The 125461-nt window shown below is 37.5% G+C and overlaps 6 protein-coding genes, 2 long non-coding RNA genes and 8 pseudogenes across 17 annotated transcripts; 9 read left to right on the forward strand and 7 right to left on the reverse strand.

Moving 5' to 3' along the window:
* Positions 1 to 967: 967 nt before the first annotated feature.
* On the forward strand, positions 968 to 4444 carry LOC103929833 (serine/threonine-protein kinase BSK5). The gene is made up of 10 exons (XM_009339094.3): positions 968 to 1237; positions 1342 to 1571; positions 1740 to 1875; positions 2047 to 2180; positions 2266 to 2371; positions 2569 to 2654; positions 2894 to 3082; positions 3231 to 3389; positions 3546 to 3659; positions 3904 to 4444. The coding sequence occupies exons 1-10, from the start codon at positions 1165 to 1167 to the stop codon at positions 4156 to 4158; spliced, it is 1482 nt and encodes a 493-aa protein (XP_009337369.2). The 5' UTR covers positions 968 to 1164; the 3' UTR covers positions 4159 to 4444.
* A 908-nt stretch (positions 4445 to 5352) lies between these two features.
* LOC103929850 lies at positions 5353 to 6833 on the forward strand (annotated as a pseudogene).
* A 303-nt stretch (positions 6834 to 7136) lies between these two features.
* On the reverse strand, positions 7137 to 9262 carry LOC103929834 (mitochondrial import inner membrane translocase subunit TIM10). Its single transcript, XM_009339095.3, has 6 exons — positions 9090 to 9262; positions 8957 to 9007; positions 8489 to 8541; positions 8069 to 8107; positions 7872 to 7941; positions 7137 to 7564 (listed from the first exon to the last, which is right to left on the reverse strand). Exons 2-6 carry the CDS (start codon positions 8999 to 9001, stop codon positions 7514 to 7516), a joined length of 258 nt encoding a protein of 85 aa, XP_009337370.1. The 5' UTR covers positions 9002 to 9007; positions 9090 to 9262; the 3' UTR covers positions 7137 to 7513.
* A 695-nt stretch (positions 9263 to 9957) lies between these two features.
* Positions 9958 to 12736, reverse strand: LOC125468598 (annotated as a pseudogene).
* Positions 12737 to 18015: 5279 nt separating this feature from the next.
* LOC125468601 lies at positions 18016 to 19967 on the forward strand (annotated as a pseudogene).
* Positions 19968 to 23127: 3160 nt separating this feature from the next.
* LOC108865347 (probable disease resistance protein At4g27220) lies at positions 23128 to 49153 on the forward strand. 6 transcript variants are annotated; one of them, XM_048564555.1, is made up of 9 exons: positions 23128 to 23350; positions 23483 to 23596; positions 24076 to 24219; positions 27510 to 27619; positions 29946 to 32730; positions 32824 to 33585; positions 33676 to 34283; positions 34638 to 34846; positions 48934 to 49153. In XM_048564555.1, the coding sequence occupies exons 5-8, from the start codon at positions 30025 to 30027 to the stop codon at positions 34828 to 34830; spliced, it is 4269 nt and encodes a 1422-aa protein (XP_048420512.1). In that variant the 5' UTR covers positions 23128 to 23350; positions 23483 to 23596; positions 24076 to 24219; positions 27510 to 27619; positions 29946 to 30024; the 3' UTR covers positions 34831 to 34846; positions 48934 to 49153. The 6 variants fall into 6 exon arrangements, with proteins under 6 accessions (XP_048420512.1, XP_048420509.1, XP_048420513.1 ...); XM_048564552.1 differs by lacking the exon at positions 48934 to 49153 and adding an exon at positions 35226 to 35395; XM_048564556.1 differs by lacking the exon at positions 34638 to 34846.
* Positions 34813 to 36842, reverse strand: LOC103929835. The gene is made up of 2 exons (XR_664583.3): positions 36265 to 36842; positions 34813 to 36142 (listed from the first exon to the last, which is right to left on the reverse strand). It is a non-coding gene; the product is annotated as an uncharacterized LOC103929835 (long non-coding RNA).
* A 3334-nt stretch (positions 49154 to 52487) lies between the features above and the next one.
* On the reverse strand, positions 52488 to 54426 carry LOC125468597 (annotated as a pseudogene).
* Positions 54427 to 58956: 4530 nt separating this feature from the next.
* Positions 58957 to 62130, reverse strand: LOC125468600. 4 transcript variants are annotated; one of them, XM_048564557.1, is made up of 8 exons: positions 61553 to 62130; positions 61353 to 61442; positions 61222 to 61257; positions 61044 to 61117; positions 60876 to 60916; positions 60507 to 60558; positions 59878 to 59972; positions 58957 to 59207 (listed from the first exon to the last, which is right to left on the reverse strand). In XM_048564557.1, the coding sequence occupies exons 2-8, from the start codon at positions 61438 to 61440 to the stop codon at positions 59135 to 59137; spliced, it is 459 nt and encodes a 152-aa protein (XP_048420514.1). In that variant the 5' UTR covers positions 61441 to 61442; positions 61553 to 62130; the 3' UTR covers positions 58957 to 59134. The 4 variants fall into 4 exon arrangements, 3 of the variants coding, with proteins under 3 accessions (XP_048420514.1, XP_048420515.1, XP_048420516.1); XM_048564558.1 differs by having other exon boundaries at positions 58957 to 59191; positions 61553 to 62127; XM_048564559.1 differs by having other exon boundaries at positions 59171 to 59525; positions 61553 to 62129.
* Positions 62131 to 65514: 3384 nt separating this feature from the next.
* Positions 65515 to 66219, reverse strand: LOC125468599 (annotated as a pseudogene).
* Positions 66220 to 66706: 487 nt separating this feature from the next.
* On the forward strand, positions 66707 to 67875 carry LOC125468603. Its single transcript, XR_007250999.1, has 3 exons — positions 66707 to 67177; positions 67399 to 67439; positions 67752 to 67875. It is a non-coding gene; the product is annotated as an uncharacterized LOC125468603 (long non-coding RNA).
* Positions 67876 to 68056: 181 nt separating this feature from the next.
* On the reverse strand, positions 68057 to 69946 carry LOC125468602 (annotated as a pseudogene).
* A 4756-nt stretch (positions 69947 to 74702) lies between these two features.
* LOC125468646 lies at positions 74703 to 76323 on the forward strand (annotated as a pseudogene).
* Positions 76324 to 104667: 28344 nt separating this feature from the next.
* On the forward strand, positions 104668 to 109034 carry LOC125468563. Of its 2 annotated transcripts, XM_048564538.1 has the most exons (4): positions 104668 to 106943; positions 107166 to 107749; positions 107864 to 107962; positions 108047 to 109034. In XM_048564538.1, exons 2-4 carry the CDS (start codon positions 107567 to 107569, stop codon positions 108713 to 108715), a joined length of 951 nt encoding a protein of 316 aa, XP_048420495.1. In that variant the 5' UTR covers positions 104668 to 106943; positions 107166 to 107566; the 3' UTR covers positions 108716 to 109034. The 2 variants fall into 2 exon arrangements, with proteins under 2 accessions (XP_048420495.1, XP_048420496.1); XM_048564539.1 differs by having other exon boundaries at positions 104668 to 107749.
* A 4441-nt stretch (positions 109035 to 113475) lies between these two features.
* Positions 113476 to 122833, forward strand: LOC125468574 (probable disease resistance protein At4g27220). Its single transcript, XM_048564543.1, has 6 exons — positions 113476 to 113843; positions 116183 to 118976; positions 119070 to 119209; positions 119303 to 119831; positions 119922 to 120526; positions 121737 to 122833. The coding sequence occupies exons 2-6, from the start codon at positions 116262 to 116264 to the stop codon at positions 121801 to 121803; spliced, it is 4056 nt and encodes a 1351-aa protein (XP_048420500.1). The 5' UTR covers positions 113476 to 113843; positions 116183 to 116261; the 3' UTR covers positions 121804 to 122833.
* A 1155-nt stretch (positions 122834 to 123988) lies between these two features.
* LOC125468657 lies at positions 123989 to 124099 on the forward strand (annotated as a pseudogene).
* Positions 124100 to 125461: the final 1362 nt, after the last annotated feature.

The following is a 125461-nucleotide window of genomic DNA, read 5'->3' on the forward strand; positions in this document are numbered from 1 at the left end:
TCTTTGACATGGTGAGGCATTTGTCAAATTGTAGCCGCACAAAGAAGAGAAAAACCCTTTTTGTTTCTGCTACCCATTTCCTCCAAAATCTCCCCTACACTTTTCTTCATTCCTTTTCAATATTTAAGAAATCATTTTCTTATTTTTCTCTCATACTAAGAAGAGATAACCTGTCATGTCATTCAAATACAACACGCCAACAGGTGGAATACGTGTGACTGTTGAGTTTCATACATAGGACAACATACTTTAATACTATGAAAAAAGTTAAGATTATATTATAAAATCAATTGGTCATAATAGAAGTAGCCAATTTACTTATAAACTCGAGTAAATTGCAGCTATGGTCTCTTAACTTTAACTCAATTGGAGCAATGGTCCATCAACTAAAAATCCATTACTACTTGTCCCTCAACTCATCAAAACGTGCAGCTATGGTCCCTCAACTAAAAATCCATTACCATTGGTCCCTCAACTTTATTTCAATTGGAGAAATGATCTCTTAACTTTAACCTAATTGTAGCAATGATCCTTCCAACATAACTCGTTTTGACAAAAATTTTGACGTAGTTGACAAAAAAGACCATAATTACATACTTTGATGAGTTGAGAGACCCTAATTGTATAAATGGTTATCCCAATATAACTTATTTTGATAAAATTTTAACGAAATTGATGAAAAGGATTGCTACACATTTTCATAAGTTGAGGGACCAATGGTAATGAATTTTTAGTTAAGGGACCATTAATCCAATTTGATTAAAGTTGAAAGACTATTGCTACAATTTACTCTATAAACTCATGTAAAATCTCTCGTTTCTTTTCAATGTATGATTCATTCCCAACGATGTCATAAATATGAAAGGGTTGTGTGTGAACGAAAAACTTGTATAGTGTTATAGGGTTGTGTGTGTGAACGAAAAACTTGTAGTGTAATGAAACAGTACTTTTGTTTAATTCGGATGGAAATTTCTCCTTGTTGACTTTGCGCTGTCCCGACCGAAGTCGATGCGAAAACCGCGTGGTGGCTTCCTCTACAAATCATATACTGCCGCTGCAAAGTGGCGGCAGAAGCAGAGACGTACGCCAAACTTTTTAGAGAGAGAAAGCCGCACGGTTACATATTTCAGAGCGTTTCTCACTAGATTTTGATTCCTCGGCCAAATGGGAAACGTTTTCTGCCTTTGCTTCCGGCCGCACAGCACCATATCAAATTTCGATGACTCGTTAGACGCAGGCGAGGCGTTTTCCTGTTGATTCTTTTACACTTTCCAATTTTTTTTTCGTCACTTTCCCGGGAAAATCCCTACTGTTTTCTTATTTTTCATGTATGAAATGCAGAGAATGTGGGGAGAGACCAAGTGTACTCTCTGTCTCCGGTGCCGGGGTTCAGTGAGTTCAGCCTGCACCAGCTGAGAGCTGCCACGTTGCAGTTCTCGTCGGAGAAAGTTGTCTCCAAGCATGGCGAGAATGCTCCGAATGTGGTCTACAAAGGCAAGCTCCAAGACGGCCGCTGCATCGCCGTTAAGCGTTTCAGCTGCTCCGCTTGGCCCGATTCCCGCCAATTTCTGGTCAGTTTGACAGTTAGACTAAATTTTCTTTATGAAATTTGTGCATTGTAGTATTATAGTCCGGCTATGAAACGAACATCCGTCCTTTATTATGTGCTGCGCAAATAAAGAACCGACGTCCTGCACAGAGAATTTCAGTGTAATAATATGTGTTGTGTATGGTTATAGGAGAAAGCTAGAGCTGTGGGGCGGCTGAGGAACAAGCGTTTGGCGAATCTGATCGGGTTCTGCTGTGAAGGGGATGAGAGATTGCTTGTGGCAGAGTTCATGCCTAATGGTACTCTCTCCGAGCATCTTTTCCATTGTAAGTTCCACTCTAATGTTACAAAGTTCTTTTCCTTTGCTAGTCTGATCTTTTATTACAAAATTTGGTTTATTTCTATGATTACCGTCGAGATTTTTACTTTTCGGGTGTTGTTAATTGTATGGATAGAAGTAGACAATTTAATTATTGAATCGGTTATAACTGGTGTAGGCGAGAACCAGCCTATGAAATGGGCAATGAGGTTGCGAGTGGCTTTGTACACGGCGCAAGCTTTGGCATACTGCAGCAGTAAAGAGCGGGCATCGTACCATGATCTTAATACTTGCAAAGTCCTGTTTGATCAGGTAATCAATGGGGGTGGTTTTATCTTTTACAAGTTATAAGTAGTTTTTTGATGGTCTTTCCTTACACTGAGTCAGCACTCGACAGGAATTAAATCCCAGACTCTCCTGCTTTGGACTTATGAAGAATATAAAAGATGGCCAGAGTTATAGTACCAACCTCGCTTTCAACCCTACCAAATACGCGAAGAAAGGTAACGCCTTAATAGCTTTATCCAATCGAGAAAAGTATTCAATCTTGTAATGCATACACTGTTTGGTAGAAGGTGGGAGGGGAGGGGAGGGAAAGTAAGAGATTATAGCTTCTATATCGGTATGCATGAGTAGTGAATAAAATTTCTGAGGCAACGAAGCCCGTGCTGGAGCTAACTTATAGCTTTCTGGTTGGCAGGAAAAGTGATACCAGAAGGTGTGGTTTACGGCTTTGGAACCCTATTGCTTGATCTGCTCAGTGGTAGACGTATCCCACCAGCTCATGTAATTTTCCTTTTCCTAATGTCTTTCATTGAGGTGGATTGTTGTTCTGATATTGTTCCTCAAATCCAGTGGAAAGTTTATGGCTTATAAATGTAACTTGTGTTCTAAAGCGCTTAAAGTTATTAGCTTGTTTTTCATTATATGCATTGCCAGATTAAATAATTGGCTCTAAATGTTCATGAATTGGATTGTCATTGAAAATCTCGTGGCTAAATTATTTTCAATTTTCTTTCTGCCAGGCGCTTGACCTCATACGCGATAAAAGTTTGTTGATGCTGTTGGACTCGTGCTTAGAAGGTCATGTTTCAAATGATGACGGAACTGCGGTGGTGCAGTTAGCTTCACAATGCTTGCAGTCTGAACCTCATAAGAGGCCGAATATCAATTCTCTTGTGACTTCCCTTGTCCCTCTTCAAAAAGAAATTGAGGTATGCAGGCTTTATTTAATTGGGAATGGTCATTCTTTGGTGTACGCTTTGAAATTTGATTTGGTATCGCGTCTGTTGCAAAAGCTGATTAGCATCAATGCTGCATATGCAATACTAGTATATCCTCTCATGTAGTAGTTTTTCACAGGTTCCGTCATATGTTCTGATGGGTACCCCCGATGGAAATGTGCCCCCAAAACCGATATTGCTGTCACCTCTAGCTGACGCTTGCACAAGATTGGATCTTACAGCAATACATGAGATATTGGTGAAAGTTAGATACGAGGATGATGAAACTGGGCACGAAGTTAGTGATCTCAATTCCAACTTCTGAATGTTCTATTTTGCGATATCTGCCAAGGGAGAAAAGAACTGTCTTTCTTGCAGTGATCACTTACGTTTATTACCAAACGTTTAATGCTAAACTATGTTTAACGCACGGCCCTTTAAAACTTCCTTGCAGCTTTCTTTCGACATGTGGACAGAGCCAATGAAGGAGGCATTAGATTTTAGGAAGAGGGGTGATGCTGCATTCAAAGAGAAAGACTTTGCCACCGCAATAAGTTCTTATACAGAAGTAAGTAAACTTGAACCGCAAAACTATCTTGTCATAATTTCTGTAATCTCCAGATATATTGGAAGGGCATTGATTTAGTACTATATCATCCATCATGATCAGCAGTGGGGTTATGAAAATTTAAGCTCTGATCACTTAAAAAATTACCTTTGCCAGTTTAGTTCTAGCATATTAAATTATAGATACAGGGTAGGTTGGATTCACTTATCATCTTAGTTAGTGAATCTCCTTATTTTCGTTGCAGTACTTTGATCGTGTGAATGGGAAATCGCCAACTATGTTGGTTAGACGGTGCCTGTGTTACTTAATGAGTAACAGGGCAGAAGAAGCTCTTCAAGATGGTGATGAAGCCCTAGCACTAAAGCGTGAATGGCCAAACGCCTTCTATCTTCAAGCGGCTGCCCTAAAGAGCCTAGGGATGGACAATGATGCCGCGGAAATTCTAAGTGTTGGCGCATCCTTGGAAGTAAAGAAACTAGATAAGCTGAGAAGTGAGTAGGTGTTTCCCGCTTCTTTCATCTAAACCTGCATCTATTTTATCGATTCCCTCTTCGGCATCTTAGTTTCTTCTGATCTAGCATGAAAGGATTGGCCATAAAAATCATTATGATGTATATTTTCATTTATTTTGATCTGAAGCATCCTGTGGCTATGTAGAAAAATTGTACTAAAAAATTAGTTGTTATTTCCTCTGCAGTATATGGTCAGATGCTGATGTTGTATCTTGTATATAGATTTTGAATATTTCATTGTGTAAAATATCATCCTGATTATATTCATTTTAATACTGTACATTACTCCAAGGGCTTTGTTACCAATGAGGACGAACAACGAAATAAGATTACTGAATGTTCTCGTTCTCCGGTTGCTTGAGACAACGAAATAAGGAAGAACACCTGAGTTCGAATCTCCTATTGCGCAGTTTAGAATCGTAGTTCACCTCTGTAAAAAATTGTAGAAATTAAAAGACAAGAAACCAAAGGTCACCACATTGTTAGGGGCAACTTAGACCGTTCAAGCTATTTCGTTTTACTTTCACTTGTATGAGTTGATCCGTTTAAATTACAACATTGGTTAGAGAGGCTCAAGATCTTTTAAGCCCTTAACACAAGACGTTCATCTTTAATGTGAAAAAACTCTTAGCACGTCCCCTCATGTGTATGATATCTTGAGCCTAACACGTGTTCAGTTTTTAGTAACAATGAGAGATTGTTTGGCTTTGTACGTGGATAGCTTTTGACACGAGGTTAAAATGTGAACATGAAATCGAAAACCAATTGTCAATAGGCAGATAGTCTTTTAATACCATGAAGGAGATACATAATAGTATTATCGTGTATCACAACATGATCGAAATCATCGTGCACCTTACAAGTTGGGCGAACAGTAATTCCGGAAATACGGGCATAGCTAGGGTTTTGAAACTTTAACGAAACAGAATAGCAGTTCACTACGAATCATGAATTTCTCCGGCCCGTCCCCACGCAAGTTATACCTCAGATGACTTGTCACGGTTAATGGTGACCATGAATTTCTAGTCCCTCCTATTTCCACAGTTCTCCTCTTAGTCTTGGGGAAGACCTCCTCCCTTAGTCTCCTAGCACTAGCCAGGAAACTGCATAGAAATCAGACCAAAAGAAAAGAAACGTGAGTAGAGAGACAAGCACACAAAAACATTTCTTCACTTCAGCCAATGGCAATCAGCATCAACATCTTTGGACTTGTAGCTCTACGCGAGATCCATGGTCTTTCGTTTAGCGTGTTAATTTACATCTTTCTATTTGCTAGGAAGAATGATACCGGAAACTTTGGTTTACAACTTCGGGACCCTATTGCTTGATCTGCTCAGTGACAGACATACCCCCCCAAGTCATGTAATTTTCCCTTTCCTTCTTATGCTACGTGTGACTTGTGCTCCAAGTAAGCTATCTGATTGTGTCACATCAAGGAATTCGGTTTTAATCAAACCAGTTTGTAGTAATGAAAAACGTCTTAAGTAATTCCTAATTTTCTTTCTGCAAGCGACTTGAACTCATACGCGACAAAATTTTCTGATGGTGATGGACTCATGCTCTGAAGGTCATTTATCAAACGCATTCAGCTTCACAATGCTTGCAGTACGAATCTCGTGATAGGCCATATTTCAAGTCTCTTTGTGAATGCCCTTGTTCCTCTTCAACAACAAACTGAGGTATTTGAAAACTTGATTCGTTTTGCGAAGTTGATTTGCTTCTGCTGCAAATAGAATATCAATCTAGTGATTTGTAGGAGGTTCCATCATACGTTTTGATGGGTGTTCCATATGAAAATACTCAACAAAAGCACACATTGTTGTCACCTCTAGGTGAAGCTTGCTCGAGTTTGGATCTTGCAGAAGTACATGAAATATTGTTGATTCTTGGATACAAGGACGACGAGGAAGCTGCAACTGAAGTTAGTCATCCTCAATTCTGAATTCCCCGTCTTTCATTTTCTGACATTGACCGCAGGGGTGGGGAAGAACTTTTGTTGGTCTTCAGTTTTCTGCCTAGCTTTTGTTTTTCTGCAAACTTTCTATGTTGGATTTGTTTGGTGTTACTTTGCAGCTTTCTTTCCAAATCTGGACAAGCGAAATGCAGGAAAGACAGCGCTGTAAGAAGCATGGGGATGCCGCATTTCGAGCAAAAGACTTCACGGCCGCAATAGATTCTTACACAGAAGTAGGTACCTTCATTGTTATGTCTTAGAAATTGAGACATGCCAAAATTCATGCTGATATTCGTTGCACTGACATATGATTAAAGTTGCGACTTTGTATAACGTTCATTGGCATAAGACAAATAGGGAAAACGATTGGATCGGTTTTCCTTTCTTGCTTCTTATTGATGTTCATTCATCGTGACAGCATTGGACCAAGAAAGTTTCAGTCGGAAACCTTTCAATCGGAAAGTTTGTTTGCTAGACGGTGCATATGTTACTTGATGAGTGATATGGCACAAGAAGCTCTCGGAGACGCTATGCAGTCCCTCGTACACCGCCCTGCATTGCTTACTCCCTTTTTATCTCCAAGTGGCTGCCTTTAAGAGCATAGGAATGGACAATGAGGCTGAAGGAACTCTAAAAGTTGGTGCATGTTGGAAGTTGGAAGTCCAAAGACATAAAACTGGAACGCAGAGCAATTCCCACGCCATTTGAGTCGTGCTCTGCAGCACCAAAGGGTTATTGGTAACAACCTTTAGGTTGGTCTTGGAGTCTCTCTGTCTATTCAAATCTACAGGAGTCGGTCGTTTGACAAAAATCAAATTACATGTTTGTTTGCTTCCTATGTTATGTTTCGGTAGTCATGATGCACTATTTCGAGCTAGATGGAAACACGGAAAGATTTTCGACAACGTTATTTGATTGACTCGATCATGTATATGAGATGGAAAAAGGGAATCATCAAACAAACAATACCAGTAACCTGAAGTGAACTGAAACATTAACCACAAACATGGATGGGAAAAATTGGAACCATAAATAAACTAGAGAAATCTTCACAAGTACTTCTGCTCAACAATGCTGCCAAAAAGGTAGAACCATCCCACCTATTTAAGGTGTAAGCAAACCACCGAACACAGTTGCAATTATTCAAGAAACGAAAATAATTAAGAAATCTTCACTACGAATGCCCAATTCTGTTATGAACTTGAACATAGGGCGACGTATGTCAAAAACCTGTCCCTATTGTTTTCTCAGACCACAAAATGGAATCACACTTATGACAAAAAGAAAAGGCATAGCTATGCGAACAATTACAATCTCCGAATTGCCCGAGAACCAGCCAAGCATCTATCCAGGGAAGAGCAAGTCGCAAAGCAAACCAGGCATAAATTTTACATAGGAGGCCGACCAGTACCTAGCAGCTGTCCGACTAGATTAGTCACCTGCACACCACAAAATTTTTCAACCAAATACCCATAACAGAACAACCTTCATTTGCACATCATAATTGCAGCAGGTAGCGAAAACTGTGAAGTGTAAGAAGTAAATTACGCAAGGCTTAATCAAAGAAACCATTCAGAACACTACAATTGTGATAGATTTAGGGTATAAAACTAAAGTGAGAAATATCAACCGAAAGAGTGAAGAATAAAATATTTAACGGGTGAATGGGTTTATTGATTCTTATAACTTAATCCAAGTAATACCATAGCACTAAATTGATAAGAAGAAGACAGAGTGATATCTTACATGCCAGTATTTTGAGACACATCGATCAATGCAACTGTTTTCACCCATATTTAGCTCAGACTCCTTGTACCTGGATGTATTTAAACAATTCACATTTACTAACTTCATCATTTAAAAAAGGACGTAAAAGTAAAATGCTAAATCCTTCAAAGTGGTCCATAAAATCTTAAAAAGAGAAAAGAAAAGAGTGTTCATACTTCTTCTCAACGCACTTGTTGAAACATGTATGGGTGAGCCTGCATAAATGAACCAATTAAACAAAGAAATGAAAACCGAATAACTCGGAAGCTAAAGTATCACAGATAGAAAATTGCATATACCAAACTAAAAATGCACAACCTAATGAGATGTGGTAGTCTAAGTGTATAACACAAGGGTGAGAATTACTCTAGTGCTCACACACTGAAGCCACAAGACTACCAAATAATGTAGCTTTAGAAATATCATTCGTTCTTTTGCGCACAATCATACATGCTCATCAGAACAATGTATGATCTCCAACGGAAATAGAAGTGACACAGGTGAAAATGAAAATAAACAAACAAATAATAGTGTACGAGAAGGCCCTAAATAATCACTCTAACTAGGAGACGAGCTTAATGCCGTCAAATACTTACTTGTTGAACAACTCAACCCTGTATTCCATCTCCTTCTCTGCCATACCAAAAATCTGCACAGTTGTTTAAAACCAAATTCACGTCTTCCCCAAAACCCACCGGAGATTATTTGAAAAACACCAATTTAGAACAATAATTCAAAACCAAAGAAAAGAAAATCTATCACTGAGAGTAAAAATTAACCACCTTGTCGCTTCCTACCTCTCAGGAAATACCTGGGTTTCACTTTTACTAAAGTCGAAACACCGACATCATTGACCAATTAGTCAAATAAGACCCAATTCAATTAAGCCCAAACTCACAGAACACCCAGATTACCAACACCCATTGAACAATCTAACCATGAATTTCCAAAACTTTCCCCAAAATCCAATCTTGGGCATGCATTAAATCCAATCTAAAACTTGAATTCGTTTTTGCAGAACAAAAGGTAAAAACTTAGGAACAATGAAGCAAAAGGGTACTTACCTGTTCCTTGTCCAAAACTGTCGGCGCATTGTTGGGGGCAGCCATTAAAACCTGAACAATTCGTAAATTAATTTACAGACTTTTTCGAAACCGAAATAGAATGAAGTAGCGGAGAGGGTTTAAGTAATCTTACTCGGCGGGATGGAATCGTACGCGCTCAGAGTGGTAGCTGTAAATGCAGAGGGGTTTTAGGTGTCCGATTTGAAGCCAAAGCAGGAGAAAATGGAAATCCCACTGAGCTTTAATTAGGGTTTTAGGAGTTAGTATAGCGTGAATATGCGATGGACGGTTTTGTTTTGGTGGGGACTTCCAACCCGAAAAGTAGTGGATTATTGCCCTTTCTTTTCTCCTTCTGCCACAAGTAGTGGATAATTTCACAAAGGCCCTATATGGTGGGCAGCCGTATGTATTTGTCCCTTTCTTTCTTATTTTTTGGATTTTTTTATTTCTTTGCTAACTCATATTTCATCGGTAGGCTCAAGTTCAGTTGACTAAAATAGTGTGTTTCTTTTGTTACGGTAGAGTTTGAATATCTGTTCAAATGATTTAGGTTTCTTCGTGTAGACTATTGTTCGATTAAAAGAAAAACTCATTGCTATGATTGCTTACCAGAAATGAATATCATTTTCATTATATGTTTGCTAACAACCAAGGATTTGAGAGGAAAAAGTGAATCCACATTGATTTTGCATATCTAATGCCTTCTCATAAGAAAAAAAAAAAAAAAAAAAAAAATCAAGGCTTAAGATTATTAAGGGGGTTGTTTAAACTCGTGGAAATATGTTTTGATGTTTGCCGAATAACAATTGTTTGTTCTCAAACCATTTTAAGTTTTAACAGATGGCTCGTAACTTAAGCGGTTAAAAGTTTTTTCTCGTGCTCTCAAAACTCGGCGTTACCTAGTGAATCATATAATATTCAGTAATGCCATACCATTTGAATGGATCGAAAATTTCAAATTGACGACATTTGTGCCGGTAACCTGTGTATTACAAGGATCATTGAGAAAATACATACTTTCATTAACCTTTTCAATCAACGAAGACGCCAATAGCCTTCATTGGCAGTACTTCACAACTTATAGGTACTACCGTACTAGGGCTGGACGAATATCTCCTCCGAATCTTTCGACACCAGGGAGTCCTTAACTGTACAAATAAGATTTACATGCGCAAAAATATATGCTAGACTACGCACACAACGGAGACTGCAGATGGAAACAAGTTGTCACCCCCATTTATCCAAAAATAATATACTTGTAATAGATATCCATGTAGAACATTATATCACGAAGGGCGGAGAGCGTGTTTGCGGCGAAGTAGGAACAGGTACAGCTATGTAGCAGCACAAGCAAGACGATGATTGGAACTCAACTTACCCCAAACATTCACAGAAGCCTTTTCTTTTCCCTGCTGGTGTTCATGAAAGCACTTTGAAGTGAAAAAGCCATGAAATTACGAATGCAAGGATCATGCAGGCAAGAAGGAAATTCATAATGGGGCGGACATGCCACATGGTTTGGGTTTCAACCTGGATCAAGGGTGGTTCTGGTACTGATGCGGCTGTGGCAGTACTGCTATTTGCCTCGTTTATCTGGTCACTGGAAATGTTGAATGCAGTTACTCCACAGATCTCGCAGGTTCTGCAAATCAAATAAATAAAATTATGCTTTTTAACAGTAGGATAAAAAAAACATAAGTAGAACATGAATTGAATTGAATCACGTATGCAATCTACTGACGTCTTTACCATTAAACTTCATGCGAAAACAAGACCAAATGGAGGTAAGAAAGCAAAAGACATAGGCAGAAAATAACATGTCAGTCAGACAAGACTAGTATTTGCAACCATAACGCAACATAATGAAGAAACGTACCATGAGGATTTTGAACAAACATAATGACGTGTAACCAACAGCATACAAATCTAAAAAATATAAAAGAGAATGCTATACAATCACTATAAGTGATTTCAAAGCCATCAAATCTTCTATTTCTGTTTCTGGAAAAAAGTCATGTCGTCAAGATGTCGTTCCATTTGCTTACCATGATGAGTAAAATGAAATTTGAACTAGCTTGCTGTTCTTGCATATCTTGTCCTCATCCTGGTTACCAACCCAGCAAGTCTTCACCAATCCATCTATGATGTATGTATGTCATTGTATTATCATGTGATGCAGCTTATCTAGATTACATTTCCTGTAGCCTAAGTTTGGATATTTCCTTTGAAGAGGGTATAGCGTGCAAGGTCCTAAGAACTTTACCAAATTATCATCCTTGGAGTATAGAAAATCTCCCAAATGTATAAACGAAATAAACTTGTGATGGAACCAAAGAATGCAAATGCTCATCATCATTTACTAATCCATATGCATAATTTAAACATTTACATCTTTATTACAAGCATACAGAAAAGATACATGGCACACAAGATATCTACTTTTCGACATAGGAGTTCAATTCTTGCATACAAACACACTTCCCTTAGCTTGCATTGGACCTCGCACTTTCCACTCATGTAAATGCCACAGAAAGTGTGACTATAAAAACTATAAACCTAGAACGATGGATATCTTTGAGTTCAGATGGATTGTTATTGTGGTGACTACAAGATTGTTCTTTTACTAGATTTTCTCGTATTTCATATGAGCATACGCATTCTACTACATACGTGATCTGCCTAATTCGGCATTCCAGTAAGAAGCAAAATGATAAGAACAATCGTGATAATTACATGAAAAGAAAGAAGTTAATTAGCAAGTAATCATTCGAATAAGCTGAACTCTCGGAAGCAGGAACCTAAACACCACCAAGATGGAATCTGTTGTAACATCCCCATAGTAAGTTCATAGTTTGAAGTAAACCACATCAAAAGTGAGAGAGCTGTCTCCGGGAACCAATTACATCCATGTGCTTGCACTTCAATGCAGAAACAGAACAAAATATAATCCTAAAGTTTTCGGACCATCATTAAACACTCAAGCAGAACAAACATTCACAATCCAGCAAATGGGTGTTCATAATTTCAAGCAGAAACACCAAAAACCAAAGAAAATAATGAATATTAAACTCAGAAAAATTTTGTACTCACGTATCTCCCTTGATCTTGGACCAAGTCTCAGCGCATTGCTTATGAGCAGCACGCTAATCCCCCTTGCAAGAACACCCCAGGTCAATCGCGACCCCAGAGGCAGGGTCGGTCCCACCACCTCCCTCCAAACCCAGGTGGCAAATCCTGCAATTTCTCTCAACTTTACTCAAATGCACCACCTTCTTCACCTCCAAAAGCCCACTCTCCAAATCCACCTCCTCCACTGAACAATCTGACTCACAAGACTTCCTCCGGACATTGCCGGAGTCAGACATCGAACGCCAGAACTGGTTGTCGTCGGAGTCATCCGAGACCGACGCGCCGCTGCCTCCGGTGGCCGAACGGCGGTGGTGGGTTGCCTCTGGAGCTGACATTCGTGAAACCCAGAAAGAGAAATGGCGTGAAATGGTGCAGTGTTGAAGTTGCAGCACTCAGACATCAAACATGGTGGTGTTATGGAGGAGGTGGAGAAATTTTTTGTCTATCCTCAATTAAAGTATCAATGTCTCCCTCCTCCCTCCTCCCTCGATCACTGTCTTTATTTGTGTGTCAGTTTCGAGCAATGGCTTTGCTGAACGAGAGAGGGAGAGAGGGAGGAGTTCCGAAGCAAATGCGAATTATGAGAGTGGTGGGGGCAGACTGCTCCGATCAGAGATATATTTGAAGGATCACACACAGACGGAGACAAAACACAAGTAAGACTTGTTTGAGCAATATTATAAAATATAAAAAATAATAATATAATTCCAATCATAATAATCATAAAGAAATTCACAACATCAATTATATATGAGATTAACATAAACAACTAGAGAAAAACATTGTGACTGTTGCCTAACGTTCTAACGACCAGACGCAACTCATTAATTTGAATTCAACTATAACACTTAACTCTTATTTTTCATTCATACAAAACTTAAATATTATAATATATAGTTTCTAACAAGACTTCTAAAAAACTTTGAGTTAGAGTTAGTAAGTTTGTGTAGGGGTGGTTCGGTATGGGATTTCAAACTGAAAATGAGATTCTGAATCTCAAATCGAAAATTTTTGGGACAAAAAATTGAAAACCAATCTTGAACCGAAATTCCGGTATTCTCAATTTTTGGAATTTTGATATGTTTACGATATTTCAGGATGGATGGGGACTGAATTTTGGATTTCAGGTTTTTGGGCTGAAATTTGAGATTTTTGGGATGTGGGCCAAAATTTGGGCTATTGGCCTGAAATTTTATTGCCCAATTTCATATCAATTGAAATTTAAGTTTTTTACCTCATATCAATTTGAAATTTCATACCAATTGAAATACCAATTTATTCATACAAAGTCCAAATGACGCTCCAATGTTTCAAACTACTTAATTTCATACTTCTATTTCTAACATAGTTTATTATCAAACTACTTAAATTCAACATTCAATAAAAATACAACCAAAATAAATAAATATTTATATATTTTTTTTCGGTTCGGAATTCTCACACCATTGAATATATATTTTTCACATACTATAGATGTTCTGTATATTACTGTTGACCCTAAAAATTGCCAAGCCTACGTGGCGCACATGCCGAGTAATTAATAAGCTAACTACGTCATTCGGTTGTGTGTGGGGCGTGCCAACTCTTTGGTCGAGTTCGGCCAGGGAGTAAAATATGTTGATGTGGCGTTGGGCGCGATGCTGACTTCTTGATCTTGCGACTGAGGCTGAGGAAGGAAGACGTCTCAGCCTTCGGGTTTTAGAGCCTGAAGACAAGGCTGCTAGTTCTGCGAAGTTCAATTTCAAATTCGGCTTTCAATGTGCTGAATGTAATAACTTGTTAACACTTTACTTCGCCGAGAAGGCGGATGAGATGACCTTTACTAACAAAGACTTGTAAATCCTTATTGACCGTGACTTGGATAAATAACCAGTCGGTCTCGAAGCAGTGCTATCTATCCAAACTGAAGGTGTTCATCAGTCGACTGATTATACGGCTCAAATGTTGTCTATCCAAATTGAAGATATCACCGGTTGCCTTCACATTGATGTCTATCCAAACTGAAGATGTGTTCGCGAGAAGAAAAGGGGAGAGGAAAAAAATCTCAGGGTTGTTGAGAAGCTTTGCGCATGACAATTTGTGTGTTGATTTGAAAGGGCTATCCTTCGTGAACCATACCTTGTGAAATAATAATCATGAACTACCACTCATTATCCTCTAACTTTTGGTGATATTGTAATGTTAATCATTGCGATGCATTGGACCTTTTAGTCTTCACGGTACATCACCATCTTAAATTCTTAATGTTTCAACCAGATAAAATGGCATATCCATATGCTAATCATCCAAAGTTGCATCCTTGTACCATTGTTCCACGTGGTTCTGCATGCAAACCCATTCAAATATGGAATCCATGCAACTGACTAGATACCATTTTGATTAGGATAGAATCTTAAAGCTACACGGCAAGCCCTCACATAACTCTCTTTATTGTTGTGTTGATTGTAAGGGGTTGGCAAGCAGCCAACTATGCAATCTCTTTTAATTTCTCCACAATCCGATAAAACCCTTGATTATCTGCAAAAGAATCCCATGCATAACTCTAAACTTTTTAAGCTTTAAGGATATTTTCAAGATAATTACTATGATTAAAATCAATAGTAATGCTAAGAAAAATCTCTTAATTTTCATAATCATCCGAGGGCTTCGATTGCTTGGGTCAAAAATGTAAAATCGGGTCCAAACAATTACTATGTGTTTCTTATCAACTAGAGAAACACCAAAAAAAAAAAAAAAAAAAAAGCATTCTTAAAATCCTTTTGGAAGTATTTTTTTTTTAAAAGAATAATACTTGCATTTCTCCTTTGGAGATGAGCTCATTCTCTCATACTTGCGAATAGCGTATCTTCACTATAGAAATTTTAAAATCATAACCGTTCAATTTCTTAATTTTCTTTTGAAGATCATCACTGCAAAAATTCATTCGAAATGGAATTCTTTAATCTTTCAAATGCATCAAATAAACAAATGATCCTGATCATGATTTTTTTTTTTTTTTGTGAAGATACGTTATTTGCAAGTGACGAAACAACTTCATCCAAAAAAGAAAATGCAAGCATTATTCTTTTTAAAACCTGAAATTGACAAAAATGACTTAGATTGTAAACAATGAAGAAAACAGTGACCAAATTGGTTATATCGAAAACGTTAACCTTTCTCCAATCATCTAATCTAATCGACCTTTGCATTCTCCGGAAGCTGAAACCTCCACTCTGTGCCACTTGTCGTTTTTGTCCTCCTCCTCCACGTTCCTCTCTCCACTGATCTGAAGCACCCTGTGGTCTTCCACCTCCACCTTAACCTCCTTTTTTTCAACCCCGAAACGTCCGCCTTGAACACGTGGACACCCTAGTGCTCACAAAAGCCGAATTCTCCCGAGAAAATTCAGGAATTGCGGAGAGTGATGAGGAGGAAGGGAACGGAAAATCCTTGAAAGGGTCCCACAGATTGAGGAAGAATGGGTCGAAGATGACTTTGCTTCCTCGTCGGGAGCTGGGGGTGAGCGACATTGTGAAAAAACTGATGGGGTTGGTTTGGATGCTGAGAAAGTTTGAGAATTATTACAGAACTTTTGCTTTTGCTGGACTGATTGCAAAATGAGCAGATTTGGTTGCGTATTTATAAGGAACCGAAGAATTTTCTTGAACAGACTTGAGGATGAGGCTGCAAAATGTTTGTGTGGGTTTCTCTCAAACTTCCTAGTACGCTTGAGAATAATTGGAACTTTCTTAGGACGCTTGAGAATAATCGGATGTTTGTGTGAGTTACTCGCACAACACAGTTGACTTGATGATGACAAAAGGTGATTGGTGAACCAAAAAACTTAAGTGCGGGGGTTGTATGGGCCGTTCGATTTAATTAGACGGTTAAGACTGAAGATACCATGCAAGTTATAAGTGGGCCGTTTGATATGTATTATTTAGACTTACTGATAAATAATAATATTTACATTATATTAACAATAGAATAGGATAAACGGACAAATATTTTGAGTCAGAGTAGTTGTTTAATATTTTGGATTCTGATGTACACATTTCAGTTCGAATATAATGAAGTTCTTACCTTTGGGAAAAAAAAGGGACAAATATTTGGGCAAATCTTTACACTCCATTTTAGCTCTTGGATCTTTATATAGATAATGGTCCTAAATAAAACTAATATAACTCAAGATAAATTACTAAATGATGTGGCGATGACTTGTAAATAAAAATATTTTATTCAATAAAAAATTAGGAGTTTTAACGAAACAATCCTGATACTGTTCACTTTTAACGAAAAACTATATTTTTACCTTTCTTGGTACTATTCACTTACACCTTTATTTGTCATTTTTCATTAAAACTAAAGTTTTTTAGGACTTTTTGTTAATCTTCCTTTAAAAATTTTAAGAAAAAACGTTAGGTTAAGGAAACGTAAACACTCTCGAGCTGAGCCTCCATCTTCCTCTAACCCCCTAGGCTATTGTTAATTAAGATGATAAAAACTCAACCATCCATGGTGGATACGTCAATCTTGATCGCTCCGTACAACCTAACCGACCTTTTCACTCTTCTTTCTTCTATCCTCCCTTGAATCATCCTCAGTATCAATGGTGTATTCATGGGTTATTTGCAAGTCATGGGAAGCAGTAAAAAATGGCTGAAGAAAAAGAGGGGATTACCTATTAAGAGATAGATCCAGAGAACTTTTGCCCCATTAAAAAATTACCTTTTTTTTTTTTTTTCTGTTCAACCATTGAAGATGCCCCGATTATGCTTCTTAGCCCAGAAACTGAATTTTAATATCTAGGAAATAAATTGAATCTTTATAGAAAAGGATGAGGTTCGCAAACCCTAAAATTGGTTACATTAAATTCTTAAGCCTGTTCTTGATTGACAATAAAGCTTTTCAATGGCTTGTTAAGGTTTCATCATATAAAACAAAAGAACTATCATCTCTATCCTCTCCCTTGTTTATTTTAGACTCGGCAACAATTTTTATTTGATGCAGAATGGTATGAAGGAATAGGGTGTTCGTGAAGGAATAGGGTGTTCGTGAAGGAAGATGGTGCTTTATATGCAATAGGACTATTTTCCAACAAAATAAAACAAAATAAAATATTTAATAAAGATTTATGTTAATTTATTCTAAGTCATGTTTATTGACAATCATTTTAACTTTTAATCAATGTTCTAAAAAAGGTTAGACGCTAGTCGGGCTGTGGACTAACGCCTAGCGCCTAAGCGGTCTAGGCGGATTTACATAAATTTACACTGTATATTATAAAATATGAGTATATGTGTATAATTTTAGAACTTTTTTTTTCTAATTTTGTACAAAGAATATTAGGCTTAGTTTGTTTTTTCTTTGAACAAAATAGTGGGCCATAAAATGGACCCAACTTGAAAGAAAAACTTTTTTTTTCAATTAAATTGACAGCTTTTCTGGTTTCTCCAATGCTATTCCCAATCAACCATCACTTGTTTAGTGGCTCCAGGCTTGCATTTATTATCAACAGATCTCCTCCTCTTTCTCTCTCTACAGAGAGATCCCCTTCTCTCTCTTTAGTTTTTTTTTTATCAGACTCATTCTTTAGTCTTTAGTTATGCCTTTCTTTTCCTCCCATTTTCAGTTTTTCTTTCGACTCTCTCTCTCTCTCTCTTCTCTTCAACAGAACAGACAGATCTCTTCAACATATCCCTTTCTCTCTCTGCAGTAAAACCCAACGGACAGATTATGTGTATTGCTCATCCTTGTATATTCTTAATCTACTTGGGTTCATCGATTGATGTTGGGTGCAAGAGCGCAGGTTTGAAGATTTGGGTTGTGGGTTGTGGATCGTGTGGATGTGAGGGGAGATTTGCAAAGCATCGACCGCCGCCTAACACCGCCTAGGCCACCTTGAGCGCCTAGAGACGCCTAGGCAACCGCCTAAATCCTTCACACCTTACCTGAACGATTTAGCCCAAATCGGATCGGGACTCTACCGCCGAGTGCCTGGGCCGATTTTTAGAACACTGCTTTTTATCATGACCATTAAATATAAAAAATCCAAGAGATAATATGAAGTGTAAAGATATTTGTCAAAATATGTGTCCCTTGATCTTATCTCATTAACAATATCTACTAAATATCAATAACATTTAACATCTCACGAAATAGCTTATCTAAAAGTCAGGAGGAGTTAGAGCCCAAACAAACTAATTACGTACCAACACTTATGTAATATGATGGTCATTTAGTACTCTAGTCTAGTGGAATTCCTCTTCATTTGTAAATAAGAGTTCTTAGGTTCGATTCTCGTCAAAGGCGAATTCGAACCACATTATTGCTAGCTAACCCACCTCTAGTGTAGATGATAGTTTGTTCATAAAAAAATAAAAATAAAAAAAAGTAATGTGATGTGTACAAAATAATACATGAAATATACTAAAAATACATAAAAACATTTCAGCCTAAAAAGAAAGATCCTCCACAAAGCCCCAACCAGTAGATGTTCTATACCCCATAAGATTGAAGCGAAGCTTTTTATTGTGCACCATAAGATTGGAAGAATCAATCTCATACCTAATTGTTTTGACCAAAAAAAAAAAAAAAAAAAACCTCCCCACACATGCACGTGCAATAAAGCTAGTTTAGTGGAATTCTTTCCTCTCTTCTATACCAACATTTTTTTTTTTTTTTTTGTTGAAGTCCAATTTTTTTCATTCAGGAAGTTTCTAGCAACTTCTGTTTCGTCTTCCTTGTGCTGCTTGGTTTCATGCCCTTTTTTAGTTTTCCAGTACCTGGAATTTTCTAGAAACGTCTTTGACTCCTTATAAATATGCCACTAACCCACTTCCTTCACCAACCAGTGAAGCAAAGTGAGAACTCTGTCTACCGGCTCTAATTTTGATTCCCAGGACTTTTCTCCGCATCCAAACAAAACCGCATCAAGTTTTTTCCAAAATGTCTCTCATCCCCAACTCTCGACGAGGCAGTAGCATCTTCGACCCGTTTTGCCTCAACCTTTGGGACCCTTTCAAGGATTTCCCATCCCCTTCCTCCTCATCACTCTCCGCATTTCCTGAATTTTCTCGAGAAAATTCGGCTTTTATGAACACTAGGGTCGACTGGAAGGAGACCCTGGAAGCCCACGTGTTCAAGACGGACATTCTGGGGCTGAAGAAGGATGAGGTGAAGACAACATGGTGCTTCAGATCAACAGAGAGAGGAACATGAAGAAGGACGACAAAAATGACAAGTGGCACATAGTGGAGAATAGCAGCGACAAGTTCTTGGGAAGGTTTCAGCTGCCGAAGAATGTAACGGTTGATCATATTAAGGCTGCCATGGAGAATGGAGTTTTGAGTGTGACCGTACAAAAGGCGGAGGTGAAGAAGCCTGACGTCAAAGCCATTGAAATCGAGGTTAATTAATAGTGAAATGTTGTCTACTTAGGAAATAACATTATGAAATGGAGTGCCAAAAAGAGAAGAAAAACTTGTGTGGGGTTTGACATAAACTTGTGTGGGGCTTGACATGCCACTAGATGATGTTAAGTGGCACTACACGCCACTCATAAATTGCCATGTGTTAAACTTAAATATGATTTCTTATTTTTAGTTTTATATGAAAATAAAATTAAAAACTTAAATCATTATTTCTTAAAAAACTGAAATGGTAAAAACAAAATTCACAATCCCAGTTAAATCTACCTCCATTTGCGAACCCTCCTCTTTTCTCTCGTCGGTACCGGTGATCTACAACACCGTCAATTCTTCCTTGCTCTTCAGGCTCTCCCTTTATTAAGTCTCTCATCTCCCATCTCTCAACTCTCTCTAATGATTACTTATAACTCGTTCAATTTTACATCTATAGTCTATTAATATTTGAAAATTGGAAACGACAAACTACTGGTGGACAAAGTTGGCTTTGAGAATTGGGTTCTTCTCCAGAATTTATATGCCCTTCCTTAATAATAATTTGATAATACATTGAAATAATGAGAAGTTTTATTTTTTATTTTTTATTGAATTGAAATAATGAGGTTAGTCAGAAACTTAATCTAGCTTTGATGGATTAATAAACTTTTGAACCAGTAATTACCTAAGATCTGCACAATTTCCCAGCAGCCATGCAAGGCTGTGAGAGAGAGATAAGCTTGTGATTATTTTTTATGCGAATCATGAGAAAGCTAATGTTTGTTTGCAATGAGTCACATACATAAACAGATTCGATTATTCAAAATTCGAATACATTTGTTTCGATTCCATCACTCCTGGAAGAGTTGAAACTGCTTCAGTTTTCCAGGGCAGGTGCTGCAAAAGGAGGTGGTCTTGAAATTGTGGTGAATTTCCACCGCCCCTTGCAATTCCACCATCGCCCATTCCCGACAATCCTTTTCGTAGCTGCACTTCACCTGAATCTGCATTCCTCTCTTACCGTGTGATTGTGGTGTCCTTGAAGTTCAAGCCTTCTAACAATTTACTTTTCCATATATATATATATATATTAATTAAATTTTGAATTATGATATAAAATAAAAATAAGAAATTATACTAATGCAACAATATTTAACACATGGCAAGTTATGAATGGTATGGGACTACCACTCAGCATTGTCTAGTAGCATGTCAAGCCCCACACAAGTTTTTCTCCAAAAAAGAGAGTGATTTTGTGTAATTGTTTTTAAAATAATGACTTGTGCGTAGTTAAGTGGATACTAGTTTTGATTTACGTATGTGCTTTAAAATAATAAAATTTTCAAGTGATAGAATAATTAGAAGACAGCTTTTGTTGTGAAAATTTGGATTTAAACTTCTCCATCCGCGAAACAATTTTGTGAGGCTTTAGATTTTAAAGCTCTGATTGGATCAGTTTGAATGAAAAGTTTTAACCAAGCTTCTAAAACTGGAAAATGGATTTCTAGGCAGCAAAGGCAAGAGTCTTGCCTTAATATAAAAACACATGTTAAATGTATATTCATAAATAATATTGCTGTTAATATAAAAATACATGTTAAATGTACTTATAACGGTATTTAATAGTTAGAAAAAAGAAAATTATGACAAATTTATTTTTAATTTTTAAATTGTTAAAAAAATAGGTAGACGGATAAACAAAAGTAAACAGGTACGCGGTTATGGGTAAATGGGTATGGTTATTGGTATGAGTTTATCCGTTTATGTAAATACCCAACAGGTAACCGGTTATGCGGGTAAAAGTTTAAACGATTATGGATAATAACTGCGGTTACCCATCCGCCATAACCGTTGCCCATAGCTAGGCAAGACCCATGGCGTACAATTGAATTGAGATTTGAAAGAAATGGCCTTGAGATTTGTTAGTTTGGGATTTTCCTTTGGCGGTGGAAAATAGTTGTAGAGAGGGAGGGTGAAAAGGGACGATGAACAGAATAAAGGAAAGAAATGCAATTTTTAACTCACATGTAAAGGTACGTCCATGCTATTAACAGAGGGATAGCGCATAATTTCACAAGTGAAAGAAGTTGTCATTGCATGATAGTGTGAGTTCGAATTCTGTTGATGGCTAATCTAACAAAATCTATCGTTTGAATATATATTTCCTTACTCATATTTCTTAGAAACTTTTTTTTTTATTTTTTTTTGGGTCAAGGGTATGGAATATTCAATAAAAGAAGTTCAAACAGATGAATTACATCTTACATAGCCTTAAAGAGTACCGACATACAGAAAAGAAGAGACCACTTATGCAAACAACTCATGAGTAATTGTTCTTCACTGCAGAAAGAAAAGACCATAGTTTTTGCTTGTTACCGCTACCTTCTATAACCCTTGGCCCCATTTTGTCAACAAAATTGTAACAATGGTCCCTCAATGTTAACCCAATTAGAGCGTTGGTCCCTCAACTAAAAACGCGTGACCATTAGTCTTTTAACTCATTAAAATGTACAACTATGGTTTTTTTCGTCTACTCCGTCAGAACTTCCTTCAAAATCATGTCATAGTTAAATGACCATTGTAACAATTAGGTTAATGTTGAAAAATCATTGCTCTAATTGGATTAAAATTGAGGGGTCATTGCTTCAATCGGGTTAGAGTTGAGGGACCATTGCAACAATTTTCTCATTTGATTTTTCTTATTTACCTTTTGATTCAGCCTCACGTGCATGACCTGTGTCTTATTTTGACGTAAGTTCTGACAAAGTGGACGAAAATGATCACAGCTGTACATTTTGATGAGTTAAGTGACCAATGATCACATATTTTTAGTTAAGGAACTATTATTGCAATTCAATTAAAGTTGAGGGATTATTGTTACAAATTCCTCTTTATGCTATTTACAATATTATCGCTAAGCTTCTTGCCAATCGGATCAAGGATGTCCTTCCCTCTATCGTGAGCAACTCTTAATTTGCTTTCTTCGCTGGCAGGCGAATTGGAGACGATATTATGCTTTTGAAGGAGTTTCTGAAAAATTACCATAGAAATAATGGTCTTCCTAGATGTGCCTTGCAGGTGGACATTCTGATAGCTTATGATACCTTGTTGGAAAATGGGTTACTAGGATTAGGCTGGTTCATTGTTCAATTCCATTTATTGTAATAGGAATAAATAAAAAAAAATACTTTTCATAAAAAATGCTTTTAGTAATTTTAAAAACATTTTCAAACAAATTCGTACAAAATTTATATGTCATGACTAATAGTAAGCCTAATATTATTCGAAATAGACTACCAATTCTAATTGTGACATTTGTACTATGAAATAATGTGACCCCACGAAGAGGATGGCTCAAGCCATGTATTGTCCCTTGAGAATTTGGGGTTGGGAAGCAATGCATCCAATTTTCTTTCACTTTATCCTTTTTCTTGTTAAAGAGAATACCAAATGGTTCGTGAGCAAAGCATCCAAATCTTTTTCACTTTTTTATTGTTAAAGAGATTCCAAAATGGGTTCGGAAGCAAAGCGTCCCATTCTCTCACTTTGTCCTTTTCGTGTTAAAAGAGAATAAAAATACCTTACTTTAGAATCACCTCCTCTTGAGGTAATGCTCGTTAAATATTTTTTTTTTTTGTTTCTCTATTTATATTGTTGGAAAACTCTTCTTATTAACCCTTCCCCATTCAAGTTATCTGCTCATATATTTGCATTGCTGAGGTAACATAATCTGTCCTTCTTGATACCATTCAATATTCATATTTTCTAGGAAATTCGTGAGTACCAATGCGAGTACCAGACACATGAGTTGTTACTGAATAAAGCATAGATTTCAGAACTTTTATTATGTCGGACAGTTGCATTGGATTGATTTACAATACAGGTACATACATACATATATATATATATATATGCATCTTGGAAACTCTTTCTTTTCAATATTTGTTGTGTTAAGTGTTCATTTTTACCCGTATGACCAAGAAACAAAAATGATGGTTTTACATTATATTTCTAGCAAATTCGTGAAGCACCAGGTTCCAGTACATATTGTTGTTGAACAAGGCATAGATTTCAGAATTTCATTTTTTTTCTCTACCAGACAGTTGCATTGGGTTAATTTACAATACAGGTATGTATGTGCTTCTTCGAAACTCCATTTCTTTTGAATATTTGTTGTTTAGGTGTTTGTCACTATATGTTATTGTGTTTTGATGTCCATCGACGTCAACTAAAATTGAGCTAACTCCCCCTTATAATCAAATATTTAATTTTCTCATCGCAATACAAAAAGTTTGAAATCGCGTTTGCTATGTGGTGGTGAAATGTAAATTATTTAAAATTTGCATACTATAAAATAATAATGAGTAAATAAATATACACATGCACTGAAACCATCATATATGACTTTACAACCTTAAAATTCAATTTTCTTTAACTAAAACTCATCATAGTATATTTTCTTAACAAAAACTCAATGACTTAACATATATATTTTATTGCTTTTCCTGCCTATATTGTTAGAAAGCTCTTATTAACTCTTCCACATTGAAGTTATCTACTCATATATTTGCATTGATGTGCATAATCTGCCCTCCTTGTGCATGCTAGCATTCAACATTCAAATTTTCTAGCAAATTCGTGAAGCACCACTACCAGTACCAGACTTATGATCTGTTGCTGAACAAAGGCATATATTTCATAATTTTACTTTTACTCTGCCGCACAGTTGCATTGCGTTGATTTACGATACAGGTACGTATGTACTTCTTAAAAACTCTATTTTTTTTCCAATATTTGTTGTTTTAGGCCTTTGTTTTTACCTTGCCTGATCAAAAAAAACAAAAGTGTGAGTTTTACATTCTAGTGCCTGCCGAATATTGTATTTCAACTGAGCTCCAACACTATAACTAGGCTCCAGCTCAACAATTTTATTGATTAGGTTTGACTTCACACAGTTTTGTACTTTCAGATGCCTAAAATACCCTTACGACAGATTAAAAACAAATGTTAATATCATGATTTCATTGCATATTAATAATAAAAGGATATGATGCTAGGGTTTTCATTTGTTTTTTTTTTTTTCCTTTTTAAATTCCTTAGTTGCTTTTCAAATTTGCATAAATTAGGATTTTTTGTGGTTTAGTTTTTCCGTTTTCAAAATATGTGAGCATTAGTTACCAACAAAATATAAGAATGTAATTTTTTTTTTCAAAATTATTTAATTATATTCTATATAAATATAGGTAAATTATTTTACTACATATATATATATATATATATAATAACAATAAAATGTGCTTAATGTATGTAATAATAAATGCAAAATAATTACCTACAATATAAAGGATGTGATTTGGTTCAAGATTTATTTTACCTATTTCACATATGGGTATAGGTAAATTATTTTATGTAGATTAAAGTACCTACTTAAAGATAAAAAATGTGATTTGGTTCAAGATTTAATTTACAATTATTTCACATATCTATTATACAAGTAAGGGGAATTTTGAACCAGGTGCAACATCCCTAGCATTTAGACTTTTTATTAAACTACTTTCTACAATTTTGGTGCCACTTTTTCTAAAATGTCCTCTTTCCAAAATTCAAAATTACATGAAGTGCCATTAATCCACCAATTGATTCAAAAAATAATATTTAAAGCTCCTAAATCTAGCCATCTATAAACCAAATCCAAAACAAAGAGACATATTATTAAGTTATCAATCAATGATATGTACCAAAAAAATTAAAATTAAATGTACCAAAACTAAAATCAAATATACCGCAAACTAGAATTAAACGTACCAACACTAAAACTAAACGTGCCAATCAACGATATATACAAAACTAAACGTACCAAAAATTAAAACTAAACGTACCAATCGATAATATGAACAAAATCAAGTATGAAAACAAATAATAAACGTATCAATAATGTATACAAAATAATTCTCTCAATAAAATGTAGACATAATAATTTAAAATTTTAATTATCCACCATTTTCATTATCTTGAAGTTAAAATTATATTTTAATTTTAGGTGAAAAAAAAATATATTTTTTATGAACAAATTATAACAAAGAGATAATTTGATAAATATTTTGAACGAAAAACCAAGATTATCTCCTAAAAAATGGCTCAACTAATTGAAGGACAAATTAAGAGATATGAAATTTGCCACTTAGTATTACAGTCCAGTGACATTCCTCTTCACTTGTAAGTGAGAAGTCTTAGGTTCAATTCTCACCAAAGTCGAATTTGAATCACATTATTGCTAGCCTATTGTGAAGCTAAGCCCACTCTCTCCTCTCCCTTTAGTATAAATAATATCGTTTGTTCAAAAAAAAAAAAAAAAGAGATATGAAATTTTAATTTCAAAAATTACAGTAATAATTTTTAATTTGATAAATAGAGAAATATTGATGTGACCTAATGTACATAAGTTCTTTGATCAAAATCCTAAAAGGCACATATGTTATATAAAAAAAATAAAAAATAAAATAAAAAATAAAATCTTTAAATTTTAAGCGTTTAAATCTAATTAAGTTATATTCAAATGCTAAGCAACCCGGTGGGACTTTGTAGCAAGGCTTCATATCTTTACGGGTTTGAGCTAAGTGACGCTTAAGCCCTAAGGTATGAGTTATAGAGGAAAACTAACAAAGATCAACACAAAACTCAAACAAAAGATAAAGACAGAGAAGAAATTGAAAAAAAAATAAAATTTGATAAGTTACTGAAAAACTGTCAAAAACAGTGGGTGATGGAGAAAGGAGGCTTGAAATCTGAAACGAACCATGAGGGCGGCTGGAAAAAAATTGAAAAAAAAACTTAGAGGAGGTGTGGGGCCTATGATAACGGGATGAGGATGAATGAAAAAACAATAAAACAAAAAACATAAAGAAATTAAAAAACTAAAAAAACCTCAATATATCACGTTGTTTGTCATATCATGTAAGTATTATACAATATTGGAGACATTGTAATATTATAGAATATCTCGCAAAACGGCATTCGCGACAATATATATATCACGCAATCTCGCTCTATATTGAATACTTTTGTAATAATATAATACTAAAGAATTGAAGTAAAAATACATGTAATAGTTCATTTGCCACATAAGCTTATACTTGTCATGGATATTGTTTGGTAGATCTTGGTGACTGGTTTCTAACGATACTAGCTAATTGTTCATCAAGTGTGAAAATTTTCATAGTGAAAGAGGTCCTAATTTCAAATCCTAACTCTTCCTTTGATAAAATAAGAATGAAAATAAAATACAACTTAGATTTAAACAGGACAAAAATATCTGATTGTGAATGCTGTGTTGGGGCATTGCTTCTTTGGTTTTCGGCATTTGAGCACCTTCTTGAATGTATAATAAAACTAAAATGTGCTTAATGTATGTAATAATAAATGCAAAACCATTTACCTTGAACAGAAAGGATGTAATTTAGTTTACCTATATTTCACAGGTAGATATAGGTAAATTATTTTACTTAGATTAAAGTATCTACTTGAAGATAAAGAACATGATTTGGTTCAAGGTTTAATTTACCTATATTTCACATATATAGATACTATCCTTTTACCACACGCTAGCGCGTTTGGCAATTTGCACTTTTAGATGTTATTTTTATTTGTAATTTTATTATTATTTTTGTTTAAATATTTTTTATATTTTTATTTTTAAAAAATTAAAAGAAAAAACTACCCACTACATGTGTAGTTTTATTTTGTTAACCTGGATTTTATTTTTACGAAGATTATCATTATATAATAATAAAAAGAAGAATATATATATATATATATATGTATATTGTATCCTATAAAACTAAAATGCTTGCCAAAATAAGGAAAGAAACTAGATGAAATTTAGGATTTCATCATTACTGTAGGTATTAGTAAAGTTTGTTGATATAATTAAGATGTTTTGGCAGGATGTAAATAGTTTGTAATAAGAGGTTATTTTCTTTGTCTACATGTCAATGGATTCAGATTCCGTTTACAAAAGTTAATACCGAAACAAACAATTTCAGATGCCCTCAAACAGAAGCCACTAAGCAAGTAAAGGACAACGGGACAAAACAACCTTCCACCTGGCCTCTGTACCAGTACTGGAGTTGCTTGCTACTTTCAATCAGAAAAGGTGTGTTTCAATTTGATATTTAAATATAGGTGGATTTTTGTTTAAAAAATAGAATTACAAGAGTCTATTTATAAAGAATCCTATGTATCAACAACAATTTCAAATAATTCAAGTTCAGAAACACAATAAACAAATACAAATTTAAATATTTTACACAGTGATGATCTTATTTTAAAAGATAATTTTGATCTAGGTAGTTGATTTTTGAATTTGATAGACCCAACATTCCTAGCTTTTAGACTTTTTATTAAACTACTTTCTACAATTTTGGTGGCACGTTTATTAAAATGTCCTTTTTTTTAAAATTCAAAATTACATGAACTATCATTAATCCACCAATTTATTCCAGAAACAACACCCAAAGCTCCTAAATCTAGCCTTCTTTAAACCAAAATTATTATTATTATTATTATTATTATTACTCCTAAATAAAGAGACATAATTATTAAGTTATCAATCAATGATATGTACCAAAAATTAAATTAAGCGTACAAAAAATTAAAATCAAACGTACCGTTAACTAAAATAAATTGTACCAAATACTAAAACTAAACATAACAATCAATGATAAGTACACACTAAATGTACCAAAAATTAAAACTACACATACCAGTAGATAATATGAACAAAATTAAGTATGAAAACCAATAATAAACCTACCAATAATGTATACAAAATAGTTCTCTCAATAAAATGTATACATAATAATTTAAAAAAATATATAAACATCCACTATTTTTGTTATCTTGAAGGTAAAGTTTAGGAGAAAAAAATATTTTGTGCGGAAAAATTATAAAAAAGAGATAATTGGATAAATATTTTGAATAAAAACCAAGATTATCTCAAAAAAAAAAAATTTCGCTTAACTAATTAAAGCCCAAATTAACAAACCAATATACAAAATTTTAATTTTGAAGATCACAATAATAATTTTTAATTTGATAAATGGAGAGATGCATGATGCGGTCTAATGCACGTAAGTGCTTTAATCAAAATCCTACAAGGCATAGATACTTGATACCCTAAAAAAAAAGAAGGGAAAATTATAATTCTCTACAGTTTTTCTATATTATTTAGATTAAGGGTGATACTATCTACACACCCATTTTTATCTCTCACACACCCTTCTCAATTTCGGGCCGTTGGATAGAATGAATTGAAGAAGATCAATGAACAAAAATTTAACAAGGGTGTGTGAAAGATAAAATGGGGTGTGTGAATAGCATTACCCTAGATTAAACATCAGTGCTTTTTTAAAATTTGATTAAAGTACTTTGACCAATAGTCATCTCTATTTTTTAAAATTAAAATAATTTTTTAATTTATCATTTTATCTGCATGATGCACTTTTCCTTATTTAGTGGAGATATTATTAATTAAACTATATTTTCTCTTCTTCCAAATATGTTTTTTCGATCACTTTTTTTGTTTTTTGTTATGCAAACATTTAATATTATTTCTTTTTGTAAATGGTTTTTTTTTTTCATTTTCAAATAGTTGGTGATCAATATAAAAGTAATTTTTCAATTTTTTTGTGAAATTATATATATATATAAATATATATATTTTTTAAGTATAGTTGTTGACGAATTATTATTATGTACAATACATTACATATATATTACTTGCAAGTACGTTTGAATTTACAAAAATTATTAATTGTTACGTTTATTTGCAATTTTGGTATGTCTGATTTGATACATATTGTTAATATTGGTACATTATTTTTATTTTGGTACGTTTTATTTTGTACACACTGTGTATTGGTACTTTTATATTATTCTCAAGCCTATTTTCTCTTAACATACTAAAAGAAAAACTTATTTCGGTACGTTTGATTTTGGAGGATTTAAAAATATTTTAAACTATTTGGAAAAAAAATATTTTAAATCATAAATAATTATTGCTAAATTGTAGCATAGGGTTTGCGATTTTTTTTTTAAATTTTTTATTAGTAATTTTTTTATTTCTATATTTTTTAATATTCACGTGGACCTATCACATAGACACTATGTCATCAATTAAAATAGATTATAATGGAAAACTTAACGGATATATGAAAATATCTTAGAATTAGAATTATGATTTTAGGTACCAAATTGAGACAAAAAAACTTAATGTATGAAATGTTGAAAACAAAAAAATTTCAAGCAGTAAAATAAGATTAACTCTTTAAATATAATAATGATCTTATTGTCAAATGCTATCAAAGCATCGCACAGAATTTTTTTTTTTTTTCATAAAATAAAAATAGTAAAATACAACCTAGATTTAAACATGACAAAAATATCTGATTATTAATGTTGTATTGCTTGTTTTGTTTTAGGCGAGCACTGAGCACGAGACTTCCAGAAGCTACCAACAAAGAGGAGCATTCCAGCCGCTGTCTTTGATTACAGAAGGAAATGGCAGCGGACTTTCTAATTTCAATTGCCTCAAAAATTGGAGAGTGCTTGGTCACACCAATAGGAAGGGAGTGTGGCTATTTGGTTAATTACCATTCCAACCTTGCAAGTCTTCAGCGTGAGATAGAAGACCTTTGTCGCAAGAAAGATGGAGTGCAGGGTTTGGTAGATGCTGCCAAAAGGAACGGTCAAACCATCAAACCTGATGTTCACAGTTGGCTAAAGAATGTGAACGACGACATGGTCAAAAAAGTGTTGCAGTTTGAGGATGAAATTAACAAGAAAAGGCGATGTGTGTATCGATGGAGCTTGAGTCGGAAAGCCTATAAGATTACACAGCATGTTCTTCAGCTCCAAAACAAAGGAACGTTTGAAAATGTGGCCCATCCTGCACCTCCACCAGAGATAGGGTCAACATTCGAGAAAGTTTTTAAGGATTTTAAGTCCAGAATGGCAAAAATGAATGAGGTGATAGAGGGTTTGAAGAGGGAAGAAGTACGAATGATCGGGATTTGTGGAATGGGGGGTGTGGGTAAAACCACAATGGTGAAAGAAATCATCGTAAGATTGGCAAAACTAGACTTGTTTGATAAAATTGTGATGGCAACTGTGTCTCAAAATCCAAGTATTGAGACGATCCAGTTGGACATTGCAGCACAAATAGGTTTGGAATTGAAGGGGGAATCCAAATCCGGAAGTGCACTAAAGCTATATGGGAGACTCACGGTAATAAAAAGGATCCTGATTGTATTAGATGATGTCTGGACAGAGCCTAATTTTGAGGATATTGGACTCCCTTCTGGAGATGCTCATAAAGGGTGCAAAGTTTTGTTGACATCACGAGATTCGGACGTTTGCAACAGGATGGGAAGTGAACCAATTATTGCAGTCCCGACTTTAACAACAGAAGAATCATGGGAGCTCTTCAGAGAAATGGTAGGCGAATCCTTCGATGATCGTGATTTACGTTCCGTTGCAAAAGAGGTTGTGAATGAATGTGGAGGTTTACCTATTGCAATTGTAACGGTTGGAAAAGCTCTAGTAAAGAAAAGCAAGCGTGAATGGGATGATGCCCTTAATCAGTTGCGAAATTCTACCCCAGTGAACATCCCTGGAGTGAATGACAAAGTTTATTCTAGCATAAAATGGAGTTATGATAGATTGGAGAGTGATGAAGACAGGTCATGTCTTTTACTTTGTTGTTTATTTCCAGAAGATTATGATATTCCAATTGAGTATTTGGTTCGATATGGGTGGGGTCGAGGATATTTTAGCAACTGCTCTACTTTGGAAGATACAAGAAATAGAGTGCATTCGTTGGTTGCCCAACTACAAAGAAGGTTTTTGTTGATAGATAGTAGCAACAGGGAGACTACAAAAATGCATGACATAGTTCGCGATGTTGCCATATCGATTGCTTCAAGAGATCCACATCGATTTCTAGTAAGAAGTCATGATAAAAATAAAGAGTGGCCAAATTTAGCTACATATGACACAATCTCACTGGTTGGCCATCTAGAGATTCCAGTTGGTTGCCCAAAACTTGAGCTTCTACAGACGATGGAAGGATGTTTTTCAGAAGGTAGCATGGACATCATTTGTAATGAGATGAAAGAACTGAAGGTTTTAGCTTTGTTGGATATGAATCGCCTAGGCTTATCAAGATCACTAGGAGTACTGAAGAACCTGCAGACCTTGTGCCTAGATGGGTCTAAATTTGATGGCAGGTCTACTGATGTTATTGGGAGTTTGGAGAATTTAGAAATCCTCAGCTTTCGGAATTGTTATGACATGCGTGAGTTGCCGAGGGAAATTGGACGACTTCAACAGTTGAGGTTGTTAGATACGACACGTTGCTGGAGCCTTAAGGTGATTCCACATGGTATCTTCTCCAGCTTATGTAGACTTGAAGAGTTGTATATGATGTATAGCTTTGATGAATGGGACCTTGGAACAGGAAGAGAAGATGAGCGGATGGCAAGCATTTCTGAGGTGATGTCTCCGTCTGATCATTTGAAGGTTCTATCCATAGAGATGCCCCCCAATGTCATCCACTTGTTGCCAAAAGACATAGTCTTGAAAAGCCCAACAATAAAATTCCATATATACTTTGGAACTCGGGCAATGGAATTTTGGGAGATATTGCATTTAAGTGCTGAAAGTGATGCAAGGAAGTTCGAAAATAGTTTGGTGATTGGTGAAAGTGATGCAAGGAAGTTTATGGAGAGTCAAGCAGTTGGACTTATGTTGAAAAAATCTAAAAGACTGGCTTTGGGCAATGTTAAGAATTTCTCTGCCCTCACTGATTTAGAGGAAGAGGGATTTCAAGATTTGAAAGTTTTGTATCTTAATCATTGTCCAAATATCGAGTATCTTGTAAATGGAACAAGTGCACTCTTTCCTCCCATACAATCAGCTAGTCAGCTTCCGAATAGCTTTTTGACCAACCTAAGATTCCTTCGATTGTCATATTGTGGTGTCTTAAAGTATGCCTTTTCACTATCAGTAGTGAGAAACTTGGTACAACTCGAGGAATTAGATATTGGTGGATGTCATCAAATGGAAGAAATTGTGTCGAAGCAGGGGAGGGAACATGAGGAGGAAGCCGATATGACATCTTTCCATAAATTAACCAATTTGAATCTCCGGGGTCTACGGAGTTTGGTTGGTTTCTTCCAAGCCAACAAGCTATACTCCAACCAAGAGGTATGTCCCACTATCCAATCTCTATGATATAAGGAGGCAGCCGATATGTGGAAATTTGAAATTGTTTAACCGATAATGATTTTTCTTTTTCAGGAAACAACGCCAAGGCTTGAGCATCAATCTGCAGGAATATTTGAAAAAGCAATATTTCCATCAAAGTGCATTTCATGGTTTCCAAGTTTAGAAGAGGTAGTATTGGATCGTATGAAGTTTGAAGGCGTGCTATTTGATCTGAAAATCCATATAGTTATGGATGGGCAGACATCTCCAACATTTCCCCAGTTACGTAAGTTGAAGATATCCTTGTGTACGTTTACACACTTGTGGAAAAACATTCCGTCTGGATTCCAGGGCTTCCAAAATTTGAGATATTTGTATGTGAGTGGATGTTCTGGTCTAGATTATGTGTTCTCGCATTTAATTGCCCGAAAACTTTTGAATCTTGAAGAGGTAATGATAGGTGTATGTCGGGACATGGAAACTATAGTCAGAATCACAGAGGAAAATGAAGAGGAGGCGACAAAAGACATGATTTTGTTTCCGAAACTGAACACATTTGAACTAGTAGACCTGCCTCGTCTCACAAGTCTTTGTCCAGAGGGATCTACATTTCAATGGTCATCCACAAAAAATATGGACGTGGATGGATGTGACAAATTGAAGACATTGGGTGCTGTAATTCCACAAAGAAAGAAGTTGGAGAATAAGTCTCAGAAGGATTCAACAAGTCCTGATTTCAGCACTTCTCCAACACGTTCATCAAATTGGTGCCCTGCTGGATGTGGATGCGCACCGTATTCAAGAGCAAACGCCCACCGCTCCATTGAAATATTGCCACGTCCAATCAATTTGGAGGTAAGCTTTTAAATTAGGTTCAATTAACCTCTATAAGTACAACTTTTAATTAGTATTGTATTTTCTTGTTGATCGTGTTTAATTTTCTAGGTTACACCAACTAATCCTGAGGACTCAAATGATGATGATGATAATCTCGAAAAACTTCTTGTAATTAACTGTAATTCAATGGAAGTGATTTTCCAACTCAAGGGACCAAAGCATGAAGAAAGTAGTCACTCCCTTGAAGCATTCAATAAATTGAGGTTCTTGTGGTTACGTACGTTACCAAGTTTAACGCGTGTTTGGGAGACGGGTACTTCACAACCGATGTTCGCAGGAAGCAGCTTCGGAAACTTGAAATCGCTGTGGGTCTATAGTTGCAACCGGTTGAAATACTTGTTTTCTTCGTCCATAGTCAAACTTCTTGCGAGTATAGAGCACATAGAAGTTGAGAACTGCGAGCAGATGGAAGAAATCGTTGCGGCAGAAGAAGAAGCAGGGGAAATTATTACATTACCTAAAGTGGAGTCCATCAAGCTTGGAAATCTGCCAAAACTCAAGTATTTTTGTGGCGAAGCTTATACTTTGAAGTTGCCGTCTTTGGAGTTATTGAAGGTTATTAATGTGCAAGACTTAAGGCCATTTGATTCTAAGCTTGTTGACACGCATAATCCCCGATTGCAAGTAAACCCCGCATTTCGACAGGAATGGACAAGGTATGCTTTAGATTAATGTTTCTAATTTGCAATCACTTTTGTGTCCACCTGGAAGACCGCATCATCAATATACAACCACTGATATGCTTTACTTTAAAGTTTCTAATTTTGAATCACTTATGTGTGCGTATTTAAAGATGATTTTTATTTTTTTTTAACATCTCTCTTTTAAATCTTGATGTATACGTGGAATTTCTAAAGTTTTTACAGAAGACTATATAATAGCATACATATATTAATGTATATGTGTGTGTGTGTGTATGCGAGTATGTGCACACTAAAAAGTGTGTGTGTGTGTGTATTAGAAAAGTCAATTATATCTCAAGAAAACATCGTCTTTTATTTCTAATACAGTAAGGATGAAGATGATGAAATAGACAGTGAGGATGAAGATGACGAAATAGACAGTGAGGATGAAGATGAGGATGAAGATGACGAAATAGACAGTGAGGATGAAGATGACGAAATCAACAATGAGGATGACGATGATGAAATCGAAGGCAAGGATGAAAATGACGAAACCAACCGGAAGGACGAACACAATTGATTGATCAAGCACAAAGGTTAGCATGTTTCCATCTCCAACTTATCTATATAGCACTCAAAAAATATTCTACCATGTTTTATATAATATATACATACATGTATAGCACTTGAAAAATTGAACAGTTTGGATCTAAAACCACAATCTGCTACCTGATTCATTTTTCCGAGGTAGCTAATAGCAGTTAAGGTGTGAGGAAGAAGCATTTCAGATTACCAACTGCCTCAAGAGAAACCTTTATCAGAAACACATATACAATAAACATAACCGTAGTGCTAAGTGGCTTAAAAATTAATTGAGTCCTTAACCCGCTATTTTTGGAAACACATATACAATAAGCATAAGCGTTTCAACTTATTCCAATTTCAGTGATTTCTAATATTCTCCAATGCATGCAGGAAAAGAGTTTAAAGAACGTTGTGGCTACCGCAATTCGTTTACTATATCATATGTACAAACCAATAAAAGGACATTTGTTGCACCAGAATTTCATTCCAAAAATACTATTTATGTTGCTTATTTTATGTACCATAAATTTCGATTGCGATTATTACTGTTTGTTTCTAAATTTGCATCATTTGTGTTTTGCTTATTTGTGCTCGAGTTCTTGTATTGCCATTTATAATGATAATTTGGAAATGTTGTCTCTAGCTACCAATATTTGCATTTCAATTCATAATGCTAAAAATTCCGTGATACCATACATGTGTAAGTTGAAATGACATGTCTGTAGAATGGAAAGCTGAATATGCTGTAATGTTGATCACTTACATTACATATAAGTTGAACAATATTATGATACACTAGCTAGCCGTAACTAATGAAAGCTGAATAATATGAACATACACTACGAGATCCGCTATTAATTCATAAAATCTGGTTTTCCCCTAAACGTAACGGAAATCATATTTATCTAGGCATGCTTAATATTTGATAAAGAAAAAACATTTCTTAAATAAATGTCGACTCACACCTCAGGCTAGCTCTCCCTTGAGTAGCCTTGTCTACCAAATAGGTAAGTTCAAGCAACTTCAAGAGAGAATTTCCTCCACATTAAGTCTTAAACATCTACTGGACAGCAGGCAATTCAAAACCAAAGCAAGCTGTTGAATACAACTACAATAAACAAGGAATCAGGCTAAGCTATTGCCTTCATCATAACATGATTTTGGCCCCCATTTTCTAATTTCGTGCCACATTTTCACATTCTTTCCATGAATTTTATAATTCCTACGCAAAAGAGTTCAATCCCACATCATGCTATAGACATGCTTCAACTATCAACCGGGAACGTAATCGTTAGGGATTTCAACAACTTCACAGATACAACAATTACCATAAGTCTCATCTCCGACATTCACACACAAAACCGAATAAAATTCGAAATCAAGAATCAATCCCAAAACTGAAAGTTGAAATTTTGGAAAAAGAACTTACATTGGAGAACAGCCCACGAGAAGAGGATCATTTCTACCTCTTGGGTCAAGGTCAAATTCCGGCGATATTGGCCTGAAGTTGGCCGGAAAACACTGGGTCACCGTTTCTTAAATTTGAAGTTGAGGAAAATCGCCTACGAATTTATAGAAACTAACTTGGGGATTGGATAAAGGACGGCAAGAGCATTCTGGATGTGTAGTTTGAGAGCCTTTGGTGACCCGTGGACGACAGAGCTGTTGCGTCGGCACTCGGCAGTCGTCGGCTTGCTGTTAAATGGGGCTCCTGTTGCAGCGCAAAAGAGAAGAAGGAGAGAGGATACGGGAGGAGGAGAGATAATGGGTTTCTCCCACTTTTTACATCTTAATTCTTTTTTTTTTTTTTTTTTTTTTTGGGAAATAAATGATATTATCTATCATCAAAAGTACATTTGATATGTGAGATGAGACAGAACATGTTTTGATAATAATAATAATGGCTAGATGTAATATAATTCAAATTCGAATGTAATGATAATCGAATATAAGATTTTCCACGTACAAGTTACGAATAAAAAAGAATACCATTACTTTTTTTTCACTTTTAATACACATCTAAATAAAAAGAAACAAAATGAAAAGGAAAAGAAATAAAATATTTTGAAATAGAAATGAAAAATAAAGGTAAACTGACAGCATAAGGTAATCAATCATGATAATACAAAATTATTATACTATCCTTAAACTTTGTAGTGTCGTGGAATCTTTATTTTAGTTCTGAAATTCGTTCTGCTTATGCTCACGCGTTCATATTGATGAGCACTACAAGAAAATATTAAGATGATAATGGCAGGATCTACTACTACCTCGTCCATTGAGTATAACAGAGCAAATGATGGTATAGCACATCAGGATGATACTAGGAAATATGATCCGAAGAATCTCGATAGTAGTTCCATGAACAATCCTTTGAGGAATAGTCATTCTAGAACAATCATTTGGGTTGGTTCATTCTTTAACTGCTCCGCCCCCCCCAAAAAAAAGAAGAGAGACTTGTTCTTGCTCTCCCAATTCAGGAAGACGGAAGTCGCCGGTTGGGCTTTTCCAACCAAGAAAAACATGGGACTTTTGGGCATTTTCTTCTCTTACGCTACGCAATTTCTATTTATTATTTTTGAATAGAAATCTAACTTTATATTAGATATTTGGAAGGGATATTTCTATTCGAGATGCTACTTACTTACATATGATGTTTTCTTTCACAAGGCAGCGACTCAAGCGATTTTAATAGCTTTTCCTTTTCTACTTGTAATTTTAATAGCTTTTCCTTTTCGAGTTGTAATTCTATTTCTACTTTTAATTCCTTTTCTAGTTGTAATTTTAATAGCTTTTCTAGTTTTAATAGCTTTTCCTTTTCTAGTTGCTTTTCCTTTTCGAGTTGTAATTCTATTTCTACTTGTAATAGCAAAATCTGTTCCTGGGTCATAAAATTGGGATTTACGTCATTTTGATTCCCTCCAGAAAAGCAAGTTTTTCTTACCTTCCTGTACGAGTAGTGAAGAATTATAGTGAGTTGTGGTTGGTTGTTGACCAACGGAAAGCATGGGAGTCTTTGGGCATAGGAGGTTCTCTCTCTCTCTTACGATATAAATAAGTCCGGGAATGAGCTATCATATGCCTTCTGTTTGAAAGGCTAATTTCCTTTTACTCAATGAAGAAAGCTAAAACTAAAAGAGTAGGACATAGATTGTATTATAAAAGTTTAATGAGAGATGCGAATCATAGCGTATCCAAAGTAGTACTTCTGTTTTGTTTTCAAGGCAATTAAATTCTTACTGTCCGGTAAGGCAAGGAAAGGCTTTTTCCCCTAAGGGCGAACTTAACCGGGCATGGAAGGCAACTCTATCAAGTAAAGCTAGTCGTCAGTCAGGGTTGAGACAGTAAGGTCGTTCAGGCTTTCTTGAGACGGTAAAGTCGGGAAGGCCTCGTTCAAGTTCTATTCTTTATATGAGCTTCGGGTAACCAAATATGAACCGGTACCATGGGTGACGGCGAAAGAGGCACTTGTAACCGATAGAGCTGGACTTGCTTACTCGAATTAGTCTTACTAACTATTCTCAAAGAGAATGTGCTCTTGGGATAACAATAGGAAAATGAAAGTCTTGCTTGTACTGATCTTCCTTACCAAGACCCCGAATGTGTCAATACCACGCTGCTCAGTAGTCCACCTGCTGAGCAGGATTCCGCTTTCCAGTCGTTTATGCGGCTAGAATTCTCCGTATCCACCCCGGAAATGGTGATTTCTCTATTCAAAACCATTTTTTTCGGGCGGGAGGACCCCCTTTTGTTTATTCCAGCGGAGGATCTGGATTTGCTACTTCGCGTAGCTCTCGAGAGCGTGGAGTTCGACCAGAAAGCGCTTTCCGAGATTTTTGAAAGCCTTTGTAAGGACCGGCACGAATCGCCTTCCTACTCCAGCGTTATGGAATCAAAAGCCGATGCTTTTTCTCAGTTATTGGAACAACACCGAAACGACCAATTGGCTAAGCGTCGGCGTAACCAGGAGCATGCTGAGGTTCATCGATTACAAGAGCGGATTCGTGAACTTCAGAAGGGGCGCGAGTCTCTTTTGAGACAAATCGAGCGGCTCCCGCGCTAAGCAGCAAATCTCCGCGAAGGAATAGCAAAACCTAGTTCACTGATTTGGTAGGGGAGTCATAACATTTTTTTTTCTTACATTCTACGTTTCCGAAACAGATCCTATCAAATATTTCTTCGTTCCCCTTTTCTTTATTAAGCTATCCACGTAAGTCTCAATCTTTCCTGTTCTTCTACTTGTGGCTACTTCTAGCATTTATCTGTACGTTGGTATAAGACACGGATCCATCGTCTTTCTATATGCAAATTCAGTACTTCGTAATTTCCTGCGGAGCCTTCGCTTCTCCACATGGACACCTTCGGTGCCTCACGACTACTTTGACTTCGTAACCTGCAGCTGATCCCAAACCCTTTTCTTTACTTACATAAGGGACTTGCCTGTTTAAGGAATGAATAGGATGGAAAGGGGGATCTCATCAGGTCTGTGCTTGCCACTAGATATCATCTGAATGGACGCTTTCTGGTAATAGAAACCCCATTTCGGCCCCTTCTCCCGTTGGGCACTACCTCCGATGGGAAAAGATACCCGTAGGACCATTCCGGCAGTTTTTCAAGCCTCCCCTCACGCCTTTGGCGCCTCTGATGCATCTGATCGAGACAGAGCTCGAAACGTCTGGGCTTCGGATTGATCTTAATCACATTGGGATGGTACGGGGGAACAAGATGGACTCGGTTAGGTCACCCCCGAGTCCTTTTGCTGGAAGTTCGAATGGCTTCTAGTATGGATGTGTCTCGGCTTCGCCTGACGCTCAAGATCGTCTCAATCCCCTCTCCCTAATGGTATGGTCGAGCAATCTCCCGCTGGTTGAGTGCGAAACCCTCCGCTTGCGGAGATCGAAGGCAGGATTATGAACTGTTTTCCAAGCTTTGGGTTAGGATTGTTCTCTCGAGACCATAGTGGGAATTCCTTAACAACAACATTTTGTGTAAACATGAGGTTACGAAGTAAACGAAGTGAGGTGGAAGTGAAGCGAAGTGAAGTGGGCAATCTTTGCCACTGTTGACTTGAACCAGCGTCCAGATATGGAGGGTTGGCTTAGCGGCAAACCCTGTTTGGAAAACAAAAGCCAAACAGGGGCATCCTACCTTTCGTCGCCCTTACGGACCCTACATCTGTGAAATGACGGAATGATACGAGGGATCCCCGGACGAGTCAGGGAGACGGGGACTGGCAAGAGGGATGGTTTGTAATCATCCCCTCCCACGGCAAGCATGACGAGGAGCACCACTTTCAATACAAAGCAGTGGCCGAGGCGCCACTCTTTCGTTTCAGTCGCGTTGACAACAAAGGGGTGTGCGGCCGTGTTCCGTCAAGCCATCGAGATGAGTGTGCCTCTTTGACAGAGTCCCCTTATCTTGCGTAGTAATTCCGGAATCTCCTGCCACCGAAGTGAGTCAGAGGAAGGTTCCGCTCCTTCATTCTTTTTTTTTTATTGATTGCACAAGATCTGCTTCGCAGCCTAACGGTTGTATTCACGAGGCTGCGCAGTAGAGGTTACGGAGTCAAATGTCATATAAATAGAATCCATCGAAATTCTCTTCTTCCCACCTCACTACGTTCGGCGCCTCACTGCTTCTTCTTCTTCTTCCACTTCACTTCGTTTATTTCATAACCTCACTTCGTTTGCTTGGTTGACGAACATGGATTTAACGCTTTGTTGAGCTGGTCAAAATTGAAAGCTTTTAGCCCTCTCGTCTCGTATAAGACTTTCGCCTCCGCTTCGTGGAATGTCACCACCATCGGCATCGGTATCTTCTGACCCGTCTTCTTCTTTTCGAATTATATTATGACTCTTGATAGGAAAGGCAGCGAGATGAATCCTCTTGGCAATTGGGAGAGAAAGATGCCTTCCGGGACAACCTCCAAAACTTGACCAGCGGATGCCCGCATTCCACTTCCCACACATAAATACCATGGCAACATCACCTTCGGTGCCTTCAGTCAAGTGCAAAGCAGCAGCGGAAACTAACTTCATTTAACCTATAATATCATAGAGAAGAGTAGGCAGAAGAGGTCCCTCTAACCGTGGTACATGATGTCGTTTGATCTCGGCATTCATTATTAGCTTATGGAGAGCCCTAAACAAAGAAAACGGAGATATTTTTAGAGAATCCGCGGGATTTTGTGGCTCGGCAGTCCCCCGGGTGGGTTGGCCACCCGCTACCTTGTTTATTGATAGAAAAAACAAGATTTCACTGTATAAGCACAACTGGTTGTATATGGGAGCACGACCGTTGGAGGAAGGTGTGGCCTCTTAGCTCGTCCACATCTGCCCAACCGGACTGAGAACCCACCCTTGGTTTTCGTAGCTTTTTTGAAATGGTCTGTCATCCAAGCTTCCCCTGTTGCACAAGAATATCGGGCTAGTTCCAGGGCTCGCGGGGATTCTCGTGTAATTGAGCCTCCACCTTTACCCGGACCTCCAACCCTTCTAACTGTCTCGAATTCCCGATTCATTCCTAGTAAAGCTCTGCACTTTTACGGGGGCTGGGTACGTATCCCTTCAACATTCTACCCCGAAACCCTTATTTTCATTTACTGTATTGTATGGTTGATTGCATCATCTATCATCTGGCTCGTAAGCTGATGTCGCTCACTTGACAGGAGCTTGTTTTCCGGGATTTCGAATCGAAGTTGGCAGATGTAAGGTTGCGAAGCAACGGTGAAAGAAGGGCAGGTTCTGAACGAAGTGAAGACTTTATTTGCCCACCATCATCAAGAAGGTTGCGAAGCAAAGACGTTTATCCAGTAAAATGGTGGCTACGGGGATAAAGTTTTTGAGGCAGGCGCACACTTTCAGTGCCTTTCTTTCAGAACCTAGATCTCGATTAGAGGTCGATCAACTAAAAGAGAAACGAGATTCTCCAGTTGATGAGCACGAAGACAGACACCCAGCCCATCTCGTTGCGAGGAGCTTTTTAGCAAGCTCTCCACTTCCTGGCAGGGAAATCAGAACAATGGAGATCATAGGATGATCAATAAATAAGACCAGGCATAGCCCACGGTAGTGGAATCTCTTGGAAATCCACCGAGGAAGGAACAAGCCGAAGTGATTAGGCTGCGGATTGGGCTTTAAGATCATCACTTGGTAACTGACAACGGTACGTGCCATCGATTCCCTGGTCGCATTGATACGGGGGCAGGAACCGAGGGTAGCTTCGCCTGACACTCAACATTGGCCGAATGGGCACCATTTGTATAGAAAACCTACGTTTTATTTCATAACCTCGGACTACTTTGTTAGAGTGGAGAGGCGCGACTAGAACTCTTGAAATAAAGTCTGTTTTTCCTGGATCTGGAAAGAACTGCCTCTGCTCCTGATGGGAACTTGGTGCTCACCTTCGATCAGAACTCACTTGGGACACGCTCTTTTTTAACTATTGCCTAGGGCTGTAAACCCATCCTATTTCGTCTTTCTCCCCGCGCCTATGGTAAGCGGGTGCTGTCTGGGAGGTCGCGCGAATGGTATCAAGAAGTTGTTACTTGTCTGTAGTTGGCTTTCGATCGAGGCTACGAAGTAGAAGTGAAGAAGTCCATCAAATTACAATTAGGCGGATAAAGACCCCGGTTATGAAAGAACGGTAGCTTGCCGAGAAGTGGCTTGCTCGCTCAAAAGCCCCGGGTCGATCATGGGTAAGGTACGGCTGGATTGAAGAAGCCTTTCTAGCCATGGAAATACCTGTTGGAGTATAAGCCCCAACCCTTCCGTTGTCCACCTTCGTTTGCTTAGGAACCCTACTTTTACACGGTTCGCCTCTCACTCACGGTCGAGCTACTTCGTCACTCGGAAGTTTCGCTTCACTGATTCTTTATTTTGTTCATAAGGTCTTCCCGCGGACCCTTAGCCCGGTACGTCTGGCCTCCCCTGACCCTTTGTGTGCCTCATCACCCAAGGTGTTCTGAAACAAAAGTCGTGGTGCTAGAGATCCAAAACCAACCACGCCACACTACTGCGTAGTCTCTTCTTGTCAGAGTCGAGCGCCTTTACTTCGTAACCGTCTCAGTCGAGCTATTAAATTACTTCGCGGCTTCTCCTGCCACGGTAGTCAGTAGGGGGCTAATAACTTGAGTTAGAAGTAGGAGACGATCAGAGTTATCTTATATAGGCTATTTACGCTTAACGAGTTAGAAGATGGTGCCAATGACCGGGTATCGAGAAGAGTTGGATGCGAACCCCTCCCATGAGAAAGGAGCCTAGCAGCCCCGATACGCCGAAACCTCTTATTCTGGTCCTTAGGCTAACTACGACTAGTCAGGAATTTCGTAAGAGAAGAAAAGGTTTCTTTTTAGTACGTCCGGTTCACCAGGTTCTACCACTGCAGGGCCCAGTTGCCATTCTCCCTTTACTAAAGTAGTCCAAGGGACAGGATCCCAGGCTTTTGAAATGCGGATTTGGTCTTTCTTTAAGAAGCGGTGGTCATACTTTTTTTGTATGGCTCCCCATGGGGTGTTGCGGAAGCCCCAATCCTTAATATACCTTGACTGGTAACCCTCAAGTTGAATTGCGGGGGATGTTGTCATCATGACCGCTGAGGTTGTGGTGGTGGAAGCTGATTTACTTAACTGCTGTGAACATGCAAGAGTTATTTCGATCGCTTCTTAAGATAGGGCCAAAGGCTGCGATGCCTTTCCTCTTTGTAGCAACAGTGTCCAGTCTTTTCTATCTTTTTTGTCTGAAACTCGGCTCAATGGATTTTTTTCAGTCCCTACTTTCGAAAATGGGGTTCTCTCTTGGGAGAAAAGTCCTGTTGAGTAGGGGCTTAGCCCGTGAAGGATGGCTCCTTTTGGTTTTTTTTTCTAGCCGCTTTCGGGATCTTTGACAGAACGATAATGAATATGACGGGAGGAAACGAGACAGTTAACCAAGGGCCGCACAGGGGTGATGCCGGCCCCTCTTCAATACAAAATTCTGAATCGGACTCGGGTAGTTGGCGAAAGTACCTCACTTTATCATCAGAGATAGAAGTAAATCAGACTCCTGGGCGTCAAGCTCCACCGCTGCCCATCGAATCAGGGACTGTGCCGCCCGCCAATGCAGTCGCCTTCTCTGAAGCTGGGCCGTCCCAAGTAGCCCCACCGGCCCCCTCTTCAACCCCATCAAACTCATCCACGTGGATTGAAAGATGGCTTTATCCAGAGGTGGCCCCAAACGAGGGGGGGCAACCGCAAGATCGAATTGGCACTCGGGAATGAAGAAGCCGAAATCCTCCTTTCCAAAAAAAAGAGTTTTAGATTGTCCTAAGCAACCTGTGGTCACCTCAAATCCTTGTAATAGTTGGAGATATTCTTTGCCCGATAGCTGAGATCTCGCCAAGCATAGCCTATTTAGTTCTAGCATCGGAAGAGCAAGGAAGACTCAAAATATGATGAAAGATATATTCAAGGAGAATGGAGCACTCGTGTTAGCCGAAGGAGTAGGAAGCGCCAACGACGATTGATTGCTATGCAGGCGGCCCTTGAGACGAGGTTATATCAAAAAGAATAAGCATCGTCAGAACGATCCGAAGAAAGTAGGCAGGGGGCAAAGAAAGAGCAAAGGAAAGGCAACTCAATCTCGGTTGAATCAGCCGAAATGAAAAAGGAGGTTTGCTTTGTTTGGGCTTGCGCTTGCCAACTTAAGTGAGAACGTGGAATGTTTCACAGGTTTAATGGGATCCCCTAAATCTCTTAATGCAGGTAATTGAAGGGGGGCCTACCAAGAACATTCCAAAAAACCTCCTAAAGCCAAGGCCCGATGAGAAAGGCGAAACCTGTTCCCAACAGACTTGAAAGTGAAAGTTAGATGACCAGAAAAGGAAAGGGATGTCCGGCAGATGAGAGGCAACTCCTTTGCCTACTCTGCCAAATAAAGCCGACTCTATCTCAGCGAGAATGACGATGACTTTGTCTTCAAAAAAGAGAAGGTTGGCATTATCTTTGCCCATGCCTTAAGGGCTGGACTAGAACTTCCCCCAATCACCGTCCCTGAACAGGCAGACATGACGGACAATCTAAATTACTGCCCTTACCACAGACGTCTGGGTCACACTCTCGAGATCTGCTACACTTTGAAGTCGTGGATCCGGAACAAAATAAATCAGGGGAACATTATCCTTGCTCCAAATTTCTACAAGGATCCTTCACGAACAGAGGACCCAGCACCTGTAACATAGTAGGCTTAGGGAGCAACTCAGATGAAGAGCTTAACTTCCCACAATAAGAAGAAAAGCCTAAGGTGGTAGACCAGATGCAACTCAGAAAAGGGAAGACACTACCCGAACGTCAACCCCCAGTAGCCAAGGACAAAGGAAAAGAGAAGCGGATTGAGATTGAAGAGGATGCCATCTCTCGGCTCTTCGGGATGGCTCCTCTGGAGGGTCGTATCTGTCTGAAAGATCGGACAACATATATTACTCACTCTATGTTTGTTCATCCGCCAATTTCCTCCTGCTGGAACGATGTCACTTATGGGAGGCCAGTGACAGGATAGAACTATCTTTATGATATCCCAAGTGCCCTCACATAATTAATGAATTACGCATATCGATGTACTGTGGGTTGCTGGCCCAGCTCAACGCTATGGTCAAATCCAGGTTGCTGCCTTTATATCTGCCCCACGCCGCTCTGTTCCGCCAAGCGGTAAGGATCTCGCCCGAAAGTGATGTGCTTACAAATGAAACCTTGCCAGTAGTTCATCAAACTTCCCGAGCTCACGAACAGGTCTCTTGCCCTACCGTATGGCAAAGGTACCAAACTACTAGATTGGCCCTGTACAGCCATTTTAGTCTTTTTTTAGCGCGAATCGAATCTTGTTAAGCGTTAGATAAATTCCGGTCTTAAGCAGCCAATTATTCCTGGTATAGTCGTAAATCAGTTGGATTACCATTCTCCATTATTAGTTCTGGGGTGAAGGTAGTTTACTTGCTTAGTGTGAAACGCTAAGGATTTTGATCAGATTTATCTCTAGTGAGATGATTCACCGTAGTCTCACTAAAACTCTCCAATCGCCATTAGCAAGTGTGGCCAGACGCTCTGCTATAAAACAAAATTTTTTTTGTCTAAGTCTAAGTTTAGATATTAAAAGGGGTTCAGAAATCTTTACCTGTTTAGTCCAAAATACCACCAGCTCTTCTTTCCGGATGAATACAAATGAAACGATCGTGCCCTAAGTCCGAGTTTTTTCAGAAATCACCGTTATCTCTTTCTTACGCATGGCAGCAATACAATAAAAGAAAGAGGGTCCGCCCGCCCAGAGGAAGACCTTAATTTTGAACTAATATGAGAGTCTCCATTCTTGGCCATGCTGTCTATAATGGTAACGCGGTTATTTTCAACATGGGGATTCTCCACCGGGAATGGAGAGAGTTAGGAGAAGGGAAGGGCCTCATAGCTCCTTACTATAGGCGATTCAGGGAAACCCCCACCATTTTTTATCAAAATCTGACTAAGAAGTAAGGCCGCGGCTCCAATAGGGCACACGTCCATCAAATAAATAGCCGAAGGCCGTAAACGATCAAATAATGGCCTCGCGCTTGTTACAAGCCGAAGGAAAGGCAGCTCGGAGATTAGCAGAGGTTATGGAATCTGACCCAGCCACAACTCCAGCAAGAGTAGGCTCTGAAGAATGAAAAGACGTATGTATAAAGTATAAGTACTTATTTCCTATGGACGGTTGGAATCCGGTAATAAATAGGCGCATATCGGCCTTCTTTTAGTAGCGAATTTTTAGGTCATCCGGAAACTGGAAAGTCTCCTGTATCCAGTAAATCAGTGTTATCTCTATCTGTCGGAAAAAGGCCAATCTCGAGTCACCAAGTCCACCTACAAGGAGATTATTGAGAAAAGCCAAAAAAGGCTTGCTGCTTGGAAAGCCGAATCTTTATCTTTGGCTGGGAGAGCTACTCTGATTCAATCAGTGACATCTTCCATTCCTATATATACTATGCAGTCAGTAAAGCTACCTATTAGTGTTTGTAAGCGGTTGGAATAGCGTCAGTTTGACGCAACAGAGCTCGGTTCGGTTCAGTCTTTGGTTAACAATGCCAATGCCTTGACCAGATTGAAGCATGGGTTGCGGCATCCAATGAGGCTAATCCAGCAGAGAAGAGAAAGAGCGAATTCGACTCACTTTCTTTCATGAATAAAGGGGTCAAGCGTTATGGGAGCACGCGCTTTAAAGCGATCGAGGGGGCGATAGATATGCAAGCGAACCCGATGCCACGGGGCTGGAGCCTTCGCGTTCATTCTCTGCGTTGTACATAACGTTCTAGCGTAGCGTGCTGCTCGCGTACGTAGCGCGCTCGCTCTTCCTTTGCTGCTTTCGTGTGCGGCGGGCTGTGCTGGCTGAGCAGTTTCTCATTCTGCTCCTGTGGTGTGGACAATTCCACCACTACTGATTGACCCGACTGACTAATCTCCCAGGCACAAAGCTAGCCTGATTGGGACTCACAAGATGGCTCATCAAAGGCCTTAATCTGCTAACAATTTTTTTAGAAATCACTTTGTAAACAGTATTACACAAGCTAATAGGTCTGCATGGACATTGGACTGGGAACTTTGGGAACCAAGGCAATAATTGTGTCATTGAGAGTCTCCGGAAGAGAAACAGCTCAAAACCAGCTTGATAATGTCCTCCTTACAACTATTCCAGCAGTTATGGAAGAAAGTAGCAGGGTACCCATCAGGCCCTGGGGCTTTGAGTGGGCCAATAGAGAATAGAGCATCTTTAATTTCTTCTTCAGACACATTCCTACCTCAGATCAACAGGCTCAATGACAGGAAATAATCTAGGTAAATCCACAACCATGGAATCAGAATTAAGCTCAAGAAAAAGGTAAAGTATTCCACAGCTAAGTTATTGATAGCCTCCTTATCATTAACCCAAATTCCATCACTAGTCTTCAACCTTTCAATCTTGTTTCTTCTTCTCCTTAAAAGAGTGGAAATGTGAAAGAACTTTGTATTTCTGTCCCCACCTTGTAACCAAGGACTTCTGTTTCCAAAACAAGTTCTCCTGATCCAGAAAAATATCATACTCCTTCTGATAATTATGCTCTAGTTGAATTAAGAAAGGAGAATATCTTCTACAAAGAGCCATCCCTTGCATTCTGGCCAAAATCCTCTTCTTTCTATGGACCAAAAACTTTCTTTATTCTATTCATACAGCTTCCCAGACAAATTACTCAACTTGGACACAATGTCCAAGTCAGAATCATTCCACTCCTCATCAACAACCTGCTTAAAATTATCATGCTTGGTCCACATAGAAAAAAAACCTAAACGGTTTGAGCCTAGGATCAGGAATTTTGTCAGAAACAAGGCTAATAACTAGAGGGCAATGGTCTTTCTTTCAGAACCTTAGCCAAGTAATCATCATCTCTGGCTGACTCTCTTTCAATTGGTGGTGTTGGCAAAACAGCCTTAGAAGAAACCGCTACAAGCAAAGATCTCTCTCTACACCCCTTATGCACTCCTATATGGGGTACTATATGGGGTAGTGTTTTGTGCTAGAATAATGTGTATAAAAGTGGGACCTAAGCCTTATATTTATAGGTGAGAGTATTAGGCTACTTGCCCATAAAGAAAACCCTAATACAGATCTTAAGCACCTCTAAAATTCATGACCTAATAGGATAAATATTCCCAATAATTATTGCTATACTTCACCATAAGTAATCCGGAATAATCAAATATTACTTCCTTTCTTTTATCCTTAATCTATTAGGACTCCTAAATAGATGTAAGCCCAATAAAAGTCTTACACCCAATAGCAGTTAAGATGAAAAAGCTTTTCAGATTGGCAACTGCCTCAAGAAACCTTTATCAGATTCCACAATAAATTGGAATAACCTTTTTCTGTTAGCATGTCTCACTTGATCTACAACAAGCATAACCGTTTTGAGAAACACATATACAATAAACATAATTGTAGTGCTAAGTGACTTGAAAATTAATTTAGTCCTTAAACCGCTATTTTCTGAAACACATATACAATAAGCATTACCATTTCAACTTATTCCAATTTCAGTGATTTCTAATATTCTCCAATGCATGCAGGACAAGAGTTTACAGAACGTTGTGGCTTCAGCAATTCGTTTACCATATCATATGTACAAGCCAATAAAAGGTCATTTGTTGCACCAGAATTTCATTCCAAAAATATTATTTATGTTGCTTATTTTATGTATTATAAATTTCGATTGTGATTATTACTGTTTGTTTCTAAATTGGTGTTTGCTTATTTGTTATGATAATTTGGAAAAGTTGTCTCTAGCTACCAATATTTGCATTTCAATTTATAATGCTAAAAGTTCTGTAATACCATACACGTATAAGATGAATGACATGTTTGTAGAATGACACATGTAATATTGATCATACACATGTAAGCTAAATAATATGATCATTCACTATAATGTCTGATATTAATTCATAAAATCTGGTTTTCCCCTAAACGTAACGGAAATCATATTTATCTAGGCATGCTTAATATTTGATTAAAGAAAAAACATTTCTTAAATAAATGTCCACTCACACCTCAGGCTAGCTCTCCCTTGAGTAGCCTTGTCTACCAAATAGGTAAGTTCAGGCAACTTCAAGAGAGAATTTCCTCCACATTAAGTCTTAAACATCTACTGGACAGCAGGCAATTCAGAACCAAAGTAAGCTGCTGAATACAACATGAATAAACAAGGAATCAGGCTAAGCAATTGCCTTCATCATAACATGATTTTGGCCCCCATTTTCTAATTTCGTACCACATTTTCACATTCTTTCCATAAGTTTTATAATTCCTATGCAAAAGAGTTCATTCATTGCCTATTCACAATAATACAAGGTTCTACAGAGTTCAATCCCACACCGTGTTATAGACATGCTTCAACTATCAACCGGGAACGTAATCGTTAGGGGTTTCATAAACTTCACGGATACAACAATTACCATAAGTCTCATCTCCGACATTCATACAGAAAACCGAATAAAATTCGAAATCAAGAATCAATCCCAAAACTGAAAGTTGAAAATTTGGAAAAAGAACTTACATTGGAGAATAGACCACGAGAAGAGGATCATTTCTACCTCTTGGGTCGAGGTCCAATTCCTGCGATATTGGCCGGAAGTTGGCCAGAAAACCCTGGGTCACCGTTCTTAAATTAGAAATTGAGGAAAATCGCCTACGAATTTATAGAAACAAACTTGGGGATTGGATAAAGGACGGCAAGAGCATTCTGGATGTGTAATTTGACAGCCTTTGGTGACCCGTGGACTACAGAGCTGTTGCGTCGGCAGTCGTCGGCTCGCTAAGAGAAGAGGGAGAGAGGATGCAGGAGCGAGGAGAGACAAAAAGAAAAGCAAAAGAAATAAAGAAATTTAAAATAGAAATGAAAAATAAAGGTAAACGGACAGCAAAAGGTAATTAGTCATGGTGATACAAAATTATCATACTGTGCTTAAATTTTGTAGTTCCGTGGAATCTTTATTTTAATTCTAAATTTTGTTATGTTAGCCATCACAAGTTTGTATTGATGCGCACTACGAGAAAATATTAGATGATAGGCCATATGTGAGTTTTCGTTGAGAATTTTTTTGATGGATTTAGCAATATGGCATTCATGATTTGTAGAGCCAACCGTGGCAGAGCCAGATATCAGCTTGACTGGTGGAGCCACCATCGCAAAGAAGAAGTTCAATCCTTGTCTTTTTCTTATATAACGATGTCGTTTTAGTGAACTGAATGTTCCGATTCCAACATCTAAAATACCACAATTGGAATTTTTTCATACTACAATTAGATTGTATCTTAAAATTATGAAGTTTTGGATTGAATTACCACTACCAAAAATGTGAACATTGGTCACGATATCATGCTACTTTGTTTTGGATTTCGTTAGAGATCGTAATTAATCAATCACCCATTATGGGTCAAAGTTTTTTATAAGAAAAGTAAAAAGCTATCTCCCTCCAAAAGCTCAAATTGAAACCTGAACTCCCTAGTTGACAAAATAAAAAAAATAAAAAAACCTGAACTACCTAGCAAATCAAAGCCCAATTTGACAACCAAGATCTTCATCGTTTGAGCATCAATGTTCTCTTAAATTTGCTGCGAGCCACCCACCATGAAATCTCCTTCATGGACATCTCATAAAATTAGAACAGTACAAAGAAGATTAGTGTCACTCCTAAGCTAGGATTACACGTTTGAATCCCAAAATAGTTCCTCCCCACTCTTTGATTCTCTCTTTCACCGGCTAACTATATTTTACTCTACCTTTTCACCCTAAGTAAGAAATAAGCCTTTGTCAGCATCTTTTGCTCTATTTGACTGAACGACACATTTTGATTGTCTAAATATTATATCAAACTACAAATAATATTGATATCAAACTACAAAAAAGACTGAAATCAAACGGCATCTGAGCATACAAACAAAACCCCCTAAAAATCACAAAATAAAAGCAATTGAGGAAATGCTAATAGATTGATTTTCCAACCGTTATATCTATTTCCTCACAAAACCAAAAACAAAAGTGGCAGTCTAAACTTGGTCGCCGAGCATAAGTACAACTACTCCTAAAACAATTTGTCAGATCATAAATTTGATAATGCTCAGTTGTGGCATTCTACCACACTTCCTGAAATGACAACATAATGCGACAACTCAGAAATATCAAAATTAACAAGTCAGTAGGCAATCTATGTGCCAAGTATATAAGAACAACAACAATTTAGACAAAGAAGCAGGCATCATATAGCATTTGAAATCTTCAAAGATAAGAGGAAAAAATTTGCGAAACAGAAAAGTGAAAACGAAAGAGAGAGCCCAATGATCAAAACCAATTTTGTGAATTTCAACAAAATGCTGACGAAACCAAAGCTTTAATTAAATGAAGCATAATTCAGTTTAAATTTCATGATTTATTTCTTTCATTTTTTTACTAATCAAACAAACCATCACCGGAGAAAGATCTAACACGAAATAAAAAAAGAAAAAAAAAACTTATATACCTTGATCACAAACAGCTTGCAAGGTTGCAAACAGAAATGCCAAAATTCGAACAACAGGTTTTGCTGAAATCTAATATGAAAGCAGATCAGAAAGGCAGACCCAAAGCATGGAAAAGAATCAAACAACATATAATCAGAAAAGCAGAAAACTCACCAGAAAATCAACCTAAGCAATTCAATGGTTGTTAACAACCCATTTAAACGGAACCCCAAAAAATTAAAATTTTCTAACATTTAAAATTGAATAAAACAGAATCCATTATACACTACTAGCCTCTCTGCACGCACTAACGTGCGTGCGAGAGGCATTTTTGCATCACGGGCGCTACGCGCCCCTAAAGGTGTATTGTGTTAGTTTTTCCCATTGTAATTGTCAAGATATACTTTAAATGTATTGTGCAAAGAGGAACTTTTTTTTTTATCATGCACGTCCTAAAAAGTTATCATGTTTTTCATTTTTACTTTGTGTAAAGTAATTATTTAAATGTTATTCATGCACTTATCAAACAACATACGATTTTAGATGCAAGTTCCTACCTAAAGCCTATGAACGATAGCAAGTATATGTAAATAAATAAAAAATAGTAGATGAAAACAGTAAGTACTCGTAGCAAAATACAAAACAATTTAAATGTCAAAATATAAATCCTACATAACAATATGTACATTATTCACAATACTCATAGAGTGTATATGTCACTGTTTCTTTTGAAAAGAAAGTTTACATATTGACATCAATGCTGCAATTTCCACCCATTTGTTCATGATTGATGCTTCAAATTTTCATTGCCAATCTACAAACAATAGTGAGAAAATTAAGAATCAAATAAAAAGAGTTAATTGATAAGTGAGAAATGCATACTGAAAGGTTATCGTTAATAAAGTTGTTACCTATTAGGAATCACCATAATTAGCTGGAATGAAGCAAGACTTCTTTGTATACTACATTCCGTGTAAATACACCTTGTTGGCCTACTATGGAGCCACTTTTTACTAACACGGTTGTGGTTGACTTTGAGACCCCCCTCGATAAAGCCACATATAATTGTCCATGGCTGAAGACATGATCTGGAAGGTAAACGCCTACATGTGGTATTGTCTGACCTTGAGATTTGTTTATAGTGATAGAGAAACTTAGTTTCACTGGAAATTGCTTTCTTGTAAGTTCAAATGGAAGCCCAGCAGTATCAGTACTTTTGAGAGGGATTCTTGGTAAGAAAACTCTGGATCCGGCAAATTGTCCAGTTAGAATTTCAGCATCAATAAGATTTCGGTAAGAACCACGACACAATAATCTTGTACCATTACACAATCCCAATTTCGGATCAATATTTCTTAAAAGCATGATTGGAGCACCTCTTTTCAGAGTTAACTTGTGTGGAGGCAAACCACCAAGTGAGATTGAATTCAAGAACTCTGGCTGATACAAATTTCTTGCGTCATCCTCAACTGAATCAAATGAATACATTGTCTCTTCTAAACCCGGAAACATATTGATTATCTTTTCATTCAACATATCAACGTCTTCATTTGTAGGAGTTACCACTGCCCTTTCCACCATGTAGGTTGCATCATTTATATGATCCTCTAAGTCAGGGAAGATTTTGGCAATTAATTGATTAATGGAATGCTCACTCTCCCATGGTATCACCATGCATTCAGGTAGTTTTACCATATCATCCATAATAACATCTTCATTCCCATCACCAACACGAAGTAAAAATTCTGAAAATTCACAATCATTTATGGATCTCATGTTTTGTTTGAGTTTTAAAATCTTTACTTGTGACGAAAATGATGCCTTAACAACACTTGCTTGGATTAGTTCGGACTTGGTTCATTTCCGGATAACAGGAAGAACTTGTCGAAAATCTCCCCCAAATATCATTATCTTCCCCCCAAATGGTAAGTCAATATCTGTTAAGTCTCTGAACGTTCGATCGAGTGCTTCAAATGCATGACGATGCGTCATTGTTGCTTCATCCCAAATAATTGCCTTTGCCTTTTGTATTAGCTTTGCTAAATCAGATTGTTTACCGATCGAACACATCGATGATGCATCGAGACTAAGTGGTATCTTGAATTTAGAATGTGCTGTCCTCCCACCAGGCAATATCGTAGCTGCTATTCCAGATGATGCTGTTGCTAATACTATGTGCCCCAACCTTCTCAAGCTTGCTAACAATGCGCGATATAAGTAAGTTTTTCCAGTTCCACCGGGACCATCCACAAAAAAAGTTGCATTATCCGATCGTTGAACTGCACCTATTATTATGTTAAACGCACTTTTTTGGTCATCATTTAAGCGTTCAATTGCATCAAGATCTTGTTGTGGAATACATATGGATATTTCATCTTCAATACATCCGGTCATTCCTGAACTTGATTCATTTCCTCTTGTCATTTGGGGCAAATCAAACTCGTTTATACTCTTGTTAAATTGAACCAAAAGTATGTTCAACTCACGCAAGAGTATGTTGGTAGCAAGTGTGGGAGTTATGTTAGTCATGGAAACATAATCTTCCATCATGAATGGACAGAACTCATCCCATAACCCTCGAACACCAATTGGTGCACAATATACCAATATGGTGACGAATAATCTTCTTAAAGTCGACGGCATCTGAATTGTGGAGGCCTCTAACAAACATTGTCGAATACTGTCATCTCTTTCTAACAAACCTCGTTGTTCTGCTGCCTGCTTAAATGTTGGATGCAAAACCCCATTAACTGTTCTCAAGTTTGTGAAGGATGTTGGTCCTCTAACATGATTAAGAAGAATCCGAAGGTAAAATTTTTCGCCTTCAGCAGGTGAAACTGCATATATTCGCCCAATAACCTTGTTACGATTCTTTCTTTTAGACCACTTTCTTTGAGCTTGAATCCATCTGTAATGTGATGGTATCTCCATGTATAAATAATGTCGCGCTTCTGCATCCACATGATTAAGTGTAAAAAATTCAGTCAACATTGTCTTTCTTGTACTCTCATCATGTAGAATATTTGTTATGCTTTCATCGGCACGAAACTGAACTTGGTGCATATTAGGAAGATGTATTTGCATTCGCTCAACAGATAGATAAATTCGATTAATAATGAACTTGAATATTTTCCATAATGCCTCTGGTGCGCAAACCCATCTTGCATCCTGAAACTGCTTTATTTCATCGTACTGAGGGTCTGATTGCACTTCAACTGTCACTCTGTCTGGGCCTTTGTAAACATACTTATATAAGTACTTGACACTTTTTATGCTTGCGCAAATTTCAACATTGATGTGACAATCATACCTTAACAGCAACCATGGATTATATGGAATGATCCAACTATTATCAACCATTATGTTTCCTTGTCGATTAAGTGAGACGGGCAATCGATTTCCTCGCCTTTGATAAATTGGATACGAATCATTCCCTTGAACGGTGACTGGTGCAAATGGTTTGGGAAACTTTCTCTTACAACTCCCATTTTTCATACATGGAGATAGAGGATTATGAATCCCACACGGGCCATGAATCATATGCTTTAACACCACATTATAAAGTTGAGGCTCTACATCTTCATTTGGTATTTCAGCTTTAACAATTCGGTCATACTCATCTGGGTTATTGATCTTATCATTTTCATCTAACACAACCAGCATATGCACATGTGGAAGACCACGTTTCTGAAACTCAATAACGTATGCGTAAGCAACAACACTGCCCAATACCCCCTTTTCAATGATGTCTTCTTTTAGTTGCTCAAGTTTTGCACGAAATACTCTAGTGAGTAAGTCAGGGCGATCTTGTGGAGTTTGTCCAGCGAGTAATTCGCTTTTGATTTCTTCCCAACTTGGGTTACATGTCATGGTAATAAAAAGATCTGGCTTTCCGAATCTTTGAACCAAAGTCATTGCGTCTTGATATCGTTGGTGCATGTCACGTGGGCTTCCAACAAATGATGATGGTAAAATAATTCTACGCCCGATGCTACCTAATAATATTTTATTTTCAATTAGCTATATATATTGTACACACTTTAAACAAAGTTATATTTCTAAATAACGATGACTGAAACAATATATATACCTGCATTGTGTTGACCTGCATTTAGAGAGTCTTCAAGTCCTTTGTAGAGATCCGCTCTAACTGTGGCTTGATTAGAACGCAACCATCTAAGTTTTTGTGATTCAATTTTAATGTAGTTATCTACAGCATATTGTTGCAAGAGACGTCCACCTCGAAGCAAAAGTGATGATCCATTATGGCGTATCTACAAAAGCAAATTTCATATATTGCTTTTAATATAGGAATCATAATTCATCTATATGTACCGGGAAGTAAATTATGTTATGAGTACAAACCTGTAACATATAAGCATAATAGTCGCAACATGTTATTGTTCTTCCACCATCATCACGACTGTTAACATCCCATCCATATGTACCGTAAGGCAGCAATAGTGGATATTGTAAGGGATCATAAAATCCAACATAGTCTCGGACGTGAGAAAGTCTTCCACTAATTGTCTCCACTACGATATCCCTTCCATTTGCAATTGTGGCATTATCTCCATCTATTATAATTGCCGCAACTTGTGATGCTGATGGTAGACTATACTGACGCCGATCTATTGGTTGCTCTTTTAGGATCAACTTGCAATTCGGCAAATCTTGGCGTTGTCCGAGGCTTCGCAATGTATGAACAAAAGGATTATGGTTGTTCAACATATGTTGTATCTTTTCAACCACACGTCTATCTAAAACTTCACTTTCACACATTCGGTTTTCAACTTCATGCTCAGTGTCATATATATAAGCTTGTAAAAATCGCGGTCTGTTCCCTTCATTTGGTAAAAGTCCACCAATCTTATGATATAATGCACCTTGAGCACGAAATGTGTAAATCCCACGACCACCAATATTAATTCTTTCATCCACGTGTACTCCCATTGAAGTGAATGCAAATGCATGATTGTAAGCTCGAATATTTTGCCTGAAGTGTCTACCCTCATTTGTTTGGTCAGAGAAAAGAGCAACCATTTCTGGTGGGGATTGTATTGGGGGTAAAACAATTCTTCCTTTCAAGCAACACATATTCAAAGTTTCTCGAGCAAACAATCGTGCATAGCAGTACGGACATGTGGTTGGAGCAGATAATTGGCAACCTAGGATACCCCGATTCTCATTATAATTTCTAGCACAATTGTGGTTTCTTCTTCCTCTGGTTTGGCGCACATGATAATTGGTTCTATTTGCATGTTCTTCTTCTGATATTTTTACATGAATATACAACATTCAGTATAAGAATTTTCTTTGTAACTAATCACATATCTATATAAAGATAAAATTATATACTAAGCTCACCATTGTGGGGAGGAATTGAGAGCATCCCATAAGATATTTGTGACCTATTTGAATGTGCCAACTGTCCCATATGAGTACGCATTCTAGTAGAAGTTTGGTCATCATGATTTGTGATATCTGACAAAACCCTTGAATTCGCGCTTTCATGCTCAATTTGTTCTAATAAACAGACCACATTATAATACGATTAGTTAAAAATTTTGTCTTTAATATTTAATATATTTAGTTGTGAGTCTAATATTTTGTAAGACTACCACTAAAAATAACTACAACATGGAGATCAATATGAAAGTATCGAAGAAAAGAATACAATGAGATTTCAATTCACTTATTTTTGTTCTTAAAAAATAACCTAATTTTTTAAGTGTGAAACAAATACAAATAAAGAAATTGAAATAAATACCAGGAATTTGTTGTTCTATATTACTGGGGTCGACCTCAACATCATAGTTAGCCAACTGAACCCGTTCTTGTATATTATTGGGACCTACTTGTTGCATAGTTAAAAGAAAAATTAGAAATTAGATTTTTTTTTTTTTTTTTGCATTAGTATGAGTTAAAGAAAAAGGAATATGAAATAAATACCAGGAATTTCTTGTTGTATGTTACTGGGGGATGTCATAGTATGATCATCATATAGAGTTGGAATTTGTTGTCTTTTTTCTTGTGCTATTAGACGTCGTCGAGCTAGATATCTTTGATGTTCTTCAGGACTCAATGATTGACGCCATTGTCTTGCACGACTTTGGCCACGCTCCATGGAAAAATTTATCTAAAAAATTTAAAAATAAATGAACCTAAATTGAATACAAATTCTGTGACATTCCATAAATACGAAAAAGTCTACGTAGATGCCTATGAACAGAAGAAGAAAAAACATTTATCTACACATCACTATAATACAAAAGAACAAAATAAAATGATCACAAAATACTTTTGAAGTGTAATAAGTATTAGTGCAAGGAAATGACGGGCTTATATACACTTCTCAGTTGGTGTTAGGACTTGGATATGATTTAGCTTTCATGTTTTTTTCTTTTATAAATTAGCATTGTTTATAGAGTTTTAATTTTTATGTCAACTGGATGAGTAGAATTTTAAACTTTTTTAATACCCCTAAACCCTATCATAAATGACGGATGTGGGCTGGACATAATATAAAAAGTTTTTAGAAATGTGTAACCTGTAATAAGAGGCTAAAAAACTACCACATGACAAAGAAGAATTTGTATTCAATGTAGGTTCATTATATTTATTAGTTTGCTCTAATAACTCAACAATGCACATATAAGCTCTAAAATGTTATGATATCCTTAAAATTTTAGTAATTTTGGTTTCTTAGGTATTATGTTTATTAGTAATTTTGGTTCATTAGTTTAAGGATATGATCTTCAATAATTTGTGATCAACACAGCTTAAGAAATTTTGGGGTGCTTTGTTGGTCGTTGGGGTGCAAATGGGGATGGGATGATTTGGTTCAAATGGATTAAAAAAAAAAAAAAAAAACAATGCATGCACGCAAGGTTCCTTAACAAAATCATAATTATGAATAACTGTTATGGTATTCAAAATCCTTCTCGAACCCCGCTGGTGTTTAGGGATGATTTTGGACTACATGGATATTTGAGATTACGAAGAAGATTATGAATAACTAAACATCGGTCAAAATTTTTTTTGTTAGAGGACAACAATTGTTCATAATTGGTTTGATCTTGGACATAATAACAATTACGAATATTTCTTTTCTTCACATTATCTTCTCGAATTGGGGTTCAACATTAGAAGTTATTTTCTCAAGTCTCAACATTAAGCAAAATGAAGAAAACAAAAGGCCAAAAGCAAAAAGCCACCTCTTCCGCTGTTATCACCTTCCCTTTTCTTCAATGCTCACTCCCAACAGAAAATCTATGGCAAGAATACACTTTCCCCCCTTCCTTTTTCTTCGAGCCTCAACAAATGGGTCTGCAACCAATGCCAACTGAAATAATTGAGGCTAAGCAAGAGGAGTTGATAAAGTTAGCAATTCACAAACCAAATTGAAAATCTAATTCCAAAATTCCAAACACCCACCAAATGGTTTCGGATAAAGTTTTAAAGTTGAATACACGTTACCGATACATAAGGGTACATAAGAATGAGAAGTATGAAAATTTTAAAACAAAGGGCCAACCGTGCTCTTTGGCAAATTGCAATTTAAGTTTGGCTGCTTTTCAGTTTCACTCTACCATTAGATTTGTTCTTCTTTATGAGTAGACCTTCCAACCCAACATCCATCCACATATATAATTGTCCCTAGCTACACCAACACGAATCCAAAATCATATATATTGTCCAATGTAAACTAATTCTTAGCTAATTAACATGTTCAAATCCTTATTTTCTCATAATAAAATAACAGAAAATTAAACAACCCAAAAATCAAAACAACCCCACTTGTAGTTTTAGCTCATTAATCCATTGGATAAATTGATGCCAAATTCAATCATAAAACATACAATTAACAACAACCCAGAAGAGCCATCAAAAAAACCAACAAATTAACCAAAAAATACCACTTGTACTTTTAGCTTAGTCTTCCAATTGAATCAGATATACCATCAAATTTCAATTAGAAAATAGAAAATTAAGAACCCAGATTTTTCACTCACCTGCTGTGAAACTCGTCCCTGTTGAGCAGCAGTAGGAACAGGTAAACTGGGTGATATATACAACCGATTAAAACACTCAACTTTAGCTGCTTCAGCTACATAACAGAAAAAGAAAAAAAAAGTTAATTTAACTATAATTAAGTAATCTGGTTTAAGATATATACCTCATCCCCAACATTCATGCCAAAATCGATATGCAATTGTCAAACAACATGGGATTTTGGATGCAAGTTCCTACCTAAAGTCCTATCACTTTGGCATCCTTGGGCCTCACTAACATAAAACCCAATATTAAATATTAACCCAAACAGGAAGCAAGAAGTAACTTTAACTAATAAATCGCAACCATCTGAAATTCATCAAAAGCTTGGAACTGCAAGAAAAGTAATAATCAATAAATGGTTGTTATAAGCACATGAATAAGAATGCAGAGATTATAAAAAATAAGATAGAATCTCACACAGAAAGGATAAAACAACAAAGAATTAAAGCCAGAGAGATTTTGCGGTAAAATGCCCCAAGCGCAGCAGTTTTTTTGTGGGATTTTACTGAAAAACTTGTTCCTATGGAATTTCATGATCAGGGGATATGCTTGCAATGGATGTCCGTTCAAGTTTCTGGTTTTGTACCGTGAAATACTTAGTTTTGGACAGAAAGCGAACAATGAGTTCATTCTCAAATCTGCACAACACAAACCGAAAATCTTGAACAGAAGAATATAAGGAAATCTCTCTCTCAGACAAATTACGTAGTGAGTCTATTGAACATTTAGTAAGGTTGAAATGCATACGCTTAGATGCATAATTCAAGTTGATTTGCACCATGTATAACTATTCATTCCCACATTTAGCCTAGAGGAATATACATGTAGCACAGAAAAATGAACCATGCCAGCATTGCAAATACTCGATCAAACGCAAAAGAAAACAGTATAAACTTGTACAGCAAGAATTTACGTTCTGACCCATAACTCAACTTATATGCATCATATTACATACCTGTTTAGTAACTGCTTAAAAGGTGCATGGCCCTGTAAAACCTGCATCCAACACCACGCAATCAACAAAAAGGTAAAATTACATAAAAATAAGAGGTAAAAAGCACACAAATCTGGATAAAAGAGTTAAAATTATAAAAATTTATGAAAACCCTCAACAAAAATATACCTGTAAAGGTGAAATCTTCACTCCTAAAAGTGAACTTAACTCAAGGGCTCTTTTGGATTCACTAATCCTACCTCCTATCACAACCAAAAAACCCAAAAATTTAAAACAATTAATTTAAAAAAAAAATAACAAAAATTTGGATTATACCAGGTGGAAAAATTACAAATTAGAAACTAACCATTTGTCAAGAACACGTATGGAATCCTGAGATTACCTGGCAAAAAAATTTAAAATTCCAGAAATTAATTCCCAGAAAGATCAAAAATTGGGAGATGGGTATAAGAAATGGGGGTACCAGAATCGTCGTACAATCTTCTGAAGGCCCGAGGAGAGCCTCCGATGGGAGCTTCGCTTCGTAAAACGACGCCGTCGATGTCGAACGCAATGCCGAAGGCATCCCTGATGAAATTAAAACTAATCAGGAGGATTAAACCCACTTGAATCTCGCCGTAGAACATCATCATTAAATTTATGAAAAATAAATAAATAAAGAGAGAGATTGATCGTACGGTGTGGACTGCGAGGAGAGTTGCGAGAATAAGCGTATGATGTTATGGGAGAAAGCGGATGACGGTTGGTCACGGTTTCGGCTCCGTCAAGCTTTTCTCTAGAGGGTAGGTTCAATAGTCGAGTACATGCTCTGGTTCAACCCTGGAAATTCCTTCTCCGATTCCATCGAATCGCTAGATAGTTTTGGCTCGCTCTCAAAGCCCACACTTTGCCTGCGCAAAGCTAAATTTCGAGAATTCCTCTTCCCTGCAGTCAGAAACACACCGTGATTTAATTTTAGATTTTAGAGAGAGCGAGAGAGGGAGTGGAGATGGTGTTGGGAGTGAGGGGGAAGGATGTGAAAGAATAGGAATTGAAATCGAGGTGCCGGCTTTGATCTGGTTGGTAGTTCGTAGAACGTGGAGGGTTGTTTGAATCCCACGTTTGCAATTCTCATTCCTTATCCTGCAACTTCCGCTTTGATGCTCTCTCTTCCAGTTATGTTTTTTTTACCACTTTGTCCTTCTTTTTTGAATTTTTGGGGTTTTGATTTTGAAAGAAACAAAAGGACAATTTTGGTATTTTGGAAAGCTTCACCATTTTAGGGCTCTCACTTTATATATATAGATAACAAAAACTGTATGCATAAACATGCTAAATATATACGGCATGGATGCTAAAAAATATGCATTATCTCCTAATATAAATATAAATATATATGGCCTTATTTTCTCATAAAATAAAAGCCCTGGTTTGAAAAGAAAATATCACGTGACTTCAAAAAAAACCAAACCCTAAGTACCTAGCACAATAGAATCTGCCGCCATCGCCTTCTTTCCAATTGCAGATCTTGCCGTTTCAACACTCTTCTACACAGAGCTCACTCTGTCTCTCTCCCCCTCCCGCTCTCTCCCCCTCTTTTGGTTAGATCTTTTCATCGTCAAGCTACTTTTGTTAGAAATTTGTGAAGACCCACAACACAACCTAACTAAAAAAACTCACGGATTAAAAGTTTCTCCCCAAAAACCCCCATCTCTGTCATCAAACGAAAACTCCGAAAGCAACAACCCATTTAAAATTGAACCCAAAACCGAAATCGAAACCGAAACCAAAGTCGATTTTTTTTTGCAGTTCAATTTGATGCAGTTTTGAAGTCAAAATCGAAATGAAACCAAACTGTTTGGTTCGGTTCGGTGCGGTTTCAAACGGTTTCGGTTTGGTTTTTAAGAAAAAAATGTACAATTTGCAATTTAACATATTAATAAGCATTTTCCAATAGCAATAGGAAAAAGACATTTGTTATGTAAACAATTAGCATTTTGCATGCAGTTGTGATGTTAAAACATGTTTGTGCAACAAAATGGTGTCATTTACAATGTTTATCATAAAACAAGTTGAAAAAATTTGAATTCATTAAACTTGAGTGAAACTTTCATACTAGAATATGTGATATCATGCTTCAAATGAGTGGACTTCATTAGATCATTGTTCGACTCTTGATAACAAGATTAGTCCACCCTAGTACAATTATGTGTGTGTGATGGTATAAAATAACAAAGGTCCTTCAAGTTAATGAACGAAAGAAAGTGATGAATGATGATATTCTAGTGTGGTTGAATCCATATTAAGTGTATGCATTCTAACAAACAACCAATTAAAACATGAAATCTAATATGGACATTTAATTAAATGTTTATTAATATTTGCGATGCGGTTCGGCTTCGGTGCGGTTGTCAAAAGTCAAAAGTCAAAACCAAAACCAAACCGTTTTCTATGTTGCGGTTAGGTTTCAAAACCGCAAAACCAAACCGTTCGGTGCAGATGGCAAAAAAGTGGCTTAACAAACAGATTGAGGGGCATTTTGGTCTGCACACTGCAAACAGTAACCAGAAGTTTGGGTTTTAGTATAGATAATATACCCGCTTAGATATCTTCTCTAATACCTTCGTATAATTAGTCGGGTTCATGCCGTTCTCTGCTCCTGCGAAAAATCCTCCTCAACCAAGGAATTGCTGCGCTCTCTGTCTTTCCCTCTTTCTCAATAGCCAGCAGACTTCGATGACGGAGGAGCCCAAGAAGGAAGAAAAGCCAGCTAGGTAGACGAAACGCAGAACTTCATAAGAGAGAAAGCCCGCACAGCCAAAACCCAATACTAAAACTGTGATTTCAAATCTCGATTTCTTCTGGGCTTCTGGGTTTTCTATTTCTGAGTACTTTAATTCGTAATTTCTTTTGGGTTTTACAAGTTTTTTGGGTTTTCTACTTCTGGGTGGATTAAGTCATTGATCATGGGTCAAGGACGGAATGAAGAACGAACGAAAGTACACTTTCATAAGGGATCTTTAGCTTTGTTTCAGCAAGTCTTCAATCTTGGTCCCAGCTCATGAACAAGCAAGGTGGGGATCCTATTCCTTAGATCAAAACGACCTCCTTTGTGGATTGTTCTATTTGATTATTCTAGGGTAAATTACATTTTATCCTCTCGGGTTTGAATGTAATTACAATCTCATACAACATCTTTAAAACATCTTAATCTCATACACAATTTTATTGCAGTTTCATACATCCATTAATTAAACCGTTAGTTTGACCGTTAAGTGATGACGTGGCAAATGCGCGATCAACATATTTGATGATGTGGCATAAAAAAATAATTTGTTAACAAAAAACAATTTAAACAAAAACTTAAATTAAAACAAAACAAAGAGGGGCCCACTCCCTTCTCCCACCCAAGACCTCCATCGCCATCTTCTTCCTTCTCCACCACCACCACCCATCCCATACAACCATGTCAATAGTCCCCGTTCTTAAATCTCCCCCTCTCAATCCCTAATACTTCCAAATTATCAAAGTTGAAATTTGCATAACCAATAATTTGAAACCAAATATATGATTTCCAAATCTTGACACACGGCACGGCGTCGATTGACTCATTCGACATCGGCGGCGATGGTCCTTGCCACCCAGCCGCTACAGCAATGAGTTTAGGTCCAAATATCCTTCGTGCACCACCACGCGTTGATGAGGTCGATTCCTTTCTGCGAGGTTCATTTTTTCGGGTTTTCTCCATGGGTCTTCCAATTGGGTGTCACGGTGGAGGCGGTTGCACCTAAGATTAAAGGCACGAGCACAAAGAGAGCTCTCGATCTCGATCCCTCCTCACGACCTAGTAAAAAAGGGAAGCTAATTCAGACGTAAACTCAACTTCAGACCCATGAAAACTAAGAGAAAATTTTAAGGAGATTTGAGGAAGACGAAGAATTAGAAAAAAATTTTGGAAAATCTAGGAATGGGGTTTAGGGATTGCGGGGGGAGGATTGACATGGTGGTTGTATGGACTCTAGACCTCCTTAACTGGTCTTACACAATTTGATGTAGAAGTGGAAGATTAGCTTGTACTACGTACGAATTCTTTCCTCTTCCATCGTTTCTAACTTCACCATCATCAGTTCAACGCCGTCAATCCACACCTAACCCCTGATTTAGACAATGCCCGCCAAAAATTACCATCTCAATGTTCATCTCAAAACTGTCAAGAAAATCTTGCCAGAAATTACGTCAGGATTAGTCACGCCTCAATCCTTTTCGTCATTCGACGTTGTCAAGGAATTTTAATAAAAAAAAATTCAAAGTTCTTGTTGAAGCTTTTGCCATAAGAGCCTTACAAATATGTCCAACTTTTGTTCAATAAGTGGGTTGATGAGAGGGGTTGCCATAAGAGCCTTACAAAATTTTAGGGTATTTTGTTTGTGGCTAGTCCTAACAATGCACAAACACTTCACTATTATTATCTTGCTTTATTCAAACCAAGACAATTTAGCTCAATCTCTTAAGCTAATCCAGTTCAAAATTATTCCATATATTTTTAAGAATTTATTTGTTTATTTTTAATACGTGTTTCGTTAACTTGCACGTTTGTAAAAACTCTAATGTATGTACTTACTTTTTACATTTAATGGACCTAATTTTGACATATAGTTTTTATAGTACAAAAAATGCTTTTTATATGTATTTTTAACATATTATTAAAAAGATCAAAATGATAAAGTTTTAAATTAATTACTATTTAAAAATTTAGATCTGGTTTGAATTTTTCAAAGTACCATTTCAGTAGAGTTGTCGAATAATGCACATATGTATTTTTCATGCATTTATATGTGGCGTATAACATAGATAAAATCTTAAAAAAAAAAAAAATCAGAATTTCAACCAGAGATTTCAATGGCTTTGACGTTAAGCTTCTTCACCTCTGTCTTTGGAACAGTGACACTTAGAACTCCATTCTCCATGGCAGCCTTAATCTAATCGACCCTTGCATTCTTCGGAAGCTGAAACCTCCTAAAGAACTTGTTGCTGCTTCTCTCCACTATGTGCCACTTGTCATTTTTGTCCTTCTTCTCCACGTTCCTCTCTCCACTGATCTGAAGCACCCTGTCGTCTTCCACCTCCACCTTCACCTCTTTTTTTTCAGCCCCGGAACGTCCGCCTTGAACACGTGGGCTTCGGGGCTCTCCTTCCAGTCGACCCTAGTGTTCACAAAAGCCGAATTCTCCTAAGAAAATTCAGGAAATGCAAATAGTGATGAGGAGGAAGGGAATGGGAAATCCTTGAAAGGGTCCCACAGATTGAGGGAGAATGTGTCGAAGACGCTGCTGCTTCCTCATCGGGAGTTGGGGACGAGCGACATTCTGAAAAATAGATGGGGCTGGTTTGGATGTTGAGAAATTTGAGAATCATTATAGAATTATTGCTTTTGCTGGACTGATTGCAAGAAGAGCGGATTTGGTTGTGTATTTTTAAGGAACAGAAGAATTTTCTAAAACAGACTTAAAGATGAGACTGGAAATGTATGTGTGAATTTCTGGAACTTTCTATGACGCTTGAGAATTATCAGAACTTTCTTAGGACGCTTGAGAATAATCTGACGTTTGTATGAGTTACTTAGACAACACAGTTGACTGATGATGATGAATGGTGGACCCAAAAACTTAAGTGTGGGGGTTGTATGGGCCGTTCGATTTAATCGGACGATTAAAACTAAATATACCGTGCAAGTTATAAGCAAGTCGTTTGGTATGTAATATTTGGACTTATTAATAAATAATAATATTTACATTAAATTAACAATATCAACTAAATATCAATAACATTTAACATCTCATGAAATTATACATATACTAAAACTCAATACAAAATTACTGTTCATTAACTGTAAACGGGCGAAAATGCCCTCCAATTCCTTTGTTATTTGCATTTTTTTCCTTTTTTTTTACAGTTAAAAGACGACTTTGCCCTTTGTCTCCACCCGTAGATCACTTCTCAGCTTCTGTTGTTTTCAATGGCATAAATGCCCTCCGATTCTTCTCCATTATGCGTTTGTCCACGCGTCGCTCATCGCTCTGCACGACCTTTCTTCTCGACTTTTCCCTCCGTTCCACTTTTTTCCCTCACAATTCCCTGCTCTTGAACCTCGATTCCTTTCGCTTTCCAAAGCTGCCTTCTCTCCTTCTCCGACCCTGCGAGCTTTGTCTCACAAATTACCAACCGCACTTTCTTGCTGAAAAACCACCTAACTTGTAGAAGTTTCTTCGGTTCTTCGGTTGGATTCGGAGAAATTTTTTACCTAGAAAAGCTAGCGTTTCCTGGTGAGTTTTTATGGCTTTCTCAATTTAGGTGTTTCAATTTCTTTTCTGTGATTTTGGATATGCATATGGGTTTTCTGTTCAAATTTAATTTTTTTTTTTTGCGATTTTGAGGGTTTTGTTAGTACCATCGGATCCTGCGTGTGGGTGTTTAATTCAGCTGCATGTATGTGTTTAATTCGGCTGCATATGGGTTTTTACTTTGGTTTTGTTTTCGGTGTCAGGGGACCCTGGTTTTTCCTTTTTTGCGGTTTTGTAACTCAAGGTGAGCAATTTCAGCTTCTCTTTGGGGCTTTTGTGGAAACAAATTTTTATTTTTTTTCGTATTGTGAAAGTTGAATACAATACTCTGTTTAGTTTCCATTTAGTTCATTAATGCATGACTCTGTTTTTCTCTCCTCCTTAAATTCATATATGGAAATAGGAAGTTTAAGAATCTTTGTTCTTGCTAATAGGTTTAATAATAGTGACATTCGAATGATCTTTGTTCCCAGGAAACTGATTCTAAAGAATGGTAGCTGGTGATTCATAAAATAGTTAGATTTTTTAAAGCTGACACAGGTTTTATGAATATCAGGCTTTGGAGAGTAACAGCCACGAATCCGGGGCTCCGATTGAATTGGGTTGTTCTTGCAAGGATGATTTGGCTGCTGCCCACAAGAACTGTGCTGGTACTTTGGTTCAAGGTTAAGGGCAACAAGTGAGTAAGTTTCTGTGTCTTTTTTGTATATTATATTTTGAGTCATTTGGTAAATTGTTAGCTAACACGCTTAGACAGAAGGAAAAAGCAAAGACAGGAATTGTTGGCTAAGACGCTTATGCAGAAGGAAAAATCGAACATAATGACGCTTAGTCAGACAAGACTGGTATTTGCAACCATAACGCAACATAATGAAGAAATGTACCATGAGGATTTTGAACAAACATAATGACGTGTAACCAACAGCATACAAATCTAAAAAATATAAAAGAGAATGCTATACAATCACTATAAGTGATTTCAAAGCCATCAATCTTCTATTTCTGTTTCTGGAAGAAAAGTCATGTAGTCAAGATGTCGTTCCATTTGCTTACCATGATGAGTTGAAATTTGAACTAGCTTGCTGTTCTTGCATATCTTGTCCTCATCCTGGTTACCACCGCAGCAAGTCTTCACCAATCCATCTATGATGTATGTATGTCATTGTATTATCATGTGATGCAGCTTATCTAGATTATATTTCCTGTAGCCTAAGTTTGGATATTTCCTTTGAACTTTACCAAATTATCATCCTTGGAGTGTAGAAAATCTCCCATATGTATAAACGAAATAAACTTGTGATGGAACCAAAGAATGCAAATGCTCATCATCATTTACTAATCCATATGCATAATTTAAACATTTACATCTTTATTAGAAGCATACAGAAAAGATACATGGCACACAAGATATCTACTTTTCGACATAGGAGCTCAATTCTTGCATACAAACACACTTCCTTTAGCTTGCATTGGACCTCGCACTTTCCACTAATGTAAATGCCACAGAAAGTGTGACTATAAAAACTATGAACCTAGAACGATGGATATCTTTGAGTTCAGATGGATTGTAATTGTGGTGACTACAAGATTGTTCTTTTACTAGATTTTCTCGTATTTCATATGAGCATACGCATTCTACAACATACGTGATCTGCCTAATTCGGCATTCCAGTAAGAAGCAAAATGATAAGAACAATTGTGACAATTACATGAAAAGAAAGAAGCTAATTAGCAAGTAATCATTCGAATAAGCTGAACTCTCGGAAGCAGGAACCTAAACACCACCAAGATGGTATATGTTGTAACATGCCCATAGTAAGTTCATAGTTTGAAGTAAACCACATCAAAAGTGAGAGAGCTGACTCTGGGAACCAATTACATCCATGTGCTTGCACTTCAATGCAGAAACAGAACAAAATATAATCCTAAAGTTTTCGGACCATCATTAAACACTCAAGCAGAACAAACATTCACAATCCAGCAAATGGGTGTTCATAATTTCAAGCAGAAACACCAAAAACCAAAGAAAATAATGAATATTAAACTCAGAAAAATTTTGTACTCACGTATCTCCCTTGATCTTGAACCAAGTCTCAGCGCATTGCTTATGAGCAGCACGCTAATCCCCTTTGCAAGAACACCCCAGGTCAATCGGGACCCCAGAGGCAGGGTCGGTTCCACCACCTCCCTCCAAACCCAGGTGGCAAATCCTGCAATTTCTCTCAACTTTACTCAAATGCACCACCTTCTTCACCTCCAAAAGCCCACTCTCCAAATCCACCTCCTCCACTGAACAATCTGACTCACAAGACTTCCTCCGGACATTGCCGGAGTCAGACATCGAGCGCCAGGACTGGTTGTCGTCGGAGTCATCCGAGACCGACGCGCCGCTGCCTCCGGTGGCCGAACGGCGGTGGTGGGTTGCCTCGGGAGCTGACATTCGTGAAACCCAGAAAGAGAAATGGCGTGAAATGGTGAAGTGTTAAAGTTGCAGCACTCGGACATCAAACATGGTGGGGTTATGGAGTAGGTGGAGAAGTTTTTTCTCTATCCTCAATGAAAGCATCAATGTCTCCCTCCTCCCTCCTCCCTCGATCACTGTCTTTATTTGTGTGTCAGTTTCGAGCAATGGCTTTGCTGAACGAGAGAGGGAGAGAGGGAGGAGTTCCGAAGCAAATGCGAATTATGAGAGTGGTGGGGGCAGACTGCTCCGATCAGAGATATATTTGAAGGATCACGCACAGACGGAGACAAAACACAAGTAAGACTTGTTTGAGCAATATTATAAAATATAAAAAATAATAATATAATTCCAATCATAATAATCATAAAAAAATTCACAACATCAATTATATATGAGATTAACATAAACAACTAGAGAGAAAGTTCAAAAAATTGACAAACTTGGAGATTGAGGCTTGCATAAATGTAATGTTCTAAAGATAGAATTTCGCCTCTACTCTTGTGTTTGTAGTTCGGTAGGCGTCTATCTTCCAGGATTCAACAATTTATAATCTGAAGTCAAAACACTTCAATCTTCGGACTCTGGCGAACTTCATATATTTCGTACTCTCAAGATACAACTTGGAGTTTGACTAACAAAGAATAAAAGACATTGAAGAAAACTCTTTTCTTCGATTATTTAGACATGTAGGATGTTTGAGTTTATGTAGAACTCAAGCCACTACTTTTGAAACATTGTGACTGTTGCCTAACGTTCTAACGACCATACGCAACTCATTAATTTGAATTCAACTATGACACTTAACTCTTATTTTTCATTCATACAAAACTTAAATATTATAATATATAATTTCTAACAAGACTTCTAAAAAACTTCGAGTTAGAGTTAGTAAGTTTGTGTAGGGGTGGTTCGGTATGGGATTTCAAACTAAAAATGAGATTCTGAATCTCAAATCGAAAATTTTTGGGATGAAAAATTGAAAACCAATCTTGAACCGAAATTCCGGTATTCTCAATTTTTGGAATTTCGATATGTTTACGATATTTCAGGATGGATCGGGACTGAACTTTGGATTTCGGGTTTTTGGGCTGAAAATTGAGATTTTTGGGGTGTGGGCCAAAATTTGGGCTATGAGCCTGAAATTTTATTGTCCAATTTCATATCAATTGAAATTTAAGTTTTTTACCTCATATCAATTTGAAATTTCATACCAATTGAAATACCAATTTATTCATACAAAGTCCAATTGACGCTCCAATGTTTTAAACTACTTAATTTCATACTTCTATTTCTAACATAGTTTATTATCAAACTACTTAAATTCAACATTCAATAAAAATACAACCAAAATATATATATATATATATTTATATATATTTTTTTTTCGGTTCGGAATTCTCACACCATTGAATATATATTTTTCACATACTATAGATGTTCCGTATATTACTGTTGACCCTAAAAACTGCCAAGCCTATGTGGCGCATATGCCGAGTAATTAATAAGTTAACTACGTCATTCGGTTGTGCGCAGGGCGTGCCAACTCTTTGGTCGAGTTCAGCCAGGGAGTAAAATATGTTGATGTGGCGTTGGGTGCGATGCTGACTTCTTGATCTTGCGACTGAGGCCGAGGAAGGAACACGTCTCAGCGTTCGGGTTCTAGAGCCTGAAGACAAGGCTGCTAGTTCTGCGAAGTTCAATTTCAAATTCGGCTTTCAATGTGCCGAATGTAGTAACTTGGTAACACTTTACTTCGTCGAGAAGGCTGATGAGATGACCTTTACTAACAAAGACTTGTAAATCCTTATTGACCGTGACTTGGATAAATAACCATTCGGTCTCGAAGCAGTGCTATCTATCCAAACTGAAGGTGTTCATCAGTCGATTGATTATACGGCTCAAATGTTGTCTATCCAAATTGAAGATATCACCGGTTGCCTTCACATTAATGTCTATCTAAACTGAAGATGTGTTCACGAGAAGAAAAGGGGAGAGGAAAAAATCTCAGGGTTGTTGAGAAGCTTTGCGTAGGGCAATTTGTGTGTTGATTTGAAAGGGCTATCCTCGTTGCAGAGTCCTTCATGAACCATACCTTGTGAAATAATAATCATGCATTACCACTCATTATCCTCTAACTTTTGGTGATATTGTAATGTTAATCATTGCGATGCATTGGACCTTTTAGTCTTCACAGTACATCACCATCTTAAATTCTTAATGTTTCAAACAGATAAAATGGCATATCCATATGCTAATCATCCAAAGTTGCATCCTTGTACCATTGTTCCACGTGGTTCTGCATGCAAACCCATTCAAATATGGAATCCATGCAACTGACTAGATACCATTTTGATTAGGATAGAATCTTAAAGCTACACGGCAAGCCCTCACATAACTCTCTTTACTACTACGTTGATTGTAAGGGGTTGACAAGTAGCCAACTATGCAATCTCCTTTAATTTCTCCACAATCCGATAAAACCCTTGATTATCTGCAAAAGAATCCCATGCATAACTCTAAACTTTGTAAGCTTTGAGGATATTTTCAAGATAATTACTATGATTAAAATCAATAGTAATGCTAAGAAAAATCTCTTAATTTTCATAATCATCCAAGGGCTTCGATTGCTTGGGTCAAAAATATAAAATCGGGTCCAAACAATTACTATGTGTTTCTTATCAACTAGAGAAACACAAAAAAAAAAAAAAAATACATTCTTAAAATCCTTTTGGAAGTATTTTTTTTTTTTAAAGAATAATACTTGCACGATTTGCAAAGCATCGACCGCCGCCTAGCACCGCCTTGAGCGCCTAGAGACGCCTAGGCAACCGCCTAAATCCTTCCCGCCTTACCTGAACGATTTAGCCCAAATCGAATCGGGACTCCACCGCCGAATGCCTAGGCCGATTTTTAGAACATTGCTTTTTATCATGACCATTAAATATAAAAAATCCAAGAGATAATATGAAGTGTAAAGATATTTGTCAAAATATGTGTCCCTTGATCTTATCTCATTAACAATTGATGCGAGAATTATACGCACACAAATTAAACCCTCTTTTTGACAATTGTAGTAAGTATGTAAGTAGGGATTGTTCAAGACCAGGGATTAGGAGGGATTGTTAATCACTTGGATTTCACTCAAAAACGTAAAAACACAATATAAAACACTATACTAGACTCAAAGAATGCAAAACTAAACTTTAAAACACTAAAACAAATCAAAAGACTCAAAATAGCACAAACACACTCAAATTTGCCTAAAGACCACTTTCTGGGCAGTTTTGAGCACAAACCCAAATTTGGACGAAATTAAGTTGTAACTTGACTCAAGACTCTTAAAAACACAAACTAAATTGATTTCTAACTAATTTGACAATAAAGTAAAGGGGGATTTAGGGTTTGACGAAATTAAACTAAATGAACAAATTGCAATTAAAACAGAATGTAAATATGAAAATGATGAAATGGAATGAATGGATGCTAGCCAAGGGATTCATCTCCACACATGTTACACTTGCATAATAAAAAGATTTCCAATTGCATTTCAATAAACCATGAATTCTCAACACCCCAAGTTAACCGTGATGCACTAATTAACCTTCAAATCTTCCTTATGTTATTGAATTGGATGATTGCATACGACAACCCAAAACATTCCCCACAAGTCCCCTACATGATTGCATAATAGAGATACAAGCAAGAATCATTACGCTCTATGAAAATTATAAGTGTTGACGAGGCATTCGTTACTATGATTGCATGAAACTTATGCCAAGAATTCGTTTAATGCGATTGTTTATAAGCAACCTCCACTACTTGTGAATATAAGTTCGTAACTATTAGGTGAAACTCACTTATATTCTAGCGTCATATTCATGCATGAAAATTAAGCGTGCACTCTCAATAAACATACATAAATAAGTTATCAATCAAACAGTTAAACAAATTGAATCCACAACTTATGAAACGCAATTAGAAGTAATCAAATCAAAATGCAAGCATAAACATATATTTCGAATCCCCCCTAGCCAAGGGGGGTTTAGTTCCTCATACGTACAAAACAAAGAGAATTGAAATTAAACATTGAATTCAAAGGAAAAGAAACACCTAAACATTCCAACAACTCAAACTTGAATTGTATGAACGTTTAGGCCCGCTTCTCTTCCTCTTTGTTGTAGCACAAGGTCTAAGGTGAGTTTTGGGGATTATGGATGATGTAGAATGGAGTGGGGTGGTAGGATAGGGAGTGGTGAATGGCTGAATTTTTGGTGGTGTTTGGATTAATAGGGAAGTCACGGCACAAGTTGGTGTATATGGATGATTTTCTGAAATGGAAGAGTGTATGAATGTTGTGTGAAGTGTGTATGGTTTTTATAGGGAGATGAATGGATGGGAGAGGGAACATGACAGCTAGGTTAAGTGAATGCATGTGCAAAGCTGGAAATGGGATGCTGGAAAGTGGAGGGGGAGCCACGACATGGGTGTTTTTGATTGATTATGGAGATGCATGTGGATTAAAGGAATGCATGTGCAATGACAGCTAGGTTAAATAATTAAAGGGTGCATGTGGGTTGGAAATGCATGTGGAATGGCTGTTTTATTTGTTGGGAAAGCATGTGATTAAAGAGTGGGAGTGCATGTGATTAAAGAGTGGAATGCTAGGTTGGAAATGCATGTGGCTGCAATGAAGGAAAGCTGGAATGGTGTGTGGAATTATGATGGGAGGCCACGGCATAGAATGTGTTTGGTTGCATGTGGCTGAAATTGGAAGGGGGAAGGTATGGTTATGATAAGTGATAAGTGAATGGTTATGATAAGTGATAAGTGAATGGTTATGATAAGTGATAAGTGTATGGTTATGATAAGTGATAAGTGAATGGTTTGATAAGTGATAAGTGAATGGTTTGATAAGTGATAAGTGAATGGTTTGGTCTTCAATTTCGTCCATCTACTTGGCTTTAAGCATATGCAATCCATTCCAATCTCTAATTTGCTCCAAAAGGCTCCAAAAGGCATCATTTTACATACTTTGCCCTTAGAACCTGAAAACACACAAAAGAAGCATAAAGGACTAAAATAACTAAAGAAACATACCGTAAATGCACGAGAACTAGCCATTTAAGTCGCATGAATATGCTCCTATCAACAATATCTACTAAATATCAATAACATTTAACATCTCATGAAATAGCTTATCTAAAAGTCAGGAGGAGTTAGAGCCCAAACAAACTAATTACGTACCAACACTTATGTAATATGATGGTCATTTAGTACTCTAGTTTAGTGGAATTCCTCTTCATTTGTAAATAAGAGTTCTTAGGTTCGATTCTCGTCAAAGGCGAATTCGAACCACATTATTGCTAGCTAGCCCACCTCTAGTGCAGATGATAGTTTGTTCATAAAAAAAAAAAATAAAATAAAAAAAAAAAAAAAAAAACAAGTAATGTGATGTGTACAAAATAATACATGAAATATACTAAAAAAACATAAAAACATTTCAGCCTAAAAAGAAAGATCCTCCACAAAGCCCCAACCAGTAGATGTTCTATACGCCATACGATTGAAGCAAAGCGTTTTATTGTGCACCATAAGATTGGAAGAATCAATCTTATACCTAATTGTTTTGACCAAAAAAAAAAAAAAATCTTCCACACACATGCACGTGCAATAAAGCTAGTTTAGTGGAATTCTTTCCTCTCTTCTATCCCAACATTTTTTTTTTTTTTTTGTTGAAGTCCAATTTTTTTCATTCAGGAAGTTTCTAGCAACTTCTGTTTCGTCTTCCTTGTGCTGCTTGGTTTCATGCCCTTTTTTAGTTTTCCCGTACCTGGAATTTTCTAGAGACGTCTTTGACTCCTTATAAATATGCCACTAACCCACTTCCTTCACCAACCAGTGAAGCAAAGTAATAACTCTCTCTACCGGCTCTAATTTTGATTCCCAGGACTTTTCTCCTCATCCAAACAAAACCGCATCAAGTTTTTTCCAAAATGTCTCTCATCCCCAACTCTCGACGAGGCAGTAGCATCTTCGACCCGTTCTACCTCAACCTTTGGGACCCTTTCAAGGATTTCCCATCCCCTTCCTCCTCATCACTCTCCGCATTTCCTGAATTTTCTCGAGAAAATTCGGCTTTTATGAACACTAGGGTCGACTGGAAGGAGACCCTGGAAGCCCACGTGTTCAAGACGGACATTCTGGGGCTGAAGAAGGATGAGGTGAAGACAACATGGTGCTTCAGATCAGCAGAGAGAGGAACATGAAGAAGGACGACAAAAACGACAAGTGGCACATAGTGGAGAAGAGCAGCGACAAGTTCTTGGGAAGGTTTCAGCTGCCGAAGAATGTAACGGTTGATCATATTAAGGCTGCCATGGAGAATGGAGTTTTGAGTGTGACCGTACAAAAGGCGGAGGTGAAGAAGCCTGACGTCAAAGCCATTGAAATTGAGGTTAATTAATAGTGAAATGTTGTCTACTTAGGAAATAACATTATGAAATGGAGTGCCAAAAAGAGGAGAAAAACTTGTGTGGGGCTTGACATGCCACTGGATGATGTTAAGTGGCACTACACGCCACTTAAATATGATTTCTTATTTTTAGTTTTATATGAAAATAAAATTAAAAACTTAAATCATTATTTCTTAAAAAACTAAAATGGTTGTAGACATCGAAATTTCAGTAAAAAAAAAAAAAATGTTCACCAATACATTAAAGTTTTGACGTGTCAAGGCATACATGGCATACGCCACGTGTTGTACAAATTGTACACATGGCGTGTGACTCAACAAAATAGGAAGAAATACCCTTGAAGGATTAAACAAGTTTTTCTTCTCATTTTGGGCAATGACAAGGCAAGTACATTTCAATCCATTAAGGATCAAAACAAGTTTTTCTTCTCATGTTGGGCAATGACAAGGCAAGCAAACTTCAATCCATTACGGATCAAGTTTTTCTCATTTGGGCAATGACAAAGCATACACATTTCAAGTTTAAAATGGTGTTAAGTGGGAAATTAGGCCATAAGTTACACCACTTCAAGTTTAAAATGGTATTAAGTGGGAAATTATGCCATAAGTTACACCACTTCAAGTTTAAAATGGTATTAAGTGGGAAATTAGGCCATAAGTTACACCACTTCAATTTCAATATTGCATTAAGTGGGAAAATTAGGCAATGGTGCTTGGAAAGGAAAAAAATATTTTGTGGTGGTGATTCATTCTCAAAGCCTATAAATAGGCTTCTCCATCAAGGTATCAAGCATCAACCAATTCACAAATACATTTCTCCACACACCAAAATCTTGAAGCCTTAGAGTTCTAAAGCTCTCAAGAAAATCCCGAAGGATCAAGAAAGCACTCTTCGTTCTTCGTCAAATCCACCAACTCAAGATCAAGCCCCAACGGCCCTTGAAGAAAGTGTTCATCGTTCATCTTTCGTTCATCCTAAGCTCAAGCCCCAACGGCCCTTGGATCAACAAACAAATCCACACATCTATTCTTCAAGATCAAGCCCAAAAGCCCTTGAAGATCCGTTCATCCATCAACTCAAGATCAAGCCCCGACGGCCCTTGAAGAAAGTCATCATCCGTTCATCCTAAGCTTAAGCCCCAACGGCCCTTTGGATCAACAACCTCAACAAATCCACACATCCAATCGTTCTTCAAGATTAAGCCCAAAAGCCCTTGAAGATCCTCTCATCCATCAACCTTCAAGATCAAGCCCAAAAGCCCTTGAAGAAATCCACACAACCATTATTCAAGATCAAGCCCCGACGGCCCTTGAAGAAAGTGTTCATCCATTCATCAACTGTTCATCCTTAGATCAAGCCCCGACGGCCCTTTGGATCAACAACTCATCCACAAACCTACACCCTACGAAGATAGAATCAGAGGACCAAATTTGAGAGAGATCGTAACCCCAAAATCATCAAACAAAATATTATTTTGTACACGTTATTCTTGTTTCTTGTTTCAAGGAAAATTCGTGTTCACAAATTTGGCACGCCCGGTGGGACATCTCTACCTCTCATCTCTATCCTCAAATCATCGAAAAAACGCAAATGGCATCAAGAAAGGATCAAGCTGTTCCTGCAATCAAAGTAAAGAACAAGAACATCATCGCCGCAAGTGGTGGTATTTCGGGCATCACAACCCGAAGTAAAGCAAGAGCTCTTTTTGCCGCGGCTTCCGCCCCTGCATTAACTCTGTCAAAGGAACAAGAGCACCTGAGGTACGAGCCTGTGATCACCCTAGCCTCGCTAAGGGCATCAAGGGGAGAAAGCCCGAGGAAATACTCAGAGTCCCTACTCTCCGACGCTGATTCGAGCGGCAGTACAACCATGCAAGTCATGACCACTGGAGCAACTTCAATCGAGGAGCAGCTAGCTCAGATGAATGAAGCAATCGCAAAGCTCACACGGACTGTGGAAGAGAAGGACTTGCAGATTGCCGCACTTGTCAGCCAACTAGATGCGCTGCCCGACGTGAAAGTCGACCCAAATGTTGGCCTATTAAAGAAAGAAGTCGACGAAGAAGAGGAGCCACCAGCGGAGAAAGTTGAAGAGAAGCCAAAGCTAGACCAAGCAACGGCATTCATGGGATCTCTCTCTATCCAGCAGCTACAGGAGTTGATCGCAAGCACTATCAAGACATAGTACGAAGGAAGCTCGCATGACTCCGTACTGTACTCAAAGCCTTACTCCAAGAAGATTGATGCTTTGAAAATGCCAAGGGGTTATCAGCCCCCAAAGTTCATGCAGTTCGATGGAAAAGGCAACCCGAAGCAACATGTCGCCCATTTCATTGAAACTTGCAACAATGCTGGGACAGAGGGAGACTACCTCGTCAAACAGTTCGTGCGTTCGCTGAAAAGTAACGCTTTTGACTGGTACACTGACCTCGAACCTGAGTCTATCAACAGTTGGGACCAGCTAGAAAGGGAATTCCTCAACCGTTTCTACAGCACTCGTCGTACTGTAAGCATGCTGGAGCTGACCAGTACGAAACAGTGGAGAGATGAACCTGTCGTCGACTACATAAATAAATGGCGCTCCTTAAGTCTGGATTGCAAAGATCGGCTTTCTGAAACCTCTGCCATCGAGATGTGCGTTCAAGGCATGCACTGGGGGTTACATTACATCCTCCAAGGCATAAAACCAAGAACATTCGAAGAGCTAGCAACTCGTTCCCACGACATGGAGCTGAGTATCGCTAATCACGGGAAAAATGAGCCGATTACTAACTTCAATAAGGATAAAGTATTCGCCCCAAATATAGACAAGACTGGGAAGAAACCCGCTAAGGAAGCTTTCACCGTCAACACTACCCCCATCAAGACCTCCTCAGCACCCATCAAGACCTCCTCAGCGCCCATCAAGATCTCCTCTAAGAAGAAAGGGAAGGAGATAAAGACAAGTGAGCCTTCTCGCACCCAAGACAGATACAAGAGCACTTTGAGAGAGTTGGAACAGAAAACGTACCCTTTTCCTGACTCTGACATGGCTGCCATGTTAGATGACTTGCTGGAAAAAAAGGTGATTGAGCTACCCGAATGCAAGCGCCCTGAAGAAATGAATCGCACAAACGATCCTAGGTACTGCAAGTATCATCGTATCGTGAGCCATCCTGTTGGCAAGTGCTTCGTTCTTAAAGAACTCATCATGAAGCTAGCACAACAAGGGCAAATTGAGCTCGACCTTGAGGACACGGCCGCAACGCATACCACTACAATTGCGTTTGGATCATTTAATCTTGTGCCTCTCCATGTTGGAAATGTGCCCTAAAACCAATCATATGATGATACTTTACGGACATTTCAAACTAATGTAGTTCATTTCAAACTAATGTAGTTTAAATGTAAATGGCAAAGATTATTGTTTGAGCCGTCTAATATAAATGTTATATGCTTAAAACGATAAGTCCAAGGAATATGTGATTGGAAGAATGCGATCTAAAGAAGTTAGATTTATGAGACCATTCTTTCGTTGACACATCCTAAACGTTCCTGATTATAGGATTGTCAATTGGGCATTGACAGTCCGTTAAGATCAGTACGTGCTATGTCTTCTCTCAGGGAGAGTGACTAGTCTCGAGTCATTGGTGTGTGTGACATCAAGACAAGTACGTAGGTGCTCAATAGAGAATGAGTTCACTGAACACGATCAACGAAGAGTTCTCATATTTATGTCACATGAGAACTCATGGTTGGGATAATGCAAATTAGTCTTTTGACCTGAGGCATCACAGTTGTCTTGTGGTTAGGTCCTTAATCTTTGATTATGTCAACGTCACTCTATCAGGGTGTCCACGGCATCGTTGGGGTTAAGCCACTTAGCCATGGAGGCAAGTGAATGCGCAACAAGGGATCTCTAACCTTCAAACTATTTGAGGGAGAATACTCTATGATATGATTTGGAATCTCTGGCCAGAGTATGAATGAGATGTTGGAATGCGTTCCAGATCACATTCAAGGTAATCATATAAGTACAAAGATTCACATTGGATAGTAGACATGAATAAACTATCAAACCAAACAATGTGGTCAAGAGTATTGTATTAGAGAAAGACCGTATTGCATTTGTAATCCTAAACTGAATAGGTTCTCCACCTCTTCTGATTAGTTTGGGTAACCATGATATGCTGCTAGGTGTCACTCATGGTTTGTGGAAGCCCTAAAAGTGTATTATCACTAACGGGAGAATTGAAAGTAAGTTTCAATTCACAATCGATTTGAAAGAGTTTGAATCGCCCACTGCCTCGCTAAAAGGAACCTAATGGATCGTACACCGTGTAAGGTAGAGTTTGAAGATTCAACGGAGATGAGTAAGAATAATTAAATGGTTTAATTATTTATGGCAAGGATTAATTAATATGATTATTAATCAAACGAATAAGTTTGTTGAAGACCTCGGGATAGTTTTGGACCTTAAGGCCCAATGGGCTTCGAACGTCAAGTCCATTGACTTAAGTTGTATGACAACTTAATGAATAATGATTCACAAAGGCCCAAATAGCCCAATTAATCCCCATAGGCCGACCATTTAGAGGAGGGTAGTGAACTTGGCTTAATTGCAAGTTTGCCACTCCATTGTGAGGTGGTATAAAGACATCTTTATAGCCATTTCATCCTTAGGATTTTCTAGGGAGTAAAGATGAGAACACAAAACCTCCCTTTGCTCTCAAAGAGGCCGGCCAATCTAGAGGGGAATAGCTAGCAATCTTACTTCCTCTAGGTCACTCATTTCTTCTACAATATACCTTGGTGTGGAGACTTAGAGGTTCTCAATTTTGGGAACTTGGAGAAACCTTTTCATCCATCCAAATCCATGGATCCAAGATGCAAGGAATGAAGACCCTCTCTTTGGGTGATTAGCCTTTGCTTATGCAAAGAGGAATCTACAAAGGTATTGATTTCTCAACTCACTTTGTTTTGAGTTGAGTCTTGGTTCACCTATCTACTAGGCTTTGAATTTCATGGGTAAATGTTTTGTTTTAAGTGCATACAAGCATGATTCCGCCTTTAATTGTTAATTGCATGCTATTGATGTTGCTTAAATGAACATGTTTTTCACAAATTTTCCTTCACTCCAAACGACACCTGACCGTTCCCGTGAATGCTCAAGTTGCACGGCACCTCCTACACAACCATCACTGGAGAGAAGCGACCAAGATGCACATGCTGATGATGAAGAAGGATGGATATTGGTAACCTACAAAAAGACAAGGAAACCAAGACCACGAGTCATACAGCCAAAGGTGGAACAAAGAAGAAATCACCACGGCCGCAACAATGCGAAGCCTAAAAGAAACATAAAGCATGATAAGACAACATATGTTGGGGAACCTATGGAGCAGGAGCCACGCATTCCCGTTTCCTTGCGTGAATACTTCCCGAATGACTTTTTCCAACAGTGCACTACTGTGGCCTGTCACATGGTTGAAGTAGAAATAGAAAAGCCCTCAAAAGGCAAAGCTATCGCCACTGAGGTAGAAAAGACCCTCACACCCGAAGAAGGTCTACCAACACACTTTAGTATCGAGGAAGCGCTACCATTGCCAAAAAAGATACGAAGAGCACTAGTAGCAGTCCTGGCAGGTCCCGGCGACCACGAAGTGCGAGAAAGTAACAACGATGGCTCGAAGCTTCAGCCACATGAATGTGCCACATGTTGTGCCACCAATGACACAATTAACTTCACTGACGAAGACCTACTGCTGGGATCAAAGCCTCACAACCGTCCTCTCTTCGTCTCAGGGTACGTAAGGGAATACAAAGTCAACCGCATGCTTGTGGATGGTGGGTCGGCCATAAACATCATGCCAAAATCAACAATGACCATAATCGGCATCAAGGTGAATGAACTATCCCTGAGCCGTCTGCTGATCCAGGGTTTTAACCAAGGAGGACAAAGGGCGATGGGCACGATCCGAGTAGAGATGACCATTGGTGAGCTCAAATCAAGCACGATATTCCACGTGATTGATGCAAGAACTTCCTACAGCTTGCTCTTAGGAAGACCTTGGATCCACGCAAATGGGGTAGTGCCGTCCACCCTTCACCAATGCCTAAAATTTTACCGAGAAGGAGTGAAGGTGATCCAAGGTGACACTAAGCCATTCACCGAAGCCGAATCACACTTTGCAGACGCCAAGTTCTACATGGACGAAGACATGGTACCCGAAGCTCTTCCGGAAGAGATCAAATCCACGGGCAAAGCAGCACCTAAAAAGCAGGAGTGGCAAGCCATGCCTAAAAAGCAAAAAGAGCAGGCCGTGCCATCTTCAAGCAAAGACGGTGACGAGTTTGCTAAACCTGCAACAACCAAAGGGAGTAGGATGCCGTCAGAAGGACCGAACGCACCCATATTCCGGTATATCCCGATGTCAAGAAGAAAGAATGGTCAATCTCCATTCGAAACTGAAACAAGAAAAGCCGACACACAGTGGCACACGGATAATGTAAAGTTGCTCAAGACGAATGCAGTTTTGCCTCTGACACAGCTAGGGGGTTCTAAGGCCGCAAGACTACCACAAGGCTTCATAAAAGCTCTACCAAAGAAGGTGGAATCAAGCTTTCTTCCAACCAAGAGGACCGAGGAAGGTTTCGACCCAAACGCCTACAAACTCATGTCAAAGGCCGGGTACGACTTCGCTTCTTCTGAGGCGGCTGGAAAGAAGGTTTCAAACACTGTCAATGACAAAGAACGTAACCTCACCAAAACTCAAAAGAAGTTGAAGGAGCATGGTTACGGAGTTGACAACAACAAAGCCGGACTTGGCTTCACACCAAATGCACCCGTGAAGATTTCAAGCAAAGTGAAGAAAGCTAGCGCTCAACACATCAGCGTGAGCATTGAACAAGACCAAAAAGAGCCTAAACCCGCCCCTCGGACGTCGGTCTTCGATAGGATGAGCCATTCAAGCTCCAGAATTTCAGTGCTTAATCGCATTGGTAATCAAGGTCGAACCTCTGTCTTCAAGAGGCTTAGCACGCCAACATCCCAAAGCTCTGTTTTTAAAAGGTTGTTAAAGCCTAAGAAACAAAGCAACACAGCCATCTATCCTCTGCGACGATCAGCTTCGGAAAGATTTGAAAATAATGAGAAGCCTTTTGGGAAGAGGAAGACAACACCAAAGGAAGAAAGGTTCGATGGGTTAGCAGAAAAAGGTGACGTTCGAAGCTTGATTCCTTCAAGGATGAAGCGCCAAGCAATCCTAGAGGTCGACACAAAATGACCACTGAAGGTAAGGAGGCGCATCATCATCCACACTGGCAAATCTTCATGCCAACAAACCCAAGAGAACGGCACTGAAGATGAAATCCCTAAGAAAGATGTCACTTCTGGCTCTTTCGACTCAAAATCTTCACCTCGACTGTTGGGGGCATGCTCCAAGTCAAGTGAAATTGAAGGATGGACTCATGTCACTCCGAAGAAACTGCACGAGAAACATATGTCTTCTCCACAAGTGCACCAATCGGAAAGGGGGCAAAGCAGCTACCGTCAACCTTCAAAGCTACATGAAAATGTTGAGGATGATGAAATTACAACACAAAGATCGCTCATGCGTGATCTTTTCTTCCTCGAAGACGTCTTCAATTACTCGATCAAGGCTCCTTGCTATGAAGATTGTGAGGAATGCAGTTCGAAGATCGCTTCGAAGAAATTGGACAAGCAGCAACCATCTTGTCCACAAGTTTATCAGTCAAAAATGGGGCAAAACAACTCTTGTCAACCTCCAGAACAATGTGAAAGTGTTGGAGATGTTGAAATTTCGACACAAAGATCATCCATCCCCATCACAATGTGCGACCTCTTCCCAGAAGACTTCTTCAATTACTCGGTCAAGGCTCTTTCCTATGAAGATTGCGAGGAAAGCCTCTCCTCGAACACCAGACAATCCTTATGCCGACAAGCTCGAGAAGACAGCACTGAAGAGGAGATCCAAGATGTTTTCCACATCACGGTTCAAGAAGGTAAAGAAGACGAAATCCCCGAGGAAGATGTCACTGCTGCACCACCACAACTCGAAGATGGGGGGCAAGCCACGGTCGATGATCTCAAGGAACTCAACTTAGGTACAGGCAAGGAACCAAAACCTATCTTCGTAAGTGCATTATTAAGTACAGATGAGATAGAGGAGTATTATCAGCTGTTGTTAGAGTACAAAGACGTCTTTGCCTGGACCTACAAAGAAATGCCCGGCCTGGACCCTATCATCGCTGTTCATCATCTTGCGGTCAGGCCTGGAACACGACCGATAAAGCAAACTCAAAGACGCTATCGATCTGAGCTTATCCCACAAATCGAGGTCGAGATCGACAAGCTAATCGAAGCAGGCTTTATTCGAGAAGTGCAATACCCCAAATGGATCTCCAACATCGTCATTGTCCTTAAGAAATCAGGACAAATACGTGTTTGCGTAGACTTCCGGGACCTCAACGATGCTTGCCCAAAGGACGACTTCCCCTTGCCAATCATTGAAATCATGGTGGATGCAACCACTGGCCATGAGGCATTATCATTCATGGATGGCTCTTCTGGGTACAATCAAATTCGCATGGCCCTCGAAGACGAGGAACTAACAGCCTTTCGTACTCCAAAAGGTATCTACTGCTACAAGGTGATGCCCTTTAGTCTAAAGAACACTGGAGCTACGTATCAACGCGCAATGCAGAAAATCTTCAATGACATGCTACACAAAAATGTAGAATGTTACGTAGATGATGTGGTGGTTAAGACGAAGAAAAGATCAGACCACTTGAAGGATCTGCGAATAGTGTTCGAAAGGTTGCGAAAATACAACCTCAAGATGAACCCGTTAAAATGTGCGTTTGGCGTCACCTCTGGAAAATTCCTCGGCTTCATCGTCAAGCACCGTGGTATTGAAGTAGACCAATCAAAGATCAAGGCCATTCAAAGCATGCCCGAGCCAAGAAACCTGCACGAGCTGAAAAGTCTACAAGGACGGCTAGCCTTCATCAGACGCTTCATCTCCAACCTCGCAAGGCGTTGTCAACCGTTTAGTCACCTTATGAAGAAAGATGTTCCATTCGTATGGGACAAAGCATGCCATAATGCTTTTGAAAGCATAAAGAAATATTTGTCAAGTCCACTTGTCCTGGGGGCACCTGTGCCCGGGAAACCACTCATATTGTATATTGCTGCTCAGGAAAGTTCAATCGGAGCACTCTTGGCGCAAGAGAATGAATCCCAAAAAGAAGGAGCACTTTACTACCTCAGTCGAACTCTCACCGGCGCTGAGTTGAACTATTCCCCAATAGAAAAGATGTGCCTCGCTTTGGTGTTTGCCATTCAGAAACTCAGACATTACATGCATGCTTACACCATCCACTTGGTTGCTAAAGCCGACCCTGTCAAATACGTTATGACTAAGCCAGTCTTGACAGGGCGACTCGCTAAATGGGCTTTGCTTCTTAATCAATATGAGATCATCTACGTCCCAGCTAAAGCCGTCAAGGGACAAGCGCTAGCAGACTTCCTTGCCGATCATCCAATCCCGGCTGATTGGAAAATCTCAGACGACTTGCCTGACGAGGAGGTGTTCTACATCGACATCTTCCCAACATGGACGATGTTCTTCGACGGATCCGCACGAGCAGACGGAGCGGGGGCAGGAGGAGTATTCATGTCGCCACAAAGGCAAATACTACCTTACTCCTTCCAATTGAATGAGCTATGCTCCAACAATGTTGCTGAGTACCAAACATTGATCATCGGGCTCCAAATGGCGATCAACATGGAAATCACAGCTCTTGAGGTATATGGCGATTCCAAGCTCATAATCAATCAACTCTTAACTGAATATGAGGTGAGGAAAGATGATCTCGTCCCATACTTCCGGCTAGCGACCCAACTGCTACAAAAGTTCGAAGCTGTGACATTGGAACATGTGCCAAGAAAGGAAAATCAAATGGCAGACGCTCTCGCCAATCTAGCCTCGAGTATGACACTAGGAAAAGATGAAGTTGCAGACGTGCCAGTTTGCCAAAGATGGGTGATTCCGCTCGTTAATGAAATGTCACTAGATGATACAAATGTCATCTCAGTACATCCAGTCGATGCTGAAGAGTGGAGACAGCCGCTGATCGACTACTTAGAGCACGGAAAGCTTCCAAATGATCTCAGACACCGTTCCGAAATACGTCGACGAGCACCTCGCTTCCTTTACTACAAAGGAACACTCTATCGACGCTCTTTTGAATGAGTGCTCCTGAGATGCCTAGGTGAGGAAGAAGTTAATCTAGCCATGGAAGAAGCACATTCAGGTGTGTGTGGTGATAGGAGCATATTTATGCGCCTTAGTTAGCTAGTTCTTATGCATTTTTGTTATGTTTTATTCGTTAAAGTAGTCTTTTAAGCTACTTTCATGTGTTTTCAGGTTTAAAGGACATAATACATGAAATGATGCAATTGGGAGCTTTTGGAGCAAAACTGAGCTGGAATGTGGTGTATGCAAATGGAGCACGAGGAATGAACGAGGTTGAAGGTCAAAGGAGCTTAAGAAATGAAGAAATGAAAGTGAAGAGCAAGGAAGTCGGAATTGGTAACCAAAGTTTCTAAAGTTGGAAGTTTCTATTCTTGGAGGTTTCCATTGTCGTGAGTTTCTATTCTTGGCTTTGGGCTTTTAGATGACCTAAACCCTAACCTTAGAGCCATTGCCGTGGGCTTTAGCCCAAGTCCTTTCCCTTGCCATGCAAGGGGGGGCATTTTAGGCCCAAATCCATGCATTAAGCCCTTCACCCTAATTGGCCCAAATCCATGCATTAAGCCCTTCACCCTAATTCTTCCTCCTAATTAGTGCATCCCACCATTCCATTCCATAATTTCCATTAGTGCATCCCACCATTCCATTCCATAATTTCCATTAGTGCATCCCACCATTCCATTCACACTAAAATGCCCATTATCCCATTTTTTTAGCTTTTAAATTCCACACCATCCCATTATCCTTTACATCCACTAAATCATGCATCCACATTCACCTAAATAAACCCTAAATTACATCCACTAAACCATCCATCCACCATAATTCCCACCATCCACACCTTTTCCCATCCACCAAATACCTTAAACAAACATCCATTAACACCCATTCTCTTCCTATAAATACCCATTCATTCCATTCACCAAATCATCTCATTTTCCATTGTAATACACAAACACTTCCCCTTCTCCATCTTCTCCATTTCCACTCCATTCCACACTTCCATCCCCCCAACCAACCTATCCTTAAACCTTGTGCTACAACAACGAGGAAGAGAAGAGTGCCTAAACGTTCATACAATTCAAGTTTGAGTTGTTGGAATGTTTAGGTGTTTCTTTGATTTCAAAGTTTCATTTTAATTCTCTTTGTTTTATGGAAGAGAAGAGTGCTTAAACGTTCATACAATTCAAGTTTTGAGTTGTTGGAATGTTTAGGTGTTTCTTTGATTTCAAAGGTATGAGGAACTAATCCCCCTTTAGCTAGGGGGTGATTCGAAACTATGTTTATATTTGCAATATGAATTGATTAACTTTCGTTGGAATTTCATAAGTTGTGGATTCAATTTGTTTAACCGTTTGATTGATAACTTATTTATGAATGTTTATTAAGAATGCGCGCTTAATTTTCATGCATAAATATGACGCTAGAATATAAGTGATTTTCACCTAATCGTTATGAACTTATATTCACAAGTAGTGGAGGTTGCTTATAAACAATCGCGTTAAATGAATTCTTGGCACGAGTTTCATGCTCATCATAGTAACGAATGCCTCGTCAACACTTATAGTTTTCATAATACTTAATGATCTTTGATTGTATCTTTATTGTGCTGTTCACGTAAAGGACTTTTGGAGAATGTTGTGAATTGCGTTGCGCAAACCCATCCAATTCATTAACTTAAGGAAAACTTGACGGTTAATTTAAGCGGACCTAATTAATCCGGAGTGTTGAGTTTCATAATTTATCGAAAGACCAACTGAGAATCAATCTTGTATGCAAGTATAACATGTGTGGAGAAGAACCCCTTAGCTAGCATTCATTCCATATTTCATCACATTCATATTTAAATTCTACCTTTAAATTACAATTTGTGCATTTAATTTATTTTCGTCAAAATCTCAATCCCCCTTTACTTTAGTGTCCAATTTAGTTAGAAAGTGTCTTAGTTTGTGTTTATAAGTGTTTTGTATTCTTTGAGTCTTTTGATTTGTTTTAGTGTTTTAATGTTTGTTTTACATTTTTGAGTCAGTTTCCAAGTGATTTAGTAATCCCTCCTAATCCCCGGTTTAGAACGATCCCTACTTATACTTATACTACAATTGACAAAAAGAGGGTTTAATTTGTGTGCGTATAAATCTCGCATCATGTGGGGCACATCAGTCTGGACCAAAGCTACATTTCCGGCTTAAAAGAATGGGTTACTACTGGCCGAGCATGGTGAAGGACTGCCTGGAACACGCCAAAAGGTGCCAAGCCTGCCAATTCCACGCCAACTTCATACATCAACCGCCTGAACCATTACACCCTACAGTTGCTTCATGGCCGTTCGACGCATGGGGATTGGACGTTGTAGGACCAATTACGCCAAAGTCATCTGCAGGGGAAGCTTACATCCTAGCTGCAACAGATTACTTCTCCAAGTAGGCTGAAGCCATCCCTTTAAGGGAAGTAAAAAAGGAAACTGTTGTTCATTTCATCAAGGAGCATATCATCCACCGATATGGGGTGCCTCGCTACATTATCACTGACAACGGAAAGCAGTTTTCCAACCGACTCGTGGACGAGCTTTGCGACAAATACAAGTTCAAGCAGCACAAGTCTTCCATGTATCATGCTCCGGCCAACGGCCTTGCGGAAGCATTCAACAAGACGCTGTGCAACCTCCTGAAAAAGGTAATCGGCCGAACAAAGAGAGATTGGCATGAAAGAATAAGTGAAGCACTTTGGGCATATAGGACTACACATAGGACTCATACCCAAGCTACACCTTATTCTCTCGTATATGGCGTAGAAGCTGTTCTACCGCTCGAAAGTCAAATTCCCTCACTAAGGATGGCTATACAAGAAGGCTTGACTGATGAAGAAAATGCAAAGTTGCGCCTTCAGGAGTTGGAAGCGCTGGATGAGAGAAGGCTCGAAGCTCAACAACACTTGGAATGCTACCAAGCACGGTTATCCAAGGCATTCAACAAGAAAGTCCGCCCAAGGTCTTTCCAAGCCGGAGATCTCGTGCTGGCATTGCGTAGGCCTATCATTACAACTCATAAGACAAAAAGCAAGTTCACATCAAAGTGGGATGGACCCTACGTAATACAAGAGATCTACACCAATGGCGCTTACTTAATCATGGCAGAAGACGGGTTGAAGATCGGCCCCATCAACGGCAGATTTTTGAAGCGCTACTACCCCTAAAGCAAACGGCACCAAACGCTCCTGGCCCGCAAGAGCATAAACTGTGTACGGCAAAATCATCAAAAAAAAAACCATCACTCATTTGAACTACGTCATGACTTGATCCCTCCTCAACCAAGGGTACGTAGGCAACTTGAAACTTCAAAACTTCAAGTACAGTCACATCATCAAAATAAAAAAAAATAATAATAAATAAAAAAAGGGAAAAAACACATCTTGGTGATGTATATGTTTTATCTGTATTTAGCACAATACATTGAATAAAATAAAGCATGTACATTGATCTCCGAGAAATTACAAGTGTGTACAAAAAAAAAAAAAAAAAAAAAGATGAAGCTTTCACAAAGGATGTGTACGTGAAGCCCCACTACGTGGCAACACTCTCGAAGCAGGAGGCATCGGAGCAGAAGGCATCGGAGCAAGAGGCATCGGAGATAGAGCATTCGAGGCCTCAATACTTGGCGGAACGCTGGATGACCCAGGAAAAAGGTGCCTCTGGAAGAAAGACGCAAGCCTTTGACGGTCACTTTGCATTCGACCTTGAGATTCTTGCATCTCATCAAGCTTCCTCTTCATGCCCGACGAATAGTTATTTGCAAGCACATGCAAACTTCTATTCTCGTACTTAAGCTGTTTAATCTCCTGCTTAAGATCTTCCACCTCTACCATCAATGATTCCACTTGACGAGACCGAGCAAGCAGGCGTTGGCCCATGTTGGACACAGAGCTCGCACACTGAACACTGAGAGCGAGGGACTCTTGAACGGCCAACTCATCGGACTGTCCTGAAAGCAGCCTACTATCTGTTGGTGTGAGGAGGTTCCTAGCAACTATTGTAGATGTTGTTGCATTCTGCATCACTGAGTCTTCACCTGTAAGAGGACCGTTAGAAGATAAGAAAGACGGGCACCATACATTACCTTGACGCGGCGCAACCGGATCACTGCTGAGACTCAATTCTAAGCTAAGGTTCGATGGGTTAGCCATTTTTCAAAGGTGTTAAAAGAGATGGGTGGATGGAGTTAAAACTCAAAAGGCCGGAGATGACTTTCAGGAATGAGCAACCTTCAAAGTGTGCATGTTAGAGGTGATCAATACCTCTATAAAATCGAAGAGGCGCTTGCTCAGAAATCAAAGAGACGTTGGTTCAGAAATCGAAGGGCTGCTTATTCAAAAGTGAAGAGACATCGCTCTGCAAATCTCAAAAGCTGGATTTTCCGGCGTAAGTTGGCGACGCTTTCTCGGCTTTTCAGAGCACGGGTGCCACTTTGTCAAAAGATCACGTGGAGGTCATCATCGCAGCTACACATCTTTAGCCGACAAGCGCGAAGTTCGGTGGCGCTTTCTCTGCTTTTCAGAAAACGCGTGCAGCTTTGTCAAAAAAGGCGCTCGTTGATGTGAGAATTACTTGACACTCAAATTAAACCCTCGTTTGACAATTGTAGTAGAATGGATAAGTGAGGGATCGTTCTAGACCGGGGATTAGGAGGGCTTGCTAAAACCTTCTAAATTGACTTAAGAACGTAAAAACAATATAAAACACTAAACTAGACTCAAAGAATGCAAAACTAAAATTTAAAACATTAAGACAAACCAAAAGACTCAAAACTAATTTTGGACGAATTTAAGATTATGGCTTGATTCAAAATACTTTAAAACATAAACTAAACAGATTCTAAGCACTAAAGAACAAGAAAGTAAAAGGGGGGGGGGAAAGTTTTGATTTGACGAAAATTGAAATAACAAAACAAAGTAACAAACTAAGCGGAATGTAAATATGAATTTGTGATGGAATGAATGGAATGAAGGCTAGCTAAGGGGTTCTTCTCCACACATGTTATACTTGCATACAAGATTGATTCTCAGTTGGTCTTTCGATAAATTATGAAACTCAACACTCCGGATTAATTAGGTCCGCTTAAATTAACCGTCAAGTTTTCCTTAAGTTAATGAATTGGATGGGTTTGCGCAACGCAATTCACAACATTCTCCAAAAGTCCTTTACGTGAACAGCACAATAAAGATACAATCAAAGATCATTAAGTATTATGAAAACTATAAGTGTTGACGAGGCATTCGTTACTATGATGAGCATGAAACTCGTGCCAAGAATTCATTTAACGCGATTGTTTATAAGCAACCTCCACTACTTGTGAATATAAGTTCATAACGATTAGGTGAAAATCACTTATATTCTAGCGTCATATTTATGCATGAAAATTAAGCGCGCATTCTTAATAAACATTCATAAATAAGTTATCAATCAAACGGTTAAACAAATTGAATCCACAACTTATGAAATTCCAACGAAAGTTAATCAATTCATATTGCAAATATAAACATAGTTTCGAATCACCCCCTAGCTAAAGGGGGATTAGTTCCTCATACCTTTGAAATCAAAGAAACACCTAAACATTCCAACAACTCAAAACTTGAATTGTATGAACGTTTAAGCACTCTTCTCTTCCATAAAACAAAGAGAATTAAAATGAAACTTTGAAATCAAAGAAACACCTAAACATTCCAACAACTCAAACTTGAATTGTATGAACGTTTAGGCACTCTTCTCTTCCTCGTTGTTGTAGCACAAGGTTTAAGGATAGGTTGGTTGGGGGGATGGAAGTGTGGAATGGAGTGGAAATGGAGAAGATGGAGAAGGGGAAGTGTTTGTGTATTACAATGGAAAATGAGATGATTTGGTGAATGGAATGAATGGGTATTTATAGGAAGAGAATGGGTGTTAATGGATGTTTGTTTAAGGTATTTGGTGGAAGGGAAAAGGTGTGGATGGTGGGAATTATGGTGGATGGATGGTTTAGTGGATGTAGTTTAGGGTTTATTTAGGTGAATGTGGATGCATGGATTAGGAAATGATAATGGGATGGTGTGGAATTAAAAGCTAAAAAAAATGGGATAATGGGCATTTAAGTGTGAATGGAATGGTGGGGATTATGGTGGATGGATGGTTTAGTGGATGTAGTTTAGGGTTTATTTAGGTGAATGTGGATGCATGGATTAGGAGGAAGAATTAGGGTGAAGGGCTTAATGCATGGATTTGGGCCTAAAATGCCCCCCCTCTTGGGCTAAAGCCCACGGCAATGGCTCTAAAATGGGCTAAGGTTAGGGTTTAGGTGCGGCATAGGCTTAGGGTCCACAAAGAGTTAGGGTTTATGTCATCTAAAAGCCCAAAGCCAAGAATAGAAACTCACGACAATGGAAACCTCCAAGAATAGAAACTTCCAACTTTAGAAACTTTGGTTGCCAATTCCGACTTCTTTGCTCTTCACTTTCATTTCTTCATTTCTTGAACTCCTTTGACCTTCAACCATGTTCATTCCTCGTGCTCCATTTACATACACCACATTCCAGCTCAGTTTTGCTCCAAAAGCTCCAAATTGCATCATTTCATGTAATATGTCCTTTAAACCTGAAAACACATGAAAGTAGCTTAAAAGACTACTTTAAGGAAGAAAACATAACAAAAATGCATAAGAACTAGCTAACTAAGGCGCATAAATATGCTTCTATCAGTCGTTCAGAAATCGAAGAGGCGTCGTTCAGAAATCAAAGAGGCGTATTCAAAGATCGAAGAGTCGTCACTATTTCAAAAAGCCGGATTTGCGGGATCAAAAACGTTTGTCGACAAGGGTAAAAGAACAGTACCACCATTTGCTATTGGGAAATCCCTATATATATCGACCTTCATCTTTTATGGCAAGGCAGACCTGCAAACAAAAAAAAAAAAAAAAAAAAAAAATGCCCAACTCTTCCTCACCTCCGAGAGTACACTCCCAGCAAAGCATCTCAAAATGCTCAGTTTTCTTCCTCTCCGGGAATGCCCTTGCAAACAAATGACACCAAGGCAAAAGTATCTCATATCATCAAGGGCGAAAGCAAAGGTATCTCATATCATGCTTTTCCCCTATCTTTTCCTTTGCCCTTGTTCTCACCTGCCAAGACAAGGACAGAGAAAGCAATATGTCGGAACCTCCACTCAAACTTGCGCTGCCACCAAGAAGTGATGGTCCATTCAAATGCAAGGTTTGCATTCAACTCCTGCATCAGGAACAAATACTACAAGAGAAGATGCTAAACCTGCATAAGGAAATACCACTTCTGCAAAGGGGAGCAAATAAGGCAAGTGAAAATGATACATTGAAGCATGTGGAGACAAGCTACAACTGCATATGCTGAGCTATCCTCTAACCCTCTTCAATACGAATTGGAGAGATTGAACAAAGAAACAGAAAAAAAAAGGAGTAAGCTCAGACCTTCGGAGGAGACCAAAAGAATCCTGCTGCCCAGTTCAAGAGTAGCACAAAGGAAAATCAACGAGTGGAGGAGACCAAAAAAAATCCTGCACCCAGTTCAAGAGTAGCACAAAGGAAAATCAACGAGTGGAGGAGACCAAAAGAATCCTGCACCCAGTTCAAGAGTAAGCCTGCGGAAAATCAACGATTGGAGGAAACCAGAAAATCTTCCAGTCGAACTCAAGATCAAGCCTCAATGGCCCTTGAAGAAATTTCCAGCCCAATTCAAGATCAAGCCTCGACGGCCCTTGGGTTGACATCTACATTAAGGGACTTCAAAACGCATCTTCTACACGTGTCAAGCACATGTCTACGACGCGCCTTGAAGTGGGGGCATTTGTAGACATCGAAATTTCAGTAAAAAAAAAAAAAAAAAATGTTCACCAATGCATTAAAGTTTTGACGTGTCAAGGCATACATGGCATACGCCACGTGTTGTACAAATTGTACACATGGCGTGTGACTCAACAAAATAGGAAGAAATACCCTTGAAGGATTAAACAAGTTTTTCTTCTCATTTTGGGCAATGACAAGGCAAGTACATTTCAATCCATTAAGGATCAAAACAAGTTTTTCTTCTCATGTTGGGCAATGACAAGGCAAGCAAACTTCAATCCATTACGGATCAAAGCAAGTTTTTCTCATTTGGGCAATGACAAAGCATACACATTTCAAGTTTAAAATGGTGTTAAGTGGGAAATTAGGCCATAAGTTACACCACTTCAAGTTTAAAATGGTATTAAGTGGGAAATTATGCCATAAGTTACACCACTTCAAGTTTAAAATGGTATTAAGTGGGAAATTAGGCCATAAGTTACACCACTTCAATTTCAATATTGCATTAAGTGGGAAAATTAGGCAATGGTGCTTGGAAAGGAAAAAAATATTTTGTGGTGGTGATTCATTCTCAAAGCCTATAAATAGGCTTCTCCATCAAGGTATCAAGCATCAACCAATTCACAAATACATTTCTCCACACACCAAAACCTTGAAGCCTTAGAGTTCTAAAGCTCTCAAGAAAATCCCGAAGGATCAAGAAAGCACTCTTCGTTCTTCGTCAAATCCACCAACTCAAGATCAAGCCCCAACGGCCCTTGAAGAAAGTGTTCATCGTTCATCATTCGTTCATCCTAAGCTCAAGCCCCAACGGCCCTTGGATCAACAAACAAATCCACACATCTATTCTTCAAGATCAAGCCCAAAAGCCCTTGAAGATCCGCTCATCCATCAACTCAAGATCAAGCCCCGACGGCCTTTGAAGAAAGTCATCATCCGTTCATCCTAAGCTCAAGCCCCAACGGCCCTTTGGATCAACAACCTCAACAAATCCACACATCCAATCGTTCTTCAAGATTAAGCCCAAAAGCCCTTGAAGATCCGCTCATCCATCAACCTTCAAGATCAAGCCCAAAAGCCCTTGAAGAAATCCACACAACCATTATTCAAGATCAAGCCCCGACGGCCCTTGAAGAAATCCACACAACCATTATTCAAGATCAAGCCCCGACAGCCCTTGAAGAAAGTGTTCATCCATTCATCAACTGTTCATCCTTAGATCAAGCCCCGACGGCCCTTTGGATCAACAACTCATCCACAAACCTACACCCTACGAAGATAGAATCAGAGGACCAAATTTGAGAGAGATCGTAACCCCAAAATCATCAAACAAAATATTATTTTGTACACGTTATTCTTGTTTCTTGTTTCAAGGAAAATTCATGTTCACAATGGTAAAAACAAAATTCACAATCCCAGTTAAATCTACCTCCATCTGCGAACCCTCCTCTTTTCTCTTGTCGGCACCAGTGATCTACAACGCCATCAATTCTTCCTTGCTCTTCAGGCTCTCCCTTTATTAAGTCTCTCATCTCCCATTTCTCAACTCTCTCTAATGTTTACTTATAACTCGTTCAATTTTACATCTATAGTCTATTAATATTTGAAAATTAGAAACGACAAACTACTGGTGGACGAAGTTGGCTTTGAGAATTGGGTTCTTCTCCAGAATTTATATGCCCTTCCTTAATAATAATTTGATAATACATTGAAATAATGAGAAGTTTTTTTATTTTTTTATTTTTTATTGAATTGAAATAATGAGGTTAGTCAGAAACTTAATCTAGCTTTGATCGATTAATAAACCTTTGAACCAGTAATTACCTAAAATCTACACAATTTCCCAACAGCCATGCAAGGCCGTGAGAGAGAGATAAGCTTGTGATTATTTTTTATGCGAATCATGAGAAAGCTAATGTTTGTTTGCATTGAGTCACATACATAAACACATTCGATTATTCAAAATTCGAATACATTTGTTTCGATTCCATCACTCCTCGAAGAGTTGAAACTGCTTCAGTTTTCCAAGGCAGGTGCTGCAAAAGGAGGTGGTCTTGAAATTGTGGTGAATTTCCACCGCCCCTTGCAATTCCACCATCGCCCATTCCCGACAATCCTCTCCGTAGCTGCACTTCACCCGAATATGCATTCCTCTCTTATCGTGTGATTGTGGCGTCCTTGAAGTTCAAGCCTTCTAACAATTTACTTTTCCATATATATATATATATATATATATATATTTTTTATTAATTAAATTTTGAATTATGATATAAAATAAAAATAAGAAATTATACTAATGCAACAATATTTAACACATGGCAAGTTATGAATGGTATGGGACTACCACTCAGCATTGTCTAGTAGCATATCAAGCCTCACACAAGTTTTTCTCCAAAAACGAGAATGATTTTGTGTAATTGTTTTTAAAACAATGACTTGTGCGTAGTTAAGTGGATACTAGTTTTGATTTACGTACGTGCTTTAAAATAATAAAATTTTCAAGTGATAGAATAATTAGAAGACAGCTTTCGTTGTGAAAATTTGGATTTAAACTTTTTAGTAAAGTTCTTTAGGTTTCATATTCAAATATAAAAGTTATGTTATTTTTCTGTTACTAGTCATTCTACTCTATTTTTTCACGCGATGCCATACCAAGCCCTTTTCTCACTTGTCCCTCTTCGTCTCTCTATACCTCCATTCCGTCTTCTCTCTCTCCTCTGTCTCACTCTCCATCCGCGAAACAATTTTGTGAGGCTTTAGATTTTAAAGCTCTGATTGGTTCAGTTTGAATGAAAAGTTTTAACCAAGCTTCTAAAACTGGAAAATGGATTTCTAGGCAGCAAAGGCAAGAGTCTGCCTTAATATAAAATTACATGTTAAACGTATATTCATAAATAATATTGCCGTTAATATAAAAATACATGTTAAATGTACTTATAACGGTATTTAATAGTTAGAAAAAAGAAAATCATGACAAATTTATTTTTAATTTTTAAGTTGTTAAAAAAATAGGTAGATGGATAAAAAAAAAGTAAACAGGTACGCGGTTATGGGTAAATGGGTATGGTTATTGGTATGGGTATATCCGTTTATTTAAATACCCAATAGGTAAACGGGGTAAAAGCTTAAACGGTTATGGGTAATAACCACGGTTACCCATCCGCCATAACCGTTGCCCATAGCTAGGCAAGACCCATGGCGTACAATTGAATTGAGATTTGAAAGAAATGGCTTTGAGATTTGTTAGTTTGGGATTTTCCTTTGGCGGTGGAAAATAGTTGTAGAGAGGGAGGGTGAAAAGGGACGATGAACAGAATAAAGGAAAGAAATGCAATTTTTAACTCACACGTAAAGGTACGTCCATGCTATTAACAGAGGGATAACGCATAATTTCACAAGTGAAAGAAGTTGAGTCATTGCATGATAGTGTGAGTTCGAATTTTGTTGGTGGCTAATCTAACAAAATCTATCGTTCGAAAAAAAAAAAAATATATATATATATATATATATATATATTTCCTTACTCATATTTCTTAGAAACCTTTTTTTTTTTTTTTTTTTGGTCAAGGGTATGGAATATTCAATAAAAGAAGTTCAAACAGATGAATTACAGAAAAGAAGAGACCACTTATGCAAACAACTCATAAGTAATTGTTCTTCACTGCAGAAAGAAAAGACCATAGTTTTTGCGTGTTACTGCTATCTTCTATAACCCTTGGCCCCATTTTGTCAACAAAATTGTAACAATGGTCCCTCAATGTTAACCCAATTAGAGCGTTGATCCCTCAACTAAAAACGCGTGACCATCAGTCCTTTAACTCATTAAAATGTACAATTATGGTTTTTTTCGTCTACTCCGTCAGAACTTCCTTCAAAATCAGTCATAGTTAAATGACTATTGTAACAATTAGGTTAATGTTGAAGAACCATTGCTCTAATTTGATTAAAATTGACGGACCATTGCTCCAATCGGGTTATAGTTGAGGGACCATTGCAACAATTTTCTCATTTGATTTTTCTTATTTACCTTTTGATTCAGCCTCACGTGCATGACCCGTGTCTTATTTTGATGTAAGTTCTGACAAAGTGGACGAAAATGATCACAGCTGTACATTTTGATGAGTTAAGTGACCAATAATCACATATTTTTAGTTAAGGAACTATTATTCCAATTCAATTAAAGTTAAGGGATTATTGTTACAAATTCCTGTTTATGCTATTTACAATATTATCGCTAAGCTTCTTGCCAATCGGATCAAGGATGTCCTTCCCTCTATCGTGAGCAACTCTTAATTTGGTTTCTTCGCTGGCAGGCGAATTGGAGACAATATTATGCTTTTGAAGGAGTTTCTGAAAAATTACCATAGAAATAATGGTCTTCCTAGATGTGCCTTGCAGGTGGACATTCTGATAGCTTATGATACCTTGTTGGAAAATGGGTTACTAGGATTAGGCTGGTTCATTGATCGATTCCATTTATTGTAATAAGAATAAAAATATATATATATTTTTCATAAAAAACGCTTTTAGTAATTTTAAAAACATTTTCAAACGAATCCGTACAAAATTTATATGTCATGACTAATAGTAAGCCTAATATTATTCGAAATAGATTACCAATTTTAATTGTGACGTTTGTACTATGAAATAATGTGATGCCACGAAGAGGATGGCTCAAGCCATGTATTGTCCTTTGAGAATTTGGGGTTGGGAAGCAATGCATCCAATTTTCTTTCACTTTATCCTTTTTCTTGTTAAAGAGAATACCAAATGGCTCGTGAGCAAAGCATCCAAATCTTTTTCACCTTTTTATTGTTAAAGAGAATCCAAAATGGGTTCGGAAGCAAAACATCCCATTCTCTCACTTTGTCCTTTTCGTGTTAAAAGAGAACAAAAATACCTTACTTTAGAATCACCTCCTCTTGAGGTAATGCTCGTTAAATATATTTTTTTTGTTTCTCTATTTATATTGTTGGAAAACTCTTGTTAACCCTTCCCCATTGAAGTTATCTGCTCATATATTTGCATTGCTGAGGTAACATAATCTGTCCGTCTTGATACCATTCAATATTCATATTTTCTAGGAAATTCGTGAGTACCAATGCGAGTACCAGCACTAGTACAAAAACATGTTTGCGCGACGGCAACTTGCGCGACGCAGCAAATTTTGTCGCGCAAAGCATGTTTGCGCGACGTTAAATTCAAAACGTCGCGCAAAGTAGCTTTGCGCGACAACACTTTGCGCGACGAAGATATGCGTCGCGCAACGCGATTTTGCGCGATGAAGGTGCACATACGTCGCGCAAAACATCCTTGCGCGACGCAGGAATGCGTCGCGCAAAGTGTTGTCGCGCAAAGCTACTTTGCGCGACGTTTTGAAATTAACGTCGCGCAAGATATTGACGCCAAGCCAAGAATGTTTTACCGATTTTTTCCCCAACTTTAGCTCTAAAAAATCATCAAAATCAGAGTTAAAACTATTGTTAAATCGTGTTTTTTTGTTTATAACCGTCGAAAAGTTTTATCTCGTTACTTGATCTCTGAATGTTTGTTTTTTGAGATTTTTTGGCGTACGCGATCTCGGAGTATATACAAACATTTGACGGTTTGATCGTTGAAACTAGTTTCATAGAATGTGTTTCCCATCAAATTCAATGGTATATATATTTAGAAAGTATATTTTAATTTATTTATCTTGTACTCATAAACAAAAGGACAAAAGAAAAGCCAAAAAAAAAAAAAAGGCACTTTGCACGACGTAGGTGCACCTGCGTCGCGCAAAGTTGGGAAAAAAAAGCGGTAAAGAAGTATTCGTTTGGCGCCAAAACAGCTTTGCGCGACGCATGCCTTCGTCGCGCAAAGTGCAAAACAGCTTTGCGCGACGCATTCCTTCGTCGCGCAAAGTGCCAAACGTCGTGCAAGATTTGGCGCCAAACAAAGAATGATTTACCGCTTTTTTTTTTCCCAACTTTGCGCGACGCAGGTGCGCCTACGTCGCGCAAACATGTTTTGCGCGACGCAGGTGCGCCTACGTCGCGCAAACCTGTTTTGCGCGACGCAGGTGTATCCACGTCGCGCAAAGTGCTTTTTTTTTTTTTTTTGGCTTTTTTTTTGGGTTCTTGTATTGCTTTTTCTTTTGTGGTATCTACTTGTGTAAATGTTTTAAATTGACGATCGAATTACTTCATTGTATTTATATAAGGTTAAAGAGTGTAGCTCTAAAAAATCATCAAAATCGGAGTTACAACTACCGTTAAATAGTACTTTTTCGTTAATAACCGTCGAAAAGTTTTGTCACGTTACTTGATTTCTGAATGTTTGTTTTTTGTGATTTTTGGCATATGCGATCTCGAAGCATATACAAACAAGTTTGACGGTTGGATCGTTAAAACTAGTTTCGTAGAATGCGTATCACATCAAAACAGTAGATTCACTAACACTTGGAGTTTATTAATACTTCCATTAGGTATAACATAAGATTTTGTGGTATCTACTTGTGTAAATGTTTTAAATGGACGATCGAATTACTTCATTGTATTCATGTGGGTTAAGGAGTGTAGCTATAAAAAAAATCATCAAAATCGGAGTTAAAATAACCGTTAAATTGTTATTTTTCATTTATAGCCGTCGAAAAGGTTTGTCTCGTTACTTGATATCTAAATGTTTGTTTTTTGTGATTTTTGGCATATGCGATCTCGAAGCATATACAAACAAGTTTGACGGCTGGATCGTTGAAACTAGTTTTGTAGAATGCGTATCGCATCAAAACAGTAGATTCATTAACACTTGAAGTTTATTTATACTTCCATTAAGTATAACATAAGATTTTGTGGTATCCACTTGTATAAATGTTTTAAATGGACGATCAAATTAGTTCATTGTATTCATATAGGGTTAAGGAGTGTAGCTATAAAAAAAATCATCACAATCGGAGTTAAAATAACCGTTAAATTGTTATTTTTCATTTATAGCCGTCGAAAAGGTTTGTCTCGTTACTTGATATCTAAATGTTTGTTTTTTGTGATTTTTGGCATATGCGATCTCGAAGCATATACAAACAAGTTTGACGGCTGGATCGTTGAAACTAGTTTTGTAGAATGCGTATCGCATCAAAACAGTAGATTCATTAACACTTGAAGTTTATTTATACTTCCATTAAGTATAACATAAGATTTTGTGGTATCCACTTGTATAAATGTTTTAAATGGACGATCAAATTAGTTCATTGTATTCATATAGGGTTAAGGAGTGTAGCTATAAAAAAAATCATCACAATCGGAGTTAAAATAACCGTTAAATTGTTATTTTTCATTTATAGCCGTCGAAAAGGTTTGTCTCGTTACTTGATATCTAAATGTTTGTTTTTTGTGATTTTTGGCATATGCGATCTCGAAGCATATACAAACAAGTTTGACGGTTGGATCGTTGAAACTAGTTTTGTAGAATGCGTATCGCATCAAAACAGTAGATTCATTAACACTTGAAGTTTATTTATACTTCCATTAAGTATAACATAAGATTTTGTGGTATCTACTTGTCTAAATGTTTTAAATGGACGATCGAATTAGTTCATTGTATTCATATAGGGTTAAGGAGTGTAGCTGTAAAAAATCATCAAAATCGGAGTTAAAACAACCGTTAAATCGTGATTTTTCGTTTATAATCGTCGAAAAGTTTTGTTGCGTTACTTGATCTCTAAATGTTTGTTTGTTGTGATTTTTGGCATATGAGATCTTGAAGTATATACAAACAAGTTTGATGGTTGGATCGTTGAAATTAGTTTTGTGGAATGTGTATCCTATCAAAATGATAGATTTTAATACAATTGTGACAAAAACATTTTTTTGCGCGACGCAAGAAATTTCGTCGCGCAAAGTATGTTTGCGCAACGATAAGCATACAACGTCGCGCAAATGTCCTTTGCGCGACGAAGGCATGCGTCGCGCAAAGTACAAAACAGCTTTGCGCGACGCATTCCTTCGTCGCGCAAAGTGCCAAACGTCGTGCAAGATGATTTACTATGATTATCATTGTAACAAAGAAAAAATTATGTTCATAAGATGTGCATTTTTCTTTTCGAATTTGGTAGATAACATGTAAGCAAATGCGTTCGCTTACACACTATGTTTGGTCTTTCGGATTTGGTAGATAAAAAGATTTGTTTTCTGTTTAAAATTTCAAAGTTCTCATCTTGCTCCTGTGAATTATATTCTGTTGTAATTCATTTCCAAGAGTTCTGATTGGTTTCCCCTGCATCAGCTTTAGGACCATCATGTAAATGGTTCTACCTCTATTGTTTATGTACTTTATTTTATGAAGATAGAGTTTTCGTCCCTTTATCTTTTCTAACTTATTTTAATATTTCTTAAAGTTGTTTTGTTTTATTTTAATGTGTAATTTTTCTGCATTCTTTCCTAATATTGGTAAGTTGATAATATGACTGCAGAAGGTTCAGCTCAAAGGCGCATCCAAGTAGGCGTAGCAAGGAAGATCAAGAATGGTGCACACAAAATAGTTCTTGAGCCTTATAATTGAAAAAAGCTTGTTCATTGATTTCCGAGTGATTACAAAAAAAAATAAAAAAAAAAATAAAAAAAAAAATGGCAGAAAGATGGAGCCTTCACAAGGGTTGTGTACGTGAGGCCCCACTACGTGGCAACACTCTTGGAGCAGGAGCCATCGGAGCAGGAGGCATCGGAGCAGGAGCCATCGGAGCGGGAGGCATATGAGCGGGAGGCACCGAAGAGGTGCCTCTGGAAGAAAGCTGCCAATCCCTTGGTGGAACGCTGGATGACCCAGGAAAGAGGTGCCTCTGGAAGAAAGCTGCAAGCCTTTGACGGTCATCAAGCTCATCAAGCTTCCTCTTCATGCCTGTAGAATAATTGTTGGCAAGCACGTGCAAACTTCGGTTCTCGTACTTCAGCTGTTTGATCTCCTGCTTAAGACTCTCCACCTCCGCCATCAAGGATTCAACTTGACGGGAGCGAGCAAGAAGGCGTTGGCCCATGTTGGACACAGAGCCAGCGCACTGAACGCTAAGAGCCAAGGACTCTTGAACGGCCAACTCATCGGACCGTCCAGAAAGCAGCTGACTATCTTTGGGAGTGAGGAGGTTCCGAGCCACTATCGTAGCCGTTGTTGGATCCGTCATCACAGAGTCCTCATCTGTAAGAGGGCCATGAAAAGATAAGAAAGACGGGCACCATACCTTACCCTGATGAGGCACAACCGGATCATTGCTCAGACTCAAATCTAAGCAAATGTTCAATGGGTTAGATGAGCTAGCCATTTTTCAAGAAGTTAAAAGAGAAGGGGTGGACGGAGTAGATTTTCAAAGGGCCGGAGACGAGTTTCAAGAATGGGAAATCTTCAGAGTGTGTAAGTTGGCGGTGATCGATAGCTCTATAAAAAGCCAAGGCAACGCGTCCACCGATTCATGCGTAAAGTTCGAAGACGCTCCCTCGACTTTTCAGAAAACGCGTTCAACACGTGGAGCTTTATCTGCTTTTCAGAAAACGCGTTCAACGCGTGCAGCTTTATCGACTTTTCAGAAAACGCGTTCAACGCGTGCAGCTTTATCGAAGAGGCGTCTTCAAAGATCGAAGAGGCGTCTTCAAAGATCGAAGAGTCGTCACTATTCCAAAAAGCCGGATTTGCGGGATCAAAACGTTTGTCGACAAGGGTAAAAGAACAGTACCACCACTTTCTCACATCTGAGGGCGCACTCTCATATATAGGGAAATCCCTATATATGTCAACTTTCATCTTTTATGGCAAGGCAAACCTGAAGAAAATGCCCAACTCTTTCTCACCTCTGAGGGCGCACTCCCAGCAAATCCTTTTGAAACATTCAATTCTTTCTTCTTCCCCAAAGATGATACCAGATGCCTGGAGTACAGATGACCCAGGAGGAAGCAGCACAACAAATAGATGTGCTGACTCATTCACCGCTTTTTCGAAAGCAAAGGTATCTCATATCATCAAGGGCGAAAGCAAAGGTATCTCATATCATGCTCTTTCCCTTCCCTGATTGCTTACCTAGCGTTGCTCTCGAGTAGTCATCTTCAACGGTTGATACACTTCCAGAGAAGGGACCACTTCTGCAAAAGGGAGCAAGTAAGGCAAGTGAAAATGATACATTGAAGCATGTGGAGACAAGCTACAACTGCATATGCTGAGCTATCCTCTAACCCTCTTCAATACGAATTGGAGAGATTGAACAAAGAAATAGAAAAAAAAGGAGGAAGCTCAGACCTTCGGGGGAGACCAAAAGAATCCTGCTGCTCAGTTCAAGAGTAGCACAAAGGAAAATCAACGAGTGGAGGAGACCAAAAAGAATCCTCCAGCCCAGATCAAGAGTAGCACAAAGGAAAATCAACGAGTGGAGGAGACCAAAAAGAATCCTCCAGCCCAGTTCAAGAGTAAGCCTGTGGAATCACCAAGATCAACCCATGCATTCAACAAAGGAAGACCGAGAAAGCACTCCATTTAGAATCAATTAGAAAAGAATTCACGAACTTCCTTCGGTGTAAAGTGAATCAACATAGCTAAGGAGACTCGACTAAAACCCTTACCTCTTGTCCTTCTTTATTTCATACATACAAACTTTAAATATAACTATTTTTCTTTTTCTTCTTGATCTTTTTTTACCCACTTAAGCTTTTTGGGACCTTCTGGGAATGGATCCTCACGTACACAACCCTTGACAATGATACCCTAAGCAAACAAAATAGGAAAGAGAAACAAGAAAATAAAATAAAATAAAACATAAAACAAGAAAGAAAAGAAAAGGAAAAAGAAAACAAGAAAGAAAATAAAATAAGAAAGAAAATAAAATAAAACAGAAAACAAGAAAGAAAAGAAAAGGAAAAAGAAAACAAGAAAGAAAATAAAATAAGAAAGAAAATAAAATAAAACCCAATAAAACAGAAAACAAAAACACTACTGGACACTTCGGGGATTCGAAAGCAGGACCTGGTAGTTGGGACTAGTGAAGGCGCGCTGACCAACACGTACATGTACACACTTGTGTCAAAACCTAACAACAGCTAGAATATAAGCTTGTGTAGCAGCTGCATCTGTCATTTGAAAAAACCCTAGCTATTCTTGAACACGCGCGCTTTGGATTCCCTTGCAGTCGCCTCGAGCCTAGATAATTATGTTCCTTTCTCTTCTGAACATCACCATATACTTAGCTCCACCCTTTAATTATAATGTTTGAAATAATGATTAGCTTCACCCTTTAATTATAATGTTTGAAATAATGTCACATTCTTTTTGGGACCTTCTGGGAATGGATCCTCACGTACACAACCCTTGTGAAGGCTCCATCTTTCTCTTTCTTTGTTAGATACAATTGTAATTTCTCGAAATAGACAGTGGGTAATATTTGGTTAATTTGTTTTGACAATGATACCCTAAGCAAACAAAATAGGAAAGAGAAACAAGAAAACATTTTATATAATGTCTATACTTATGAAGAAACAAGCAGGGTACAACTACAATTAGATTAGACAAAAGCGAGAGTCACGAGGCTTTAATTATAACGCAGGGCTCCTGCTCATTATAATCATTGTTCTTACCCTTTAATTATAAGCATTTTCCTGTGCTCACTGTTTTTGAAGCATTAAACTTTCTTTTGTATCACATTAAAATAAAAAACTTTCCATGTCAATCTGCTGTGGGATTCCTATCTATGTTTTGCAGTTGCAACATGGTTGAACAATGGACTGGATTCGAACTTCTGCAGAAAGCGCTTTCTGTATTTAACTTTTCCAAAGCCGGCAACAATTGAACTCAACTTCTGCTGCCTTTCAAATTTCTTTAATTCTAAAGGAGGTACTTTTCTATGCTATGCTTTGAAAATTTTGCCTCTGCACCCAATTTGTCTGTTGGAAAGAACAAGTTGCGATTGTTTAGAGAAATCTGGATATCATTTTGCTTTCTTGATTTGGATATGATTTGGGGTCTGTTGAATTTGCTTTATGAATGTTTAAATTTTCTCTAACATCATCAAATTCTCATTTTAATTGCAAAACAAATAAGCTTTTGGCACTAACAAAGATACGAACAGAACAAAACAAATAAGCTTTTGGCACAATTTTTTTTCTTCTACACTCTTTTAATTGCAATCAACTAGCTCTATATATTTCTAATTCAGGCTGAAGCTATATGAGTAAATATCATTTAGTTAACTGCCACATAATTAATGAGTGTTTGAGTTGTAAACTTAGTTAAGAATGTGCACAATTATACTTGTGAGTAGATTACCTTTTCATTTGTTGTGGCATGTGTCTAGTTGAATGACTTGTATGAAGTAAATTGTTTTTGTACGGTACTTGATGCACTTTTATTTTGTTGGCTATGAAAATGGATAAGTAGTTTCCTCATGTTTTGAAATTAAGAATGTTGGTAGCCTACTTACTTACTACTTTGGCTGCTAATTGATTAGTTTCAAATGCAAGAAAGGATTAGTGTCTAATGTTATAATTTTATGGTTCAAAAAGTGTATAGATGTCGCGGTTGATCAATTGTCGTCGGAGTGTGACCAATGAGCCTCCTGCATTATCAACATCTACTGCTCCAGGCGTGAGTGCTCCATTGATTGGGGAGCCTACACCCCTTAGTGCACGACGGCCTCACCGACGCCGCCGCGAGCCGGAGCCTTCTGATCACACTTCCTCGGCATCCAGAGTCGAGGGTGAGGCCTCCCAGCCAGGTAGTTTTTTCTAATTCTCGATCACTACGTTGTATTTTTCTTTTATCATTTTAAAATTATTATTTTTATGATGGTGAAAATTTGCTGGAATGTGACAATGTGATGGGGGTTGTGAATTACTATTTTAAGGTTTTGGGAAATGCTATACTATTAGGGGAGGTTATGTCAAATTTTCTGTAAATTTAAGCTTAGGGATTTCACCATTTAATTATTTTTGGCCAGCTAAAAAAAACACCAGGGGGCCTAGTCGAATGTTGAAGGAGGCACAGAGCGTACGTTTGACCGGCTCCAGGATCAAGATTGAGTATGACCCGCGACATCGTGGAGCGGCTACCTCACAGCAGCATAACAGCGTCGCTAGTAGTTGTGGTGTTGTTATTAAACAAAATTGTCCTATGCAGTGGGAGTCTTGGGCAGAAATTCCCGAGGAGACGAAGAAACTAGTGCGAGAAAACTTGTCGGTTAGTATATTAATTTTTAGCCTTTATCATTTTTTTAATTTTGTTTACAAATATTTAAAACCAAAATATATTATCTTAATATTATTAAATTTCTTACTATTATTTTATTATTTTTCATATTCGTAGGCCAATTTTGATCTTGACGACATATCCCCTGAGGTCATGGCCTACTTAGAGGATACCTTAGCAAATCGGTACAAACATTGGAAGAACTATCTTCACACGCATTTTAAGCGATGGGATGATCCGGAGTTTGCTCGCCTACGTGGTTGCCCAACCGAGCTGCAGGACCGGCCGGAGGATTGGGAGTGGCTCTGCAAACATTTTACGGACCCAAAATTTGTGGTATGTACATAATATTTTAATAATAAATTATTATTGTTTTAGTTATTTTTTTAAGCTTCCTTTATTAATTTATTTTAAATAATCGCACTAACATGTATATTGTGTGTTTAACAGAAGAAATCTATTGCTGGCAAGATAGCTCGGGACTCAAAGACACTTCTCCACCATTCTGGTTCGAAGCCCTTTTCGTATAGGATTGAGGCACGACGTCAGGTAAAAGTATATTAATTTTGAAATTTTATACAATTTATTTATTATTATTTATTAATAAAATTTTCTTAATGTTTGTTTCTTCAGGAGGGTTCTAAGTTCCCAGAGATCGACATGTTCGAGGACGTTTACGTTCGACCTGGTGATGAGATGGCTAAGCAGCTTCATGTAAGTATATGTAATTGTTATTATTCTTATATGTATGAATCGTTCAAATATTATTTATATTATGTTATTAAACATTATATGTTTTTTCCTTTATTATTACAGGATGCTATGGTGGAACAGCGCACTACTGTTCTCCAAGAAGCAACATCACAACTTCCCCCGGAGACCTTGATCGAGGACGCCACGATACCCGAGGATGCAGGTTTTCAGATCCTGACTAATGTCATGGATCAAAACTTCGGTCGTCGTCCTGGCAAAGTTGTTCGGGGTATGGGAAAAGCGCGAGTTCGTGAGACGGGTGCCTCTTCTTCCAAATCAAACACAGGAGAGGTCAGTGCATTGAAGGAGGAAGTGACAACCCTAAAGGGTCAACTTGCGGTCCAGAGTGAGCAAATGAGGGCCCGGGACAAGCAGATGAGGGCCCAGGGCGAGCAGATTAAGGCCCAGGGCGAGCAGGTGAAGGCCTATGCCGGACACATGAGAGACCTTGTACGAGCCATACAGATGTCTGGCCTCCAAATCTCACTACCAGTACCTGATCTTCCTACACCTTCGACTTCTGAGCCACTTTCCCCTACCGATACCTAGTAGCTTGATGTATCAAACCTAAAAGACTACTTGTAGTTTTTTCTTATTTTTTTGTTTGGACATTTTGTATGTATATTTTCATATATTTATAACTAAATACTTTTCGTTGGTTAATTAATTATCGTTTAGAGTTTAATTAAGATATTTATTAAAAATTTAAAAAATATTTTTTTTGACCAAAACAAAAAAAAGAGGTTTGCGCGACGTAGGTAGAATCTTCGTCGCGCCAACCTCTTTGCGCGACACAAGACTCTACGTCACCCAAAGTGGCTTTGCGCGACGCACAACCATACGTCGCGCAAAGCCACTTCACGCAACGTAAAAGCGTGCGTCGCGCAAAGAGGTTGGCGTGACGTATGTAGAATCTTCGTCGCACAAAGTGTTTGCGCGACGTAGGGGATGCGTCGCGCAAAGACACTTTGAGCGATGTATTACTACGTCGCGCGAAGCCACTCTGCGCGACGCATCCCCCTACGTCGCGCTAAGCCACTTCGCGCAACGTAAAAGCGTGCGTCGCGCAAAGAGGTTGGCGCGACGTATGTAGAATCTTCGTCGCACAAAGTGTTTGCGCGACGTAGGGGATGCGTCGCGCAAAGATACTTTGAGCGACGTATTACTACGTCGCGCGAAGCCACTATGCGCGACGCATCCCCCTACGTCGCGCTAAGCCACTTTGCGCGACGCATCCTTCTACGTCGCGCAAAGCCACTTTGCGCCACGTAGGGGGAATCTTCGTGGCGCAAACCCCTTCTGTCACTGCCTTGCCGCGACGGTTAGTGCGCGACGAAGGTACGTTGAGCTAAGTTTTGCGCGACGGTTTTTGACTTTGCGCGACGAAGGACCTGCGTCGCGCAAAGTGTTTTTTGTACTAGTGCAGATACATGAGTTGTTGCTGAATAAGGCATAGATTTAAGAACTTTTGTTATGTCGGACAATTGCATTGGATTGATTTACAATACAGGTACATATATGCATCTTCGAAACTCTTTCTTTTCAATATTTGTTGTGTTAAGTGTTCATTTTTACCCCTGTGTGACCAAGAAACAAAAGTGTTGGTTTTGCATTATATTTTCTAGCAAATCCGTGAAGCACCAGGTCCAGTACATATTGTTGCTGAACAAGGCATAGACTTCAGAATTTCATTTTTTTTCTCTACCAGACAGTTGCATTGGGTTAATTTACGATACAGGTATGTATGTGCTTCTTAGAAACTCCATTTCTTTTGAATATTTGTTGTTTAGGTGTTTTTCACTATATGTTATTGTGTTTTGATGTCCATCGACGTCAACTGAAATTGAGCTAACTCCCCCTTATAATCAAATATTTAATTTTCTCATCGTAGTACAAAAAGTTTGAAATAGCGTTTGCTATGTGGTGGTGAAATGTAAATTATTTGAAATTTGCATACTATAAAATAATAATGAGTAAATAAATATACACATGCACTGAAACCATCACATTTAACTTTACCACCTTAAAATTCAATTTTCTTTAACTAAAACTCATCATAGTATATTTTCTTAACAAAAACTCGACGACTTAACATATATATTTTATTGCTTCTCCTGCCTATATTGTTAGAAAGCTCTTATTAACTCTTCCACATTGAAGTTATCTACTCATATATTTGCATTGATGTGCATAATCTGCCCTCCTTGTGCATGCTAGCATTCAACATTCAAATTTTCTAGCAAATTCGTGAAGCACCACTACCAGTACCAGACTTATGATTTGTTGCTGAACAAAGGCATATATTTCATAATTTTACTTTTACTCTGCCGCATAGTTGCATTGCGTTGATTTACGATACAGGTACGCACGTACTTCTTAAAAACTCTATTTCTTTCCAATATTTGTTGTTTTAGGTGTTTGTTTTTACCTTGCCTGATCTAAAAAACAAGAGTGTGAGTTTTACATTCTAGTGCCTGCCGAATATTGTATTTCAACTGAGCTCCAACACTATAACTAGGCTCCAGCTCAACAATTTTATTGATTAGGTTTGACTTCACACGGTTTTGTACTTTTAGATGCCTAAAATACCCTTATGACAGCTTGAAAACAAATGTTAATATCATGATTTCATTGCATATTAATAATAAAAGGATATGATGCTAGGGTTTTCATTTGTTTTATTTTTTTCCTTTTTAAATTCCTTAGTTGCTTTTCAAATTTGCATAAATTTGGATTTTTTGTGGTTTAGTTTTTCCGTTTTCAAAATATGTGAGCATTAGTTACCAACAAAATATAAGAATGTAATTTTTTTTTTTTCAAAATTATTTAATTATATTCTATATAAATATAGGTAAATTATTTTACTACATATATATATATATATATAATAACAATAAAATGTGCTTAATGTATGTAATAATAAATGCAAAATAATTACCTACAACATAAAGGATGTGATTTGGTTCAAGATTTATTTTACCTATATTTCACATATGGGTATAGGTAAATTATTTTATGTAGATTAAAGTACCTACTTAAAGATAAAAAATGTGATTTGGTTCAAGATTTAATTTACAATTATTTCACATATATAGCTATATACAAGTAAGGGGAATTTTGAACCAGGTGCAACATCCCTAGCATTTAGACTTTTTATTAAACTACTTTCTACAATTTTGGTGCCATTTTTTCTAAAATGTCCTCCTTCCAAAATTCAAAATTACATGAAGTGCCATTAATCCACCAATTTATTCAAAAAATAATATTTAAAGCTCCTAAATCTAGCCATCTATAAACCAAATCCAAAACAAAGAGACATATTATTAAGTTATCAATCAATGATATGTACCAAAAAATTAAAATTAAATGTACCAAAACTAAAATCAAATATACTGTAAACTAGAATTAAACGTACCAACACTAAAACTAAACGTGTCAATCAACGATATATACAAAACTAAACGTACCAAAAATTAAAACTAAACGAACCAGTCGATAATATGAACAAAATCAAGTATGAAAACAAATAATAAACATATCAATAATGTATACAAAATAATTCTCTCAATAAAATGTAGACATAATAATTTAAAATTTTAATTATCCACCATTTTCGTTATCTTGAAGTTAAAATTATATTTTAATTTTAGGAGAAAAAATATATTTTTTTTACGAACAAATTATACAAAGAGATAATTTGATAAATATTTTGCACGAAAAACCAAGATTATCTCCTAAAAAATGGCTCAACTAATTAAAGGACAAATTAAGAGATATGAAATTTGCCACTTAGTACTACAGTCCAGTGACATTCCTCTTCACTTGTAAGTGAGAAGTCTTAGGTTCAATTCTCACCAAAGGTGAATTTGAATCACATTATTGCTAGCCTATTGTAAGGCTAAGCCCACTCCCTCCTCTCCCTTTAGTATAAATAATATCGTTTGTTCAAAAAAAAAAAAATATGAAATTTTAATTTCAAAAATTACAGTAATAATTTTTAATTTGATAAATAGAGAAATATTGATGTGACCTAATGTACATAAGTTCTTTGATCAAAATCCTAAAAGGCACATATGTTATATAAAAAATAAACAAAAAATCTTTAAATTTTAAGCGTTTAAATCTAATTAAGTTATATTCAAATGCTAAGCACACGTCGGACTTTGTAGCAAGGCTTCATATCTTTACGGGTTTGAGCTAAGTGATGCTTAAGCCTTAAGGTATGAGTTATAGAGGAAAACTAACAAAGATCAACACAAAACTCAAACAAAAGATAAAGACAGAGAAAAAATTGAAAAAAAAAAAAAATTTGATAAGTTATCTCGCTGGGCTGAAAAACTGTCAAAAACAGTGGGTGATAGAGAAAGGAGGCTTGAAATCTGAAACGAACCATGAGAGCTGCTGGAAAAAAATTGAAAAAAAAAACCTGGAGGAGGTGTGGGGCCTATGATAACGGGATGAGGATGAATGAAAAAACAATAAAACAAAAAACATAAAGAAATTAAAAAAAACTAAAAAAACCTCAATATATCACGTTGCTTATCATATCATGTAAGTATCATACAATATTGGGGATATTGTAATATTATAGAATATCTCACAAAACGGCCTTCTCGATACAATATATATATCACGCAATCTCGCTCAATATTGAATACTTTTGTAATAATATAATGCTAAAGAATTGAAATAAAAATACATGTAATAGTTCATTTGCCACGTAAGTTTATACTATCCTAACTCCTCCTTTGATAAAATAAGAAAGAAAATAAAATACAACTTAGATTTAAACAGGACAAAAATATTTGATTGTGAATGCTGTGTTGGGACATTGCTTCTTTGGTTTTAGGCATTTGAGCACCTTCTTGAATGTACAATAAAACTAAAATGTGCTTAATGTATGTAATAATAAATGCAAAACCATTTACCTTGAACATAAAGGATGTAATTTAGTTTACCTATATTTCACAGGTAGATATAGGTAAATTATTTTACTTAGATTAAAGTACCTACTTGAAGATAAAGGACATGATTTGGTTCAAGGTTTAATTTACCTATATTTCACATATATAGATACTATCCCTTTACCACACACTAGCGCGTTTGGCAATTTGCACTTTTAGATGTTATTTTTATTTGTAATTTTATTATTTTTTTTGTTCAAATATTTTTTATATTTTATTTTTTAAAAATTAAAAGAAAAAACTACCCACTACATGTGTAGTTTTATTTTGTTAACCTGGATTTTATTTTTATGAAGATTATCATTATATAATAATAAAAAGGAGAATATATATATATGTATGTGTGTGTGTGTATATATATATATATGTATATTGTTTCAATTATATCCTATAAAACTAAAATGCTTGCCAAAATAAGGAAAGAAACTAGATGAAATTTAGGATTTCATCATTACTGTAGGTATTAGTAAAGTTTGTTGATATAATTAAGATGTTTTGGCATAGGATGTAAATAGTTTGTAATAAGAGTTTATTTTCTTTGTCTACATGTCAATGGATTTAGATTCCGTTTACAAGAGTTAATACCGAAACAGACAATTTCAAATGCCCTTAAACAGAAGCCAGTAAGCAAGTAAAGGACAACAGGACAAAACAACCTTCCACCTGGCCTCTGTACCAGTACTGGAGTTGCTTGCTACTTTCAATCAGAAAAGGTGTGTTTCAATTTGATATTTAAATATAGGTGGATTTTTGTTTAAAAAATAGAATTACAAGAGTCTATTTATAAAGAATCCTATGTATCAACAACAATTTCAAATAATTCAAGTTCAGAAACACAATAAATAAATACAAATTTAAATATTTTACACCGTGATGATCTTATTTTAAAAGATAATTTTGATCTAGGTAGTTCCTTTTTGAATTTGATAGACCCAACATTCCTAGCTTTTAGACTTTTTATTAAACTACTTTCTACAATTTTGGTGGCACGTTTATTAAAATGTCCTTTTTTTTAAAATTCAAAATTACATGAACTATCATTAATCCACCAATTTATTCCAGAAACAACACCCAAAGCTCCTAAATCTAGCCTTCTTTAAACCAAAATTATTATTATTATTATTATTATTATTACTCCTAAATAAAGAGACATAATTATTAAGTTATCAATCAATGATATGTACCAAAAATTAAATTAAGCGTACTAAAAACTAAAATCAAACGTACCGTTAACTAAAATAAATTGTACCAAATACTAAAACTAAACATAACAATCAATGATAAGTACACACCTAAATGTACCAAAAATTAAAACTACACATACCAGTAGATAATATGAACAAAATTAAGTATGAAAACCAATAATAAACCTACCAATAATGTATACAAAATAGTTCTCTCAATAAAATGTATACATAATAATTTAAAAAAATATATAAACATCCACTATTTTTGTTATCTTGAAGGTAAAGTTTAGGAGAAAAAATATTTTGTGCGGAAAAATTATAAAAAAGAGATAATTGGATAAATATTTTGAATAAAAACCAAGATTATCTCAAAAAAAAAAAAATTTCGCTTAACTAATTAAAGGCCAAATTAACAAACCAATATACAAAATTTTAATTTTGAAGATCACAATAATAATTTTTAATTTGATAAATGGAGAGATGCATGATGCGGTCTAATGCACGTAAGTGCTTTAATCAAAATCCTACAAGGCATAGATACTTGATACCCTAAAAAAAAAGAAGGGAAAATTAGAATTCTCTACAGTTTTTCTATATTATTTAGATTAAGGGTGGTGCTATCTACACACCCATTTTTATCTCTCACACACCCTTCTCAATTTCGGGCCGTTGGATAGAATGAATTGAAGAAGATCAATGAACAAAAATTTAACAAAGGTGTGTGAGAGATAAAATGGGGTGTGTGAATAGCAGATTAAACATCAGTGCTTTTTTAAAATTTGATTAAAGTACTTTGACCAATAGCCATCTCTATTTTTTAAAATTAAAATAATTTTTGAATTTATCATTTTATCTGCATGATGCACTTTTCCTTATTTAGTGGAGATATTATTAATTAAACTATATTTTCTCTTCTTCCAAATATGTTTTTTCGATCACTTTTTTTGTTTTTTGTTATGCAAACATTTAATATTATTTCTTTTTGTAAATGGTTTTTTTTTTCATTTTCAAATAGTTGGTGATCAATATAAAAGTAATTTTTCAATTTTTTTGTGAAATTATATATATATATATAAATATATATTTTTTTAAGTATAGTTGTTGACGAATTATTATTATGTACAATACATTACATATATATTACTTGCAAGTACGTTTGAATTTACAAAAATTATTAATTGGTACGTTTATTTGCAATTTTGGTATGTCTGATTTGATACATATTGTTAATATTGGTACATTATTTTTATTTTGGTACGTTTTATTTTGTACACACTGTGTATTGGTACTTTTATATTATTCTCAAGCCTATTTTCTCTTAACATACTAAAAGAAAAACTTATTTCGGTACGTTTGATTTTGGAGGATTTAAAAATATTTTAAACTATTTTAGAAAAAAAATATTTTAAATCATAAATAATTATTGCTAAATTGTAGCATAGGGTTTGCGATTTTTTTTTTAAATTTTTTATTAGTAATTTTTTTATTTCTATATTTTTTAATATTCACTTGGACCTATATTGACACGTGATTTTCAGTTATTATTCACATAGACACTATGCCATCAATTAAAATAGATTATAGTGGAAAACTTAACGAATATATGAAAACATCTTAGAATTATAATTATAATTTTAGGTACCAAATTGAGACAAAAAAACTTAATGTATGAAATGTTGAAAACAAAAAAATTTCAAGTAGTAAAATAAGATTAACTCTTTAAATATAATGATGATCTTATAGTCAAATGCTATCAAAGCATCAGCACAGAAAATTTTTTTTTTTCATAAAATAAAAATACAACCTAGATTTAAACATGACAAAAATATCTGATTATTAATGTTGTATTGCTTGTTTTGTTTTAGGCGAGCACTGAGCACGAGACTTCCAGAAGCTACCAACAAAGAGGAGCATTCCAGCCGCTGTCTTTGATTACAGAAGGAAATGGCAGCGGACTTTCTAATTTCAATTGCCTCAAAAATTGGAGAGTGCTTGGTCACACCAATAGGAAGGGAGTGTGGCTATTTGGTTAATTACCATTCCAACCTTGCAAGTCTTCAGCGTGAGATAGAAGACCTTTGTCGCAAGAAAGATGGAGTGCAGGGTTTGGTAGATGCTGCCAAAAGGAACGGTCAAACCATCAAACCTGATGTTCAGGGTTGGCTAAAGAATGTGAACGACGACATGGTCAAAAAAGTGTTGCAGTTTGAGGATGAAATTAACAAGAAAAGGCGATGTGTGTATCGATGGAGCTTGAGTCGGAAAGCCTATAAGATTACACAGCATGTTCTTCAGCTCCAAAACAAAGGAACGTTTGAAAATGTGGCCCATCCTGCACCTCCACGAAAGATATGGTCAACATTCAAAGAAGGTTTTAAAGATTTTAAGTCCAGAATGGCAAAGATCAATGAGGTGATAGAGGGTTTGAAGAGGGAAGAAGTAAGACTGATCGGGATCTGTGGAATGGGAGGTGTGGGTAAAACCACAATGGTGAAAGAAATCATCACAAGATTGGCAGAACTGAACCTGTTTGACGAAATCGTAATGGCAACTGTGTCTCAAAGTCCAAGTGTTAAGACGATCCAGTCGGAAATTGCAGGCCAAATAGGTTTGAAACTTGATGAGGATCCCGAGTCTGTAAGAGCACTAAAGCTATATGGGAGACTCACGGAAATAAAAAGGATCCTGATTGTATTAGATGATGTATGGACAGAGCTTGATTTTAAGGCTATAGGACTTCCTTACGAACATACTAATAAAGGGTGCAAAATTTTGTTGACATCACGGAATTTGGAAGTCTGCAACGAGATGAGAAGTCAACAAATTATTGAAGTCCGGACTTTAACAACAGAAGAATCACAGGAGCTCTTTAGAGAAATGGTAGGTGAATCCTTCGATGATCCTGATTTACATTCCACTCCAAAAGATGTTGTGAAGGAATGTGGAGGTTTACCTATTGCTATTGTTACTGTTGGAAAAGCCCTAGAAAACAAAAAGAAGCATGCATGGGAAGATGCCCTTAATCAGCTGCGAAATTCTAACCCAGTGAACATCCCTGGAGTGGACAGCAAAGTTTATTCTAGCATAAAATTGAGTTTTGATGGCTTGGAGAGTGATGAAGCAAGGTCATGCCTTTTACTTTGTTGTTTATTTCCAGAAGATTATAATATTCGAATTGAGTATTTGGTTCGATATGGGTGGGGTCGAGGATATTTTAGCAGCATCGTTACTTTGGAAGATGCAAGAAATAGAGTGCATTCTTTGGTTGACCAACTAAAAAGAAGGTTTTTGTTACTAGATGGTGGCAGGAGTGAGACTACAAAAATGCATGACATAGTTCGCGATGTTGCCATATCGATTGCTTCTAGAGATCCACATCGATTTCTGGTAAGAAGTCATGCTGAAAATAAAGAGTGGCCAAATTTAGCTACATATGACACAATCTCACTAGTTGGCAATCTGGAGATTCCAGTTGGTTGCCCAAAACTTAAGCTTCTACAGACGATGAATGGACGTTTTTCAAAAGGTAGATTGGACATCATTTGTGATGCGATGAAAGAACTGAAGGTTTTAGCTTTGGTGGGAATGGCAATGGAAGACCTAGGCTCATCAAGATCACCAGGAGTACTGAAGAACCTGCGGACCTTGATCCTAGATGAGTCTGACTTTGTTGGCATGTCTACTGATGTTATTGGGCCTTTGGAGAATTTAGAAATACTCAGCTTTCGAGATTGTTATTACATGCATGAGTTGCCAAGCGAAATTGGACGACTTAAACAGTTGAGGTTGTTAGATACGACAAACTGCAAGAATCTTAAGGTGATTCCACATGGTATCTTCTCCAGCTTATGTAGACTTGAAGAGTTGTATATGATGGGTAGCTTTGATAAATGGGACCTTGGAACAGGAAGAGAAGATAAGAGGATGGCAAGCATTTCTGAGGTGATGTCTCTGTCTCATCATTTGAAGGTTCTATCCATAGAATTACCCCCCAATTTCATCCACTTGTTGCCAAAAGACGTAGTCTTGAAAAGCCCAACAATAAAATTCGCTATTGGAAGTACCAAGATGCTTTCGGAGATGTTTTCGGAGATGTTTTGGGAGATGACAACTTATGCATTCAGAAACTCACTAATTATTGATGAAGGTGATGCAAGGGAGTTGGAGAGTCAAGCAGTTAGGCTCTTGTTGAAAAAATCTGAAAAATTGTTTTTGTGCAAAGTTAAGAATTTCTCTGTCCTTACTGATTTAGACCAAGAGGGATTTCAAGATTTGAAATATTTGACTCTTGAGCATTGTCCAAATACTGAGTATCTTGCAAATGGAACAAGTGTGACCCAGCAGACACCATTTCCTCACATACAATCAGCTAGTCAACTTCCGAATAGCTTTTTGACCAACCTAAGATTCCTTCGATTGTTCAATTGTGATGTCTTAAAATATGCCTTTTCACTATCAGCAGCGAGAAACTTAGTACAACTCGAGGAATTAGATATTGGTGACTGTGATCAAATGGAAGAAATTGTGTCGAAGCAGGGGAGGGAACATGAGAATGAAGCCGATATAATATCTTTCAATAAATTAACCAAATTGAGTCTCTGTCATCTACCGAGTTTGGTTGGTTTCTTCCAAGCCAACAAGCTATACTCCAACCAAGAGGTATGTCCCACTCTCCAATCTCTATGATATGAGGAGGCAGCCGATATGTGGAAATTTGAAATTGTTTAACCGATAATGATTTTTCTTTTTCAGGAAACAACGCCAAGGATTGAGCATCAATCTGCAGGAATATTTGAAAAAGCAATATTTCCATCAAAGTGCATTTCATGGTTTCCAAGTTTAGAAGAGGTAGAATTGAGTGATATGGAGTTTGAAGGCGTGCTATTTGATCTGAAAATCCATATAGTTATGGATGGGCAGACATCTCCAACATGTCCCCAATTACGTAAGTTGAAGATATCCGAATGTTCGTTTACACACTTGTGGAAAAACATTCCGTCTGGATTCCAGGGCTTCCAAAATTTGAGATATTTGGAATTGAGACGTTGTTATGGTCTAGAATATGTGTTCTCGCATTTAATTGCCTCGGAACTTTTGAATCTTGAAGAGGTAAAGATAGGTGGATGTCGGGACATGGAAACTATAGTCAGAATCACAGAGGAAAATGAAGAAGAGGCGACAAAAGACATGATTTTGTTTCCGAAACTGAACACATTTGCACTACAATACCTGCCTCGTCTCACAAGTCTTTGTCCAGCGGGATCTACATTTCAATGGTCATCCACAAAAAATATGCGCGTAGAAGAATGTCACAAATTGAAGACATTGGGTGCTGTAATTCCACAAAGAAAGAAGTTGGAGAATAAGTCTGAGAAGGATTCAACAAGTCATGATTTCAGCACCTCTCCAACACGTTCATCAAATTGGTGCCCTGATGGATGTGGATGCATACCATATTCAAGACCAAACGCCCAACGCCCCATTGAAATATTGCCACGTCCAATTAATCAGGAGGTAAGCTTTTAATTCAGGTTCAATTAACCTCTATAATTACAACTTTTAATTAGTATTGTATCATCTTGTTGATCGTGTTTAATTTTCTAGGTTACACCAACTAATCTGGAGGACTCAAATGATGATGATAATCTCGAAGATCTTATTGTACTTGGCTGTAATTCAATGGAAGTGATTTTCCAACTCAAGGGACCGGAGCATGAAGAAAGTAGTCACTCCGTTGAAGCATTCAAAAAATTGAGCTACTTGGGGTTAGTTAGGTTGCCAAGTTTAATGTGTGTTTGGGAGACAGGTAGTTCACAACCAATGTTCACAGGAAGCAGTTTCGGAAACTTGAAATTGCTGCGGGTCTATAGTTGCAACCAGTTGAAATACTTGTTTTCTTCGTCCATAGTCAAACTTCTTGCGAGTGTAGAGTACATAGAAGTTACGAACTGCGAGCAGATGGAAGAAATCGTTGCCGCAGAAGAAGAAACAGCTGAAATAATTACATTACCTAAAGTGAAGGTTATCAGGCTTGAAAGTTTGCCAAAACTCAAGTATTTTTGTGGTGAAGCTTATACTTTGAAGTTGCCGTCTTTGGACTTATTGAGGGTTATTAATGTGCAAGACTTAAGGCCATTTGATTCTAAGCTTGTTGACACGCATAATCCCCGATTGCAAGTAAAACCCGCATTTCGACAGAAATGGACAAGGTATGCTTTAGATTAATGTTTCTAATTTGCAATCACTTTTGTGTCCACCTGGAAGACCGCATCATCAATATACAACCACTAAACCAACAAAGATTTTCTCCTAAACAGTAATGCTTCAAGTTGTTTGTTCCAACTCTTTCGATCCTTAATGTTTTTACGAAGGACCGAAGAATAGCTAGGTTGATAATTTACAGTCAGTGAGCTATATATGCTCAATCTTAAATTTCTATTTATTCAACCAACATATACGTTCTGGTTTTGAGCTACAAGCATAATATGGCAAACACCACCAAAATTTTTACTACAAATTTAGGGAAAGCATAATCAACAGTTCATATTTAGTTTGACAAAAGATTTCTCAAAATTTAGTTAAATACCATATAAATGTGCATATGTTCACACTAAAGTGTATTTAAGTAATTTTATTTTTTAAAACTCAATACTATCTCAAGAAAACATGTCTTTTATTTCTAAAACATGAAGGATAACGATGACAAATTGTACAGTGACGATTAAAATGAAGATGACGAATTCTATGTGGTTTGACGATGAAAATGAAGATGACGAATTCTATGTGGTGGATGAAGATGTCTAACACAATTGATTGATCAAGAACAAAGGTTAGCATGTTTCCATCTCCAACTTCCTCTGGGTTTAGTAAAAACTGATGAAATTATCTATAAAGTACTCAAAAAATTATTCTACCATGTTTTATAGAATATATACATACATGGATAGTACTTAAAAAAATTGAAAAATAAGGATCGTCAAACCACATTCTGCTACCTAATTGATTTTTTTGAGGTACCCAATGCAAGTCAATCTATAATATGCAAGTACTAACCTTGAGAAGCCATTGATATGAACAAGATTGAACCATGATCAGCAACGAACAAGCAAAGATCTTCATCTCTCTCTACACGCCTTATGCACTCCTATATGGGGTAGTGTTTTGTGCTAGAATAATGTGTATAAAAGTGGGACCTAAGTCTTATATTTATAGGTGAGAGTATTAGGTTTCTCGCCCATAAAGAAAACCCGAATACAGATCTTTAGCACCTCTAAAATCCATGAACTAACTGTAGTGCTAAGTGACTTGAAAATTAATTTTGTCCTTAAACCGCTATTTTCTGAAACACATATACAATAAGCATTACCATTTCAACTTATTCCAACTTCAGTGATTTCTAATATTCTCCAATGCATGCAGGACAAGAGTTTACAGAACGTTGTGGCTTCAGCAATTCGTTTACCATATCATATGTACAAGCCAATAAAAGGTCATTTGTTGCACCAGAATTTCATTCCAAAAATACTATTTATGTTGCTTATTTTATGTATTATAAATTTCGATTGTGATTATAACTGTTTGTTTCTAAATTAGAGTTTGCTTATTTGTTATGATAATTTGGAAAAGTTGTCTCTAGCTACCAATATTTGCATTTCAATTTATAATGCTAAAAGTTCTGTAATACCATACACGTAAAAGATGAATGACATGTATGTAGAATGACACATGTAATATTGATCATACACATGTAAGCTAAATAATATTATGATACACTAGCCGGCCACAACTAATGTAAGCTGAATAATATGATCATTCACTATAAGATCTGATATTAATTCATAAAATCTGATTTTCCCCTAAATATAACGGAAATCATATTTATCTAGGCATGCTTAATATTTGATAAAGAAAAAACATTTCTTAAATAAATGTCCACTCACACCTCAGGCTAGCTCTCCCATGAGGAGCCTTGTCTACCAAATACGTAAGTTCAAGCAACTTCAAGAGAGAATTTCCTCCACATTAAGTCTTAAACATCTAGTGGACAACTACAGTAAACAAGGAATCAGGCTAACTATTGCCTTCATCATAACATGATTTTGGCCCCCATTTTCTAATTCCGTACCACATTTTCACATTCTTTCCATGAATTTTATAATTCCTATGCAAAAGTGTTCCAATGAATTATAAAATTCCTATGAATTTTATAATTCCTATTCACAACAATACAAGGTTCTACAGAGTTCAAGCCTACACCATGTTATAGACATGCTTCAACCGAGAACGTAATCATTAGGGGTTTCAACAGCTTCACAGATACAATAATTAACATAAGTCTCATCTCCGACATTCACACACAAAATCGAATAAAATTCGAAATCAAGAATCAATCCCAAAACTGAAAGTTGAAAATTTGGAAAAAGAACTTACATTGGAGAACAGCCCACGAGAAGAGGATCATTTCTACCTCTTGGGTCGAGGTCCAATTCCGGTGATATTGGCCGGAAGTTGGCCGGTTTTGGTCACCGTTTCTTAAATTAGAAATTGAGGAAAATCGCCTACGAATTTATAGAAACTAACTTGGGGATTGGATGAAGGACGGCAAGAGCATCCTGGATGTGTAGTTTGAGAGCCTTTGGTGACCCGTGGACGACAGAGCTTTTGCGTCGGCACTCGGCAGTCGTCGGCTTGCTGTTTAATGGCGCTTCTGTTGCAGCGCAAAAGAGGAGAAAGGATACCGGAGGAGGAGAGAAAATTGGTTTCTCCCACTTTTTTTATATTAATTCTTTTATACATTTATTTTATGGACTACACGCTATTATTTATCACTAAAAGTGCGTTTGGTACGTGAGATGCGACGAAACATGTTTTGATGCTAATAATGACTAGAAGTAATATAGTTCAAATTCGTCTTTAATGATAATTGAACATAAAATCTCTCATTTACAAATTACAGATAAAGAAGAATACATTAATTTTTTGCCACTTATAATACACATCTAAATAAAAAGAGAAAATTAAAAGGAAAAGAAATAAAATAATTCGAAATAGAAATGAAAAATAAAGGTAATCTGGCAGCATAAGGTAATCAGCCATGGTAATACAAAATTATCATACTATCATTAAACTTTATAGTTCCGTGGAATCTTCATTTTAATTCTGAAATTTTGTTATGCTTACAATCACGAGTTCGTATTGATGCTCACTACGAGAACATACTAAGATGATATGTCATACGTGAGTTTTGTTGAGAATTTTTTTGATGGATTTTGCAATATGGCAGCCATGATTTGCAGATCCTACCATGACAAAGAAGAACCTGGAAACTTTAATCCTTATCTTTGTCTTATATAATTAACGGTGTCGTTGTAGTGAACTGAATGTTCCGATTCCAACATCCAAAATACCATAATTGGAATTTTTCCATATTACAATTGGATTGTATCTTAAAATTATGAATTACCACTACCAAAAATGTGAGCATTGGTCACACCATCATGCTGCTTTGAGTTGGATTTAGATAAAGAACGTAATTAATCAATCATCCCTTTTGTGTCTCCCTCGAAAAGAAATTGAAACATGAACTTCCTAGCAAATGAGAGCCCAATTTTACAACCAAGATCTTCATCGCTCGAGCATCAATGTTCTCTTAAATTCGCTGCGAGCAACCCGCCATGACATATCTTTCATGGCATCTCATAAAATTAGAACAATACAAAGAAAATTAGTGTGACTCCTAAGCTAGGATTACACATATGAATCACAAAATAGTTCCTCCTTCACTCTTTGAAACTCTCTTTCACCGGCTTCACTCTTTGATACTCTGTTTCACCAGCTAACAATATCTTACTCTACCTTTTCACCCTAAGTAAGGAGTGAGCCTTTGTCATCATCTTTCTGAAATTTTCAAATTTGGGCCCTAATTTATCTCTTTTGCTCAATTTGACTGAACAACAAATTTTGATTGTCTAAATGTTTATATCAAACTACAAATAATATTGATATTATATATATATATATATATATATATATTTATAATGTGACTAGAATTGTAGTACCCAACATATTCCGTCTTGAAATAAATTTTGTTGTCTATGAAGTGGCCAACTTAACCTTCTCTTATACTCTTTAGTCCCGTCCATTTTGAGTTTGACCAAACTCATTCTTTTTATAAGCAATTCCTAATGGCTTGTATTGTAGGCATGTTTCAAGCTCCAGACATTATTTTGTAATTCTTCTTCTGTTGAGCTATTAATCTCATAGTTTAACAATTGAAACTCACTACTACAGTTTAGAGGTATTTATCATTACTTATAAGTAAGAAGTCTCATATTCAAATCTCGAAAATGACGAATTTATGTAATTATATTCTTGTATAAAAGAAAAACAAAATAGTGCAATAAATAAATTATTTTTTTGTGGGGCAAAAATACAAAAATGTTGGGTTGGTGGGTCGCCCCAAAAAAGTATCGCGAAAGGTCAATCATATATGTTTTATGCCCTCAAAGCCCAAAGTGCCCCCACTACCCTGCCACTTCCCGCAAGTTCTTTCCTTGCCCTTATTTCCCTCCCTTTCTCCCTCTCAGATGTTTGAACCTCAATACTCTTTCAAGTCACTCCCTTTTTCTCACTCTTTCCTTCTCATGCTAAAATGCCGCCCTTTCTCACTTATACACATGCCCAGTGATCTCTGAAGCACCAATTTCGAGTCATTTTCAAAGCCCTTTCTCACTCATACACATGCCCTGTAATTATATTCTTGTACAAAAGACTCAAGACCAGGACTTCCCCCACAAGAATATTAGTGGGGGACCGAGAAGGTTTGTTTCTACTAGGTTTTATGAGTTTCCGACTTGGTTGGAATATAATATAACAAAAGATGTTGCATATTGTTTATGTCGCTATCTCTTTAAACCAAATATGGGAGAGCAGACGGACGGTGACTGCTTTGTTAGTAAAGGGTTTTTGAATTGGAAGAAGGAAGGGTTGCAGTGTCATGTTGGAGAACGGAATAACGCCCTCTGTTGAATAAGAAGAGTATGATCCCAAGAAGAAGAAAATAGAGCACACTCTTAAAGAAAGCTCACAAAACAAACTAATTAGCAAAGCTTTTCTTATTTAGCTCTAGGCTTTGTTTTTCCTTG

This window comes from the organism of the source record quoted next, unplaced genomic scaffold (genome assembly GCF_019419815.1).
Source record: "Pyrus x bretschneideri cultivar Hongxiangsu unplaced genomic scaffold, Pyrus_bretschneideri_v1 Contig39, whole genome shotgun sequence".
NCBI classification, from domain to species: Eukaryota; Viridiplantae; Streptophyta; class Magnoliopsida; order Rosales; family Rosaceae; genus Pyrus; species Pyrus x bretschneideri.

Excerpts from the sequence above, each read along its gene's own strand:
- LOC103929833 (XM_009339094.3), top strand. The coding sequence starts at position 1,165 with ATGGGAAACGTTTTCTGCCTTTGCTTCCGGCCGCACAGCACCATATCA. Across the intron at positions 2,372-2,568 it reads TACCAAATACGCGAAGAAAG|GAAAAGTGATACCAGAAGGT; the intron begins GTAACGCCTTAA and ends TCTGGTTGGCAG. Across the intron at positions 3,390-3,545 it reads ATGATGAAACTGGGCACGAA|CTTTCTTTCGACATGTGGAC; the intron begins GTTAGTGATCTC and ends ACTTCCTTGCAG.
- LOC103929834 (XM_009339095.3), bottom strand. The coding sequence starts at position 9,001 with ATGGCTGCCCCCAACAATGCGCCGACAGTTTTGGACAAGGAACAG. Across the intron at positions 8,542-8,956 it reads CAGTTTTGGACAAGGAACAG|ATTTTTGGTATGGCAGAGAA; the intron begins GTAAGTACCCTT and ends ACAACTGTGCAG. Across the intron at positions 7,565-7,871 it reads GTGTCTCAAAATACTGGCAT|GTGACTAATCTAGTCGGACA; the intron begins GTAAGATATCAC and ends TGTGGTGTGCAG.
- LOC108865347 (XM_048564555.1), top strand. The coding sequence starts at position 30,025 with ATGGCAGCGGACTTTCTAATTTCAATTGCCTCAAAAATTGGAGAGTGC. Across the intron at positions 32,731-32,823 it reads AGCTATACTCCAACCAAGAG|GAAACAACGCCAAGGCTTGA; the intron begins GTATGTCCCACT and ends TTTCTTTTTCAG. Across the intron at positions 34,284-34,637 it reads TTTCGACAGGAATGGACAAG|TAAGGATGAAGATGATGAAA; the intron begins GTATGCTTTAGA and ends TTTCTAATACAG.
- LOC125468600 (XM_048564557.1), bottom strand. The coding sequence starts at position 61,440 with ATGCCTTCGGCATTGCGTTCGACATCGACGGCGTCGTTTTACGAAGCG. Across the intron at positions 61,118-61,221 it reads ATACGTGTTCTTGACAAATG|GAGGTAGGATTAGTGAATCC; the intron begins GTTAGTTTCTAA and ends TGGTTGTGATAG. Across the intron at positions 59,208-59,877 it reads AGGGACGAGTTTCACAGCAG|TTGGCATTGGTTGCAGACCC; the intron begins GTGAGTGAAAAA and ends CAATTATTTCAG.
- LOC125468563 (XM_048564539.1), top strand. The coding sequence starts at position 107,567 with ATGGCCTACTTAGAGGATACCTTAGCAAATCGGTACAAACATTGGAAG. Across the intron at positions 107,750-107,863 it reads TTACGGACCCAAAATTTGTG|AAGAAATCTATTGCTGGCAA; the intron begins GTATGTACATAA and ends TGTGTTTAACAG. Across the intron at positions 107,963-108,046 it reads GGATTGAGGCACGACGTCAG|GAGGGTTCTAAGTTCCCAGA; the intron begins GTAAAAGTATAT and ends TTGTTTCTTCAG.
- LOC125468574 (XM_048564543.1), top strand. The coding sequence starts at position 116,262 with ATGGCAGCGGACTTTCTAATTTCAATTGCCTCAAAAATTGGAGAGTGC. Across the intron at positions 119,210-119,302 it reads GAAGGCGTGCTATTTGATCT|GAAAAACATTCCGTCTGGAT; the intron begins GAAAATCCATAT and ends TACACACTTGTG. Across the intron at positions 119,832-119,921 it reads CACGTCCAATTAATCAGGAG|GTTACACCAACTAATCTGGA; the intron begins GTAAGCTTTTAA and ends TTAATTTTCTAG.